Source organism: Microplitis mediator, chromosome 10 (genome assembly GCF_029852145.1).
Source record: "Microplitis mediator isolate UGA2020A chromosome 10, iyMicMedi2.1, whole genome shotgun sequence".
NCBI classification, from domain to species: domain Eukaryota; kingdom Metazoa; phylum Arthropoda; class Insecta; order Hymenoptera; family Braconidae; genus Microplitis; species Microplitis mediator.
The window spans coordinates 9,011,110-9,153,723 of NC_079978.1; the positions used below are offsets into that span (position 1 = coordinate 9,011,110).

The 142,614-nt window shown below is 28.6% G+C and overlaps 17 protein-coding genes and 3 long non-coding RNA genes across 35 annotated transcripts; 11 read left to right on the top strand and 9 right to left on the bottom strand.

Annotated features, from left to right (window-relative positions):
• Positions 1-15,453: 15,453 nt before the first annotated feature.
• LOC130675670 (merozoite surface protein 2-like) lies at positions 15,454-16,453 on the bottom strand. The gene is made up of 3 exons (XM_057481490.1): positions 16,324-16,453; positions 15,726-16,239; positions 15,454-15,643 (listed from the first exon to the last, which is right to left on the bottom strand). The coding sequence occupies exon 2, from the start codon at positions 16,224-16,226 to the stop codon at positions 15,780-15,782; it is 447 nt and encodes a 148-aa protein (XP_057337473.1). The 5' UTR covers positions 16,227-16,239; positions 16,324-16,453; the 3' UTR covers positions 15,454-15,643; positions 15,726-15,779.
• Positions 16,454-20,097: 3,644 nt separating this feature from the next.
• On the bottom strand, positions 20,098-28,950 carry LOC130676152 (uncharacterized). The gene is made up of 7 exons (XM_057482178.1): positions 28,563-28,950; positions 28,032-28,138; positions 27,881-27,955; positions 22,705-22,800; positions 22,546-22,617; positions 22,254-22,428; positions 20,098-20,364 (listed from the first exon to the last, which is right to left on the bottom strand). Exons 2-6 carry the CDS (start codon positions 28,134-28,136, stop codon positions 22,261-22,263), a joined length of 516 nt encoding a protein of 171 aa, XP_057338161.1. The 5' UTR covers positions 28,137-28,138; positions 28,563-28,950; the 3' UTR covers positions 20,098-20,364; positions 22,254-22,260.
• A 10,132-nt stretch (positions 28,951-39,082) lies between these two features.
• On the top strand, positions 39,083-47,223 carry LOC130675414 (translation initiation factor IF-2, mitochondrial). 2 transcript variants are annotated; one of them, XM_057481087.1, is made up of 11 exons: positions 39,083-39,117; positions 41,675-41,825; positions 41,891-42,180; positions 42,268-42,428; positions 42,502-42,728; positions 42,810-43,080; positions 43,169-43,422; positions 43,502-43,769; positions 44,557-44,721; positions 44,801-44,941; positions 45,026-47,223. In XM_057481087.1, the coding sequence occupies exons 1-11, from the start codon at positions 39,098-39,100 to the stop codon at positions 45,196-45,198; spliced, it is 2,121 nt and encodes a 706-aa protein (XP_057337070.1). In that variant the 5' UTR covers positions 39,083-39,097; the 3' UTR covers positions 45,199-47,223. The 2 variants fall into 2 exon arrangements, with proteins under 2 accessions (XP_057337070.1, XP_057337069.1); XM_057481086.1 differs by lacking the exon at positions 39,083-39,117 and adding an exon at positions 41,327-41,479.
• On the bottom strand, positions 46,383-63,794 carry LOC130675415 (uncharacterized). The gene is made up of 6 exons (XM_057481088.1): positions 62,765-63,794; positions 50,349-50,458; positions 48,423-48,532; positions 48,176-48,326; positions 47,884-48,066; positions 46,383-47,222 (listed from the first exon to the last, which is right to left on the bottom strand). Exons 1-6 carry the CDS (start codon positions 62,856-62,858, stop codon positions 46,869-46,871), a joined length of 1,002 nt encoding a protein of 333 aa, XP_057337071.1. The 5' UTR covers positions 62,859-63,794; the 3' UTR covers positions 46,383-46,868.
• Positions 63,795-65,537: 1,743 nt separating this feature from the next.
• On the top strand, positions 65,538-66,844 carry LOC130675295 (uncharacterized). Its single transcript, XR_008991272.1, has 2 exons — positions 65,538-66,212; positions 66,426-66,844. It is a non-coding gene; the product is annotated as an uncharacterized LOC130675295 (long non-coding RNA).
• A 1,176-nt stretch (positions 66,845-68,020) lies between these two features.
• On the bottom strand, positions 68,021-70,405 carry LOC130675290 (uncharacterized). Its single transcript, XM_057480858.1, has 4 exons — positions 70,265-70,405; positions 69,273-69,600; positions 68,554-68,787; positions 68,021-68,483 (listed from the first exon to the last, which is right to left on the bottom strand). Exons 1-4 carry the CDS (start codon positions 70,329-70,331, stop codon positions 68,021-68,023), a joined length of 1,092 nt encoding a protein of 363 aa, XP_057336841.1. The 5' UTR covers positions 70,332-70,405.
• On the top strand, positions 69,306-73,463 carry LOC130675296 (uncharacterized). 3 transcript variants are annotated; one of them, XR_008991275.1, is made up of 3 exons: positions 69,306-69,446; positions 69,526-71,392; positions 71,472-73,463. It is a non-coding gene; the product is annotated as an uncharacterized LOC130675296 (long non-coding RNA). The 3 variants fall into 3 exon arrangements; XR_008991274.1 differs by having other exon boundaries at positions 69,526-70,707; positions 71,249-73,463; XR_008991273.1 differs by having other exon boundaries at positions 69,526-73,463.
• Positions 72,167-76,187, bottom strand: LOC130675285 (probable basic-leucine zipper transcription factor Q). Of its 3 annotated transcripts, XM_057480849.1 has the most exons (5): positions 75,960-76,187; positions 75,449-75,500; positions 75,259-75,358; positions 74,973-75,173; positions 72,167-74,874 (listed from the first exon to the last, which is right to left on the bottom strand). In XM_057480849.1, the coding sequence occupies exons 3-5, from the start codon at positions 75,352-75,354 to the stop codon at positions 73,012-73,014; spliced, it is 2,160 nt and encodes a 719-aa protein (XP_057336832.1). In that variant the 5' UTR covers positions 75,355-75,358; positions 75,449-75,500; positions 75,960-76,187; the 3' UTR covers positions 72,167-73,011. The 3 variants fall into 3 exon arrangements, with proteins under 3 accessions (XP_057336832.1, XP_057336830.1, XP_057336831.1); XM_057480847.1 differs by lacking the exon at positions 75,449-75,500; XM_057480848.1 differs by lacking the exon at positions 75,960-76,187 and having other exon boundaries at positions 75,449-75,619.
• An 836-nt stretch (positions 76,188-77,023) lies between these two features.
• Positions 77,024-82,569, top strand: LOC130675806 (uncharacterized). The gene is made up of 6 exons (XM_057481672.1): positions 77,024-77,141; positions 78,270-78,659; positions 78,732-79,463; positions 79,882-80,079; positions 80,794-81,171; positions 81,244-82,569. The coding sequence occupies exons 1-6, from the start codon at positions 77,072-77,074 to the stop codon at positions 81,954-81,956; spliced, it is 2,481 nt and encodes an 826-aa protein (XP_057337655.1). The 5' UTR covers positions 77,024-77,071; the 3' UTR covers positions 81,957-82,569.
• A 644-nt stretch (positions 82,570-83,213) lies between these two features.
• On the top strand, positions 83,214-85,620 carry LOC130675289 (CLIP domain-containing serine protease B4-like). Its single transcript, XM_057480857.1, has 4 exons — positions 83,214-83,451; positions 83,527-83,599; positions 84,321-84,785; positions 84,853-85,620. Exons 2-4 carry the CDS (start codon positions 83,548-83,550, stop codon positions 85,470-85,472), a joined length of 1,137 nt encoding a protein of 378 aa, XP_057336840.1. The 5' UTR covers positions 83,214-83,451; positions 83,527-83,547; the 3' UTR covers positions 85,473-85,620.
• A 51-nt stretch (positions 85,621-85,671) lies between these two features.
• On the bottom strand, positions 85,672-88,836 carry LOC130675286 (protein FAM161A). 5 transcript variants are annotated; one of them, XM_057480852.1, is made up of 9 exons: positions 88,711-88,836; positions 88,419-88,537; positions 87,788-88,328; positions 87,478-87,684; positions 87,258-87,419; positions 86,605-87,093; positions 86,410-86,532; positions 86,192-86,336; positions 85,672-86,117 (listed from the first exon to the last, which is right to left on the bottom strand). In XM_057480852.1, the coding sequence occupies exons 2-9, from the start codon at positions 88,429-88,431 to the stop codon at positions 85,674-85,676; spliced, it is 2,124 nt and encodes a 707-aa protein (XP_057336835.1). In that variant the 5' UTR covers positions 88,432-88,537; positions 88,711-88,836; the 3' UTR covers positions 85,672-85,673. The 5 variants fall into 5 exon arrangements, with proteins under 5 accessions (XP_057336835.1, XP_057336836.1, XP_057336834.1 ...); XM_057480853.1 differs by lacking the exon at positions 88,711-88,836 and having other exon boundaries at positions 85,672-86,075; positions 87,788-88,551; XM_057480851.1 differs by lacking the exon at positions 88,711-88,836 and having other exon boundaries at positions 85,672-86,084; positions 87,788-88,550.
• A 134-nt stretch (positions 88,837-88,970) lies between these two features.
• LOC130675288 (ubiquinone biosynthesis monooxygenase COQ6, mitochondrial) lies at positions 88,971-95,526 on the top strand. The gene is made up of 8 exons (XM_057480856.1): positions 88,971-89,166; positions 89,244-89,434; positions 89,504-89,743; positions 94,311-94,418; positions 94,478-94,540; positions 94,616-94,926; positions 94,999-95,281; positions 95,366-95,526. Exons 1-8 carry the CDS (start codon positions 88,971-88,973, stop codon positions 95,408-95,410), a joined length of 1,437 nt encoding a protein of 478 aa, XP_057336839.1. The 3' UTR covers positions 95,411-95,526.
• LOC130675284 (transient receptor potential channel pyrexia-like) lies at positions 89,738-93,010 on the bottom strand. Its single transcript, XM_057480845.1, has 5 exons — positions 92,845-93,010; positions 92,461-92,753; positions 92,209-92,391; positions 91,456-92,119; positions 89,738-91,382 (listed from the first exon to the last, which is right to left on the bottom strand). Exons 1-5 carry the CDS (start codon positions 92,950-92,952, stop codon positions 89,829-89,831), a joined length of 2,802 nt encoding a protein of 933 aa, XP_057336828.1. The 5' UTR covers positions 92,953-93,010; the 3' UTR covers positions 89,738-89,828.
• A 150-nt stretch (positions 95,527-95,676) lies between the features above and the next one.
• On the top strand, positions 95,677-98,302 carry LOC130675287 (aarF domain-containing kinase 1). The gene is made up of 2 exons (XM_057480855.1): positions 95,677-95,944; positions 96,067-98,302. Exon 2 carries the CDS (start codon positions 96,145-96,147, stop codon positions 97,714-97,716), a length of 1,572 nt encoding a protein of 523 aa, XP_057336838.1. The 5' UTR covers positions 95,677-95,944; positions 96,067-96,144; the 3' UTR covers positions 97,717-98,302.
• A 1,942-nt stretch (positions 98,303-100,244) lies between these two features.
• Positions 100,245-107,503, top strand: LOC130675294 (uncharacterized). 5 transcript variants are annotated; one of them, XR_008991267.1, is made up of 4 exons: positions 100,245-100,406; positions 101,474-104,152; positions 104,223-106,900; positions 106,988-107,503. It is a non-coding gene; the product is annotated as an uncharacterized LOC130675294 (long non-coding RNA). The 5 variants fall into 5 exon arrangements; XR_008991268.1 differs by having other exon boundaries at positions 104,343-106,900; XR_008991271.1 differs by having other exon boundaries at positions 101,474-102,423; positions 102,479-106,900.
• On the top strand, positions 100,413-101,467 carry LOC130675293 (uncharacterized). Its single transcript, XM_057480861.1, has one exon. It carries the CDS (start codon positions 100,745-100,747, stop codon positions 101,180-101,182), a length of 438 nt encoding a protein of 145 aa, XP_057336844.1. The 5' UTR covers positions 100,413-100,744; the 3' UTR covers positions 101,183-101,467.
• Positions 107,504-110,089: 2,586 nt separating the features above from the next.
• LOC130675291 (39S ribosomal protein L11, mitochondrial) lies at positions 110,090-112,384 on the bottom strand. The gene is made up of 3 exons (XM_057480860.1): positions 112,157-112,384; positions 111,900-112,089; positions 110,090-110,473 (listed from the first exon to the last, which is right to left on the bottom strand). The coding sequence occupies exons 1-3, from the start codon at positions 112,289-112,291 to the stop codon at positions 110,208-110,210; spliced, it is 591 nt and encodes a 196-aa protein (XP_057336843.1). The 5' UTR covers positions 112,292-112,384; the 3' UTR covers positions 110,090-110,207.
• Positions 112,385-112,853: 469 nt separating this feature from the next.
• LOC130675307 (cilia- and flagella-associated protein 36) lies at positions 112,854-115,204 on the top strand. The gene is made up of 5 exons (XM_057480884.1): positions 112,854-113,084; positions 113,158-113,333; positions 113,412-113,602; positions 113,683-113,986; positions 114,077-115,204. Exons 1-5 carry the CDS (start codon positions 112,976-112,978, stop codon positions 114,344-114,346), a joined length of 1,050 nt encoding a protein of 349 aa, XP_057336867.1. The 5' UTR covers positions 112,854-112,975; the 3' UTR covers positions 114,347-115,204.
• On the bottom strand, positions 115,025-122,266 carry LOC130675298 (serine/threonine-protein phosphatase 4 regulatory subunit 3). Of its 2 annotated transcripts, XM_057480866.1 has the most exons (6): positions 122,070-122,263; positions 120,544-120,902; positions 118,844-120,442; positions 118,594-118,745; positions 118,084-118,465; positions 115,025-117,976 (listed from the first exon to the last, which is right to left on the bottom strand). In XM_057480866.1, exons 2-6 carry the CDS (start codon positions 120,739-120,741, stop codon positions 117,890-117,892), a joined length of 2,418 nt encoding a protein of 805 aa, XP_057336849.1. In that variant the 5' UTR covers positions 120,742-120,902; positions 122,070-122,263; the 3' UTR covers positions 115,025-117,889. The 2 variants fall into 2 exon arrangements, with proteins under 2 accessions (XP_057336849.1, XP_057336850.1); XM_057480867.1 differs by having other exon boundaries at positions 118,648-118,745; positions 120,544-122,266.
• Positions 122,267-122,873: 607 nt separating this feature from the next.
• LOC130675300 (ATP-dependent RNA helicase DDX54) lies at positions 122,874-136,027 on the top strand. 2 transcript variants are annotated; one of them, XM_057480871.1, is made up of 12 exons: positions 122,874-123,106; positions 123,166-123,497; positions 123,592-123,968; positions 124,048-124,363; positions 124,444-124,654; positions 124,733-124,956; positions 125,069-125,260; positions 125,346-125,677; positions 125,764-125,902; positions 125,996-126,155; positions 126,282-126,437; positions 134,462-136,027. In XM_057480871.1, exons 2-12 carry the CDS (start codon positions 123,309-123,311, stop codon positions 134,467-134,469), a joined length of 2,304 nt encoding a protein of 767 aa, XP_057336854.1. In that variant the 5' UTR covers positions 122,874-123,106; positions 123,166-123,308; the 3' UTR covers positions 134,470-136,027. The 2 variants fall into 2 exon arrangements, with proteins under 2 accessions (XP_057336854.1, XP_057336853.1); XM_057480870.1 differs by lacking the exon at positions 134,462-136,027 and having other exon boundaries at positions 122,875-123,106; positions 126,282-127,088.
• Positions 136,028-142,614: the final 6,587 nt, after the last annotated feature.

Consider the following 142,614-nt stretch of genomic DNA (forward strand, 5'->3'; position numbering starts at 1 on the left):
CATTGGCCCAAGGATTGGCCGAGGCTGGGTCCGATAGTTTAATTTTTGTCAAGCCGAGCCTTGGCAGCTGACCATTGGTCAATGCCTCAGCATGGGTTAAATTTTTATTTAATATTAAAATTATCAACTTTACATGTATCTATATATATGTATAACGGTCTACCGAGTATACGATTAATATCAAGAGTTGAAATTTTCAAAAAAGTAAAATTATTTGATATACAATAATTTTCATTTAATTAGTTATTGCTATGTACAAAACTTTAGTTAACATGAAATTTTTATTTTCGGCGAGCGAAATGGGGTATCCTTTAAAAAAGTTGAAAAAAAAAATTTCTGAAAGTTGATCAAATTTCATTAAATTCAAATTTTTTATATGTAATATACATAAAGAAAAATTACATTTCACATCATTGGTGGATACAAAGGCAAAAAAAAAATTTTTTTGTGGGGCAGAGAGGCCCCCCTCCAATAAATGATAATTTTTTTTTTTATTAAATTGTTTTCATCATTAAGAATGTATTTCTTTCTCTTGACAATTATTTTTGGTTTTACAATACTCTAAAAAAATTTTTTTAGGTGTAATAAATCGTTTCCCCTCGATTAGCTTAATTACTAATTGTTATGTAATAAAAAAAAACAATTCTATATTTTTTATTTGTCATTATTGTGAACCCAAAAAACGTGTTTTTTGATTTTTTAGACTACAGATTATTTTGCATTATTTCAAAAATTTTATCAATAAAAAAATAAAATATTATTTTCGAATATTTTTAGTGGCCGAATTTGTCACAGCTATAGAGAATCAGCCGAAAAATGAATTAATATATTAAATTTTTTTTAATTTGACGATAAAAATATGAAAGAATCATTTATTCAGAATTTTTGGATGGTCCATTTTGCCCCAGGTGTCATGCGTAGTGATAAAAATGCGCAAATATATCGGATTTATAGCAATTAGACGAAAAAAAACATTTTTTTTTTTTTTAATATTTTGGGGGTACTCCGTTTTGCCTACCCGACCCCCTTTTGCCCCCTCCCCCCTTCCCTAGGTGTGCTAATAAAAATATGTCATTACTCATCAGACAATTTTGTTCATTAAATAAAACTACAGTTCACCTCATCTTTACGATTTAATATTTTTGAATTAAATTGTATTTAAATAATTAACAAGCAAAAAAATCATGATTATTTGGACATCAGATTTAGCACAGTGGATAGCGTCCCGGCCTAGTAATCAGAAGGATCTCAGTTCGAACCCCGGTAGCCCCCAAATAATTTTATTCGTTATTTCCCATTAATTCAGTAATTAGTTAATTACACTCCAATGTAATGTCGATAAAAGTGTGATCAAACTTTTTTTTAATTATATTTATTAATTTAAATAATAATATTTTAGATCGAGCATTGGGTGAGCCTTAGATTTTTTGCTTCCCGAGGTTTGGCCGAGGCTTGATTTTTTGTTTCCCAAGCCTTGGCCAAGACTCAATTTTTTGTTTCCCAAGACTCGGCCGAGGCTTGATATTTCGTTCCCCAAGGCTGGGGACATGGCTATCATCCAAGGCTTGGACCAATCCTTAGCCCAATGCTCAGCCAAGGCACGTGCCAAGCCTTGCATAATCCTAGTGACGCTTGGCCAAGGCTTGGTCCAAACCTTGCCCAGTTGTTCTTTCCTACCTGGGTGTCCTTCTGATTGCTGGGTCTGAACAGTAGCTACTGGAAGAACCTCCTGATGTTGAACTCATGCTTTCATATAATCTACTTATTCATTTAACTACAACCAGTTGGTTTTATAAAATATAAAGATCAATTTAATTAATATATCGATTAAGAAAACAAAAATAAATATATTATAATTTCGTATTATTTTTATCATAATTACATAATTTTTAAAAATTTAATTGATTATTTATCAAGAACCCAGTTGAATTATCTTGCTCTACCACCATTATTAAAAATAACATTTATTATAAAAATTTACGAGTTATTTCTTAATTAAGTTAATTTTCATAAGTGAAAATAACGAACTAAAAAATGTTTTAATTATTAGTTTTAAATAATTTTAATCGCAATGTTAAAATATTTATTAATTAAAACTTATTTTAATTCAAAAATAGATAATTATTAATTTAAAAAACTATAATCATAAGTCAATTGAACAATTAATAAAAAACCTGGGTTAGCCAGTTCTGGCCCAAGGATGGGTAATTATAGGTATAGACGAACTTGGATAATCCTACCTTGGCTCAAGTCCGGTTGCCATTGGATGATCAAAGCAGGGAAACCCAGTCTTGGCTCAAACTCGGGTAATCATTGGGTCGGCCAAGGCTAGGTTACCCACCTGAGTCAAAATTAAAAAGGTGGTTTGAGCCTCCAAATACTACACGAGGGTAATTTGGTTCAAATCATGTTTTTAAAATATGAATATCCATACATCAAAAAGGTGATTTGAACTTCAACGTGGTAACTTTGTCCACTTTTACCAAGTTTAGGTTCAAATCATCTTTTTAAAAAGGTAAAATAAGCCTCCAGAGCCTAAATTTATAGACCGAGAAAGACTCTCATCGGATCGCGTACAATTAGTGAAGAAACAGAAGAGAAAGGGGGGTCACTAATTAAAAATGGCCGCCTTGATCGAAGAAAATTTGAAATTTAAAAATTACAAAAATAATGTTTTAGTAATTAATGTTTTGTCGTAAGATTAAAAACAATAAAATCTAAAGTATTAATAATAATAGCTAATGTTATACGAATAGGCGTTCGTATAGAATAGTACTAAGTCATTCGAAATTCGAATTGAATAATTAGAACCTTTAAGTTTTGAGTATATGATTATTTAATTATTTTATGTGAACAATAAATACGAACGATGTACTGGATAACGGAAACTGTCAAAGAAAATGAAAAAAACTGCTGAAAGATAATCTGCTGCCGCCGGAATTCGAAACCAAGACCTAACGAATATGAAGCATAAACACTGCCATACTGCTACTTGGACGCTCACGATTAGTTGGAAATATCTTTATCTAGATAGAACACAGCTATTATTGTTACAATAATATTCTAAAGGATTGAGCTCATTCGAAATTACACATTAAAAGTATGGTAGACCTTGGAGGGTTAAAACATCGTTTTAAAAAAGTGATTTAGTCCTTCATGCGCTTCGATCGTTTAGGGCATTGAAGACTTGAATAGCATTTTAAAATATATGGTAGGCCAGGGAGGGTAAAAATACCATTTCAAAAAGGTGATTTCCCGATGAAAAAAGATTTTATACAATTGTATAGAATTATATATCAATTATATATGGACTATATATAATTATATATAGACTATATATAATTGGATAGAAAAAATGGCCCGATCCAATTGTATACAATTTGTATAGAAAATTGTATACAATTCTATATAATTTGTATAAAATTGTATATAATTATATAGACTTGTATACAATTTGTGTAGAATCGTATACAATTTCTATACAGTTATATACAATTGAATCGGGCCATTTTTTGTATATAATTTTATACAATTGTATAAAATCTTTTTTCATCGGGTTACTCCTTCATATGCTACTTTTAGGACATCGAGGACTTAAATACCATATTACATTTAGCGGCAAGTCCAAGATCAAGGGAACTGAGTCTTTTGAGGATCAAACTACTTTTTTAATTTTGACTCGGGTAGTTTTGGCCCAAGTCTGGGTTGCCATTGGATGGTCAAAGCAGGGGCACCCAGTCTTGACCCAAGCTCGGGTAATCATTATAACGGCCAAGGTTAGGTTAGCCAGACTTGGCCCAAGCTCAGGTAATGATTGGTATGGCCAAGATTGAGTACCCAATCTTGGCTTAAGCATGGGCCAATATAGGCATGCCAAAGCTAGGTTCCCCTGTGCTGGGCCAAGAAGGACCCCTTCGTTCAACTCTGGCAGCTCCTGCATGGGTGTAAGTAATTTTTGTTTTTTAATCGATATCTCGATGATATGGTAGCTACTTTGTCGTTTTTTAAATTAATGCTTCACTTTTCTTTAATTAATTGATCAATTTTTAATACGGTCATGGCAGTTCAAAGTTATTGAATATTTTTAAAAAGTGGGAGGTATTGTTTGAGAATGATCCGAAGCTATCAAGCGAGAAAAGCCTTTTTCAAAAACTCACACGCTAGGGTGTTTATAAAAATAGTCAAAAATGATTTCTTATACTTAAAAATGTTAATATTTGTAAATGAAACAATTTATTAGAAGTAAATAAAACTAGATTACTTCTATTTTCTAAGTTCATTCACATTTCGTGGGAGAAGGAAAAAAAATGTTTATGTCTAAACTATTCAATTATTCAGTATCTTTAAAAACAAAATAATTACTTTATCAAGTAACAATGGGAGATTGAGAAAACGATTGCAAAAACATAAATGTTTTTTTTTAATTGTTAAAGTAACTTTAAAAACAAAACACTTTTTATATCAACATCTAAGTAATTGATATTTATTTTCCAATATAAGCTAAAGTATAAATACCTCGAGATTTTATGCATACCCCATAACAATCCTGAGACAAGTGATCGATATTTTTGTTTGAAACCAAATAAGTGTAAGTAATGAGTTTAAGAATAAAATAATTTTTTTTATGAACAAATAAATAATTATATTTTTATTTTAAATGTAGAGGAAAACAAACCAAAATGCGTTTTGCAGTTATCGCTTTCTTGGCGGCTATGGCTGTTTATGCATCAGCCGTACACACTGAACACCATACATGGAGTAGTAATAATGGCAATGGCGTATGGAATAGTGTTGACAGCAAACCATGCAATCTTCATAACCGACAAGTATGGAGTAGTGTTAACAACAATGGATGGAACGGCAGAACATGGAATAGTGTTAACAATAGATTCAATGACAATGTCCAACATTCATTGAATCATGTTAACACTAGACTATAATAACACTGTCAGAAGTACCGATGGGCCTCTTGATTTTAGTACCTGTGTAAATATCAGTTTTTATAACATTTTACTCAAAGCTACATTTTCACAAAAATTTTTACTCAATTATTTGTATTTTATAACAGCTTTTTAAACCCAAAATTCAAGTGATGAAAGTGTTATTATATCTTAGTTTAAAAAGGAGAGAAATTTTTTTTAAACATATTATGTTATGTTTACGCACGCTTTTGCCAATTACTTTACCCGATGAAAAAAGATTTTATACAATTGAATAAAATTATATATAAATTGGATAAAAAAAATTGCCCGATCCAATTGTATACAATCATATACAATCGTATAAAAATTGTTTACAAGAGGGGGCCGAGTATATTAAATTACACTGTAAAAAGAGCGGTGTTAAAAATGGACTTATTTAAACTTCGCCCGGTGTTAAAATAAAATTCCACCGGTGTATGAGGCATAATTCGGCGGTCTTGAAATACTGGTGTTAAACCGGTGTAAGCTCCCGCATGAAAAAAATGTATATTTTTATTTTATATACGAAAATATATAATTATATAAAACGGCAAAAATTTATGTATGCTTTAATATAATGTTCATATAACTTGAAAGTATATTTTTTCTTATAACATAAAGTATAAAATAAAATATAAATTTTATTATAGAGCATTGTATATTTTCAAAATATAATTTGCCGGTTATAAATTCCAACATATGTTATATAACGAAATATAATCGAGACATATATTTTAAAGTATAGTAACTGTTATAAAAAAAAATAATAATTTTCTTTATACTTTTCCAACATATTGCATTATATATTGGATAATATACTTAAAAATATATAATTAAACATTTTTTGAATCGGCAAAATGAACATTCAATTTATCAGTTTTACTCAAGAAAGAAAATAAAGGTACGGATTAATGAAGAAAGAACAGATATCTCAGTACATATTGAGCAGATCTGACCACAGATGTTTATTTGTAAGTGTGCGTTTCAATCAGGGAATGTCAACCTACGACTCTGACTATAAAAAACTGAATTAAACTTTTTTAGTTTTAAAATATGAAATAGGCTTGGAATAAACCTTTTAAGCTCAAAATTTTATAAGTCCATAGTATATATTAGCTTATATATTAACATTATAAAATTATTTATGTGTTTATAATATAATTTTCAATATATGGAGTTCATATAGCTTGAATATATGCCAACATATAATATTATGTATCATATTTGTATATTTTGAAAATACATAATTATATAAATTAAACGGCAAAAAAATAGTTATTTTAATATATATGACTTCTTCTATAAATAATTATATTGTAATATAAGCTGTGTTATATTATTCAGTATAATTTTAGGATATACATTTTTTTTATGCGGACTGCGTCCGCTCAGAGTATTAACTTTGAGAAGCTTATAAGGGCAAAAAATATCTTGACATGTCTGGGTTCGGGTCTGGGTTCGATTCCCAGTTCGGGCTATCTATATTTTTCTCAATTTATCTATAAATTGTCTTATTGAGAAGGTTATTTACATGTTTGCATGTTTAGGTTTCCACTATATAAAAATGGCACACTCAAACACATATGCACACATTCCCAAAGTAAAATATTTCAACATCGGAAAATTTCATTTAACACCGGTAAAGAATATTTACACCGGCGGCGCCGTTATTTTCACACCGCTTTCAGTGTTGAAATTTAACTCCGCCAATTTTAACACCTACACCGCTTGGACTTACCCCGGTGATTTTTTACAATGTAATAGAAATATGACGATTATAAAAAAAAAAAAATTTTCGACATATTTCTGAGGGGGTCCGTCGTGCCACAGTATCCCCTATATAACAATAGAACTATATGTGAAACATGCAATTGTTTTTTTCGATAAGTATTTTTGAAGTAGATGGTATATAAAAAAAAACGAATGCCTCAATGAAATACATTTTCAAAATAATTAGTAATTAATTTAATTCATAAATATTACATTAAAAGTAATTAATTATGCATGTACACAAAGTGATAACTGAAATCCATCGTTTTTGACAGAGATCAAGGCTAGAAAGTCTACCGATATTTAAATGGGGCTCTATTAATTTTTTTCAATAAATAAATTGTAAATCTTATGAACTAGGAATTATTTTGAGGTAATAAAAACAACAATACTGGTGATTCTAAGATGATGATGATGATGACAGTTCGTATGATTATCTTTAAATATAATCGTATGATATTTAAACTCCCGACCACCTCTTTAAATAAATTGCTCAATCTTTGTTATCGCAAGTATTTTTATTGTTTTTTAAAAATAAAATAAACATTTCTGTTAATACAACTGCATCAACATACTTTCGTAATTACTTAATACGATAAAAATTTATTATATTTGGGGCAATTTTTTTTTTGTTATATTCTCAATGGTTTTGAATAATTTTATTTTCTTCATACATCTAAAAAATTAATACATTTTTATTGACAAACTATTCATGATTAAGTTATCATTCTCTATGGTCTACATGGAGAAAAATTTACGGTGACAATTCCAATATATTATGATAATGATTTCCATATCGAATGATAACAGATTTTTCTTAAATATCAATTATATACGGAGAGAAATTAATTATTGTATCTACAATACAAAAATTGTAATTTTAACTATCTAAAATGGTAATAACATTTTTCAGTGGTTATAATGATCAGTATTACTATTGCAAATGATAACAGTTACAATTGATGATGGTAACGGTTACTATCGAAGATGCTAATTGTAATTATTGAATATTATAATTGTTACAATCGAAGATAGTAACTATTACCATTCAAAGTTGTAAAAATTCTTAACTAAGAATGTGTGTGTGTGCTCGCGTGAGTGTGTGCATGTGTACGTGCGTGGGTATATGTGTGCGCGTGTGTACATGTGGTCGCGCGGGTGTGTGCGCACCCGTGTGCATGTGTGTGTGTGCATGTTCGCGGGCGAGTGTGCGTGCGTGTGTGCAGGTGTGCGGGTAAGTGTGCAACCCCGTATTTATGTACATGTGTGCGTGCATGTGCACGTGCGTAGATATATGTATGCATGTGTGTGTGTGTGTGTGTGTGTGTGTGTGTGTGTGTGTGTGAAATTAATCACTTCCCCAGTTAATCAAATTACACATAGACAAGCGTCATACTATAACGTTTATATATTAATTTTTTATTAGCTTAGATGGTCATCATTATTTTGGCTGAGAGTAACCATTACTATCAGGTTATTAAGAATTACGATTATTTATAATAGTAGTAATTATTTAAGATAATAACAGTTATAATTTCTGGTTATCATAAATAATTGTAAACTTTACTATATAGATGGTAGACACTACCATTCGGATTGTTTATTTACTAATTTAAATGATATTATCAATCATATAATTCAGTTTAAAAATTGCACTATAACTTGATGGTAACTTTTACATAAAATTTTCTCCGTGTAGAAATGGCAATCATACAAATTATCGTAACCATTCTTATCTATATAATATAATAAAATTCCTATATTACTATGGTAATCGTTCTCATACTAATATGGTAACCGTTACCATTTATTTTGGTAATTATTCCCATAATTTTATGGTAACTTGTACCATACTACATGATAACGATTGTTATAGCATTCTGAAATTCCTCGTATTATGAAAATCATCATCAAAATATTATGGTAATGTTTATCGTATTATCTTAGTAATGATTACCACATGATAATGGTAGCCATTACCACATGATAATGGTAACCATTACCATAAAATTCCCATGCAGGAGCTGCTAGAGTTGGACAACGGGACCCTACTTGACCCAGCACTTGGGAACCTACACAGTAAAAAAGGATTCGTCAAACTCAACACATCCGTGTGTAAAACGAACGTTTTACACTTATTTATATGTTACTTCAACATGTTGTAAGTGTTAAAAGAAAGTTACACACGTATAAGTTAAAAATAAAAATTTTCCAATAATTCTTTTGTGATGGTCGAGATTATTTTTAACATATTTTGTGTGTTGATTTGATAGTAACATATAAAAAGTGTTACTTTCGAATAAAATGACATTTTTGTGTGTTAAAAAATCAATCGATTGCGACAGTTCAAACAAGATAAATACTGTATGTTAAATTGACACTCAAAAGTGTTAAAAATTCAACACTCAGAATTTTAACACACGTTTTGTTTACACTTTGACGATGTTTTTTACTGTGTAACTTTGGCACACCTATATTGACCCATGCTTGGATCAAGATTGGATACTCAGTTCTGGCCATCCCAATCATTGCCCCAGCTTGGGCCAAGACTGGGTAACCTAGCCTTGGCCGTCCAATGTCAACCCAGACTTGGGCCAAGGTAGAATTACCCAAGTTTAGCTATACCTTTGGTTTAATAAGTAGATCATATAAATGTATTAATTCACCCTGGTTAAAAATACTGATTGAAAAGAATTAAAAATGATGAAATTCGAATTCTTTTCAATAATTTCAATTCTTTTGTTTGTATATATAGATATACAGTTTGCATGGAGTGGCCGCTTCTCAATTCTTTTCAATCAGTGTTTTTAACCAGGGCAACATTAATAGGTTCTTCCAGTAGCTACCATTCAGACCCAGCAATCAGAAGGACGGCAGTTCGCACCTGGAGCCCAGCATAATTTTCACCGAGTTTTGTTCACATTATTTACCTCCCTTAAATAGTTTAAACGTTAATGATCATGTACTCTATGAGGTTAATAATGTTAACATTTTTTTTAAATTAAATTTATTTGCTTCGTCAATGTATGGCTTTGTTCTAGCAACTAGGATTGGCCCAGTGGTATCATTCCAGAATTCTACCAAGGCTGGCTAACAAGCTTGGCCCAAGGTTCTACATACTTTGGCTAAGCCTGAGCCCGTCGTACTTTTCTCTCTGGGTTATGGGAATATTTCACATATATTGTGGGAGTAGTTACCATGATATATATACAGGGATTATTCTCATACGCACCTAGAAACCATTTCAATGTGGATGTATAAGACTTATTACCTAGTGACTATGGAAACTATTTCCATGAGTATGGTAATCATTGCCATAATTCAATAATCATATGATATAGGAACTATTACCATAATTATAGGATTCGTTCCCATAGTTATAAAAACTTTTCCCAGAAATTATGGGCGTATATTCCATAATTCCAAGTAATGATCGCCATAACAGAGAGGAAAGTACGACGGGCTCAGGCTTGGCTGTATGTATGGGAATGTATGTAGAACCTTGGGCCAAGCTTGTAAGCCAGCCTTGGCAGAAGTCTGGAATGATAATACTGGGCCAGTCCTGGTGGCTTTGTTACCAGACCTGGCCCATACATCGACGAAACAATTAAATTTAATTAATAAAAAATTTTACTATCATTAACCTCGTAGTCATGATCATTAACGTTTAAACTATCTAAGGGAGGTAAATGATGTGAAAAAAACTCCCCGCATGGAAAAGCTATATATTGTTAAAAATATATATGGTGAATATGTGATAAATATATGGCGGCCAAAATATACATATTTATGAATATATGTTTTTTACATATATTGGATTATATATTTTTAATAATATATTTCTTTTTATACAATGTTATATTTTCCTCTATATATATTATCTAATATAATGCTCAATATTATAACCGGGTACCCCTCGACTTCCGTGGTCTTGACGACGAGGCTTACGAGGTCACAATTTGGACACCTTTTGAACTCAAAAGTTCTAAGGGCGCCACTGAGAGTAAAATTGCACGATCTCTCAGTATCGTGTGCAAGGCAAACAAAGCAGAGAACAAAAGAAATCTCGAGGATGAGTCCGAAAATCTCCTTATCAAGACTGGACCACACAGCTGCAGAGTTAGGTTCTAATTTTAAATTTAATCAATCACTTAATGAGTGGTCGCCAGACTCAACATCATTAGTCGATCGAGAATAATTATTTCTATAAATTATATAAAATATATCCAAATTTATTCATAACAATTTTGTGGCAAACAGATATGCTTTCTACTTAATATTAATTATCTTTAACAATAATAAAACTTTAAGTTTCCCGACAGTTTTAACGTGTTTATAATTTTAATAAATTTTCATATAAATTTCATATAAATTTCTTAAATCTCTATAATTATTATTACTTCCTTTATTTTTAACAATTTGCTGGCGAGGAAAAATTTAATACTAGATCACACACACACACAATATGTTCGCAATTATAAAATTTATTACCGCCTAAGTTCTGGGTTTTTATTTTCTTAAAGTTTTCAGTGATGCGGTCGGTGAGACTCAGCACCAAGGTCACAATGTTTAATAATTTCTACCAAACTAAATTTCAGCACCTCCTAGAGAACGGTCTGTGGGACTCAGCATCTCTAAGAGAATACCTGCTAAATTAAATGTAATTAAAATTTTAAGATTTTTAATTATTAATTAATTAACCAGTGGTCGTTAGACTCGACTTATTAATTACTTAATACGACGCTACCTAACAAAGACAAACCCAGACACTTAAACAAAATGGCGACCGAATACTCTCGAACCCACGCCGCGAAAACGATAAATTTTATCTCAAACTTATACGTATATAAATGTACGATTTTCCAAATTAATATTTTATATTAAAATTATCAAATAATAATAAATTTAATTGACCAAGATGTTTTCCAAATTTACCGAAGAAGTCACAGAAATCGATGATGACGCCATAAGATGTGGTAAGGACGCCGCTCGTGCTTCTTGACGCCGGCTGCCGATGTTGTCGGATCTTTTTCTGCTGCGATGTAAATAATTTTTCTTAATTAATTACGCGGTTGTGAAACTCAGCGCAATTTTAGTTTTTATTGAAAAAGAGATCTCGACAAAACCCTGGTTAAAAATACTGATTGAAAAGAATTGAGTAGCGGTCACTCCATGCAAACTGTATATTTATATATACAAACAAAAGAATTGAAATTATTGAAAAGAATTCGAATTTCATCATTTTTAATTCTTTCCAATCAATATTTTTAAACAGGGAAGTCACGACAATCGTGGACTTCGAGACAGGTGTATCCGGGGTCAAATGTAGACTCACCGTTTTATTATCAGACATGGGGTCTTTTCGGCTCACCGTTAATTTTTGTTGTTTTAAATTTGATGCTTTTATTTATATAAACCCACTGTTATTTATTCTATTGTCTGCTACGGGGTCTCGCGACTCACCGTAAATTGAAATTTTCTTTGTTTTATTATGCTGTTAGCAGCAAGTTTATAATATTGTATCATTTTTCGATGCGTCTGATCTGTTGTAGCACCAGGCAGTGAAGGTCGCAACTTGCGACTCTGAGTAGCTACGAAGCGGCGAAGTCCCCACTAGGGTGCTTCATTTGAAACGAACATTTTTTTTTTTTTAGAGGACACAAGAAAATTTTGTTGTTTATGTTGAGAGAAAAATTCCCTGAAAATTTCAGCTATTAATTTTAATTTTAAATACTTTCTATCGAGCATCAAAGTTTTCCCATTTAAAAAGCATGTAAATCGAATAACTTTTTTTTAAAATTACTATAACTTAGCCCGATTTTAAGCTATCGTTTTGAAACCAGTTTTTATTTGTAGAGTAATTGTTGCTTTTTAAAAGTGTATGAAACGGATTTGGTCTAACTTGATCCATGTTGATTGTATCAGCTCCGAAAGTCAATTTTTCACTTTTTTCATTTATTTTTGTTAATAGTGAAGAAACGGCTCATCTTAAAAAAAATATGCATAGGACCAATCTTTTAGGAAATTTTGTCTTCTACAAAAGTGCTTATGACATTTATATTGCTAAAGTGCACTGTTCATGAGATACATGCATTTTAACATTTTACAGTAAAAAAAATTGTAAGCTTACTATAGTACTAATCTTTTTTACTGTAAAATGTTAAAATGCATGTATCTCATGAACAGTGCACTTTAGCAATATAAGTGTCATGAGCAATTTTGTAGAGGACAAAATTTCCTAAAAGATTGGTCCTATGCATATTTTTTGTAAGATGAGCCGTTTCTTCACTATTAACAAAAATAAATGAAAAAAGTGAAAAATTGATTTTCGGAGCTGATACAATCGACATGGATCAAGTTAGACCAAAACCGTTTCATACACTTTTGAAAAGCAACAATTACTCTACAAATAAAAACTGGTTTCAAAACGATAGCCTAAAATCGGGCTAAGTTATAGTAATTTAAAAAAAAAATTATTCGATTTACATGCTTTTTAAATGGGAAAACTTTGATGCTCGATAGAAAGTATTTAAAATTAAAATTAATAGCTGAAGTTTTCAGGGAATTTTTCTCTCAACATAAGCAACAAAATTTTCTTGTGTCCGCTAAAAAAAAAAAATGTTCATTTCAAATGAAGCTCCCTAGTCCCCACTCTCGGACGATTTCAGTACCGTATACTTCTTTATAAAATTTATTGTCAACCTATAACAGGCGGGACTCGGGGCCCCTCATGGTACCCGTTTGTCACTCGGCCGAAAGATTTTAACCAATCAATAACAGTCCCAGTATTAATTTATTTGACGGCGTGAGGACAACGGTAATGCGTGGGCCGAGAGCGCAGTCGAATAAAAATTCAAATAAAATAATTAATTTAATTTAAAAAATCCCTGTTACAATATATTTTTGTCACATATGGATGGTATATATGTAATTTATAAAGTATAATATAATAAAATTTACATATATTTTGACTCATATAATTAGTGATACATTGTCTGTATATAATTGATCATACAACGAAGAACTTAGATGTTTAAATCTATGTTTTGCGGTAAATTGAAGTTATATTTTTCCAATATATTAAAAATTATAATGCACCTATATTTTCTGAGAAGCTGTCTGATAGCATAGAAATGAAAATTACAAACTAAAATGCATGGTTTTTATTATGTAACATACTATAGTACGAAAAATATGTATAGTACCATATATTTTGCAATATACTGGAAAACTTATAAAAAAAATATACATCATACTGTAAATTAATAAATATACTACTTTCAATAAAATATATCAATATATATATATGTATATATATATATATATATATACTAGCAGACCCAGCCACGCGTTGCTGTGGCTAAGGTTCTTGTCATATTGAACCGAATGGTGTGGCTCAATAAGTAATAGATCAAATAGAATGGAATATAGTATAGTGCCGGAAAGCTCAACTGGTAGAGCACTCGGCAATGAATTGCTTGTTGTCCTGGTAATAGTAAAGTTTGTATCTCTTTCCAACTCGGATTACATGTGAATGTAATAAACAAATTGTAGCTTATATAAAGTCCTCCTAGAAGAGAGTAAATCACCGTCGGAAATTGTCGGAACTTTTCGGTTTGTAATGTTAATGTGTAGTAACGGCGTGAGATTAGACTTCTTTTTCTATAATGGGGGTAAAAACCGACGGCGACTTACACTCTAGGAGGGCTTTAAAACGTTTGTATTTCTAACATAGCGCCATCTATTGAATACTTACTCAATCTACTCAACAGATGTCGTCATCTGTTAGAATCGGTTAGAGCTTACAGATAATTGTGATTGACAAATAATAGACAAATAATTTGCAATAAAATAATATTGCGACTATAAATTGAGATGTAAGCTATCCTATCTTTCAAGTTGGATCAAATTGCACACGGTGTGCAAGTCAAATTTAAAATCGGTTCAGTAAAATCGGAGTTCATCGCGGACAAACAACGTGACACGTAATTTTTATATATAAAGATATATATATATATATATATATATATATATATATATATATATATATATATATATATATATATATATATATATATATATATATATATATATATATATATATATATATATATATATATATATGCTAAACATACATAAAAAAAGTTATATTGATAAGTATATAATTAATATATTGTGGCTATATATTTTTTTCAATATATTATGATATATTAATACGGCAAAAATATAAATATTATTTTATATATTGTCCATTATATCACATTATAATATTCATATATTTTAAAGTATATTTTTTCAAATATGAAGTTTTTTCATCATATACCATCGATTTTACTTATTAATTATTTACTTTTCTTTCAAGATTGTTCAGCTGTTCGGGACTTGTTTTAATCATATGAAATTCTAATTACCCAATATATACGCAATCATAATTGTATACAAGCAAGATTTATTCGAGTTTATCAATTTTTTTCAAAAGATGCGAAATTAAAAATTCATTTGAAATATCAAATAAAAGACGAGAAGATCTTAAAATATTAATACCTATTAAGCGGATACTAAATATTATTAAATAATCGAAATCTTATTTCGATTTTCGAAAGCTATATTTTCAATAGATTTTTTCGTTCAACATTGAAATTATTTCTAATCAATTTTTAAAGTTCTTCAGAGTCTGTAAATATGAGTATAAATAAATTATTATTCACGTAATAAATAAAAATTTGATTGCCAATGATAAGATTTTTATTCAAAATATTAATTTTCAAAGATTCGAAAGTTAAGTCATAAACAATAGCTACTAAGGCAACCTGTTCCATGAATTTCTTCGGTTAAGGTGAATTATTATTATTCCATTTTCCAGCATTATTTTCATTAGTTCCTATCATTTGAAGTTCAAGTTAAAAAAGTTGCTGTAAATAGAAAAACAAAAAAAGTTGTGAAATTTTTACGACAACATTAATGAAGGAAAACATTATGATAAAAGATACTTACGCAGGGATTGCAACCTCAATGATGTATGATGTATTGCTTATAGAGTTATTATGTTTAGGCGACAACACGATTCCATACTCTGTTGTTTGCAACATTCCATGCGGCAGGGTTGTTAACATTCCATGGTCTGACACCGTTCCATACGCCTGCGCCATTAACATAATTCCATGGTCTGCTACCAACACCATTCCATACACCTGCGCTATTAACATAATTCCATGGTCTGCCACCAACACCATTCCATACTCCGCTACCAACACCATTCCATACTCCACTGCCTACACCATTCCATACTCCACTACCGCTACCGCTACCGCTACCGCTACCGCTACTGCTACCGCTGCCGCTGCCGCTACCGCTGCTGCTACCACTACCACTACTACTTCCGCTACCACTACCGCTACCACTACCAGCGTTACCGATCCATGAATGGTGTTCAGTGTATACGGCTGCTGCACAGGCAACCATAGCGGCCAAAAAAGCGATAACTGCGAAACGCATAGTGGTTTTTTTCCTACATTGATGATAATGAAAATAAAATTATTTTATTCGTTAAAAGAAAAAAAAAAGTATTTTTTTCCTCAAAGTTATTACTTACCGTAATTCGGCTTCGAGCAAAACTATCGGTTATTCGATTAAGAATTTATGTGAATTGTGCATCAAACTTTACGTTATTTATACTTCGGCGTCTATTTGTACATAAACATAAATTATTTTGGTTTTATTCTTGAGTATTTTTTTAAAATTTATTTTAGTAATGAAATGTAAACATTCATATTATTGCAAATGTAATTCAATCTTCCATTGTTAGTTTTTAAAATTAATATATATTGTTTTTTTTTGTTAAAATACTGAATAATCCAACATTTCAGACGAAAATATTTTTTTTTTCCTTCTCCTACAGAATATAAATATTCTCTCTCAAGAAGGTCATCAATTTTGATAAATTATTTCATTCATGGCTTTTAACCCTTAAATGATACTGGCCGCCATTTCGACCCTAAACGCAGAGAAAAATATTTTAGTTTCTACTGTGTCCAAATCGTAATTATTACAACCGCAAAATTTTTAACTGTAACTATCTAAATATATTAACAATTACAATACGTATAGTGGTTCCGATCATGTGAGATGGTAACCGTTACTATCTTGCGTTATAGTAACGATAACAATCTGACGCAGCTGCGACTAGTTATTTCTAATACAAACTAAGATAGTAGAAGTTACTCTCTTAATAGTAAAAATTACTATATAATATAGAAGAGCCTACTATATTCACATAATCGTTTTTATTATATTAACATAATAGTAAATATTACGCTGCGATAGTGAATATTACAATTTTTTTCGCTCTGTGTAGACCATTTTCGAATTTTTTATTTTTTAATAAAATAAATATATGATCAAGGTTGAGGCTTCTTTGTAAAAGCAAGAAATATGTTACATAAATTATTGAAAAATTTTTACAGACATGGTTCATGAAAGAATTAACATTTTTGACGATTGTAATAAACATGCTTGAGTGTTTTTTTATATAATATTTCCAGTTCAAATGACAGCGAATTAAAAAAAAAAACCTTCATGCTTCAAGTTTCCAATATTTATAAATATATAAATCATCGATATTCGGTATTCATTTATCTACAATAATAGAGGTCCGTAATATTACACTCTTATCCCAATAAACTATTATATTACCATGCAAGATAAAAAAATAATTATGAATACAATAAAAATGTTTCAAAGGGAATTAACGGGCAGTATCATATTTAGAATTCTTATAAATAAGTTTATAAAATCAAAGTTAGTTATTATTATTACAAAGTTAAAATAATTATTCAATTATTTGAATCAATTTTTATTTATGAATACCAAATACTTAATTACAAATTTATAAAAATTTTTACACACAAATAGTAGATATACACAGCAGTTAATTAATTTATCAATTATAGGACAAATATATATTGTTATCTTACAATTAATATAATACATTAAATTATTAATTGTATTTTTACTGTATATTAAAAATAATTAATATCGAATGACAAGCAATATCATTTTTAAGTATTAAGTAATGTATAATTTTCATATATGATTAATTATTTACGTAACCATACTAGTACCTATCACTTAAGTGATGTTTCAGATCGATTACTTATATTAAATAAATATTGTATAAATAATTATAAATTTCTTCGATATCTAACCAAGTCAAAATAATTTATAACTTTTAAGAAGAAATTAATTAATGACTTTTGTATTTACTTAATTTTAAGATGTCATTGAACGCAGTAAATTATTTGCTGATTTTTAATGACAAGTAAATATTCCCTTGAGTATCGTTAAGATTTATAAAAACTTTCAGATGGTAAACATTATTGATACCGATTATTTTCTTTTAATAGAAAAATTAAATAAGTTTTTGTACCCATTTTTTTTTCAAATTACGAGTAAAAATTAATGTCACATATTAATTTTAAATCGTATAAATTTTTTAATCTTGTAATAATTTTTGTTTTATGTATTATTTACTTAATTTTAAGTTATCATTGAATTTATCTGAAGATCGAAACGTTTTTCGAGCTGAAAATGAAAAAAAATTATGTAACTTGACTGCTTAAAGGAGACTTAAGGGGTGATTGGGAGTGGTTGCAATTTTCGGCTGGCATACTAGTACCTATGCGAAACATTTTATAAATCTAGATCCAGTAGATTTTTTACTTTTCATTTCGTTTTTTTATTTTCATTCGCGAAAAACGTTCCGATCTTTAGTTACATATCATTATGCATCGGAAATTATTTGTTGATTTTAAAAGACATGTAAATATTTCATTGACTATCATTAAGATTTTTAATAATATTTAGGTGATAAAAATTATTAATACTGATTATTATTTTTTCTAATAGAAAAATTAAAAAGTTTTTGCACCCATTTTCAAAGCATGAGTAAAAATTAAATTTAAATATTAATATTTTTAGATCATATAGATGTTTTCAATCTCGTAATAATTTTTTTTTTATTCGTTTACTTAATTTTAAGTTATCATTAAACGCAGTAAATTACTTGTTGATTTTAAATGGCACGTAAATATTTCATCGACTATCATTAAGATTTATAAAAATTTTCAGGTAGTAAAAATGATTGATACTGATTATTATTTTTTCTAATAGAAAAATTAAAAAATTTTTGTACTCATTTTCAAAGCATGAGTAAAAATTGAATTTAAATATTAATATTTTTAAATTGTATAAATTTTTTAATCTCGTGATAATTTTTGTTTTGTGTTATTTACATAATTTCAAATTATCATTAAGCGTAGTGAATTATTTGTTGGGTTTAAAAGACATGTAAATATTTCATTGACTATCATCAAGATTTTAAAAAATTTTCAGGTGGTAAAAATTATTGACACTTATTATTATTTTTTCTAATAGAAAAATTAAAAAGTTTTCGTACCCATTTTCACAATGCGAGTAAAACTGAACTTAAAATGTTCATATTTTTAGATCTCATAAATTTTTTTAATCTCGAAATAATTTTTGTTTTATGTGCTATTAGTTTAAATCTTTTATGAAAAATCAAATCAATAAAAAATGTTAATTAAATTTAAATTTGTCATTATGAGTAAAGAGATTTGTAATATACTTGCGCTCTAATATTTAACTGTTGTTATATATTTAATTTACAATAAAATTATTATAAATCGTATAGACGAATATTAAAAAAAAATATATATAAGGGAAAAGATCTAGTACCCGATCAGGAAACTAGTACCCGATCACTCCATGTATTTGTATGTCGATATTCAATGAAATTTAGTAAATCTAGATATACAAATATATGAGTGATTGGGTACTAGTTCCCTGTTCGGGTACTGAGTCTCTTACCTTATATGTGTATTATATCTATATATCCATACACACAGGAAATATCGTTAAAATTTACAGTGCTAGCTTAGTAAATCTATAGCTAATTAACGACAACTGAACATGTATAAGTGCTCTCTGTAAAATGTAAGATTTATAAAAGCGAACTGTGGATTTATACATTTTACAGAGATCACGATAAAAATTACAATTGACGCTAGTTAATCTAATTTACTGCCTTGCACTATAAATTTTAACAATAAATTATCTCTGTGTGCGACGTATTCATAATTTTTGGTATTTTCATAACAGCTCTATTCCGATATTTTCAGCTGAATTTTAGTAAGTAAAATTATAAATTTAATTTAATTTTATTCATACTAAATATATTAAGTTAATGTACTTTTATGGGTCCTATAGTCTAAATGTTATAATTAAAATTTTTATAAAATCTGGTTTATAAAAAACAGACGTTTTAAGTTAAATATTGAGGATAATATAGTAACGATGTGATAATTATTTTAAATCGCAATACATAGATTGCGAATAACGCATTTTAAAATCTGAACGACTCTTTTTTTTTAATACATATAAATAAAAATGCTCTTACTTTAGTTCAAATCATCCGATGCTCTACATCGGAGAACAAAGCGAGAGTTTCATTGATATCAAAACGCAAATGTATGAACTGTAAATCCGTTACCGGTGATAACGAATTCCAATTGTGTTATCCTAGAGAAAACCAAAATTTCTGCGTTGTCATTTTATCCTTGAAATAAAAAAAATAAACTTAAAATTATGTATTTTTATAATAGAAATACATTTTTTAATTAAAATAGTGTATGTATAGTAGGGTGTCCGTTATTTCCCAAATCGATTTTTATTTACCGATCGCCCCCTGAATCTTTAGTTTATGACCTAAAAAAAAATATCCAACACAATGAGGCTCTTCATTTTCACATTAAACCGTGCCCAAATCATTTTATATTTCCCATTTAAATAACATGGGATTTTTAGACTTTTTACTCTTAATTTTTTTTCTCAGAAACAAATGAGAGTAAAAATTTAATCGAAGCATATTCTGATAGGAAATTGAACGTTCTACAAAAAAGTTCTCTTATAAATTTTCGATAAAATAACTCCTTCAAAAGTTATTTAACGTTAAACTTGTGTTTGTTATCAATCCTATAATATTTTTAATTCTATTTTCATTTTTACCGTTTTTGGCTATAAAATCGTTAAAATAAAAGATAGTTGTTATTATCACCAGAGTACCGATGATCATTTATGTAGATTTCATGGCCTAAACAGAAAATCAAGGGAAAAAAAACATTGTTTTATGAGAAATAATAGAAATAACATACCTTTCCTCATACAGACGAACTTTAAAATGAATTAATGGTAAGTGATGAAATAAAAATGTAATAACTTCTTTGTCTATAATATTATAAGCAGATTTATTATCAACTTTGCTTTCTCTATAATTTTTTGTTAAGAAAGCTATGGTCGCATTAGGATATTTTGTTTTGTACTCATTTACAACTTAAATCAAATATTGTTTTTGGTCTTCTCGTGTTGTTAAAATGTTGATATACTCTTAAGTTGATTTAATTGCTCTTTCGGTGAGATCATTAATGACTTGTAAATTGTTAACAATTCGCAAGTAAATTTGGAATCCTTACAATTTTTTAAAAGATTTAACATTGATAGAAATTTTTTGAAATTAGATGTAAAACGTGGGCGGGAAATAACGACTATTTAGAAGGCTTTCGAAAGAAAGCAAAAATGATAATAAATCTGCTTATAATATTATAGACAAAGAAGTTATTACATTTTTATTTCATCACTTACCATTAATTCATTTTAAAGTTCGTCTGTATGAGGAAAGGTATGTTATTTCTATTATTTCTCATAAAACAATGTTTTTTTTCCCTTGATTTTCTGTTTAGGCCATGAAATCTACATAAATGATCATCGGTACTCTGGTGATAATAACAACTATCTTTTATTTTAACGATTTTATAGCCAAAAACGGTAAAAATGAAAATAGAATTAAAAATATTATAGGATTGATAACAAACACAAGTTTAACGTTAAATAACTTTTAAAGGAGTTATTTTATCGAAAATTCATAAGAGAACTTTTTTGTAGAACGTTCAATTTCCTATCAGAATATGCTTCGATTAAATTTTTACTCTCATTTGTTTCTGAGAAAAAAAATTAAGAGTAAAAAGTCTAAAAATCCCATGTTATTTAAATGGGAAATATAAAATGATTTGGGCACGGTTTAATGTGAAAATGAAGAGCCTCATTGTGTTGGATATTTTTTTTTAGGTCATTAACTAAAGATTCAGGGGGCGATCGGTAAATAAAAATCGATTTGGGAAATAACGGACACCCTAATGTATAGTAAGAGAGCTTTTTTCAGGCTATACTACTTAATAAATTTAGTTTTTAAATTAATTGATATGATAAAATTACAATATGAATTCAAAGTAACTTGAATATTTATTTTAATGTCCTAATATTAGTCAAATAATCAAATAAAGTTATTTTTACCTCGAAAAATAATTAATGAAATAGAAATTTTTTAATTTCAAATCAAGCGGAAAGAGCATCTTTTTTTTTATAATAATTAAAAATTAAATTGAAACTTACCAATTTATTATTTGCTAATGAAGTAAGAAGGCGGACTCATAGGTCGACGAAGTGGTTGTTTTGGGGTGGCCATCAATTCCCATTTAGAACGTGCTATATATCCTTGTTGATTTTGTACAGGTAATATTTCCCGATAGCGACTTATACGTTCCGATGGCTTTAGTCCAATGCAAATCTGAATAGATAAATTTTCAATAGTAAATACAACACTATCAAACCGATAACTGTCAATCTAATCCATGATTGCATATTTTATAATTTATAACAGTAAAAAAAATATGTTTTATTTTACCTCTTCACGTGGTGAACTTTGTAGTTTTAATTCCATGAAAGTTTCTTCTAATGGTGAACTTGGCGGCGTAATCTAATTGTTTAAATTAAAAAAATAAATTAGAACACAGAAACTTAGAGGAAAAAAATGATATTTGATATTATTAATAGATGATCTTACCGATCCAGTTGAAGAACTTGAAGAATAATATCCTGGATCTTTCATCGGTTTCACTTGATCCGCGTACTTTGTTCTATATAAATCTCCTCTGTAATCCTGCAATGCGATTTAATAAATTCATGAAATTATATACTAAAAAAAAAATGCCAAATGGTAGCCAGAATGGAAGGTAAATTTTTCGAAAATTTTCAGCACTGTCCTGATTTTTCGCTAGCTCGCTCTTAGTTTAAAACGAAGGAGACCCTTGTTCATTTTTACTACACGGAAAGAAAAAAATGGGAATTTTCCCAATTTTACTTGGGGAAAATGCCTTTGTTGGCATTGTAAATTTTACCATGTCAACATGTGAATTGTAACAATGTCACATGGTAAATTTTGCTTTGTTACATTGGAATTATTCCTATATTGACAAGGTAAATTTTCCTATGTCAACATTGGAAAAATAACTATGTAATATAGGAACAATTCCAATGTAACATGGGAATTTTTACCATGTTTAGATGGGAAAAATTCCCATATCAACATTGAAAAAATTCCTATATTAACATTGTTGGAATTCCTCTAATGCCATGGGAAATTCTCCAATGTCAACATGGGAAAATTTCCTATGTTAAGGTGGGAAAAATTCCCATGTTAACAAAGTAGAAATTCCCATGTATATAAAAGAGAAATATTTGTAAACTGATGTTTTTTTTACGTAATTTATGAAGTAAATCAAAATAATTCAATTGAATTGATGATTATATACTGTCGGAAACACGATGTAGGGGAGCCTGGGGCACAAAGGTCCCCCTGGGGTACGAAGGCCCCCCTCAAAAATTAGGTAAAAATTTTTTTTCGTTTTCCGTCAAGTTATGACCTCTACAATGTTTTTATTATATTTCAGGTCAATATGTAATATGTGGGGCAAAATGGACCACTCGAAAAAAAAAAATTGTGACGAAAAAATTTTTTTTTTTCCGTCAAGTTAATTTTTTCGTTACAATTTTTTTTTTTAGTGGTCTATTTTACCCCACATATCACATATTGGCCTAAAATATGATGAAATCATTATAGAGGTCATAACTTGACGGAAAATTAAAAAAAAAATTATTTCTTATAATTTTTTTTGGGGGGGGGGGGGAACTTCGTGCCCCAGAAAAAAAAAAATTTCTTTTCGATTTTTTACAAAATTTTAATTGATTCTTCCGAAATAGACGAAAAATACATGAATTTGATGGTTAAAAGCCACAAAAAGAAAAAACCGGCTTAAGGAGGCTTTCGTGCCCCAGACTCCCCTAATTGATTTTTACGTACTCGTTTATATTAATCGAATTTATAAAAACATTTGTTCATTCGTAGGTGCTACAAAAAAATTTTATTTAAATTACACAAAATTTTTTCGGAAACTTTGAAATTCTATTTTCGTAAATCTAAAAACCTTCACACATCCCTATTTTATCGCTTTAAAGCCTAAATGATACAAATGACCAAAATATTTGGTATTTTAGTGATTTTAGCTTCTTGTAGATTTTTTCCATGCAACATAGCAATTTTTCCTATGTTGACATGGAAATTTTTCCCATGCCAACATGGATATTTATACTATGTTTCCATGGAAATATTTACTATGTTAACAAAGGAATTTTTTCCTTGTCAACATGGGGAAAATTCCCATGTCAATATAGAAGAAATTACTCCGGAAACATGGGAAAAATTCCTATGTTGACATGGTAAAAATACCCATGTCAATTAAGGAATTTTAGCAATGTTAACAGAGGAATTTTTCCATGTCTACATGGAAATTTTTCCAATAGCAACATGGAAGATATTCCTATAATATATTGGTAAAATTCCTATAAAATATGGTTATATTCCCATTTTTCTCTAGTAAAATTTCCCATGTTGATAAAGTAAAATTTGCCATGTCAACAAGGGAATTTCTCCTAAGTAAAATTGGAAAAATTCCCATGTTTTTCTTTCCGTGTAGGGTTAAGCCAATTTTTGAAGGTCAGTTTTTCAATCCGAGATTCTTAATCTGCTATTTAAATATTTTTAGTATACTTAGATATTTATATATATGTAACGTCCCAGCCTATATGGCAGATGACGTAGGCTTTTACTTCCTTAATTACCGACCTGAAACCTAACTAATTATATCGAATATCGATAATCTAGTAATTCCAATTATATTTAATTAATCATATAAAATAATATAATATAATAATAGAATAATATTACTTAAGACATTTGAACGTTAAGGATATGAGTAATAGTTGATAAACTTATTTTTCTATATTTTATCAAATATAAATAAGCGCTGACGCCTCGAGTTAATCCTCGAGACGTGCAGCTGCACAAATATCTATTTTGTTTAAGATAGCTTTTGTTAATAGATAAGTGACTCATTTGTTAGTAACAAAAGTGGAGAGATCGTGAGAACTAAGTATTTTCAATAAATATTAGAATGGATCATTCGAGAACATGCGTTATCTCGAATGACCCCTCCATATGACTCGATGCGCGGGTCTGATGCCCAAACGTATTGATAAGAGTTACTCTAGTTTTTCTCGATCAAGAGAAGTCAGTCTGAATTATAGAATCATAGAGAGCAGTCAGGCTCAATATTAAAACCTCAACTTCGTTCTCACATTCTCGAAGCTATTGTTAAGAATAACTTAACAATATTATAACATCAGAATTGTACGTTTCACAAATTCTCCAACTATCTCTTTATTCATTGAATAAAACAGATCCAGATAATATATTTAATAACATATAAATATAACCAGTTTATTTCAACCACCAAATGGTGGATGTTCAACCCATACTTAATTATTATTTATAATTATATGTAAGTTTCCATCACGTCCAATTTAAATCGACCGCTCAACTACGCCAGCGCCAATACATCAACCAGGACGTAACATATACATGTACGAGCAATACTAATTTAATTACGTATTACTAAAATCTCGGATTGACAAACTTGCTTTGAGTAAACGTGGTTATATCTATAGACCGAGTTAATGATATGACATTTAAAGTCTGCTTAGTGTTTATGTATACTCATATGCTGAGAAACGAACATATACATACATGATAAAATGTATAACAAGACGAGTTATAATCACAGGGCGTACAAGTACGTTTGAAACATAATAAGTAATCAAAGAAATACTTTCAAAATATAAAATAGCTGTGAAATTTACAGATTATCTTGTTCACAATGAAATACAACTGACGGAATTGGATTATAATGGGAAATGAATAAGTTATGAGGAATGATAACCATAGTTTCAAAATTTTTTGATTCCATCAAAACTTTCAAGGCTATCAAATTATTAAAAGAAATCATCAAAACATAAAGTTTAAGATCATAATAAATAAAGCTTATTAGAAGAGCTTTCAGATACTTTTTTTACGGAAATTGACTATGAGTATCAGTTTTGAAGTTAAATGAACTTGAGAGTGAAAAAAAAAGGATTTTTTCGAAAAATCATGGAAGTTTCAAACAGAGCTATAACTTCTAAATTAATCGATCGATTTAGCCCATCTTCGAACTTAACCGTAATAATTGCCCATAGAATAAGTGTGGAAAATTTCATTAGGATTCGATAAGAATCGTAGGCGCAATCGTGTCCTCAAAACTGCGTTATATTATATATACATATATATTTATAAATTTTTTTATGAATGGTATTTTTGAACCCTACTCAATAGGGTGGGTTGAAAAAAAACTTTTTTTTTGTTTTTATTAGCATGGTGGTAGAATTTGTACCTTATAAAAAAAAAATTTTTTTATTCAACATTTTGAGGTGGCCCACTCGTTTTTAAAATAAATAATTGAATAAACGAGGTAGTTCCAACGACAAAAATTTTTTTTTGTCCAAAATCGTGGAAAACATCTAATAATTGTCGAATGTGATTTTTTTTTACTTCACTTTCATTTTAATTCAAAAGTAAATGCTTTTCATTTTTGGATTTTTTACTTAAATTACAAAAATAATAGGAAAAAAATTTTTTCAACTTCTGACTTTCAATTAGCTTTGAAGGGGACACCCCACAGATTCTAGAACACCATGTAGTTTTTTTCGTTGGGACTACCGCGTTTGATCAATTATTTATTTTGAAACCGAGTTGGCCACCTCAAAATGTTGAGTAAAAAAATTTTTTTTTTTATAAGGTACAGATTCTACCCCCATGCTAAGAAAAACAAAAAAAAAGTTTTTTTTCAACTCACCCTACTACTTAACCAATTATGATAGGTTATGACAAAATTTTGTGAAAAATCGACTATGACCTGGCGGTCCTGATTAACCGTGATATAGAGTAAATTACGGTGAATCACGGTAAATCACGCTAATAGGGTGAAATTACGGTGATTCACGGTGAGCTTTCACAGTGATTCGGGGTAAAATCACGGTGATGTTTTATGATCGAACTATGGAGGTTTACCATAATTCACGGTGGATTTTTGTAAAATTCTGCTGCCCCATCGAAATTTCATAATGTATTGCCGTGTTTTTTTTTTTAAACAATCCCTCGCAAATTTGAATCACGGTGGAAACACCGTAGAAGTGTAAACACCGTGGATCCACCGGGGTTACACGGTGGGTTTGTTCCATTTCACCACCGGGTATACACAGTGTATCCACTGCGATTACGCGGTGTATCCACCGTGATTCCACGATGGCTTGACCACTGTGTATACACGGTGTTTCCACTGTGATTACGCGGTGTATTCACCGTGATTCCACGGTGGCTTTGTGCTATTTCACCACCGTGGTTCCGCGGTGTATCCACCGCGTAATCACAGTGGAAACACCGTGTATACACAGTGGTCAAGCCACCGTGGAATCACGGTGGATACACCGCGTAATCACAGTGGTAAAATAGAACAAACCCACCGTGTTTCCACCGTGATTCAAATCTGCGAGGGATAACAGTGATTTTCGCAGAATCACCGTGATCTGCGACATCGTGGTGAAATCTCGCGTCGATTCACTGTGATTCACCGCAACATCACGGTGAACTCTCACGGTAAATCACGGTGATTCACCGTAATACACCGTGATTCAGGACCACCAGGGTGAGGACAAATACAATAGCTATATTTAAAAAATTTTTAAAAAATCTACCTAAAAATACTACAAAAAATTAGCTAACTGTTTCTTTTGATTAAATAATGTAATACCTGTTTTTTGCGTTGATAAAAATTTCTCGTTGATAAATTCGAAGATTCCTGCGATGACACATTCAGTGAACGATGCTGTAAAAAATTTTCAAAATAAGTTACACAAGTAATTTAATCATGGGTTAGAAATTTTTAAGAAATATAAATTTACCCATCCTCCAGAATATAAATCATGTTTGACTTGTGGTATAAAATTTGAAAATTGGCCCTGTTCATCAATGTCCATCTTCCATAAACCTTGATGATGGGTAGTCATTTCTTTAAAGTAATAAATTATTATCCGATTAATAAATTTAATGCAGATATTAATGACTTATCTAGATTTATTGTAATTTCAAAATCTTAGGTATTTATTTACATTTTAATCAATGAATAAAACTGTGTATTCAAAGAAAATGAAAGAAGAATTTTAATATTTTGTAATTCTTTTCTACTTTGATAAATATTAATAAAATATAATTAATTTAATAAATACCTAAAACTTCATAAAAATAATTATTCCAATAAATTATACTTTGAATTTAATAATATAAAATTTCAAATTCAAAAATTTTAAATACATATTTTAAAAAATTATTATATTAGCAACAATTTATGAACTCTTTATATACGAGCAAATAAATAATTTTAAACTTTACATAAAAATAAAAAAATATAACATTATTAATAAGAAATAACTTACTTCGATTTCGCAGCTCAGCAATAAAAATAAACTGGTCGAAAACTCGTACAAATTTTTTTCGGATTATTAAAAAATTATATGATTTATTGAAAAATAAATCGAGAATTGCTATTTTATCACAAAAACTCAACACAAAAAATGTGAGGATTGAAACCGTTTTGAAGACAAAAGTTCAATTATTCCAAAGTCTTTTGGAAATAAGTAACAAAAATACCTCAGGATGTTTTGAATGTCTAGATAGGAATGAACTTGCCTGTCTTGAATTCTTTGCAGTAGAAAACTGTTGAGTTCTGAAGACATCAAATTATATATAAAGTGAATCAAGGAAAAATTTCTTCATCCCTTCTTTCAGTCGAAAGTTAAGTTTACAAGAGAAAGGGCAAGAGTGTTTCAAAAACGCTTCGTTGATAGGGTAGAAAAATCGAAAGGCGGAGCCTTCATATCTTGTAGACTCTACACTGAAAGATGAGATATCTAGTTATCTTAAAAATTTTTATCTTCCAGTAAAATAAAATAGGGGAGGGAGGGGCAAAACGGGGTAATTAAGGAAATACCAAATTTTCGAGGACTCAAATACGCTAAATCTTTTTTTTTATTAATAATATTCAAAGTAGATAAAACAAATTTTCAGTTACCGTTAAAAAAATAAATTTTCAGTTTTGCGGGCTAAATGGGGTACCCCCTAAAAAAGGTAAAAAAAAAAAAAATTTCTGGATTTTAAATGAATTTGATTAAGTTAAATTATTTTGTAAGTTAAAATTATATTTTACATGATTGTAAATCATATAAAATTATATTTTACATGATTGTTGGTTACAAAGGAAGAAAAACGAATTTTTAACAGTTTTTATAATAAAATAAAAGTCATTACATATTTTTCGACTGACAATCGATTTTTGAAGAAGTTGAACAAAAAAAATTCAAAATAAATGCTCAATTATATTTACAAAAGTGATTTTGGAATGTTTAAAAAACATTTAAAAAAAAATTTGTTTTTTATAAAATTTAAGGGGTACCCCGTTTTGCCCCCCTTCCCCTATTTGCATCCCTCAAATAGATATTATTTAAAATAAACATAATAAAATTCTTTAAAAAACCAAGACAAAGTATCCAAAGATTTCAGGTAAAGGAAGTATAGTTAATTTTTAATGCTCAACTTACTGGCATTGTTTGCATTTTGTATTTAACTTGTTTATTGCTATAATCTACGGGCCTCGAATCCTAGATTATAATATCTGATCTAGAGAAAGACTGGTGAGTACGAAAAAGGAATATTGAAGAGCAGGAAAAAATATCTTTATACAAACAGAGATAACTTTTAAGTAAAACAACTTTATGTGCATTTAACTACAAGTATTGTTAAATATTTTGAAAATTTTCAGGATTAAAAATTACAAGAATGCAGATTACAGTTCATAGTTATTGTAATATATATGAATATATGAAAATACTTATATAAATAAAATTTTCAAATTCCAAGATTTGAATTTTGTTGAAGCTTATGTTATAAACTTTCATAAATGCATTGCAACCATATGATAATGGAAAAAGTATAACCAGATGTTTACCTCTGTACTGGGTTGTAAAAGGATTAAAAATTCATGTTTAAAAGGATAACTGAGGCTTTTTTTTACTCCATTGTAGTTTTCGGGTTTCTTCCTTTTTTTTTTTTTTTTTTTTTTTTTTTTTTGGTACCATGTTTATTTACTGTTTTGGTTTTAAAAATTTTTATGGGAAATCCCACAGTTTGATGTCTAGTTATGAATGCAATTTAAATAATAAAGTATTTTAAAAACATGATAAAATTATACATCAAGTTTAATGAATTATGACTCAAATTTATTTTTAATAAAGGTAATAAGTTATTACTAATAACTAATGCAGACATTAATATGTTTGGCTATTTCAATAATTCTTTCAAATTGAAAAAATTGTTTTTTTGTAATAGTTAAAAAATTTTTATCAACATTAATTTTTTACTTACTATTAAATTGCTGACATTGCTCTTTCAAATGGTTTTAATAACTTCAACAGTATCGAATGTCAGTATCAACATATTTTTCAATAGCACTGCGCATTATGGCAGATAAATGAAATATATTATACTGTACACTGTAAAAAAAACTGATGTTAATCCACGTTATCCCTGTGTTAAGGTTGTTGGTGTTAAATTTAACCCCGAAAACGGCGTTAAAATAGTACTGGTGGCGGTATTACCCATACAAAGTCGCCGAGCTTCGAAATTTTCCCATAGATCAGCCGATGCCTGGTTTGCGATGATTGGCCAATAAATGACTAACTATACTGGCTTGTGCATGGTGAATCATTGGCAGCCGTCTTTTTGCTCATAAAAACGGCGCTCGATTAACTGCCCTTTGTTGGCCAACGGTTTGATCAAGTGCTCTTGATATCAAGCTTTGGCTGATTATTCATTGTCACGATTGGCCAATTCTTGCGACAGCCATGCTTGGCATACCGTTATTTAGCCGGTCTTTGGCCGATGCTTGAAAATTGGCAGCCATTCACGATCCAGTAATGGGCCGATTCTTTTTTAGTAGATTTCATAAAAATCTAACTATTGCATTTGTCTTCATGATGTAATTTTCCAAAAATTTTGCTACTGTTATGTCCGCCGCTTAATTTTTAATTATTTATCCGGGATTTCTCCCTTTGGTAGCGATAGTAATTTTTGGACAAGCGGGTTGGAGGGTGCGGACAACAATAAAGAATACGAGGAAGAAATTATCTTCCTATAATTTATTATTTATAGTGGATCTTTTCGAAAATTAAGAACCCAAACGTCTCCAAAGAGACTGGTGCTCTTGTTTAAGCCAAAGTATTTTATGATGATAGAAAAATAGTTCTTTCACCTACCTTTCGATGTCAATTCTTCTAGTGCGGCAGCTATTATCCCTCCAGGACTAAACAGCTCACTCGACCTTCCTGAGGGTTGGTAGAATGGGTGCGGCTGGGTTGGTAGGATGATATCTTATGTACTACTTTCGAATGAAACCGCAAGGTTGAAGTGATGAACTTGATCTTTTATTAATTATTTCAAATTACAACGTTTTTACTGAACGTCACTTGTTCACTCTAAGTTTTCACAACTTTATATTTAATTTATATTATAGGATTATTTATCCTTAACAGATATTTTTATAAGATTTCAATTTATTTTTAATGCGTCCTTTTTCACACCCGAAAAGTGGTTTTATGCGCAAATTAACTCGGCACGAGATGGAATCGCAAATTCACGTGATTTGCGTCACTGGTTCGATCGTACCGGATGGTTTTTATAATCCGACAAATATTGTACTAGACGAACGATTACTACAGTTGCGTCAGATCGAATTTTAGATCAATATTTGAGGATTTGTAATATAAAAATTTAAATCCCTTACTGACTTTTCGACGCCTAGGGCGGATTCCTGCAGTAAGGTTAATAGAATTTAGCAATCTTTGACTATTTCTTATTGCCTTTTTGACGCAGATGCGGATTCCTGCAATAAGAATTAGCTTAGATTATTTAAGAAGTGCCCTATTGACTTTTCAACGCAGAAGCGGATTCCTGCAATAGGGTTTAAGTTAAAAATTATTAAAAATCCTCTTATTGACTTTTCAACGCCTAGGGCGGATTCCTGCAATAAGAGTACACGAAATTTCGACGTTCGAATATTCGCGGACCGTAAGTTTTATGAACCGACTAGCCCTGAGCTATGGGTGCTCAGGCTTTTTATAAACTTTGGTTGGTGATTTGATGGGGAATTTATAATCATTGTCATTGGTGGAAAGTGACAACAGTTTATTATTTATTCGTTAAACTTATTGCAGGTGTCTTCCCACTATTCTTTGCCGCATAAAAAGGTGAAAAAGCTGACGCTGCGTTTTCGCGCGCTTTTCAAAGAGGAGCTCAGAAATAATTATTTTAAATAATTATAAAAATGAAAAAAAATTTATTTGGACATAACACTACCACTAAACTCAGCTCGACGAGCTGAGTCAGGAAATGCATTTGGTTCAAAAGTTTATATATGTATTTCTATTCTTCTGTTTATATATATATATATATATTAGGGTGGCTCATTTGAAACGACTATTTTTTTTTTTTGCTCCATTGACGGAATATTGTTCTAGACATAAAAAAAAAATTTTCCACAAAATTTAAGCCCTTAATTTTAATTTTAAGAACTCGCTAATTGAATTTGAAATTTTCCCATTCATTTAGCATGCAAAGTGGAGGTTTTTTTTTTTAATTATCTATAGCTCTGCTGCATTCCACGTTTTTTTACTGTCCATAGGCAGAAGTTGTAGGGGAATCTTTATACTTCAAAAGTTCCTACAGTAAAATTTATGTGACAGGAACGGGGTCAGAGTTAAAAAATGTAAAAGTCGATTTTTATCGATTTTTGCGTATTTTTTGAGTTTTTCGTAGAAAATATTGTAGTTACCGAAAAAAGGTAAATGACAAATTTGTAGGAAATCAAATTTGCTACAAAAAAGGTCCTGTAAGCCAAGGCTGTAAAATCTGTTGTTTCTGAAATAAATTGAATTATACATATGAAAATTCAATATATCTTTGCAGTATATGGTTTGTTAAATTAATAATTTAATTTTCATTTATTAAATGATTTTTTTTGGACATCATATTATTTTTTCATGAAAATATAACTTAAAAAAAATTTATATATATGGGGCATTCCACGCCAAATCGGACGGTTTCAAAAATTTATTTTTCCGAATTTCTTCAATTTTTGATATTTTTTAGTACCCCTCAAAAAAGGCTTCCCGGTAAATTTTGAGATCTTTTTGATTAATGGTTCAAAAAATATCGAATTTGAAAAAAAAACCGCTCTTTTTATGGTTTTTTGATTATAACTTTCGTAATAATGGTCGAAATTCAATGTTTTTTTATTCAAAATTTTCGATTTTTCAAAATTAAAAAAAATTTTTTTTTTTTGCTATAAATTATCATCAGTACTGATTTTTGACATTGTACACTTGTTTTTCTTGCATATTATAAATTCATTCCGATATTTTTTCGTTCTGAGTAGGAATTTAAAAGCAGTAAGTAAAAGTTAATGCTATTTATAAGCTGTTATAATAAATACTTTTATTTTTTAAAAAGCAACTATTTCGAAGCAAAAGAAACATTAAATTTGCTATACAATACAGCTAAGATCATTACAGGAGCTCCAAAATTTCATATAATTATTCGAAAAAGCGACAAAACTGTATCACAAACGTTTTTAATTATTTCCGTGTTCTTTCGAAAATTTTACATTAACGATTGTTTTATGAACTAAAGAAATCCTTAGTGAATATACCTTCGTTGCTTTTTTGAATAATTATGTGAAATTTTGGAACACGGTTAAAAATTAAAATTCAAAAATCTCGATCAAAAACATTTCGTATATTTGTTATGCATTTTTGTCTGTAAAGGCCAACTATAAACGAAAATTTTGAATAAAAAAACATTGAATTTCGACCATTATTACGAAAGTTATGATCAAAAAACCATAAAAAGAGCGGTTTTTTTTTTTAAATTCGATATTTTTTGAACCATTAATCAAAAAGATCTCAAAATTTACCGGGAAGCCTTTTTTGAGGGGTACTAAAAAATACCAAAAATTGAAGAAATTCGGAAAAATCAATTTTTGAAACCGTCCGATTTGGCGTGGAATGCCCATATAGATAAATTTTTTTTAAGTTATATTTTCATGAAAAAATAATATGATGTCCAAAAAAAACATTTAATAATTGAAAATTAAATTATTAATTTAACAAACCATATACTGCAAAGATATATTGAATTTTCATATGTATAATTCAATTTATATCAGAAACAACAGATTTTACAGCCTTGGCTTACAGGACCTTTTTTGTAGCAAATTTGATTTCCTACAAATTTGTCATTTACCTTTTTTCGGTAACTACAATATTTTCTACGAAAAACTCAAAAAATACGCAAAAATCGATAAAAATCGACTTTTACATTTTTTAACTCTGACCCCGTTCCTGTCACATAAATTTTACTGTAGGAACTTTTGAAGTATAAAGATTCCCCTACAACTTCTGCCTATGGACAGTAAAAAAACGTGAAATGCAGCAGAGCTATAGATAATTAAAAAAAAAAACCTCCACTTTACATGCTAAATGAATGGGAAAATTTCAAATTCAATTAGCGAGTTCTTAAAATTAAAATTAAGGGCTCAAATTTTGTGGAAAATTTTTTTTTTATGTCTAGAACAATATTCCGTCAATGGAGCAAAAAAAAAAAATAGTCGTTTCAAATGAGCCACCCTAATATATATATATATATATATATATATATATATATATATATACATATATATATATATATATATATATATATATATATATATATATATATATATATATATTTGCGCCGTTCTCCAACGATAGCATTCACAATTCTACACCGATCTTAATGAAACTTGGTATACTTATTCTATGGACGATTACCTTGGATGAGTTCGAAGATGAGCCAATTCGGCCAGTCAGTTTAGAAGTTATAGTTGATTAAAATTTTGTTTACTGATTTAACTGGATGTAACTTTTAAACGGAAAGAGGTAGCTTATTTTTGCTTGTTCTATGTGAAAGCTCGTTCGATTGCCTTCAATTACCACTATACAGCTAATTGATTTAACCATTCTTTCTAATAGATAAATGGTTTTGAACATTTACAAAATATTATAAAAAATAATTTTATGCAGGTTTTTACTTTGATTATAGCCACAATTTCAAACTGATCGCCTTGAAACTTGGTATACGAATTTTGTGGGTGACTACCTTGATCGAGTTTGAAAATGAGCTCAATTGGTCCATTAATTTAAAGTTATAGCATTTCAAGATTTTCAAAATGTCCAAAATTCATATTTTTTATTCAATATCTCTTTAATGTGATAACTTATCGACTTTCCATAAAATTTATCTGAAAGCTCTTAAAATAAGCTTTAATTTTCATGCGTATATATGTGCCTAGACCAATGAAATTACTTATCTTACCATTCATTAAATGAAATTTTGCTATTGCATTAGTTCTCCTACTTTTTAGTAAATTCATGGAGCTACTCAAATTTATATGATTGCAGTGTGACACTTATAAAATCCAAACATCTCAATTTAGTGGGTATATCCAATTTTGTTTTATCGGCAGTGTATGAATAATATGATATATCAATAACAAGATTAACATTGGTAAAAGACCCTGTTGTTGACCGTGACCGAGTTTCTGACCTTTTCAACTTTTTTCTAACTTACTTAAAAAACTATAACTTTAATACGTAAATCGATTTTTTCTTAATTTGTAGTAATCTTTTCTGAGCCTAATTAATGGCAATTTAAAAAACATAGAAATTATTAACTGAATAAACAAAAATATATTAGTCATAGGTGGCTGCGGAAGCCATTTTTTAAGTGTAGTCTAAGCAGTTGATGTTAGAAGGTGCGACAATCGAATCGGTGCACTAATTATCATTTAAGTAAAAAAAATTAATTAAAAATGTATGTGTAGATCAATATTTAATTAAAATTTATTTCTAGTTCTCCAACGATAGCGTCCGCAATTCTACACCGATCTTAATGAAACTTAGTATACTTATTCTATGGACGATTACCTTGGATGAGTTCGAGGATAAGCCGATTCGGCCAATAAGTTTAGAAGTTATGGTTAATTGAAATTTTGTAAAATTTTCAAAAAAAATTTGTTTGCCGCTTTAACTGGATGTAACTTCTAAACAGAAAGAGATAGCTTATTTTCGTTTGTTCTATGTGAAAGCTCGTCCGATTGCCTACAATTTTGACTATACAGCTCATTGATTGGACCATTTTTTCTAGTAGTTAAATGGTTTTGAACATTTACAAAATATTATAAACACTAATTATGTGCAGGTTTTCACTTTGATTATAGACTGTAAAAAGAGCGGTGTTAAAAATGGACTCGTTTTAACTCCGCCCGGTGTTAAAATGAAATTACACCGGTGTAGGAGGAGTAATACACCGGTGTTAAAAATACCGGTGTAAAAGCGGGGTAACAGGTGTAAAAGCGGAGTAATGCCGGTGTAAAAGCGGGGTAAATTGCGTCCGCTTGGAGTATTAACTTTAAAGATTATAAAACACAAAAAATGTCAGTTCTTTATGAAAATTAATAAAAAATATCATTTTCTAACAAGTATAGTGATTGAGTAAGTACAAATATTCACAAAGTAAACTATTTTAACACCGGTAAAGAATATCTAAACCGGCGGCGGCGTTATTTTAACACCGGTCTAGAATATTTACACCGGTGGCGGCGTTATTTTCACACCGCCTTCAGGGGTAAATTTAACACCGATAATTTTAACACCTACACCGCTTGGACTTACCCCGGTGATTTTTTACAGTGTAGCCACAATTTCAAACCGATCACCTTGAAACGTAGTATCCCTCGCGGTTTTGGAAATACCGAAATAATACCGGAATTATACGGTATAAATACTGCATAAATATGGTATTATTCAAGTTATTTTGGTCAGTTTTTTTGCCGCATTACTACCAAAAATTTACGAAAAAAATTCAGAATATTTACGGTAATAAAACAGAAAAAATACGGTATTTTAACAGCATTAAAACCGTAATTATACAGCATATTTATCGTATATTTTCGGCATTTTTGCAGCATTAAACCGTTCTACCCGGAACAAAAATTACATATAATTATATAAAATTTTATTTAATTATATATAATTATATATAACATTATAAAGTTATATGTACAATAACTGTCATGAAAAAAAAAAAAAAAAAACCCGCCACCTCGTGGGCTCGATCCCGAGTCCTAATGATTTAAAGCCTGATCTGTTAACCAATATGCCAAATCGCTTATACGAAATTTGATACTAATTGTATTTATATCTATACAAACAAACTTAAGAAAATTGAAAACCTCAATTTTCCCGGATTCTTATTTTCACTTACATTCTTTTGTTTCAATAAGAAATGTGTGAATTAATAGAATAAAATATAAAATTTTACAATTTGCACATTTTCGATGATTTTAACCGCAGAAGCAAATATAAAATAAAACCAAATTTTTTACAATTTTTCATTATATCAGGATAAATCTGGCAAAATCGCAGGATATTTACGGTATAATTACCAAAAAAATACGATTTTATTATTATAAAATTATCGCATTATTGCGGTATTTATATAGCATTTTTTCGGTAAAAGTTCGGCATTTTTATAGTTTTTTTACGGCATTTTTTTGGTAAAAGTTCGGCATTTTTATAGTAATTTTACTATAATAATCTGGTAACTCTACAGTATAAGTACAGCAAAAAAACTGGCCAATATAACCATATTATTACCAAATTATTACGGTAAATTTACGGCATGTAAATAAATGCCGAAAATTTACGGCATTTTTACGGCATTCGCAAAACCGCGAGGGATACGTATTTTGTGGGTGACTACCTTGTTCGAGTTTGAAAATGAGCTCAATCGATCGATTAGTTTAGAAGTTATAGCATTTAAAAATTTTCAAAATGTCCAAAATTCATACTTTTACTTATTCTTCCTTCAATATCTTTTGAATGTGATAACTTATCGACTTTATATAAAATTCATCTGAAAGCTCTTCGAATAAGCTTTAATTTTCATGCCTATATATGCCTAGACCACTGAAATTACTTATTTTACCATTCATTTAATGAAATTTTGCTATTGCATTAGTTCTCCTACTTCTTAGTACATTCATGGAGCTAATTTAATTCATATTATCGCAGTGTGACACTTATAACATTCAAACATCTCAATTCAGTAGGTATATACAATTTCGTTTTATCGACAGTGTATAAATGATATGATATATCAATAACAAGATTAACATTAGTTATGATGATAATATTCTCTATATCTACTCGTCGTTTGATATTCTAATAGGCTATTTATTTCAAATATTAGTACTAATTTCAAGTATGACACTTTGATGTATCACAATCAATTTTTAATTTTAGAATATTTTATTAGTAGATTTTATTGAAAGCAAATTATCGCCTTTGTCTTTATGGTAGAATTCTCGAGCATTAAAACCATAATCTATCATAATTTTTCGAATAGGGTCCGGAATACCATTGCTCCGATAGTTTGAATATATGCATACGTCTCTTTAAATAACGTCAAATCAAAACATATAGTGCACTATCATCAAAAATTCTTCTGAAGCTCATTTAGTTAGCTTCAATTTTTGGCATTGTACTTATAATTATTTGATTTTTTTGTTTTATCATCTCGAGAATTTTTAAGAAAATGTAAAAAAAAATTTTATTTCATTATTCACTTTTATTTGAACAGTGAAAAAAATTCAACAATGGGAAATCTACTTCCATTTCGGCTGCCGAATGGCCTTTTTTTTTTATTTTATTATCTTCAGAATTTTTAAAAGTGTCAAAAAAATTTTATTTCGTTATTAACTTTTATTTGAAAGGTGATAATAATCAAATAATGCGAAATCTACTTCCATTTCGGCTGCCGAATGGCCTTTTTTTTGTATGGGTAAGTCCGAAATTTTAGATTATTTTTTTTTTCTTAAAAAAAGCATTGTTCAGTTCTGAAAAGAATGCCGCCCAGCGCGGAGTGGGCTGACTTTTTCTTCTATTTTTTTTTTTATCGATTAAAAAAAAAATTTTCCCAGCTGGGCTTATTTTACAAAACATCACTCTGGAAATTTTTGAAGATTTATAGATCTCAGAGTTTGAAAAATTGAAAAGAAAAAAAAATTGCCACTTGGTTTATTTTCGACCAAGTCACAAGCTGTTAAAAAAGCGATATTCCTTTTGAATTTCTTTTTTGATACTACATGATTTATGAAATAAGATTTTTGAATCTTTTATCAATTGAAAAATTGTTTTACAAACAGTTCTCGGTTTTTTATAGACAAAAACATTTTCTATTTTTGGTTTAATTCTCGTATTTTTTTTATGAATACTTTTTTTTTATATAATACTCTTAGTTATTTAGAGGACACGTGGACCACGTGCTCAGTTGAAGGTCGAAATACTTTCTACCTAGATTAGATTTGTAATACAACCCTGTTAAATTATGTTTACTTACACATAGTTTTGAAGCAAAACCCTCGAAAAAATTTTACGATGCAATATGAGACAAAAAAATCATATTTTATGGTTTTCAAATTTAAACATAAGTGGGTATTTTTTGACACGATAAACATTTTGTAAACAAAAAATATAGTTCACTTAGTTTACTCTTAACCGTTGTATGGGGAAATTAATAAATGGATTTTTTTTATTGATTATACGTAAAAAATTCCGTAGATCACGAAAATAATAATAAAAAAGCTCAATTCGGCCGCGTTTTTTAAGTAAATAATAAAATAACAATATGGATGCCGAGACACCGTGTATTTTCATTAAAAAACTTCTATCTATTAACGTAAAGCCCTATGATGACTGGGATTAAATTAAAGGACGATAAATTCTAAAGAAGAAGAGTCAAAAACGAATCTCCCGGGGTTTATTATGTTCGCGAAAAAAATTAATTAAAAAAAAAAAAAATAATTAATTGTATACATTCAGTCACGCTGTCGGTAACAGAGCTGCAGAAACTGAGCTAGAGGGCGCGCGCAACATAAACAACTAATTATTTTTTTTTTTTTTTAATTAATTTTTTTCGCGAACATAATAAACTCCGGGTGATTGGTTTTTGACTTTTCTTATTCAAAATTTATCGCCCTTTGATTTAATCCCAGTCATCATAGGGCTTTACATTAATAGATAGAAGTTTTTTTAATGAAAATACACGGTGTCTCGGCATCCCTATTGTTATTTTATTATTTATTTAAAAAACGCGGACGAATTGAGCTTTTTTATTATTATTTTCGTGATCTACGGAATTTTTTACGTATAATCAATAAAAAAAAAATCCATTTATTAATTTCCCCCTACAACGGTTAAGAGGAAACTAAGTGGACTAATACTCAAGTTCGAGTCGATTTTTTTTAAGTTCCATCGTTCTACAGCCTAAACATCTTTTTACTAATCATCATTTTTTTAAGTTTTCTCTACAATTTTTTTCGGTCAATTGAACCCTTCAAAACCGCTTAGAATAATTGGCTTTCCTGTATTTCTCAAGAAAAAGACTTTGCGTTCAAAGTTAATAAATTTTCGTTATCAAGAAAAACTCAGTTCCACCAGTATACAGAGCTTAGTTATCAGTGATATCACAAACCAAATAATAACTCATCATCAATTAGAGCTTCTAAAGCTTTGAAAAAATGCACGATTGCCTTATTTTACTTAGAAAAAAATTTGCTTACATTGTTTATTTTCTAATAAGTTGTACAAGTCCGTCTATTACTTAATTTTTAAATGTCATTATAATCCTTAATTGATGAGAAGTTTTATTCGAGTTATATATTCTCTACCTGAAATTACCGCTACGAAAAAAAGTCGATGTAGCGCCACCTGTAAGCAAAATTCAAACATCGTTCCCATTCTGTGATGATGGTAAAAGAAGTCAAATTGAGATTTCTCATATGTCTCATATAAAAAACAATAGCATGGAGATTGTAGAGACTGAATCTTCCATGGGCCATAGGTTTAAAATAATTATTTCTAGCCAATAGAATTACTTGTCCTTAAGATCAACTTTAAGTTTTTTAAATTTCTGTAGCATGAAAAATCACCTTAATAGTTGATCATAATAATTGTTTTGATCAGTGCAGCCAGATCGCGGACGAAAAGTTCCTCTTCCCAAGCACCGTTTAAGCTGTGAGTGATGCTAAAATAGTGCGAAAGAAGGGGAACTTTTCGTCCGCGATCTGGCTGCACTGGTTTTGATATTTTTGTAATCATAAAAATATGGCTGCGTCGTTGGTCAGAGCATGTTTTAAACCACAGTGGGTATTTTTCGATAACTTAAATAATTTGAAAAGTATTATTTACATAGCCATTGATTTTCAGCATTCAACTTTCTTCAGTGTCCTCAAGTTTTATATTTATTCTAATCGTTTTATTTTTTAATACATAACCTATACTTTTTATCTGATATCAGTTTTTAAAATATCCTAATTTTTTAAATATTATTTTGACAGTTCATTGACGCGATTGTTTACTGAAATTTTCAAGAATACCGAATGCCATGGAGCTACAAATAAATTTATGCGTGCAAAAGTATGTATTGAATGTCACTGCTATCATACAACACCAGTCTTTTTCAAAAGAAGAAAATCCCGGGAAGACAAGGTTATTATTTACAAAAATATTTAATGCAAATTTTTATTTTTATTTCATTCTAATCAATATCGTAGAAAAAAGCACCTGAGTTCACTCCAAAACCAAAATCTATAAGCAAACAGCCGGTTGTTAATGTTTGGAAAAATATGACTGTAAGAGAATTATCAGAATCTACCGGAAGATCAGTTAACGATGTTCTAGAAGCTATTTCTTATTTTGATTCCAATAGATATAATAAAAATACGATTATTGAAGATAAGAGTATTATATTCGGGTCAGTAGCTAAATTAGGAGCTAAATATAAAATCGTTTCTTCACCACATGAAAAAAACGAAGAATCTAAAGACCATGATGTCGTCAAAAGGTAAATTTTATATTGAAATAATTACATTTTAAGACAATGATATGAATTTTGATGATAATAATGAAATCAATAAACATTATATCCTAGGCCACCTCCAGATCCATCAATATGCATAAAAAGACACCCAGTTGTCACAGTAATGGGTCATGTAGATCATGGTAAAACAACATTACTAGATTCTTTACGGCATACATCGGTAGTAGCTTCTGAATTTGGTGGAATAACTCAACACATTGGAGCTTTCAATGGTAATTTATTTTTTTATTGTTTATTAAAGCAATTAATAAACAATTAATGCAATTAAATATTTTAAATTTCTAGTAACACTAGATACTGGTGAAAAAATAACTTTTCTTGATACTCCTGGGCATGCTGCATTCAGTGCGATGCGAGCTAGAGGTGCTCAAGCAACAGATATTGTAATTCTTGTAGTAGCTGCTGATGATGGTGTTATGGAGCAAACTATTCAGAGTATTAAAATGGCGAGAGATGCTAAAGTACCTATTATCGTTGCTATCAATAAAATAGATAAACCCGAAGCAGATATTGTAGGTAACGTTTTCATGATAATATTACTAATTGCTATAATAATTGAACTATTAAATTTTTTATTTATTTATTGTTTATAGGAAAGGACACAGAATATGTTAGCTCAGCATGGCATTCAAGTAGAAGCACTTGGTGGTGAAGTACCGAGTGTTAATATTTCAGCACTTAAAGGAATGAATTTAAAAGAATTAGTTGAAACAATTGTTGCTCAAGCAGAAATTATGGATTTGAAAGGTGATCCTAAGGGATTTGTTGAGGGTGTTGTTGTTGAAGTTTCTACCGAAATTGGTCGTGGAAAACTTGCTACTGCACTTATTCAACGTGGTACATTACGAAAAGGATCTATTCTTGGTAAATACTTGATTTAATTTCACTTTCAAGATTAACTATTTGCTTTATATTCATCTATTTATGTAAATAAAAATAATTAATTTTTTAGTTTGCGGACTCGCGTGGGCTAAAGTAAGAGCGATGTTTGATCACGCAGCTAATCCTGTTTCAGAAGCTAAATTATCAGATGCAGTCCAAATAATTGGATGGCGGGAATTGCCGTTAGTTGGTGATGAAATAATTGAAGTTGAAGATGAAAAGAGAGCTCATCTAGCTATTAGATTTAGAAAGGCTAAAGAAAATGCAACTAAGGCTGTTGAAATACTGGAAGTTATAAAAGAGAAACAGGCAGAGCATGAAAAAGTAAATGAAATAACTTATTTGTAATAAACTTAAATTTTTTATTTGTTATTTATCATTTAAAATTTATGAAATTTTATAGGTATATAAAGTCCAGCTGCAGGAAAGAAGAGCTTTAGGAAGGTATAGGAAGAAAAAACAATATGGTGACAGACCGAAAGAAATACAAGAAGATGATGGTATTCCGAGACTACATGTTTTAGTTAAAGGTGACGTTCTTGGTTCCGTTGAAGCTATATTAGATGTATTTGATACGTATGGAGATGAAAATCGTTGTCATCTTGATGTTATTCATTATGGTATTGGGCCAGTAACTGAATCTGACATTGAATTAGCTGATGCTTTTGATGGTAAGTTAAATATTATATTTATGTTTTACTCTAATTAGTAAATTAATTAATTACATAATAAAATAGCCAGTCACTAGTTTTTTTTTTTAAATTACTCTTTAAATTTTTTTTAAAGATTTTTATATCACAAAATAATTTAAAAATTATTTATAAATACTAAAATAATTAAACATGCTTATGATTATTGATAAAATATGATACAAAAATTAATTTGCAACAAAATAACAGTATTCACCATGATAGTCTCACTTTCTCTTTAAAAATTTGATGTTCAGTGTTTACGCTCAGATTAACGTCAAGTTCTGCTGTTCCAAGTTTTTACTGAATTATGAGCACAACATGAACTACAAGTTGACGTAAATCTACTGCCGTAATAGGAATGCAAGTTGAATCAGAAAGTTGCGGAAAAAAACTTGAAAAGCAAAAGATAATTTCAATCTGACAGAAAGTTGCAAGAAAAAACTTGAATAAAAAAAGTTTTTCTTCCAAATTGACTACAATTTACCGTCAACTATTTGCACCATCAAGTTTTTGCAGTCAACTTGATATCTTACTTTGGTTGTAGATTTCCGTCAACTTGCGATAAACATCGCAATCAGGGCATTTCCAATAAGTTTTCAATTAAAATAATAATTTAAATCATTTGAAATAATTAGTTTGACATAAAATCTATTTATGTCAGTGAGAAAATAAATAATTTTGTTAATAAAATATATGAGGGAATTAGATAGCGGTAACAGGCTGATGGAAAAATTTCCCTATATTTGTTTTTTTTTTAATATTTCAGCAATTATTTATACTTTTAATGTTAATTCTCCAAGACAAATTGAAGACTTTGCTAAAAACTTTAAGGTACCTATTCATTCTTATAAAGTTATTTACAAACTCATAGATGATATTAAAAATGAAATTTGTAAAAAATTACCACCTGATCATATTGAAGAAAAAATAGGTAAAAACTCATTTATTACTTATTATAAATAATTTTTAAAAAATATCATTGGTTGTTAATTTATCAAATTATGTTTAAGGTGAAGCAAATGTTCTGCAACATTTTGAAATAACGGAAAGAAAAAAGAAAATAAATGTCGCTGGATGCCGATGTACTGATGGAATTCTCAAGAAAGATTCTTCGTGCAGAATCATGAGAAATGGTGAAAAAATTTACGAAGGTTAATAATTAATTATTATTATAAACACTTATAATTATTTAATTAATATAAAAATAAAATACACTCAATTTTTTTTTCTTTTAGGTAAAGTAGCAGGAATAAAACATTTGAAAACTGAAGTTAATAGTATAAAATCAGGCGTGGAATGTGGTTTAAGATTTGAAAATCCAGATATTATTGTACAACCAGGAGATACAATTATTTGCTACGTAACTCATGAAGTACAACCGAGTGTTAATTGGGATCCTGGATTCTAATTTTTAGACTGGTGTAATTTTTTTTTTTTTAGACATAAAAAATTAAAAAATATTTGAATACAAAGTAATGAACTGTTCAATCACTTAGATTAATTTTATTTTACTCTCTTTAAAATTTATTTATCAATAGATAATTTATGTCATTAACAATAAACTGAGCTAAGTAAATTTTAAAGTAATAGTTACGGTGCTTTTATAACTCAGACACTTCTAAATCTGTTACCTCAAGTATTATTGTCGTTAAGACACAGAAATCTATTGACCGACGAATTTAAATAGCTCAGACAAATCTAATTCTATTGCTTGAGGTTCTTTCGCACCTAGAATACGTCTAAATATATTCTTAAAACTTCCATCGTTAAGACATGTATTATATATTTAAAATATTTTTATGACAAAGATAGATCCTTTTTATTTAAAATTTATTCATTAATACATTCAAGTGTAGATGGAAATTTTTCATTTTATCTATTTTTTGTATTTACCCAGAATTTAAATATCTATAATTTTTTTGTGTTTTTTTTTATGGTATCTATTAACTAATAAATATTTTAGAAAATATTTCCTGTTTCGTAAAAAAATTAAAGTTGATTAGTTCGGGATTTTCCATTAAACTTATAGATAAACTTACGATAAATAAATATACAGTTTAAATATCTAATAGAAAAGGAATTTATGATTAAAATGTATGAGCTAAAATTCATGAAGATTTATCAATTATTATTATCATTACAACTGTGAAGTTACAAATATTATTGACAAATTTTGAATAATATCAATTGAAATATTCAATGATTAAAAATATTTATTCATAGAGTTTAAAATATCAAATTAAGTATAAAAATTTATATACCCTGACGTTATTTTATAATCATTCAAAGCAAATATTCAATTACTTTGCGTAGCATGCAATAAGTTTATGATTTTAATTTATTTATTTAAGCGGTTTTATTATTTTTTGTCACAGAGTAAAATAAAAAAAAAATATTAAATACGCTGAATCTTTAAGTACAAATTTATTATTTATTGCTGGATATGCCAGACTGATTCATCGTGCACGTTTTATATATCACGGTTTACACGAACAGACGTCAAACTCTCGTGGTCTTTTTTTTATTGACATTTAATTAAAAAAATAAATAAAAGAATTCAATTTAATTATTGAAAAAAGTATGAAAGAGATATTTACGAGATATTATTGGACGGTTCAATGAATCGGTTTCCTCGACTCTGTTATATTTTTCATGGTCTCGTTTATCTCTATTTCAATTGAAAGAAAAAAATTAATTATATCAACAATATTATCATCTAATTGATACTGAAAAATAATCATCAATAGTACGGAATCCAACATTTTTAAATGCATTAAAATTATTAATTATCATTATTATTTAATCGAAAGACCACGAAAGTCTAGAAAAAAAAGAAGAAATCCATTCGCAGGATTATTAAATTTATACTATTCAGTCTATTGCGATTGCTATTTATTATTAATCGCAGTAATAAAAACTCTTTAGCTACACAATCAGATATTGACAATACAGCTTTAAGAGTCGAAAGAATAATAATAATAAGTGAGTTCTTTGTCGCAATCCCTTGTTGAAATAAACGTGATAGTTATTTAAAATTGTAAGTAACACGCCAGGGAATTATTGTAATTTCAATTATTATTAAGAAGCATAAGCTTCACGAAATCGACGTTGAAGATGATGATACGCCGACAAAACGCCACGTTTTTTTTTCTGAAGACGACAAAGCACCGGTTCTTGAGGTGGGTTCAAGATCGATGTGTCCAATGTTTCAACCTCGGTCTTCTCATCGGGTTCAACGCAAAATCCAAGAGTATGGCGGCTTCGTGGACAGTGTTCGGGAACAACTACGCGATGTTTCAATGATACCATCTGTTGATTGGTCCATTTAGCCAAAGTATCGCCAGCACAAACGAGAATACCTCCAGGAAAGTATCCTACACGTGACCAACGATCACTATAAATTGACTTAACTTCAAAGCCACTTTCACAATCCTGGAATAAAACAAAATAATTAAAAATATTACTAATTATAATAAATATATAATGATAATAGTGATGAGATCATTGGTAATAATTAAGTAATTAAGTCGATAAAGATATATTTATTAATAATCATTCCAATGCAATCGACATGTGTTATCATATTGTCGCGCAACTCGTCACAAGTCAACTACATTATTTCAAAGATCAAGTTTTTAAAATTTTTTCATCAACTTATCACATCTGCTGTTTATTATATAATACTTTATATAATAATTAATATATATATATATATATATATATATAAGTTAAGATAATTTCATACTTTTGAAGAAAATAGAATATAAAAAAATCTTGCTTACAATCCAATCTATAAACTCATAATTTTATATAATAAAAAATGTCAACATAAGAATAATAATTATAATAATAAAAATAAAAAAAAAATCCAAAAATAAAACTGTGTCAATTTTTTTACCATGGCCTACATCCATTTGTAGTGTTGAAAGGGTCGTACTGGTGACGTAACATCACCATTTTTTTAAATTGAAGAATAATTAATCATTGATGTGGTTTCTTTTATTTAGTCAAGAACATTTATTTGAATGATTAATTTTGTTCTAAAACCTATTAATAAAAAAAAAAAGTAATAATAATAATTTTAATTACTTACCGAAATAAAAAATGAAAAGGTCCCAGTTTCAGAGCTTGGCCCAAAGCGCATCTCCCCACCCTTCATCGAGTATGTAGGTGAGTAGCAAATCATTCGGAATGAGGAATCATTGCCGGAATTAAGAAGATTGGTATGCTTGCTCAAAAAGTAATCCGGCGCTTGACCCAATCCTACTGCGATAGCCTATGCAATCATTCTTTCTTAGTTATACTTCATTTTTTTTTTTTTTTTATTTTTTGATTGAATGCATAACTAGAAGAAGGCTTTTCAAAAAACAGAAAAAAAAACATACGATGAGAAGTCTTGTTGTAAGTACTTTGAAGTCTTCCACAAGATTATCCACTGAATCGCGGAAAGTTGGAAGTTCATCATCTGGTAGGATTGTATCTTTTCCGGAAAGTATGAACTCGTGTCTGGATTCCGTTTCTCTCAATGATGGTCCCCTTTAATTCATAAGAACACAATAATTTATTTAATCATAAATGAAATAAATAAATTTTTATAGTAATCTTATCAAAAAATTTTAAAAGTCTACTTACTCTTCGGTCTTTATGTATCCACTTTGAGAAGGTGCAACACATTCACATTTGGCACGAGACTTTTCTGGTAATCCACAAAAATCATCTAATGCTTGGTACACAGTCTTTGTCTGGAAGAAAAAAAAAATAATTCATCAAAAATATATTTAGATTAACAAAAATAAATATTTAATATTTATTTATTTTAATTATTATTTTGAAGATTGATTTATTATATTAAAGTTTTATCGACTGTTTGAACGGATGAAAATGTCTATAAATCAATGAAAAAAAAAATTTTCAAGGAATTAAAACACATTATAGTGCATCTGGATAAATAATTGCCGAGTTTATGTTTCTTAATCCAATGTCTCGGTAAAAAGGAAGATCCGTTTGCTAAGAAATCATATTGTAAAAACGAGTTATAGTATTTTTCGGCACACCAATATAAAGACAAGTTTTGTTTTATTATTTTATACCAGGAGTATATTAAAAATATACCATAATAACTTTAATTCACTTAATAATATCTATATGATTTTTCTTTTATCATTCTTGACGCACGGTGTACGGTGATGATGATGATGATGATGCAGTTGACGAGGTCATTCATTTGTATTTTAAACAGATGCAATAGCAGCAATATTAACACTCTTTATTACATATATATATTTTTATACTGAGATTCTTAGAATAACATAAAGGGAATATGTGTATATCAATGTTATATCCTGTCAAGATAGACATTATGATAGGACAAAGACACTTCTTTTACTTATTTTTTTATTTCGTATCACATGGAATTGATAATTCATATATATATATATATATATATATATATATATATATATATATATATATATATATATATATTTGTTATGTCTTACTTTTATTTAGTCTGAAGTATATATATATATATATATATTTTTTACGGCTTAGTAATTTAATATATACTATTTTTATAAACGTTATATCAATTATTTAAACTTAATGTGTAATATAATATTTAATAAATAAAATAAAAATAGTATAGTGTGGATTGTAAATTAAAATACGTCATATCAAAAAATAAATATTACTCATAAAAATTGAATAATGGAAACTGAATTTACACCCACTTTTAAAATATTTAGATTACAATTGATAAATTTTACATTATTTTAAAATAAAAATAAACAACGAATTATTAAAGTCAATAAAAATTTTTATGTAAGACGTAATTACTTGTTAACAATTAATGTACCAAGTCATAGACGGTTATAAGCAATTTAATTTTAAAATTCAATCACATTATTGAAAGAGTGCATTTAATTGATTAACTGAAGCTACACTAATAGTATTTAATTGTACAACTAATTGATTGATGAAATAATTAAAAATAAAATTAGTTCGAGGCTATTATTTGCATCACTCAATAACTAATAATCATTGTGTTACCTTTTATTTTTTTTTATACTTTTGCTAGTAACTTTTACATTATAAATTGTGAAAGATCTGAGAAATATTTTTAAATGTTTCTATTTTACAAAAATTTTTATTTCATTATACTGCTTTTTTTTCTTGTATACGAACAAATCATTTATATTAATTATATTAATTCTATTAGAAAAATAATCTATGAATTTATTGATGATAAGATAAATTGAAATACACGCCGTGATTCTCAATGACCATTTACTGACTTTATTATGAAAAGATATGTGCGCACGGATGTACATAAAATGATAATAATAAAAATCATAATAATAATAATAATAAAATGTTCTTGGATCTGGGATATCAATGTAATTAATGACAAGGTCCAAGACCTTATCGGTGGCCTCTTGAAACTACTTAAAAAATTTAATAAAAAAAAAAATAATAATAATAATAATATAAAATATATCTAGCGTTTATTTTATTTGTTGAACTTTTAATTTTTAAAATATTATATTTAATCAAATTTACCTTTCTGAGAGAAACACCATGATTAACAATAATAGCAAATCCTTTTTTGGCTAAAGCTCGTACAAGTTTTGTAGAAACTTGTTTAGTGTGGATTCCCTTCGGTGTATTACCTGAAAATAGAAATAAAATTGATTAGAAAAAAAATGATAATAATTTATTAAGGCAAGTTATTGATAAATTAAACAGTCGTTTTAATTATTTAACTGAAAAATTGAATATTCAATTGAAAAATTAAGAAAAAATAATATGTATTAGTTTCCACTTGAAAATAAATTACTTTATAACGAAAAATGTAATTTTTGTAATTGTTGAATTAATTTTTTTTATGTCACTAGTTTTATTATTAAAAATACATGTAAGTGTATCTATAGCTTTATTCTTTGTATAGAAAATTTTTTTTAGTGTGGAAAAATTTTTTACAAGTTACTTTAAACATTTATCAGTTATAATAATTTATGATTGTTAGAATTGTCAGCAAACTACAAAAACTATATATATTCATAGTATTGCCTCTGACGTATTGAAGGATAATTATGAGAATCTTTTAAAAGAATGCATCGAACATGATAAAAAAAAATTAACAATGAACATTTTGATAATAAAAAATTAATTATTAATTGATTTATCATTAAATACAATAATTATTTCATGGAGGAGATAATTAATCTTATGAGAATAAATTAATATAAAGTAATTAATAATTAATTCAATTGATTAAATTTAATGATATTAAAAGTGCTAATGAATACGTCGATTATAAATGAATAAATTTATTTTCATTTCCTACTTCCCTAAACAATTTAATCTCCAACATAGAGTTTTAAAAAATTAAGTGTAAACTAAACATTATATTTAAAGACATAAAATAAGTAACGATTTTTCTATGAAAGATTTATGCAACTATTTTACTCTCGAATGTTCGTGATGACGTTTTTCACTACAACAGCTATTCTGATATTCTATTTTATTTGTTCTTACGTATGATACCGCTCATTTTTTTTTTTTTTTTTTTTTTTTTTTGTTATTTTCATCATTCTTTTATCTTACTCTCTTTCTATTTCACAATTAAATATGCGCAATATTAATAACAGAAAATCAATGTATATATGAATATAAATTAAAAATAAAATATAACCGAAAAAACGAATAAATCAAATAAAATTTTTTTTATTAAATAATTTATCCAGACATCTTTGTGGATATTTTTATCTACTGCATTTCTGAGTCACTTTCATGTCTCTTGGAATCTATTCTGAGCCACCCTTATAATTTATATATTTAATTTTAGTTCAAATATATATTAATAATTAGTAATATGAGAAGATTAATTAAATTATCAATTACATTTTAAATTTAAAAGAATAATAAATAATATTAATTAAGTCTCAATAAATGAAAACAACTGACTATTAAAAAATAAATATTTAAAAATCAATATAAAAAATAATTATCAGGATTTTAACCTTGGTTAAACGACCTTATCAGTTACTCCACGACCTCACAAGAATTGCAATCAATTTAATTTCAAATCCATCATACAACGTCGCTGTATTTTTGTCTACACACATTATTTAATTCCGAGGATAACAATTGTCGGCTTTGCATACAAAGAACAAACGTCACAACAATCGTAAATGATTCATGTATCATACACGGAAATCTAACGTTAATTCTCTAAGTTCTAGATTTTATTTATTTACTTAAACTTTATTTTTCTTTTTTATTACTGATATAATACGTCACCTTGACATTCAATTGAAATTTATCTTAGTCGCTATTACTATTACATCTATCATATATTATTTATAATTTCTTTTTTTTTACAACTCAATAAATTAGCAATAAAACTTTTAGCGTCATGTTCTCTTCGGGATTCTAGCTGTCGACACCTTACATTATTATTTCTTTACTTCCTTCTTGTACCATCAATTATATATACATCGTTGACGTTTCACGTAAACAAAATTAATTTGATGGCTATATAGGTTTTACTCAAAATTTAAATCATGACGTTGATTGCTTAGATTTTATGGATTTTTATTTTTAATGATATGAATCTCTTCTTAATTATCATTAGATACTTTATTTATTATTATTATTTCATTTGTTGAAATTATTACACGATCTATAATGATTTTTAAAGAAAAACTTGTTAACTAAACGTTTTAATAGATTTCATTTATCTGATGTAAGTTTGATTTTTTTTTCAATAACTAAATAATTATCTTTTATTATGTATTTATTCATTTAGAAATTAGGTCTGAAGATGTTAAAAATATTTAACAAAACGTTACCCATAATGTAATTTATGATGTCAGTAAAGCAGACCGGTAATACCATAGTCCCTTGATTCAAAGATATTATTATTATTATTATTATTAACATTACTATTATCGTATTACTTTCAAAAATAAATTTTAGTTTAAAAAATTAATAAAATTTAAATATAAACAGCGGATATGAGATAATGATAATAATCTTATTAAGAGGAAAATGCGTCAAACCAAAATTGTGAAATATTATAATTATTATTTATGTATTTTATTATTTCATCTCAAACTATATTTTTATGTCGACTAATGGACCACTTGTGACGCACTTACATAAAAATTTAATAGTCTGCAAAATATTAAGATACAATTTTAATTTAATAACATTAATTTATTCATTTTTAAATTCATTATGTATGAGAAAAAAAATATATTTTTTTTTGGTTTAAATCATGTAGCGTCTATAAGTAGAAATTAATTTAACATATATTATTTTATTAATAGCTGGTTAATTTGAAAAAAATAATGTTTACAAGTGAATGGTATAAAAGTGATAAAGTAAGTAAATAATAAAAATTAATGTAACACTTGTAATAATATATTAATAATTAATAGATGACATTAATTCTATAATTGAAAAAAATTTATATATGTATTATAATAAGGCAAGACTTTTTAAAATTGAATGATTAAATTTTAATCATACTTATATATTTTTTATTTTATGACTACGATAATAAGCAATAAAATATATCTTTCTGCAATTAAAAAATTGCAATAACAATGGAAAGAAAACATAAGAGATTAAATGGATGTTAATCTTTTTACAATTTGTCTTGTACTGTTTTTCAGTGATCATATTATTTATCTGAAAAATTATCCGACATGCTTATCACGGTAGTAAAGCAAAGAACAATAAATTAAAATAAAAAAGCATAAATAAGAAAGAGAAAGAAAGTTGTAAATAGAAGCTCTAGCAATAGTCACGTGATTGCAGGTCTTGGGCTAAAATTTGAATTAATTTACCTCATTCGAATTTTTGTTTATCTATCTATATCTATATCTATAGTAGACAATATTATTAACCTAAAAATTTATATAAAATGATAAGATATAAAAGTAACACAAAGTTTAAAAATTGTAAAACATTAAATAAATAAATAATAATTATTTTATAAAAACAAATATTTTTGAATAACAAAAAAAAATGTAATTAATAATATTTAATTTTATAATTTACATCAATGAAATTGATAGATTAATTTTATTATTCAATGAAAATATTTTAACGCAATTAAAATTTTTTAGTTGAAAAAATTTTCTTTCTACAAACACTTTCTCATCATATATGTCCATCGAAGGATAGAAAGTCGGAATGTATATATAAAGAATTAAGTAGTGGGAAAGATAAGAAAAGTTACACTACACCCTTGTAAAAGTTTTAAACTGGAATTAAAAAAAAAATTGACTTTCAATTAATCATTAATTTTTTTTTTAAATAACTTGAAAATGTTTTTTCTCATAAATTGATTCGTTATTAACAAATGCAACGAATTGTATTTCTCATGTTTGCAAAATGTAAAAAAAAATAAACGAATAAAAAAAAAAGTTATAAAAATGACAAGAAAAAATAATTATTGCATTTAGACTTTAACGTCATAAATATTTTTATATTTAATGCCACGATGTCTCAATAAACTTATAGTATTTCAATATCTTCATTATTTGTTATTAATGACGAATATGACAAATATTTTTCTTTAATATACGTCAATTGAAAGCGAAATATGTATGACAAAAAAAAATATTTATTATAATAAATATATTATTATGGAATTTTTATTTTCCTAGGTGCTATAACATTTTAAATGTTACATATATTATAATAATTGGCTTTAATTGTCTGGTCTACGTGTGAATATTTAAAATTGTATATAAAAAGAAACACATATGTTTCTAAATACATTAAATATAATTATTATGTTATGTATAATTTGTTGAATTGTTTATTTTAATTAATTAAATACGTAATAATTTACATTCGTGGTTTTAGTTGACCTCGAAACTCAGTGATTAGAAGAATTATATATGTAATGTTTTAAATGAATGTAACAACATAACTAAATACATACAAGCTGATTAAGTATTATAATAGACTCGACCATGACGCTATATATGATATCAGTTTAGGAAAACCAAAACTGAACTTTCGATTTTGTTGTTTGTATATTTGTATAATTATAATCAGATATTGTGGTCATTATTGCTTTGCTGTTTGTCATTTTAGCGAATAAAATAAACAATAATAAATCAGGGTGTACTGAAAACTATGATCAAGTTATTGAAATTCTAAGAATTTATTATCATGTGATTTTACTGTTAATTAAAAGAAAAAAAAATATATGAGCAATCAATAATAAATAAAAGAATAAAATTGTTTAATTAATGATAGGAAAGTTGTGCAAATTTATTTTTTTTACAATCAGCATGTCTCAAGAATCGGTTTCTAACTTTCGCTCGTCCCTGAAAGTGACTGTCGAGGACACTTTAGTATTCAACGTCTGTCTATTCCATCCCAAAGCAATTTAACACCCGGAAATTAATGGACATAGATAAATTTATAAACAATCAATAACAACATATGATAAACAAAGTAACAAAAATTATAATAAAAATTTATATTTTGAAAATATAAAATTTTTTTTTTTTTAGTTACAAAAAAATTAAATAAAGTCTGCGGTTGGTGATTCAGCGATTACGGTTAACGCGGAAATGATAAACTTCGTGTAGAGTAGTCGTTTTAACATTTAGCTTTGCTACATCTACATCTAGTCTACTGTAGACTACATTTATGTATATATGTAAGTGTTACGTCGATATGCAATACATGATAATGATAAAAAAAAATGTGTACCACGCAAAAAAAGAAGGAAAGAGAAAAGTTAAAAAAAGAAGAAGAGATATAAAATAGGTATGGAGTTCACAGTTGTGGTGACACGAGGCAAGCAGCTGATCAGCCATTCTCCATACATGCGCATTCTTTTTCCAGGGACGAATTACTCGTGTATAACTAACAAGTCTTTCAATTATATGTGATTCATTATTAAAATAATAGGTTGCATAATTTAATCAAAAAATCTAAAAAAAATTAATAGTCAACAGATATACGTAATCATAAATAAAATAATCCAGGTCGGAAGAAATTCTTGTTTTTAAATAAATCATGAATTTATTTTGAAATACGAAAAAAATTTTCATTTATTAATGTATGTATTTATATATATATACCTTAATAAAGGTGAAGGATTAAATTTAAACGGGAAATCCTTGGTTTAATTTCGAGGCCTACCTCCAAAGATTATTACCCAAATGATTACTACACGAATTAATTAAAAATTGTTAATACAAATTTTATTATTGTACTGATAAATTTAAAATGAATAAAAGGTAATGTATAAAATTTAAATTTGCGTTGAGTTAGTCATAGATTTTTTTTCTCAACATAACGGAAGTTAATTATATGAGCATCGAAGCATCACACAGAGACAATACCGACGCGGATCATTGACTTAAATAATAATAAAATAAAAAATAATATATGAAATTAAAAAAATAATAAAGAAAATTGATTTTTTTAGTAAATAATAAATTAAAAAATGAGGTCAGCCTCTTACATATTGAATCTTTGGCACGGAATACGTTATTCAATTACCCAATATAAAAAGTAAGAGGTAAAACGATGATACTGTAGTACGTATATATATATATTAATATATACCACTTAGATGCAGATGATACCAGAAACAATTAAAATGTATGAATACGAGTTTATAAATGTTGCCACTAAATGAAAGAATTATGAGGACAACTTAAATAGATTTTATTAATTGTAGAGCATTGACATCAAGTATATTCAAATTGATTTTTATGCAAAATTAATATATACTTTACAAATGCCTTTTTTCGTTCATTATAAAGAAGTCTTTAAATACTTAATTAATGTAATTATACGTGAAAAATAAAAAATAAATAATTAGCTCAGTGTCAATTGAAAAATAAATGAAATTTATTATAACTTGAAGTTTTATAATGATATTTAAAAAATATATATATATGTATGCGACATTCCATGCCAACTTGTCCTACCAATGAATTTTGCATCTCCGATTTCGCTGAAATTGGGGCACTTTTGTGTACCCCTAGAAAAAAGTTTTTATGAATTTTTTCAAATTTTTTTATCCAACCAATCGGGAGATATGAATTTTTTAAGATTTCAGGGATTTTTTTTTTAAATAGCCATAACTTAGTGGACAATTGTCCGATTTGGGTCTTTTTTTTTCAAAATTCGTGTTTTTTAATAAATTTTCTAGGAAATTCATGCAAAAAAATTATTCATTATTAATTTGATTGTTTTTTTTTTAATTTTAAACTTAAAACAGCGATTTTAAGATTGTTTGTATCCTTTGATTTTTGTTTTTTAAATTTTCAAAAATAATACTCCCCAAAACACGAATTTTGAGCCTAGTCTCGTAATGGGATAATGATGGGTTATAATTTTTTTTTAACTTCCCGCTAAGAAAATTGGAAATTTTCAAAAATTCGGGATGTTATTGGTTTCGATTCGATTTTCGAAAACCGAATTTCTATCAGATCTTGATGTTTTGAGGTTCTAGGAAGCTATTCTGACTAATTTCACGATGATGTCCGCGTGTATGCAGGTGTGTATGTACGTCCCTATGTAAACATCTGTAACTTTTGAACGGATGAACCGATTTCGATCGTTAAGGTGTCATTCGACGCGTCTTGTTAATATCTAGAAGCTGTGAAAATTTGAGTTTAATGAGTAGGGCGCGTTCGGAGATATTTCAAAAATAAAATTTTTTCAAAAATGCTGGAAGGACAAGTTGGTATGAAATGTCCCATATGTATTATTATAAGGCAAGACTTTTTAAAATTGAATGATTAAATTTTTTATTTTATGACTACGGCAATAAGCAATAAAATATATCTTTTTGCAATTAAAAAATTGCAATAACAATGGAAAGAAAACACAAGAGATTAAATGGATGGTAATCTTTTTACAGTTTGTCCTTTACTGTTTTTCAGTGATCATATTATTTACTTGAAAAAATATCCGACATGCTTATCACAGTAGTAAAGCAAAGAATAATAAATTAAAAAAGGAAAAATCAGAAAGAGAAAGAAAGTTGTAAATAGAAGCATACACGTGGAGATGATTTTCGAGCAACAGCCATATGATTACAGGTCTTGGGCTAAAATTTGAATTAATTTACCTCATTCAAATTTTTGTTTATCTATCTATATCTATATCTATAGTAGACAATGTTATTAACCTACGTGAGCGTAGTTTCAGGAGTCACCACTAAGCGGTGTATGAGCGCACAGACTTCCTCCTCAGACACATGCACTGATAAAAGGATTTCTTAGCAATTACAAAGATTTCTTAGTATTTAAGAAATTATTTCTTAAACATAATTTTTTTGTATTTAACAAAAATTTCTTAAATAGTAAGAAATGTTTCTTAAATACAAAAAAATGATGTTTAAGAAATCTTTTTAAATGCTAAGAAATCCTTTTATCAGTGTGTCATCAACCTTTTAACAACCGTTCAAATGAAAAATTTTCAACTTTTTTTCATTCAAACAATCACTATTATTTTTTTCATTCAAACAATTAATATATGAGCAAATCATAAAAATTATATTAGTCTATTTCGTTTATTTCATTTTTTTGATTTAAACAATCACTGTTAACATGTGCACAAAGTGTATCATAAACTGCCAAGTATTATGCTATAATATGTTAACGGTGATTTACCCAGGGCCTAGGCATATCTACTTACGTAGTTATGCGAAGGATATCATATCTGTTTACAGATATTCGTGACATTTGATGTGGATTTATCTATCAAGGGCCAATAGCTAAACAGAAAAAAAAATTATTTGGCTCAAAGAAATTTTTCTTGAGCCAAGAAACTTTTGAGGGCATGGAATGAAAACCGAGATTTTCTTGACGGAAGTAAAAAAATTCCTTGGATTTTAAATCTTGAACGAAGAAAAAAAAGTTTTGACTCAATATATCTTCAAAGATTGATTCAACAGTTGAGTTACTTAATTAAATAATTAAAATTTTTTGATTTTATAAATATTGTTCCTTACTGTAATATATTTGTTACTTTAACCAAACAATATAAATGTTCAGTACAAGAAATCTACATTGGTGAATAAAGTAATGCGATGTTTTGAGTCAATAAACAGTAATAACTTGAACTAAAATACAAATCTCGAACCAAGAGTACTGCGAGCTTAAGCCAAGTAAGTTTTCTCTTGGTTTCACGCAAAGGTTCTCCCACTCTTTTCTCACTACTCTATCTTTGTCGCTCCTGCACAAGAAATGAAAATTTTGTCCACGTTATAAGGTTAAGTAGATAAAATTTAAAAAGCAAGATAATAATAATTATTTCATAAATGTTATAATTATTTGTAAGTTTAGCAAATATTTGGGCACATATGTATTTTATTTATTATAAATTCAGCTATTTAAGGAATTTCCGAGTGAAACTATATTTGTTTTTTTTTTTAATTTGAAATAAAATATTCTTAAATTAAGAAAACTTGATGGTTTACAAATGAAGGCTAAATTTTTTTTATTATAAACATAGAACTCTTTCAAATTTTTATTGTTCAATAAAGGAATTTTTTTTTAGCTTAGTCTTGAATATATATAATACTGAATAACTTTAAGTAACAGAATAAATTTTTATTTCCACATGCGTGTGGTGGCCGAGTGGTCTAAAGTACATGACTTAAACCACTCTGACTCGAAGGGTCGGCGGTTCGAGTCCCATCATACGTCAAAAAAATTAAAATTTTTCTTCTTTACCGAAGGTAGAAAAAATGACATTTAACCCTCCCAGATGGATAAAATAAGTCGTACAGTTAAATAATTATTTTAAACAGAAAAATTATTTCTTGAAAAACCAAGAGAAAAAATACTTGGGCTGAGAAGCGAATCACTTTAAACCAAGAAAAAAATACTTGGGCCGAGAATGAAATCACTTTAAACTAAGAAAAAAAATACTTGAGTCAATAATTGAATTATTTTAAACCAAGAAAAAAAATACTTGTGTCAGAAGTTAAATTATATTAAGCCAAGAAAAAAATACTGGAATCAAAAATCTAAATACTTTAAACCGAGTAAAAAAATACTTAAGATAAGTCTGAAATGTTTCTAAACAAAAACAAAAATTTTTCAAGCTGAATAATTCTATTCTTGAATCGAGATAGTTATTTATTCAATAAAGAAATTAGCTTCTAAATCCAAATTTTGTTGTTATTTGAATCAAATACAAATTGTAAGCTTGATTCAAGAAAAAATATGGAAAGAACGTAAATTCCTTAGTTCAAGTAATCCTTTTTTTCTGTGTAGAACATACGGACTTCCAATATTCGTCATGTGTGGGTGGGTGGACGAACGTACAGACTCATTCCGGCGAGTTCCTAGGTTTTACCATTGGTAAAACGACTGAGGTCATGGGGAATAAGAAGTGCGTATTTTATTGCCGTAATACTAACGTAGTGTTAATGAGTAAAGTTGTATAAAAAAAAAAAATATTTAATTGCTGTTATATATTAAATATATAATGTGAGAAGCTAAATTTATATAGATTAAATTTTAAAATAAGAAAATAAGGTCATCAAAAAATCTCAGTGGGGTCATGCAATAGGAGAGAATGAGAGAGAGGAATGAACGTCTCATCGAGTTCGTGTGTCGCCAAACTAAATGCGTATACGTATTCCGGTTGTCGTTGGCCGTTTGCCCGGTGTGCAAAAGACCTACTATATAGTATAAAAATTTAATATAGTACTGGCAATAGTAATTGGTCGTAGTAATACATATATGAAAGAATAATAACAGTAATGGTGAGTAGTAGTCTAGTTAGTTGTTGTTGTTGTTGTTGTTGTTATAGTTGTAGTAGACGACCGAACCTTCTAACGTTCTAACGTCTATCCAAAAGAAAGACGTCTCTACAAACTATATACATATACGTACAACAAATAGAAAGAAACAAAAAGTCTTTGACAGTAGATAGTTTATAAAGTGTCTGCAGTCTATAGTCTAGACACACTAAAGTCTCTCATCTCTGCTCATTGAATCATCAACTCCCACTTAACTTATTTCATTAATATCAATCTTAAAAGACTTGTAAGTCCGCTCTTCAATTTAACCCTTCAAATTAATCTATTAGTGGTATGTAATTTTCGTTTTATATCACGAGTGTGCGGCTATACATATAATAATAAAAAGAAAGAGTAAGAGAATTAAAAAATTGTCGCACGAGTATATATTTACTCTGTCAATTGGCATCAAAGTGATCATTCAGTGTGGCAATATAAATTATATAGAGCAGTTTAATTTTTATATTTAATGATTCAAGTGTTAAAAATCATAGACGTATTACTGCATCTATTAGAGAGAAAAAAAATCATATGAATAATAATTAAACTATAGATAAGTTGGATATATTATGGCACCCACTCATGGCCTACATGTAATGTGGGCAAAAAAAAATGACCATGACTCATAAGAGAAACGAGATACATACTATTTAATACATATGCGTAAGCAATAGAGTGTTGGTTGCTGGATGGATTGAAACACCCAGTATCAAGTGAAGAATGTATGGTAGGGATAGATAGGCCCTTCGCGTGGAGACTAAGGGAACAAAGTCTATATGTTGAGTGTGGGTATATACGTCAGACCCATACCAACTCGAGTTGGCACTTCTCCATCATCTCCAACTACTGTTTGTACATAAATGTTAGTAAATGTACTGTATATATATATATGTATGTACATCACATGTGTAATATCCCGGCCTCGTATCGTTTCTCGTTGCTAGGCAACCATTGCAACCGCGCGTCACTCCTTCCTGCTGTCTTTCTCCTTTCCTTCTTTTACAACATGTAACCTACAATTGCCAGCTACAATACTTTATGTAAAAATATTATATTAATTGTTTTTATGTCCATACAATATTATTTAAATTGTTCTATTTCAAAATATAATAAATAAATTTTTCTATTTAATCAATGTAATAATGCGTTAAGAATTTTATTGTTAATGAAGATAATTAATGGTGTAAGACGTATAATAGTTTAAAATTCTTTGTTAAATACCATGAGAATTAATTAACACACGCACGATGATGATTCACTTAGATATTTTATACTTTTAATTATTTATCCCCTTTGAAAATGTTTCACGTTCTATTTTATTATTTTTGTTTTTTATATTGCGCTCTTTATGTACGACAATGGAGCAGTGGAGTGAAAGTTGATCTCTGTTATGATGTTTTATTTATTTAATTTTCGAAGCATTTAAAAATAAAAAAAAAAAAGTTTTTATTGGCTCGAATTGTAGAGCAAAAAGAAATATTGAATTAAATAAATTTCCAATATTATTTTCATTAAATAACTGTTACTATACAGATAGATTGATATATATTTTCTGTTAATACATATTGGGTTTCAAATGAATTAATTGAACGAATCGGAGTTAATGTATGATACCGCCTACTTTTTTTTATTTATTTAATTGCGTTCGTGTTTATAATCAAGACTTGAAGAGTCACTCGTTTATAACGGCGTTCATGCAACGGTAAGTTCGATCAGATTGCATTAAATGCTATCGATTATATGCTGTTTACTCAAGTTACTTAAAATCTCATTTGAATATAAAAACAAACATTAAACACTGAACTAAAATAATGCCATTGTAATAAGGCATTTAGTAAGTAAGTAATATTGACGACTATTGGATTCAACAAATGAAATAAAATTTTAAAAAATAAATTTAAAAATTCAGATCATACTTGATCTCAAGCTCAAAGGTCGAAGTAAAATATTCACAAGCTATAGAAATTACTACTGTATTATTGTATTCTCCATGTTGAAAAGTTTTTGTTTGTAATTTGAGGATTTTCACTTATCAGTAAGCTTCAGCAAACAAAAAAAAAATATTCATGTTAAAATTATAAAATTTTCGTCAACCTCCAGACATCATTGTAATGTTATTATTATTTTATAAATAAATAAAAATAATAATTAATATGTGAATACTTACTGTTCAAGCAGTCAAAATTAATTATTGGAACTTCGTATCTGCTGACAAGAGTACTCTCATCGTCATTGGTAAGAGTTGGAAATATGACAGACATTTTAATAGTTTTTTGTTTGTACAGATAGTCAGAAAATTAAAAACTGATGTATTATCTGTTAGTGTACTGGCTTTTGAATAAATGAACTGAAGAAAATGTTAAAATAATATTATTGGCTGATTGGATGTTGGACGACCCTTAGAAGCTGATGTTCTTAGCTGTATGAGTAGCTCAGGCAGGTCGTCGTCTTTTCGTGTTGGTCGTTGTCGTTGTTGGTAATCCAAAGTCGTCCAACTTGTCTTCCCTTTGGTTCTTATTCTCTCTTTACTTCACAATCTCTTTCCACCGCCCTGCTTCTTGGTGCTACCTCGCTCTGGTTGGTCGCTTGCCACAGTCCTTCTATTTTTCTTTACCTAATGGACTTTTTCTCTCTTCGTTTTATTCCTTTCGCTTGTCTACAACTTTGTCTTACTCTCGCTTACTGTTATTATAAAACCAACCAAGTAACTTTAAATACCTTTCAGCAAACTACTAGTTTTATTTAAAGTTGTAGAGCTTAGTTATTGTAGTCCAGAGTAAAGAAGATCTCTAAGTACAAGAATCCTTTGGAACTGTGAAAAATTACCAAATCAATCCATCAATCACTTCACCAGCCAAGCATCAACCACTTAAATATCCATGAAAATATCATAACGCTTAAATTCACAACTGTTAACTTTTAAATTATTATACCACCAACCGAACTGATTAAATTATTATTTTTATTTTTTTATGATGGTGAAAAAAATAAGAGCAATATATTTATATTGATTTCAAATAGTTATATGAGATTCAATCGGTGCTATGATAGTTTCGTGATTTCTAACGGTAACCGTATGAATATTGTTTATGGTAAGATTGAAAATGCAACAAATATGCGTGTACGTGGCTGTGAACTGATGGACACATGCTATGCTTCTCGTCTCAGTGGCGAACAAACAAGAACTGAGCGTCTGTGAGCGTTTTTACGAGCTAATGCGTTCACGCTTACAAACTTAAAATGATGCCGGACGCGCCGCCACGGAAAATACACGAACATTCACGACAATAACCGAACAACCAACGAAACATACCGACATTAAACGAGTCGTTAAATCGGCCTTGGTGTTACTTTTTTGTTAAAATTTGAAAATAAATCACGGTCATGTTTTGTTAATGAATTTTTTTTTATTTATTTTGAATACTAATTAGCTTAATGAACAAAAAATTAGTCTTTTCTGCATCATTTAAAATATTACTATAATTTTGGTTTTTTATTTTATTTAAACAATAAATTATTTTAAAGTAACCCGCCTTTTATTTATCAGTTGTTTTAATTTTTATTAATAAAACATACTATTACTCTTAATAACATTTCTGAGTATTTACAAATGTTTTCAAGTGTTAAAGAACTGTATAAATAATTTTTTTTTTAGATAATCATAAAAAGTAAATTGGTTGTAATAATAAATTTTTTAGGTTTTTTAAATTTATTAAATTTTATTTAGCTGTTAAATTTGATTCTGATACATGATTTTTTATGAAAAAATATGTTTTAACGTGGATAAAAAATAAAAAATTGAATTGTTACCTTTGAAGATAAAATAAATAAATAAAAAAACAGTAGCGAAAAAGAGGCAAACTGAATTTTTCGATCGTAAAGCACACTCTAATGCTTCGCATTAAGAGTAGTGCAAAAAAATATAAAAGTTAATTTTCGATGTTAGTTCTCAGCCATAACGGAATCATACTGACTCCTGTATGATAGCTCCCGGTAAATTTTAAATACGAGATATGATGTTCTGTACTGTGTCTCCCCACTTACAATAATACACGTTATATATGTATACTTAACGAATATATACGCAAATAACAATTTACCCTCACGATATCGCTCACCTCTAATAAACCGTCTCTCTCTATCTTGCAATTATACTTGTTTCGCAATTACTATGTCTCAGTCTTATAATAACATGAAAAATCAATGGAATATTACAACTTACTGCAATGTAGTAAATAATAAATGGATCCATATATTTTTTAAACTATATATTCTTTTTTAATACATAAAAAAAAAATATGTTTAAAAATTATTGACAACAATATCCAATTATTTTTACTATTAATAAAAAAAAAAATCCTGATTGTCTTAGTAATTTATAATTTATGTATTGAATTTTTGTTTTGAATCTAGAATAAATAATTTATAAAATATAACTATATTGGATACTTTCTTATAAATATTAGAAAAAGAAAATTTAATTTTCTTGTAATATATTAAATCTCTAAATTATTGGACATTATCAACCAACTCTCTTGACAGAAGATTGCTTGTTTGGCACGCGATGTTCTACATGAGTACTCGGATTTATTCGTGCTGCACGTGAACCTGATGAATTTTGAGGACTATTTTCACTTATAGAAACTGTTATTAGTTGCAGTTAATGAAAATTTTTACATTACTATTAATGAACAACTGGTTATTAGGATCGGAGCTGACGCCACCTCCTGGACAGTGGGCAGTTCGTTGTCATTCGGGACCAATTTTGAATTTTAAAACAGTGATAAATTTATTGTCGACTATGATTATTATTATTATTATTATTATTATTATTATTATTTAATGAAATTATGAAGTTATGGATAAGGATACTATAGAACAAGGGTCTATTCATGATTTTTATGCGTGTGTTTTATTTAGGTTTCTTATAATAAGTTTCTTATAATAAAAATATATAATTTAATAAGTATGTGCCACGACGATTTATCATTTAAACTATTGACTAAATACTGATAAGACGCAATAAGTGTTGTAAAATATTAATATATAATTTCAAATGAAATTTAAATACGAGCCTATTTATGGATCTCAAGTTCACTAATTAATTAAGAGGTGGAGGCACCTGAGTCCACTGAGGACATAACAACTTGGCTATCAGGGAATTTGAATTCTAGTTCGGGTAGTAAATTTACGTCAAATTGTATATAAGTTGTCGTCAAAAACGAAAAAGTCCGAAGTTGACGGACATTTTATATAGAGAATCTTTTTTTGGTAGGATTCAAACTCTACGCCGGTTCGCAGTCACGTGACCAGAAAATTTTGCCGGTCTGTGCTCGTTGTAGTATCGGGTAACTCGCTTATGTGCTCTTGCAACTCGGCTACGCAGTTGCGGTATTCATTTGATCTTGAACTACAGTCGCATCGTGGTCGCATTCCATCAGATTAAGAACTTTTAATACAGTTTACTAAACTATTAATAATTAATCAATTAATTATCGAGATTATTTATCTACTAGTTACTTTTAAATAATAACAGTGATTAAAAACAATCAAACAAGATGGCTGCAGATTTTAAGTATCATTTAATTGAATGCTTGAAGAATCATAAAATGGCGGTAAGATGATATCTTATTTATTTCCTTTGTTCTTCTTTTTTTTTTTAACATTTATTTTTTTTTTATCGGTTGCGTCTATTAAAATTCATAAAATTTTATTCTGTAATCAGCCAACAATTGAAAAGATTTTTATTTTTAAATAAATAAAATATTTAAATATTAATATGCAAATTTATTAACAATTTTTTTTTTTCAAATGCCATTTGTTAACAGGCGAAGCTGGATTATCCCGCGTTCCGGACTCTGAACTGCGAATCAAAAGAAAAAAATAATTTTTTTCTTTGTTTCTAAGTAGAGTTTACCTACAGTTTCAACCCATGTAACACAAATATTACTACGGGTATCAGTCGAAGGCATTAGTCATCATACAAAATGTTCTAACCCCCTAGACTGATATACTCAAACCGTAGTAATATTTTTGGGTTGGATTATAATATAGGTCCAGCAATGTCCTAGAGATGAATTGCTGGACACGGAAGTGGGGTCACACCTGCGTAGCCAAACTGTCAAACAGTCCTCAGTAGAGGCGCTGTTTTTTAGTAAGCATTAATTACTACTTTTATAATTTATGTATAAGTATGTATGTAAAAAAATGTATAAGTATAAATTAATAAATAATAAATATTATCTAATTGTCGTTTACATTGAATTATCATATCTATTTATGTATTACACAATCTTGAAGCAGTCAACTCAGCCGATTCAAATGATATCCATCAACAAAATACCATCATCATCATTACTATTATCATTATTATTATTAATAATACGTCAGTAGATATCGTATGCCGAGTTTCAGGTGTCTATGTAATAATCCAGTCGACGGCAATGTCCAAAGTAATTATAAATTTTGTAAATGTATTTTGTAAATTTTGTAAATTAATGCTTACGCTGTATGTATATCTTATAAATAGGACAATTATATTAAATGTCAGTATGATTCAATGCGTATTCTGACGTTTGAATAAAAGGTAGATAAGGCAATTAAAATTGTAGATTATTGAGGTTGTGAACTAATTAATGATTAAAATACTACGTACTAATTAAAGATAATCTTTATGTATAGAATAATTTAAATAAATTTCAAGGGAATTGAGATGTTTAACAAAAATAGACTGGATTTAGAAACAAGATTGATAGAAAGTTTAAGTAGTGCATGGAAATAAAAATAATTATGGTATTGAAGATATTTTTTTTATAAATATTTATTGTTTTGTTTGTTTTTATAATTGACATACTTCAATTACAAAATTATATTTGAATAAAGAAAAAAAAAACGTTTCAACATTTTAATTTTTCTTTTGACTACTTTATTGGTGGATTAGTCCTTTCACTTTTTTTTTTAAAATATCTCATATCATCTTTTTAAATTATTCATACACATAAAATGTAATGAAAACTTTCTTCAAATTTTATAACACTTATGAAACTGAGTAAAAATGGTTACTGAATTTTAATTTTAGTTTCTTAACCACCAAAATAAAGTATGAGTTAATAAAAAAATTCAGATGTACAATTTTACACTATATTTTTTTTTTTTTATAAATTTCTTTTTAGTACTAAATTTCACTTACCTAAGGCTATTTTTAATAAATTACATTTTTAAATCATTGTCTTTTGACAATTGAGTATTTTTTGTTTAAAAAAAAAAATAATAATTTAATTACTTATCAAAATTATTTTTTTTCTATTTAAATTACTTAAGTAATTAACATGAACATAAATTATAAAAATAAATGCTTAATTTTTTTTATACCCAAAAATATATAATGAAAGTTCTATAAATTGAGCAAAAAATTTTTCTATTTTCAATCAAAATGAAATTTATAAATATTAAAATGCGATCGCTTTTTTCCATAAAGTATGTAAGCTAAGAATGGAAATTTTTCTGTAAGATAAAAGCCTATTTTCATTTGATTATTAAAATAAGCTCGAAAAATACTAGACCACCAGTAATGTACTTGTAATAAATGTTTATGAACAAACAGCTGAAGATTCAATATTATTTTACTATACATTGATAATGATGTGTCATCGATATCTAATGAGTAATTGTTATTAGGAATAGCTGAAGCTATCAGATGACATGTAAATATTCTAAACGATTTATTATTTACAAATGGATTTATCGGCCATAATCCTTCTAAGAGAGCAGTACTCATCTCATCGAAATCTTTTGATTTTTTTGCATAGTATGGAACGAATATCTCTTCAAGTAGTCTACGACAAAGAGCTTTACTCTCCTCTACACTGCCATTACAAAGATTGAATCTGAAAATAAAAAATTAAATTAAATATTAATGATAATAATCAGAAAAAGGAGATTAAATGTTATTATTACCTTTCTTCTGTACCCAACATTCGGCCAATAACACGCCAAAAATGAAGAAGACCATCAAGTTCTTCATCATTAGTAGCAACTCCCAAATAATCTGCACACAAAAGAGTAAAACCCATGAAACCAAATTGAGTAAGAGCCATATCGAGTTGTGAAATTTGACCTATTCCAGCTTCACAACTACGTTTTGAAGCTACACAGTGTTTTCTTCGTACATTTTTCAAGGACACATAGAATCTAAAATATAGTTAATAATAAATGTTAATGATATTTACTATAAAAATATATATTCTATCTATAAGTTATTGATTGTAATCAATATAAGTGATTGAGCTGTAGAATAGATAATAAGAAATAAAATGAATAAATAAAAAGTATAACGATAATATTTGCACATGCATTGATTTCAAAAATAATAAGAAATAAGATAGAGTTTAAAGATATACACTTTAAAATCACGACATCCGGATTCTGACGTCTTCAATCGTGTCAACGAACTATTTAAATTAATTTAGTCTCATGCATGATATTTCTATCTCGAGTTTGCAACAAAAAAAAAAATAAGTTTTTATTTTAATGTCTTGTAAAAATGTTGTTTTAAAGATAAGCTGCAGTTTAAAAAAAATACAAAACAAGTCGAGTGTCTGTGTAAAAATATTTCTGTAATTTTTTTGTTAAAATTAGACAAGACAAAAATTTAAAAGTTTTTTTAATTCACTTACTCACTATCCTCATCCGGTGAATTTTTATACCAGATGCATGTGTGAAGAATTGTCGCTGCGTATCTACGAAAGGCAGCACACGGATTACCACTTTGTCTCGTAAATTTTAAAATGTCAAGGATGGAAGGTACTGTAAGAAGAAGTAACAATCCAGATAATTTAGCAATCATCATAGTAAATATATTTTTTTTAAATACATTCTGGCCAATACGAAATTTAATTGGATCATAATAATCTGGTAAAATCATTTCAGACTCATCAGAATCGGCAGGAATTTTCGATCCTTCGTTTAAAAGTAATTTAAGCCTTTCTTCAACTGCATCATATTCTGTAAAATAATTTAGATATTAAACTTTAATATTTATGTTAAAGCCTGCAAACGTTATATTAATATAAGTGTGAAGTGATAAATTCAAACTTATTAAGTATTCCATGTCGTACATTTAAGTAAACATCTGTGCTTAATAGTACGGACAATGAATGTCCAAATAAGTGATCGTCCCGCGCTTTCATCACCAGTACTACTCAATAATATAATTCATGCCGGTGCAATCACGTTTACATGATGTTACATGTGTTAAAACGAGATGAGAATTTTTATTATAATTATAATATTTACAAAGTTAATTTTAAAAATCTATGGAAATATTTTAATTTTTTCATCTTAAAATTCATGCAACTTATAAATTATTAAAACTTATTTTTTTTAAATAAAATCAAGTATTAGATTTTACAAAAATAATGCCAACTGCAGTCAACTGTGAAATGCAGAAAGTAAGTCGAGGCCGGTTAGTTTTAGAACTAACACTTTCATTAGACAGATGAAGATATAATTTGTATGTAAATATTAAAGTAATTATCACTATTCTATTTAAAAATAAAATTAATGTTAACAGAAAAAAAATAATAATAATAAAAATTAAAGTAACATAAATTAGTTAGTAAAAGTATTGATTAGAAATTTAAAAATAATAATTTTCATATAATCTTACCGGTTTGTTCCACGTCTTTAGATTTCTGAAACACGTAACTATCACAGGTAATTTTTTGAAACTTCATAGTGGCGGTTAGTTATAAAAAAATTATTTATAAAATTTTGATTATACCCTGAGTTAAAAGTATACACAACTGTTCACAAGAATATCTGGTACATACTGACCATGTTGACTGTTATAGCGGAAAATATAAACACGCGTGTTCAAGCAAGGCTGATAAAGAAAATTGCAAGAAACATGATGAAAACAATGAAATAGTACAGGAGAAACAACGATACTCATTGCAAGAACAGAGAAGACTTTTCTCTCATCTGGCAAATCAAGTAACTTAAACTCCTGCTTCTTGCTTGGCTGACTCTCTCTCTCTTTTCTTGTTACTTATAGTCAGGATGGAAGGGTGAAGAACGCGATATGTCGGCCAGCCACATCTCTGGAGAAAGGTATTGCGGTCTCCCTTCCTACCTCTTATAGCTCTTACTAAAATCCCGCCTCTGCTAATTTACTCTTTTACCTCAATGTCATTTTGTATTAATTTTTTTTTAATTTAAATCACGATTGAGCCAGTAAACCGGTTCACTAAAAAACAGCGGTTCACGACGATATAAAAATTTATACAGAATTTGAAGTAAAAAAATGTTTTTTTTTTTTTTTTTCCTCTTATGAAACACAATAAAATATATATCTTTTCATTAATTATAATTGAACATGACAAATGATCAAAAGTACACAATTTAACTCTGTCACCTCGTAAACATAAAACACAAAAAAATATTTTTTTATTACTATTAATTCTTGACAACTTTCATGTAATTGACTTCCTTGTTGAACAAATTGATTATTATTGTTGATGACACTACATTTAGATATATAAAATAATTATTTATTCGGTTGATTTCCGTCACCAGTCACAAATACACAATTATTATAACTCGTACGGATGTTGGTTAAAATAATATAATAAATAACATATTATTTTATTAGTTGACAGCGAAAGTCTAACGGAGGGAAAGCTTTTGTTACTATTTACCGTGCAGCACATTGTTAACTTGCCGTCAGATTAACTCACTCTACAATAAATTCGTATCCGTAGTTCACGATAGCAAAGGTGAAAGTCAAGAAGAGTAGGTGAGAGTATACACCTACTAAACACTTTGATCCTGTTTCTTTTCTATTTGTAACTATTTCATATTTAAATTAATTACAGGCTTCCTCATCAATCAAAAGATCTGTACAGTTAGAACCATTGCTCTCTCATATGATTAATTAGGAATCAAGTATTGGATCTTTGTGTTAAAGATAATTTATAAAATAAAAAACTTTTTTTTCAAAAAAGAAAAATTTAACGTATATTGTATAATAGATTACTATTACAATTGTATAGTTGACTATAATATAAACCACAGTATCACTTATCATATGATAATTATAAAATAACATGAATACGTTTAAGAGAAGAAAATTTAATTTTTATATATCAACTTATATAGTTTGAATTAATGTGTGTATATAATAATAATAATATATATGTATACCTATAATTTAAAAATTAATTTACTTCGAAAGATATTAATTTAACGATAATATCGCGCATTAAAATTTATGCAGTTTTTCGTTTGGTAAAAAGATAGTTACTGTACATATACATACATCAATTAATAATAAATTTTTAGAATGTCTTTGCGATAATTGGACACCCGGGAAGATCTCGGCCTAAAATCTAATTGCAAATAATTTTGTGCTTATTGAAATTATCATCGTTACTATTATTACTATTATGTTTTATGTTTGTTTTTATTATTATTATTATTATTATTATTATAAAAAAAAAAAAACAGGCAGTATTTCATTAAAATTCCATTTAGTGCAGTAATTACCTTTAAGATAATCACTGAATATGTGGAAGTATTGTTTCAAATAATTTATAAAGTAACAAAATAGTATGCTAAAAATGTCATCGAAGCACTCATTTATCATTTGCTTTATCAATAAAGTTATTCCTCAGTTAAACTTAAAAAGAGTCCACTAAAAAACAGCGCCTCTACTGAGGACTGTTTGACAGTTTGGCTACGCAGGTGTGACCCCACTTCCGTGTCCAGCAATTCATCTCTAGGACATTGCTGGACCTATATTATAATCCAACCCAAAAATATTACTACGGTTTGAGTATATCAGTCTAGGGGGTTAGAACATTTTGTATGATGACTAATGCCTTCGACTGATACCTGTAGCAATATTTGTTACATGGGTTGGAAATGTAGGTAAACTCTACTTAGAATACCAAAGATTCTTATTACGTTTAAGTTATCTATAATGAAAAAATAAATTTTTTAAATTAATCTCTCTTCACGTACAAATAAGAGAGTCTTATGCACCAAAATTTATTTGTTTTCACAGCCAAGCTGTACGCTATCAAGATCATTGGTTATACGAATTCATTAATTAAAACTCAGTATTCAAATTCACTTTACTCTTTATACCATTCAGTGCAGCTCAAACTTTCTTTATGTTTTATCGTTATCTTAATACTTATGGAAGAGCATTCGAGCAAAAGTGCCTAAAATTTTATATCTAAATTGTCTTTAACGTTTATCCACTTACTTTTTTTTTAACATTTCTCGTCAATTGTTCATTTATAAAATTATCTATTTACATTAAAAAATGGATTCTTATTCTTATTTATGTAACTTATATAATTACATATAATGTAGACTATCACTAAAAAACAGCGCCTCTACTGAGGACTATCACGAAGGCACGATACCGATCTCACTCGTATCTGTGCAATCTTTAATCGCTATCTGAGCCGTTTCATTTGTCAATTCATCCTGCGTTGATGTCACATCGGATTTTCTCAATATTGTATACACTTGATAAACCTGTTCCTTATTTTTCTTAAAATTATTAGCTTGTCCATTAACTTTAGTTTCACGTTGTTTGCCATTGTCTTCAGATGTACCGGGATTTATTATCGATGCACTATTATTACAATTATTTATGGTCTTTGAAATTTTATCATCACTTTCTATTTGTTTATCATTGTTAAAACCATTTCGCTCGGATTCAGAAACAAATGGTTGTTCATTTTTTTTTTCAATCACTTTATTCTCTATATTACTTGGCTGTTCATTTTCAATTCCTACACCATTTTTAACAGTTTTACCATTTTTCAACAACGATTGACTATCGTTAAATGATTTATTTCTTTTTAGTACCATTATTTTGGTATTGTTTTGTTTTTTATAATTATTTTCTTGTGTTATTTTATGATTTTCCATATCATTAAAAGTTTTAAATATTTCAGAATCATCACAAGTCTCAGTAATTCGCGGTTCATCTTCATCTAAATCAGTAACCTGAATTTGTTTTTTAATTTTGTTAGCTGCGTTTTCAAATTCTTCATCTGATTTATCTGTAAAAATTCCCGAATTTACAGCATCAGTATTTGAATTACAATTATCTCGTTGTAGCACTTTAACTGGGCTTTTATTTTTTACTGAATTTTCTTTAGGCCCATTGCTACCAGCATGTGTAGGTGAATTTTGTCTTTTATTAATATTATTTTTAGGTGGCATTGTATTATTTTGGGATGCAAGCGATCTTCTCCAATTGAATGATGAATTTATTTGTGGATCATAAAAAGGATCAATTGATTCATACGGAGGAACAGGAGCTGCATGAATAGGATTAGCTATTTGAATTTGTGGTTGCTGAGGTTGTTGCACTCTATGAACTTTCACACAAACACTCTTCTCTGGTAACCGCATAGATAAATAATAATGATCATAATGCATTTGCGATCCTGGAGTAATGCTAGTATTTATAACAGGTGGAATACCACCAGGATTTGTTATCGTAGAGCAACCAAGACCACCGGCATTAGGATGGATTTTAGGCCCGTTATGAGGCGATCCTATAGGTCGTGACAGTTGATATTGGTATTGTGGTGCTGGATAAGAGATAGGATGTTGTGGCGGAACTGGAGTATTAGACGAAACAGAAGAAGCTAAAAACTCTCTAGCTTCTCTAGAACCTATTTGATGTTCCATTCTTCTAACTCTATTGGCGTATTGCAATGACGTTGACCAAGGTTGATAGATATGATCATTCTGAGCCATTGGTTGATTCTGAGTTTGACGAACGTAAGCCAAATCATAATTATCAGATGCCTTGGCAGGTCCACGACTTGACATTGAGTAATTTAAATGATATTGAGGAGGTTGAAGTTGAATTTGTTGATGAGTCTCTTCACTATGATTCTGATGAATCTGCTGAACTTGATGCTGATGTTGCTGTGTTTGGGGTGGTGGAGGTCTATATTGTTGTTGATGTTGCTTCTTTTGTTGCTGTTTCTGTTGTTGCAATTGTTGTTGTTCTTGTTTCTGATCTTGCTCCGAATGTTGTGGATACTGCGGAACTGGTCTTTTAACGTCTTCATTGGCTGCATCATTTTGTACACGCGCTCTATCACTTTGTACAACCATCCATATTTCTTTCAATTCACCAGTTATATCACGATCGTTTAGAATTTTATATTGTCTCATAAATTCTACTCCTGTATTCATTGCTTCGATAAAATTCAGAAGTAGTTCTATCAAAATAGATTGTTCCTGAAATAATATTATTAAATTTACATTAAAAAAATAAATAAATAAAAAATATTTATTCGATTGTTTAAAAATTATAATTATAAATATAATTCAATTACCTTGAGGTCAGAAGCATTTTTGCCTTTTTGTCGTAGAACTTCTGGATTAGCCATAACAAAAAATACATTAACATCCGGTTTTTCTGTTCTCGGTGGATTTATTTTCATACCACCATAGAGTGGTAAACGTTCAAAAGGACAACTTCCCATTGCTATTTTATCCCATGACAAGACGTTTATATAACACGGATATCCTGATCCCTAAATATAAATTCGAGTACATTTCATAAAATATTGTTGATTTTATTATTTAATCTTATGTAAAAAATCAATTTTAAGTAGTTACCCTCAAAAAATCTTGTATACACATATGAGGTTGAGGAGGATTCTTAAAAAATCTCGTTCCCATACGCTTTGTCCTCGTCACAGTTCCTTCCGTCATTGTTCTATTAAAAAGAAAATAATAAAAACATTTAAAATACAAAAAAAAAAATAATAACAATAATAATATGAGCAAATGCAAATAAACAACTCACAATAATATGAGTATTTAACAGCAATAATTATCACTTGGAATAATTAATTGAACTACACAATAAATATTCAACAAAAAAACATTAATTGATTAAATAAATTATCGTTTATATTTTAAATATATCAAATTAGTTACAATAATAAAACACATTGAAATATTGTTGTAAAATAAAAATAAGTGAAAGATTAAAATGAATTATAATAATTGTTGATATTATTTTAAGGATTAAAAAATTAAAAAATGTTTACAAATTTTGATTGGTGACTGAGACTATTAAACATAACCACTTATATTATTAAGTACGACAACATCCTTTAGATAAAATTATTGAGACAACACAACTGGTCAAATTATCAAGTAATATTCGACACTATATGTATAAATACATACCTATATATATATATATATATATATATATATATATATATATATATATATATATATATATATATATATATATATATATATATATATGTATATGGATATAAGAATGGATCTTTTGTTAAACTTACACAATATAATAATAATACAACCAGTAGGAAAATAAAATCAAACGGGTGTGGGCCCAACTAAATACATTGTTGGTGAGTGTAAAATATAAAAAAACTTAAAGAAATAACGTTTTCTTTCAGTAAAACATGTCTGAAGAGATGTTAAAAATTCTCAATCTCTAATATCTTTTTCTCTGTTTATTATTTTTTTAGAGAATTCCAAAGAATAACTAATAAATGTTGCCTTGAATTAAGCTAGTGGCGTCCGCTTTAGAATTTTTATATAACTAAAAATTTAATTTTAATAAGCAAGTGGTGCTATCTTTTATTACAATGTAGAATCAATTTTCCTACAAACAAGTAATCTTCTTTATTATTTGTTAAATGTTAAATTTTCATTTTTTGACAGGTGGCACGACATGTTGTTTTTTAAAAATATTTTTTAATGTTTCAAAAACGATTTGACAAAATTTTGTATATATAATTACGAAGGGTAAAGAATCCGATAGTCTGCCTCCCTGTATATTTTATTAACAAAATTATTTCAAGACAGATTATTATTGATTTTTATATTGATTAGATAGATTTGTTAAAGAACTACTTATTTTAAATCATTATTTAAATTGCACAAATTAAAACGGCTGAAAATTTACATATTTTTCAATAAGTTGTTTTAATAATAATTAGAAATATCAAAATGAAATTGAACTATTCTAGAATTTTGAAGAAAATATTTTTAATGTTCCTGCGTTTTGCTGTTTGCACTATTAATTTTTTTTGTTTAATTATAAATGTAATGAATTAGAAAAACTTTTAGTTAGAAATTCATTTTATTTTACTTTATTTACCACCAAATAAATTGGTGAAAGCGTACACACAAAATTTATGTATTTTAATCATAGAAGCAGCAATAGAAATAATTTAAAAAATAAATTAAAATAAAATATGCTTCAAATTGTGGTGGGAGTCTAGTTGACCCTGAGGTTCTTCGTGGGTTCTTCTATTTTTCTGGCCATCAGTCGACGTTTACCTTTTCTATCTAACTGTTTCGTCGAATTATTTGAAAATATTTATATTAAAAAATTAAAATATATTTGATCAACATTTATTGTAAAAAAAGAAAAATAAAGAAAATGTATAAAAAATTTCTTTATATATTTCACTGCATGTTTATGATTTTAATCATAAACAAATCTAACGCTCGTAAGTTACATTTTCTATTCATAAAAAATTAATGTTATTATTTTTAAATAGTTTAAAATTTTAAAAGAAAAAAAAACTAATAAAGAAACGATAATATTAGAAAAATAAATATTGCTAAAAAACGAAAATAAAAAAAAACATATAATATACGTTGACCCCCCCTTTTATCAAGCTTGCATCCGGAGAAACAGTAGTAAAAGAAAATGAATAAATGAAACACGGAAAGAAATGATTGACAGTAATTGTAGTTCAACTTCTAATTATTTATGATATGTTCAATAACTAATGTCGTTTCAATCAGTAAAATTATGATTTTAATGTTTAAACTGCTATAATTAACAGTTAATCGTTGAAATATACTGCTTGACTATTTAAAATTACTACTTAAACCTTAAAAAACTACAAGACACTTGTCAAAAAAATGCATCTGTTATTAATTTCTTACGTTCTACTCCATAATATTTGCTGAGATTCGGTCTAGGCACGCTGTTGACGAGAATCTCAGTAATATTTACTAATATTTTTTTCCGTGAAACTAATAAAGAAAAACTGTGGCTTTAAATATAAATAATCAGATATACTTTGAATAGAATATTATAATTTCGAAATTTGACTGTTAATCTTTGAACTATATTTATAAGTATCTATCACAGTGTTTACTTTAATTCAGCGTTATCTAATTTTTTTTTAAGTTGAATGTTTCCGGCTTCTGTCGTCTTTTTTTTTTAAGGTGATAAATAAGACGTGAATTATCACAAAATAGAAATTATGTTCTACTTTTTTTTTTGACTAGAAAGAAAACATAAACATATTTATACGAACATTAAAAACAAAGTAGCGTTTAGTAGACAAATATTAACACTGGGCTAGTATAGTGAAATCTTATAAACGATATTTTAAGTCTTCTTAATAGATATCTTTTTATTTATACACATCAAATAATAAATTAATATCAATCTTCACAAGGTCAAGCAGACTATTTAAGTTATTGGTCCAGTCACAATTATTTAAATAGAAAACTATTACGAAATATTTGAATGCTCCTCACTCATTTAAATTCAAAATTTTTATAATGAGGTATTTTTAATACTACGTATAGAGATATCATTTATAATCTGTTTGTTATAGAAAATTCACAAGAAAATAGCTGTTTCACAAGCGATTATCAAAGAGGCGAATGTATCAATATTCGTGAATGTCCAGACATAGTGGCTCTTCTTCAAGTTAAACCCAAAACTCCGGAAATTTTTAAAACTCTCAGAAACTCTCAGTGTGGTTTTGATGGTCGATATCCTAAAGTTTGTTGTGCTCTTCAATATCAAGCATGGACGCCACCGATAACAAGAGTGATATCTACAACGGAAGCTTACAATCGCAATAGTGAAAATACAAATCTTAATTCACTTTTCAATCAACTTCCTTCTGACTGCGGTCGTGACCTTTCCGTGAGAATTATTGGAGGTGAACGTACTAGTCTTGATGAATTTCCGTGGATGGCTTTACTAGAATATGAGAAACGTAAGTACTTGAATAAAATTACTTTTAGACGTAACTATAAGTATTAACTGATAAAATTTATTATTTATTTAGCAACTGGAAGAAAAACCGGATGTGGTGGTGTATTAATAAGCGATCGGTATGTCTTAACAGCAGCTCACTGCGTGAATCCAGAAGATTTACCAAAATCTTGGCGTCTTTCAAGAGTAATATTGGGTGAATATGATACATCAACAAATCCTGATTGTATCTCAGACGGTATCGACAGTCAAATTTGTGCTCCACCAACAGTAGCTGTTGACATAGAAGAGCAAATACCACACGAAGAATACAGATCAGCATCACGGTCCAGAGATCGAAAACATGACATAGCTTTACTTCGATTATCTTCACCAATTAAATTCACTGATTACATTAAGCCAATTTGTTTACCAAACAATTCAAATATTACCCACAGACTATGGGTTGCAGGATGGGGTGCAACCGAAAATAAATCTCACTCTAACATAAAATTAAAACTCTCAGTTCCTCTTGCTGATCGAAAAGACTGTGAAGCGCGGTATGGAAGATCAGCAATATCTCTTGTAAACAGTCAAATCTGCGCAGGAGGTCAAGCGGGAAAAGATTCATGTAAAGGTGATTCTGGTGGACCCCTTATGTCTGTTGAAAGATCTGCTGATGGCACCGGAAGATGGACTGCCACTGGTGTTGTTTCTTTTGGACCTTATCCTTGTGGTATGCCAGGTTGGCCAGGTGTATATACTAAAGTTGCTGATTATTCTGAATGGATAATACGTAATATAGTACCTGGACCGAAAGCTTTATAGAAATAACTATCTGTAAAAAAATTATAATTCAAATATACGTTAATAATTTTATAAATTATCAATCTTCAATAAATTTTATTATAACGATAAATATCTTTTTGTTGTATAATATTTAATTAAATATTAAGGCTACACATCTTTAAATTTGCTAAACTAATTAAATTCTGAAAAATATTTCGTTGTATGAATGATTAATTATCAGTACCGAAATACGAAGTAGTCATAAAATTACTCCGGATTTACACATTTATTATTCAAGTGGAAAATTGAAAAGCATGAGATTCATCAAGTGCGGTAGGATTTACCGTGGACGGAAAATCCTCATATTATTTAAGTTTAAGAACTTCTTGGACCCATGGTGGGAGAGTAGTTGACCCTGGCTTCAGTTCCTCTATCTCTCTGGTAGTGACTATAACTCTGTCAGTCGACTTTCGCATGTCTCATCCGACGTCTCGTCAAGATCATTCAAAATCATCATCAATTAAAATATATTACAACATTCAATCAACATTATTTACTTAAAACAAAAAATAAATATAAGATGACTGAAAAATTATTTCTCTTCACATTTTATTTCTTGTTGATATGTTTATTTATTAATAAATCCAGTGCGCGTAAGTTTTACTTTTGATAAATATCATTTATTATCATTTTTTTTTAACTTATTCATAGTAATCAATCAATTATCATCAATTTTATCTCGTCATCAACTATCATATTGTTATACTGGGAACAAATTTTTTGATTATATATAATCACATGTGTATAAATTTTTATAATTAATCATATTGTTATGAATAAAAGTGACTAATTTTAGAGAATAAATATAAAATAACGAACTTTAAATTAAACTTGAATTTTTTTTACATGTGTAAAAAATTATGAATTTATAATCATTCAAAATAAAAAAACTTGTTTTAAGTTGACCGTAAACGCAGGTCAAATAAGATTATACTATTTCTTAATATATATTCAAAATCAATTCTAGATATATATTAATATACTTATTAAGTGAAATAAATATTCGTAGTACTTTTATTCAAAATTTTTAATTAAATATGCTTTGAATTTGCATAACTAATGATCGAATGAAGCATAAAAAAAATGTTTTTTTTTTTTTTATTTTTTTTATTTTCTTATGAATAAATCACTTCCTACAAGAAATAATCTCTTCCTTAGAAAAAAAAAAAAAAAAAAAAATAGATTCTACGAAATCTTACGCACTTTCGCCAATAAAATTTTCCTGTGGTTACAAACTTTCCTATGATACATATAAACCATTAATTGCACTATCATTATTGTAATAGATAATAAATGAATTATTATAGAATTCTGGCAAGATAACGCATGTTATGGAAGAAACAATCAAGTGGGTCAATGTATAAATATTCGACAATGTCCACCTCTATTAGACCTTTTGCGAATGTCATACGGATCTCCAGAAACCATTCAAGTCCTTAGAGATGCTCAGTGTGGTTTTGAAGGACGAGATCCAAAAGTTTGTTGTGTCCAAAATATCCCATTGCCAACACCACCACCAGCAACAACCGAATTTTACAATGTCAATAATGGAAATACTAGTATTAATTCACGCAGTAACTTACTTCCTTCTATCTGTGGTCGAGATCTTTCAGTGAGAATTGTTGGTGGCGAACGTGCTTATCTTGACGAATTTCCATGGATGGTTTTATTAGAATACCAAAAACGTAAATACTTATTTAAATTTTCAATAACAAATGTGTAAATATTTATAAATAATTTTTTTTTTATTGCATCAGCAAACGGAAGAACAACCGCATGTGGAGGAGTATTAATAAGCAATAGATACGTTTTAACGGCAGCTCATTGTATAAAAGGAAAAGATTTACCTAAAACTTGGAGTCTTTTGGGCGTCAGATTGGGTGAACACAATACAGCGACAGATCCCGATTGTATTATGGAAGTAGATAATACTGAAATTTGTGCACCACCTGTAGTAACTGTCGGAGTTGAAGAACAAATAGCTCATGAAGATTATAAACCATCAGCGAGAGATCAACGAAATGATATTGCTTTATTGAGATTATCTTCACCCGTAGAATTTACTGATTACATTAAACCAATTTGTTTACCGAACAATGGGAATTTACCTCAGCGACTGTGGGTTGCTGGTTGGGGTAAAACTGAAAGTAGAAGTGAATCTGACGTTAAATTGAAACTTGTAATTCCTATTGCTGATCGACAAGACTGTGAAACGCGTTATGGAAATTCAGCAGTGTCTCTTTCAAACAGCCAAATTTGTGCTGGTGGACAACGTGGAAGAGACTCATGTAGAGGTGATTCCGGTGGTCCTCTTATGTCTGTTGAGAGAGCACCTGATGGCAGCGGAAAATGGACTGCCGTCGGTGTTGTTTCTTTCGGACCTTCTCCTTGTGGCATGCAAGGTTGGCCGGGTATTTACACTAAAGTTTCTGATTACACCGAATGGATTTTACGTAACATGAGACCTTAAAATTAATCTCTTAAATACATGGAAAAAAATGAGCTATATAAATTGAGAAACGACAAGTAATATAATGATAAAGTGATCAGTAAATACTGTCATTCTAAATAGTAATTCTTTAATATATAATTAAAACGTAAATAATTATAGGAAAAATATCAAAATTTATTGTCCATGCAGGAAAAATCAATATTTGAACTTTAAAAATCGTAACTTGAAAATTAAAAATTTATGACATGTATTATGAAATTTATTATTTAGAATGTTAAAATTCCCTGTATTGAAACCCAGGTTTCGGGTTGTAATTACAGAATAATTTTTAAAACTTAGTTTTTTCCGTGCAAATATTATGTAAGCAATTTAAAACCAACAATTATTTACCTAAATTCAATAAGTCTCAACCCATAAAGTCATCGAAACTCGTAAATCATAATTAACATACTTTTATAATATATAACTTAAATGATACTTTATTTTGTGTATTTAAAAAATTATTTTGTTGATGACTTACATCATAATAAATAAAAGTATTTATCAGCTGTAATAATACATTTTATCAGCTGTCTTTTGATTAAATTTTTTTTAATGTATTAATTTTTATATTTATAGGGCAAATAAATAAATATATATAAAGTAATAGTCTAAATAATATCTAAATTGTTGATTATTGAAATAAATTGTCATTGATTAATGAACTTGTTATAAATTTTTAAACATTACTGATAGCTGATGGTGGTTATTTATAAATGCTACGGGCTATCGCATTATCTACACTAGGTCATCTCAAATAATCTTTAGGTCACTAGCAATTTGAACTCAACAAATATTTACTCATACTCTCGTATGTTCTTGTAAAAAAATAAAATACTATTTAACACTTTTCCATGCGTGATGTAATCCCACACACAATGTGGGATTCCCGTGTGTTACTTAAAATTCTGACGTCAATGTTGCATTCTACTCAATTGTATTTATTTATGTTTATACTTATTCCTTGACTTTTCAATAATAAATTTATAAATATACGTATATTTATAAACAGAAAATATTAAATTTTATTTTGACATTTACAATTAAATGGAACCGATAACTGACCTTGAGAGTTTAAATAAAAATTAATTTTAATTGATACTAAATAAATGTAAAAGTATATGATTAAATTTTGCCAAGGACAAATCCAGATGGCAGTAGACCATCAAGTGCGCAAAAGTATCATCATCTAGCCAACGAGTTTTATTCGTCTATTCGTTCAAGAATTTCAGACACGAACACAAGTTTTTTAAATACATCAGATTGCGGTACTCGTGAACGGATGACTTTTATTGCTTATTTGCTGTTTTTATAAAATAATGATCGTAAAATAAAAATATTTTTTTTTATCAGAGACTAATTTATATAGAAATTAATTTATTTTTATAAAATTTAATTTTTAAATAGTACTTGTGGGTTTCAACTAAAAAAAAAAACCTATTTGGAAATCAACAAATGTTACTGAATTAAATAAGTAAAGTTTTATTTTTTAATCAATATTGAATGATTTTATGCTTATTATATTCATTATAATTAATTATTATTACAGGTATATTTTATTAACTAAAATATGAAGCTTTTATTAACACTATTCAGTCAACTTTTAATTATTGTTTGTGCTCGTAAGTACAGTGTTTGTTTTCATTTACAGGAAGCAGAGCAAGAACTATTAATTTAAGTTTTAAAATGAAAAATATTCGAGTAAAAAAGTTTATTTTATTTTATTAGTGTTTCAAAAAGAAAAAAAAAATTATCGGAATCTTAAAAAAAGTTGTCAATAGATTTATAGATCTGTAAATTTTCGTTATTAAATAAAAATTCCTTTACCTTGACATTAAAACAACGATATTATATGAATATATTAGGATTTGCCAAAAAAAACGGACTATTTTTTTCTTTATGAATAACCTCAAAATTTTAATTAGAAGATATTCAAATTTAGATTTTCCTACAGCATGAGCTCTTAAGAGGTAACGTCAACCGATTTTCAATTCAATTTAAATCACGGACAAACACCGGAAACCTAAAATAGAGTCTTTAACGTTTTTTAAATCCTTAAACAGAGGGCTAAAAATTTCGTATTTTCAAAAATTCTAATTCGTCTCAGAGAAAAATTGTTTTAAAATTCTTAGTTACTCTATGAGTGCAAAAAAGATAATAACGTTTATTTTTCTGAGTGTAAGAAAGAAGTCGGGTGGCGTTTCCCCTTAATATTGATATTAAGAAGTTTCGCATCCGAACTTTCTTTGTTCCATTGAATTTTTGTTTTTGAGTCGTTTTTTTTTGGTATATCTTGGACTTAATGTATATAACTTTTTTTTTTTTTTATATAATTTATTGCAGAAGAAAATTGTAGAACACCATCAGGGCAAATCAGCACGTGCATTCTTATAACAGAATGCCCTCCATTGTTAAGTATTCTCAGAGGTCCGCGACCAATTCCTTATGAAGGACTAGAACTTCTTCGTTCATCACAATGTGGATTCGAAGGAAAATTACCTAAAGTTTGTTGTGAAACAGAACAGCCTGTCCAATTATCAACAACAGTGGAACCAAAATTATCAGTAGTATCCGAGCCTCCAGATGTCTCGAATCATTCAAATTTAAAACTATTTAATCACAGCATCTGTGGCCCAATTACTGCGCCTAAAATATTTGGAGGCAATAAAACTGGCGTTCTCGATTTTCCATGGATGGCCTTGATAGCTTATCATATTAATGGAAGAAAAGAATTTAGATGTGGTGGTACAATTATTAACAAACGTTACATCTTAACAGCTGCTCATTGTGTCACGAGCTTGCCCCCAAGTAATTTTTTTTTATTATGATTCTAATAATGCAATCAAACGTTAATAAAAAATTTTTTTTTTTATAGGTCTTTCTTTACTTGGAGTACGAGTTGGAGATCATAATTTGAATACAGAACGGGATTGTGATAGAGATGAAGATGGCCTTGAGATAGTTTGTGCTGATCAATATCAAGATTTTTTAATTGAAACCATTCATTTCTATCACGATTACGTTCCATCAAAACTACAAAATGACGTAGGCCTGATACGATTAAATTCAGATATAGATTTTACACCAATAAATGTAAAGCCAATTTGTTTGCCCATTGGAACGGCTCAAAGATTGGGTCAAAAAACTGTCACCGTAACAGGATGGGGAGCTACTGAATACGGTACTCGAAGTACAGAACTTCTTATGGTAAATTTATCTCCAGTTCCTATTGACGAATGTGCAAAAGCTTACGAAGGTAAATCGGTAATTTGGTACAAACAATTATGTGCTGGTGGCAAAAATGGCAAAGACTCTTGTCTTGGTGACAGTGGTGGTCCTCTACAATCACCCGGACATTACTATAATGATGTACGATACGTTCAATACGGTATTGTAAGTTATGGACCACGGAGTTGTGGTATTGATGGTTTTCCTGGAGTTTATACAAACATACCTTATTACATGGACTGGATACTGGATAGTTTGAGAGATTAAAAAATATATATTATATTTTTTCGATTACAAATACTCTCTAATTTTATAGTTATTCAATTTATTTAAAGACTGTTAAATAATCTTATTATAAACTTATAACAAATAATGTTATATATTGCAATAAATTGATATATTTACACATGAAAGTGTCATATAAAATTTTTGAATAAAAAATTTGACAATCTATAAATGTAATATATATTAAAAATTTTGAGTATTATTATTGCACAAATTATGAGGATCACGTTCATCACTAGGACTACTGGAGTATCTTTCATTATTATCGCGATCTTCATCATGATCCTCGATAAGCTCAGCAGTTTCGTTGATTGATACTCTAAGAGGTCCACGTTCATTTTTCTTTTTGTTATTTATCAAATTATCTGATCTAGTTGAAATTTGAGATTTCCTGGAGCCTGAAGATTTCGAAGATTGTCCAGGCGATGACCGAGCTGGTATATTTATAAAAGATCCGGAATCAGGGCGTGATGGACATCCTGGACTGTTATCAGAATCAAGACTACTAGAATGCTCCGATTTAGGTTTTTTTTTCTTCTTTTTACGTTCAAGTTTATAAGCTCGAGATTGCAATTGACGCATTGCCTGGAAATTCTGCATATTGTATTCCTTCTTAGAGAGTCGAGTCTTCAATTGATAATCTAATATTGTTATTTATTACTATTATAACCTAAATATATTTTATTTAGAACAGTACATACCTGGGAATGACGTTCAAATAGTGTTGGGATTTGTGTAACACGATCAAGCATCATTTCCATTTCAAAACGATGACGTTCGGCTTGCTCTCTTGCTTCATCCCTACGTAATGATATTCGAAAATCTAAATCTCTCTCAAGATCTTTTCTGAAGTATTGGAAAAAAAATTTTAATAATATTATTTAATTTTCTTTAATTACCAACATAAACAATAATATACCTTGCTGCATGTCGTAGTGCTCGCCAGGCTGGTTTTCGACCAGTCCATGATTCTCGCATTCTAATTGCGTACTCTCGTGCCTTTTCTTCCATTTTCTCTTGAATTTCACGTTCTAATTTTTCTCTAAAATTTTTTTTACATTGTTTTCTACCTTTTCCCTTGAAATATTCAACAAATAGATAAAAAAAATTTTACCTTGATGCTTGACATCGTAAAATTGCAGCTAAATTATTACCTCGACCTGACAAATTTGTCATAACTGACCTTGATCTCTCTGAAGTCATTGGAGTAGAACTATACACTCTCAATGATTCTTCATTACGTCGACACTCGTCATTACTACAATTTCTAGCTCTAGGAATACACGCTGATTTTATTCGTTCGCGTCTAGCCATCGACGGTGGCAATGACGATGATTTCATTAATTCAGCTGCACGAATTTTTTTTTGCATCTGTCTGAAATACTCATCTTCTAACATCCGATCATACACATCTGTACCAAAAAGATCTTTTGGCACGGGTTTAGCTCTAAACCTTGAAGTTGATATTGATTTAACATTTTTGGTACAGAGTTCTGGACTTGAGCGGCTCATTGCTTTAACAGCTCTGCGATCACATTCTAATCTAAAAGGTTTTACTTGAGACATTAAGCTCCAAGCTGCTTCTTCACGAATCATACGGCTTCTGTTGAAAAAAAAAAAATAAATAAACTGTTTAATGTGAGGAAATTGCGTGACCTTGATAAGTCCGTTATAAAGCACAACCCCTCCGCTTTGCGTTCGAGGTGTGCAAAAAATTATTCATCTGAAAATTATCCTGATGAAACAAATTATTTAATGATAAAGAACCTTTCTTCTTTGGCTGCCATCAATTTATCATATAAAGGAATTCTCGATGTCAATGGAATTGGTCTAACTCGTCTCTTTTTTGTTGGACCTCCTTTATTATTTTCATTAAATTTTTCTGTCGCTTCTTTTTCTGCTCGAGACATATATTTTTCTGCGTCATCCCTACAATTTAAAATTAATAATTAAATTTTTTTAAATTAACAATAATAATATTACAGACCTTAATGCAAATGAAAATGGTTTTGGAACAGTTGGTTGCCATCTTTTAGGACTACTAGGTGGTAAACTTCGTGTCTCAACACTATTTTCCGAGTCACTATTAGCACTTTCAGTACTTTTAGATTCACTCCAAGTGCTCCAGCTCTTACCAGCCGAATAAATTTCTCGATTTCTCAAAGTTTTCATTTCTTTATCTTTATCTTTACACCTAAAATCATTCATCAATATATATCTCCATATTTAAATGAACCATAACTCAACAATAAGTTCACAAATGTTGTCAATACTCATAATAAAATTTAAAAACTCACCTGAAAGTCAACAAATCTTGATCTTCAGCCAATCCAGCAAATGTCCCAGAAGAAAATAACAACGGACTGCCTGTCCGAGAATCCTCAAGACTACATTTCTTTCCAAGTAATTTTAAGTCCGGATTATTTTCATCCCACCTCTTAGACTTATCCGGAATACTCGGTGTCGAAGGAGGTAAAGTCGACGATTTATCCTGAATAACAAGACTCTTTTCGTCGCTTTCATCTTGATCCAAACAATTTTTCAAATTTTTTAACAGCAACCTTTGTTTTCTTTTCAAATAATCCAGTTTCTGTTTAAACTGTTCATTTGACAGATGATTAACTTCACCATAATCAGGTATGCTCTCCAAAAAATCTAAAAAACTCTCAACATTACTATCATCCGAGCTAACAATTTCACGATTTGAATCCTGATTACTAGACGACGACACAAAATTAATTTTACGTGACTTGTCATTATTTCTACGTTTTTCTACACGTTGAATTCTTGGACGTTCATATGACGGTGTCGGTTGACGACTATAAGGATCTATTGGCACTTTAATACAAGAATTAGCGAAAGACGATCCTCTATGCTCAGACATTTCTTCATACCATTAATTTTTATTATATTTATTTTTTCACTTACTTCTTACTTTCATTTGATTCCCTCACTAACTTTAAGTCATTATTGTGCTACGTGGATTCTCGAGGTAATTCACCTGCAAATCGATCAGCCAACGCAGGGGAACGCATCACCATGGTGACCTTAAAAGTAAAAGGAAGTAAGAATTTTCAGGGTCGTCTTCTTGCCCCTCGTAAAAATAAATAAATAAATTTAATTTTTTTTTAATTATACAACAAACCAACACATCATTACTTTAATTCGACATCAATAAAAAATTCCCTATGTATTTAAATTAAACAAAACAAATTTTTACCTCATACAGATCAAATTAAATGATAAAAAAATATTTAAGGGCAGCTCACATTGATTACATCACTGGAATCTTTATGTAAAGAACTTTGTTTATTAGTACTATAGTAATGAAGCTTCAATCCCTAAAGATGACAAGTACACGACATCCTCGTAGCGTTATTTAATAAATCGATAAATTTCCTAAAAGTGTATTTTGTTGTTGTCGATCTTTTCTACTCGTTTGAAATTTGTTTTAAATTTTTGATAAGCGCGCCAAACAAAATGGCGTTTGTAAGTGAAATCGTGCCGTGTTCTCGAGGTTTTTTATTATCTTTGTGCAATAGATACAATATTAATTTATCAAATCAAGTCATGATTGCAAGAAAACATCATTGCGTTGCTGGTGACAATGATAAACATCATGACATTATCATTGCTGGAGGTGGAATGGTTGGAACAACTTTGGCAGTTGCTTTAGGTTAGAATTTATCAGATAAAAACAATAATAATAAATACTTTTTAAATTGTACAAATAATTATTAATTAATGTTATAGCCAATAATCGAACATTGCAATCACAAAAAATTCTTTTACTGGAAGGCGGCAATAAACATGAATATAAACAAGACGAAAAATATTCAAATCGAGTTGTCGCATTAAATCAACAAACCCGTACATTATTATCAAGTATTGGAGCATGGAAACATATAGAAGCTGTACGTTATGCTCCAGTTCGTAAAATGCAGGTAATTAAACATATATTTTTATTTAAATAATTTTAATAAAATCCTTAAATAATAAATTACGTTACTAAGGTCTGGGATGCTTGTTCGGATGCCATGATAACGTTTAATGAAGATCATTTATCTGAAGATATAGCTTACATTGTAGAAAATGATTTATTATTACATGCAGTAAATAAACAAGTTGAAGAAAAGCCTTCTGTTAAAGTTATTTACAATGCCAAAGTTGAAGACATTCTTTTACCAAAGACAGACAATGGTGATGCTAAAATAAAACTACAAAGCGGCGAAGAGTTTACATCAAAATTATTGGTAAATAATTTATTTATTACCATAAAAAATTACAAATATTTTATTTTACATACTAATTATTTAAATAATTAAAGTTATGAGTATTTTATAATTGATTTTGATGATCAAATTCTTGCGTTATTATATCAATTCGGTTTGTTAAAGCATCTAAACGCATGCTTATGTCATGGGAGTATCTCTTAAGTTCAGCAAATAATTCTAGCATTTGTCGACTAGCTGAATCATTAGTTGAATTAATACTGTACAATCTAGAGACTCTGTTGTCTTCAGTATCGGTATTATTGCTTCTTGATGATGAACTATTTATATTATTATGTACACGAACTTTTCTTTCGGAAACTAGTCGGTAGATAGACTTAATTAAATCTTTAGGTAAACGTTTTTCACGAGGATCATTAGGTCTAATATGTATTGCACAATGGTGAGGTGGATGAAGAAGCAGCGCACCTTTTCTACAGGGCTTAACAATTCTTTGAGGACAATAGTCGAGAAATTTTGAAAACATTAGACTTTCTAAATGGGCTACAAGTTCAGCGCGACGTACAAGTCGATCAAGACCAGCACAACGACGAAGTTCTTGGATGTCTGACACTGCAAGACCTACCATTAAATTTGTTAAAATAATTGTAACGAGTACAACAAAAGCTAATAACATAAGGTGAGATGTTCCTGGATACTGCATTGGTGCATCTGGATCAAAGAAAACGTCTTCGAATTCCAGTTCTCCTGACATCATGATAATAGTCTTTAGCAGACTCATTAGTGGATTTTTAAAAGATTTGTAATTTTTGTGCAGAACACTAAATCCAAGTCCAAAGCCAATTATTAAACATAAATATGCTCCGAGAAATTTGAAAAAGTTTATTGCTACTTGAGTAAACATCTGAACGTACAAACCAAACATAGGAAATCTTCCGACGACTATCATAAGTTCGATCCAGACTAAAAGAATCCCGAGAGCAGCTACATGATGTTGCCAGAAGTCAGCTGGTTTTATTACAATTGCACCAGAAGACACGATTACTCCCCACTGTAACCAGTTTTCCCATCTTTTTATATACATACAGATACCATGGACTAACTGAAAAACTTCTTTACTCGCTAAAATAATTGTGAAAATTATAATAGGCCAGAAAAGTATCTCTACAATTGTACGCAATTCATATAAAAATGCTGCTACCACGTATGCAGTAAATATTGCAACGAATATTGCGTGGAATATCAAACTAAATAAAAAAAATTTGCGTATTCTTAACCATTTTAGGTAGAGAAAACTTTCGCATAGAGGGTGTTTAAGAATATGTCTTTGGCCGCCTTCAACAAGACAGAGCATTAAATCAGTTTCACCTCGTCCACCGGGTACTAAGAAACGAAAGTCTAAACGCAGCTCACAATCAACGTCGCCTAATTCATGGTCATGTAGAGATATCGCTTGATCCATACGTGAAACAAATCTTGGAAGTACATCTGGTGTACGTCGAATAATAAAACTGAGGGCAGAAATTCCGCCTTTCGTTCGGGCAGTCACGTCGGCTCCTTGTGCAAGCAATAGAGTAACGATAAAAGAACTTTCATTAAGTGCTGCAATGTGGAGAGGTGTGTAGCCAAATTTATCTGGTTTATTTACATGAGATCCAGCCTATTAATCATAAATTAAAATGATAAATATAAGAAAAAAAAAAAATATGTAAAACATAAAAACAACTAATTACCTGTATCAATATTTTAACTAATTCACTTCCACGGAGACTTTTAGCTACAGCAGTATGAAGAGGTGTCCTACCATCATCATCTTCAGCATTAACGTCAGCTCCAGCGGCAATTAAAACTTCCATAGTATCCGAAGATTGCGTTAATGCCGCAAGGTGTAATGCAGTCTGTCCTCGTGAATTTTTAGCATTTATTGGCGCTCCAGCTTTGAGTAAAAGCTTAACACACTCACTGCTACCTTCTTCAGCAGCTAAATGAAGTGGCGTTAATCGTGCCGTACCAGATTGAACTCGTACGTCAGCGTCGTAATGTAAAAGCAAACTTACATTACAATCAGAACCTAAACTAGCAGCGACATGCAACGGAGTTTCAGTATATACTTGAGGATTATTTGGAGAAGCTTTAGCTTTTAAAAGAGCTTCCACGCATTTAGAAGCATTACTCAATACTGCATAATGTAATGGAGTACGTCCAGGAAGACCAGCATCAACGTTTGCTCCAGATTTAATTAAATAGTCAACTGAAGGAAAATTACCAATCGCCGCGGCACAATGTAGTGCAGTGTATTCTTTACTAAAATCCCAATCATTTGGATTAGCGCCATGTTTTAATAGTATTTCTATTATTTCAACGAGTCCCGCACACGCTGCCAAATGCAATGGAGTCCTAAATATATCATAGTTATATTATTTTATAACCATTAAAATTGTTTACATAAATAAGTAAATGTTTATAAATTCTATAATAATAAAAACCTTCCATGACCATCTCGTATAGAGATATTGGTGCATCTTTGAAGAAGCACTTTTACTACTTCGACTTGTCCTAGCCAACAAGCAACAAGAAGACAAGTCTCTGGCCATTTAGTAAGAACTGATACCGAGGTTGAAGATGCCGCTGCCTCATTTTGCGCATCATGAGATGACTTTTTGGCACCACTATAATTTTTATAAATTTTTTTATTGCAATAAAAACTTTATTATTGTGATATTAAATTTACAACATACCCATTGGCGAAATTTGAAATTACTAAAGTTTGTTGTATAGATTTAATTGAACTTGTATTTTTTAACTCTTCAAGCGTTTTCTCAAGAACGTCGCCCTGAAGTGTTGGAATAAGAGCTAACGCAGTTTCCCCGGCAGGAAGAGTTGAGAGAGCTAATGTTATTTCTGCCTTATCCCAGGGATGCTGTTGCATCGTTATTGCAGTTTTCGTACAAAGAAAAGCTGTTGAAGATCCTTCAGATGATATACTACTGGCATGATCCTTATCGTCCATCCATATATTAGTGCGTTCGTTCTAACAAATTTAAACACTATTGTTATCACATAGTAAAGTAATAAACACCAGAAGCTTATTAAATATATGAGCGGTGTACACTCAGTACTACCTGATATCCAACTGTGAGTGTTGACATGCGGATATTGTCTCGAAAATTAGTATCCTCACCACTCCGATTTAAAATCTTGCCCGATGGCTTCGTATGACGTGGAAACATTATTAACAATTTTATTTTACTTCACGACTTAAATCACATATACATATACCAGTAATGACTCAGTTACAAGTATGGAGTATTTATTAATTTACTGATTTAATCACCAGTATTAATTTATTGGATTATCTTCAACTCATTAAGTTAATTCATAGACTTTAATAAATAGTTTACATTTATTTCTACACTAACTTAAAACTAAATTGTTTTTTTTTTTTTTTATTTTATATTTTTTTTTATACTTAACATTGAAAATATGAATCACAAAGACAAATATTTTCCGGATACTTGAAATATCTATACATTGTAATTATAATTCGTAAATTCTTTTCTATAATACTCATACAGTGTTTAAACGACTTGCGATATGAATACTACGAGAAATCGTAAACGTCTGATTAATCCCGCGTCTTCTTTCACGTGTACCCAAATGTTTATAATACAGACTTGACTTAAAATTAGACTACGTCGATCTTTGAGTTCCAGAATTTACTGTGGGGATTTCGCGACCACCACAATTTTTTTCAGTATTATTTATTTTCATTTTCTTTTTAATACTGAGAAACGATGCATTGCACTTTGTAACAGGAAAGTGGGCCAACCGCATATTTATACAGAGTAGCAACGTACTTCATTGATAGCGATGTCCTCACAGGAAACTGCTACGATAACATTTTATTCTTCCTTTGACGCACGATTTTATTATAAGATTTTCTATTCTATTAATTATACTAACTAAATTTTAATTTTAGTATTTATTTAAATCATTAGGGTAGAGGTACCGTTTTTGGCCACTTTAGGGCCAGTTTTGGACGTTTGAAAAATTCAAATAAAATAATTTGTAAAAGACCCAATCACATAATCAATTTTTTAAATATGTATGAAGATACTTCTCTCCTACTATTGAAATGAAAATATTATTTAACACTTTTTCATTAATTAAAATAAAGGATTAAATGTCCAAAAGTGGAGCAGTGGCCACAAATGGTATCTCTACCTTATATAGATACTACTACAGTTTTTGATAAATCAAAATGAAAATAATTTCATTTTATACTTATAAATTATTAATGATAAATTTTAATCGTTAATATGTAATAGTACTAAATGGCTCTTGATATTATCACTCATCACTTAAGTCACAATTTAAATGCCTACATCGTATTTCTTGGCTCAGTAAAGTTATTTTTGTATTTTGTAACTAATTTTCATTTTCTTTCTCTTCTCTCTGCTCCTACATATGTAATATAAGATGTTGGCAATGCGAACTTAAAATATCAGTAATATAAATTCATGGTCAATAAATAAATAAATTATATTTATATACATGTATATACATATGTTATTTTTCTGTATTTTAGATTGGGGCGGATGGAGTTAATTCTCGTGTACGTCAAGCGATGAATGTACAATACGTAAAGTGGGAGTATGATCAAATGGGAATAGTTGCAACTGTTGAATTATCAGAGGTAACTTTTTTTTTTTTTAATTTAAATATAAATTTATCATTAATCATTTATCCTTTTAGCCAACAGAAAATATTGTAGCTTGGCAAAGATTTTTACCAACGGGTCCAGTAGCATTATTACCTGTAAGTTTTTTTTATATAGATAATAAATCTATAAATATATTTAAATGTTTATTAAATACAATGTTTATAAAACAGCTGACAAACTCATTGAGTTCTCTCGTATGGTCTATGACAACAAAGGAAGCTAAACGGCTATTAAAAATTCCAGAAGAAGAATTTATTGATGAATTAAATAGTGCACTATGGAAAGTTTATCCAAAAAGTAATATTGTTGAAAGTGGTATGAAGGCATTAAAACAATTACTTGAACAATTCTCATTACAAACTGGTGAATCTAGACAACTACAACCTTCTGTGCTGAAGATAGTTGAAGAATCTCGTGCTGCTTTTCCTCTGGGCTTTGGACATTCTACTTCTTATGTTGCAAATGGAGTTGCTCTTGTTGGGTAATATATATTTTAAATATGTTAAAAAATAAATTTACTTAATAAAGTAATGTTTTTTATTATTTTATACAGTGACGCAGCACATCGTGTTCATCCACTAGCTGGCCAAGGTGTAAATCTTGGATTTGGTGATGTTTCTCTACTAGTTAAATTACTAGATGAAGCTCTAAGAAGCGGAAGTACTTTAGGAGACATTCAACATTTGTCAACATATGAAACATTAAGACAAAGACATAATGTACCAACAATGTTAGCTATTGATGCTTTACATAGACTTTATAAAGGAACTGCTCCGCCAATAATTCTTGCTAGAAGTTTAGGATTACAATTAATTAATGCTATTGGTCCAGTAAAGGTAAATATTGAATTTTTTAAAATTATGTCAACTCAAATAAATTCTATTAAATACTTTTTATTAACAAGTAAAATTTATTTACAGAAAATATTAATGGAACATGCTGCTAATTCGCGCATAATTCGATGAAATAAATTTAACAAGTTAATTATCAATATAAAATTATAATAGCTTTAAGTTTTGATCATAAATTTATAGCTTGTAATATAACAATAGTACTATATTTTTGTGTATTAAAAAAAAATAATAATAAATTTATAAATCATAAAAAATATATTCCTTTTTGTAAGTAATCAAATTTTATTACGTATTATTATTAATAGGAATTAAATCCTAGATATTATGTATAAAATAAAAAATATGATAAAATAATAAGTAAGATCACGTAATATGTGTCACGTCAACTCTTGTTGGGGAGAAAATCAGTAGTTCTAGTGTGCACAAATCAAACAAGAAAGTCGCCAATGAATTAATTGTATAAATAGTGGCGCAATAATTTATTTAACTAATAAATAATTTAAACAAATAATAAAAGTGCCTTTTGATATTTTATAAGTGATAAAATAATTAATTATATTTGAGATAAAACTATAATTATCTGTTTGATAAATTTATAGGTTATTAATGTATGTCAATAATCTAAAAAAGTTTACATCACATTAAGTAAGTTTAATAATATTTTATATAATTACATTTATTAAATTTTAAAAAATAATTAATCACTCAAAACTCAATTCAATTAAAAACAAAATATTTTATTTAATGTAAATTATTTTTATTTACAGATTTTTATCAACAATAAGCTGAATAATAATTAAAAACTGATTATTGTCATTATTTATTAATGACAAATAAATTTAAAAATGTTAAAATCAAGAAGATTTATAAAATACGCAGTGATAGGAGCAGCAAGTGTAGGAACTCTGGTATCCTGGAGAGCAAATGCGTATGACATTGGATCAATTGGTATTGTACGTCTAAGTAGAGCTGCTGTAAAAGTATTTATCATAGGATCTCATTACAAAAAAGCACTTTACGATAGTAATTTAGAAAAATCATCACCAGAATATACAAAAGCTAAGTCAGAAGCACATATATTTGGAGCACAAAAACTCCTGGAACTTTGCTGTGCCAACAAAGGAGTTTATATTAAAATAGGACAACATATAGGAGCTTTAGATTATTTATTACCTACTGAATATGTTACGACAATGCGAGTTCTACACAGTTCAGCTCCTCAATCTCCATTTAGTGATGTTCTAACAGTTCTTAAAGAAGATTTTAAAAAAGATCCGTATGAAATATTTGAGTCAATTGAACCAGAACCACTGGGAGCTGCCAGCTTAGCACAAGTGCATAAAGCAACATTAAAAGATGGTAGAGTTGTTGCTGTTAAAGTTCAACATCGTGCTGTAAAATCTAATTCTTATGTTGATATCAGGACAATGGCTGCGTTAGTTAAAATAACATCATGGATATTTCCCGAGTTTAAATTTGATTGGCTTGTTGATGAGACTAAGAAAAATATACCACGTGAATTAAATTTTACTTGGGAAGGTAAAAATGCTGAACGATTAAAAAATTTATTTTCACATTACAAATGGTTAAGAGTACCTGAAGTTCATTGGGATTTATCATCATCACGTGTACTAACGATGGAGTTTGTTAAAGGAGGACAAATAAATGATTTGAAATATATACGCGATAATAATATTAATCCATATGAAGTCAGTAGTAAATTGGGTCGCTTATATAGTCACATGATATTCATAACGGGCTTTGTACATTCAGATCCACATCCTGGTAATATTCTTGTTAAAAAAACTGATGAAAATGATGCTGAATTGATAGTACTTGATCATGGTTTATATGCAGAATTGACAGATGAATTTAGATGGTCATATTCAAAATTATGGCTTGCAATACTTGATCGTGATAAAGATGCCATGAAAAAATATTGCGGTCAACTTGGTGTTGAAGATATGTATGGTTTGCTAGCCTGTATGGTATCAGGTAGAACTTGGGATGCTGTTATGGCTGGTATTGAAAGAACAAAATATAGTTCCGATGAAAAAGTACAATTTCAAACAGAAGTACCTAATTTATTGCCACAAATAAGTGAAATATTAGAAAGAGTTGATCGACAAATGTTACTTGTACTTAAAACAAATGATTTAGTACGAAGTATTGAACATACATTAAAAACATCATCAAGAATGTCCGCATTTATGGAGATGTCCAGGTGCTGTATATGTTCACTTTATGATGAACGTCTGAGACACAGTACTACCAAGTGGTCTCAGTGGAGTATATTAATTGCAAAACAATTTGCATTATGGAAATTATCTATTTATTATACGTATTTGGGAATGGTTAATTTTAATTTGCTAAAAAGTGTTGAGTCTTTGTGGACTCATGACTTTTATCCATTTTAATGAATTAATGTTTTAGATAAAAAATTTTTTTTATTTATTTTTAGAGGATTTTATTTTCGTAAAAATATCATTCATCTTTTTATTAATAATCGAATCATTCAATTCAATCGTAATGTGCTAATACAAAATTTATTTACAATTAAAATTTTTTTTTATTACAATTGTAAATAATAACAATCATTATTGGTGCAAAATGGTCTACTTATCGCTAATAAAATACCTACACAGTTTTACTAATTGTAAGTAAAAATATGTACGCTTATACGTATGCTAATATCCCAAAAAGATGTCACTGTTTGTACGCAGGAATCTACGTCATACTTACGCTAAAGCAAAGATATATTACAGATACTTTACCAGAAAATGCTAATAATAATAATAATAACAACAATAATAGTAATAATATTTATAGATGAATGAGTAATGAAATAAACAAATCTGTAAGATATGTGTCATAAATACAGTCCTATATAAGATAAATGTATTTTTTTGTTTTTATTTATTTAATTAATATTTTACATGTAAAGTCCTGATTTTTATTTTGTATACTGCGTAATAAATAACATTTTTTAAATAAAGCTTGTATAAAAATATTTTAATAAATTGTTGTAATTGATAATTTATAAATATGATTGTTATTTATTTATTTAATTATCATCATAAATTTTATATTTTTTTACTTGCAAACTTGAGAAAGTATATGAGATATAACATAGAAAGTAAACATATTTTACGTGACGTGTCTAAATTAGTATATAGTAGGGATGCCATGAATAGAAACAAGAAATAAAATGAACGTTGCCTCTTGGCACCGAGAATCACAATAAAGGAACTACAGTATATGTTATGTAGGTATATACCTGGATGTACTTTGTAATGTTAAATGTATAGACGCATATTATAGAGTTCTCAGATAGATTTCAAACAACTAACAAAAGAATATTTTTTTATCATTAATGCAATATAAGTACTATCTTAGTGCACGCTCTTTTGTTCGCCAAATAGCTGTTTGCCCATTCAACTGTTTCCACGACATTTGTGTGCGTTGAACGATTATCTGCGTGCGACAAGTAAATTTGAGTGCGACAAGTAAACTTGTCGCACTCAAATTTACTTGCCGTATGCAGATTATCGTATAACCCACAAAAATGTCGCGGCAACAGTTGAATCAGCAAAAAGCTACTTGGAGAATAAAACAGCGAGCACTAAGATAGTACTTATATTGCATTAATGATAAAAAAAACTGTGTTCAATTCGTGCGGTGTTGTCGATTACCCACTCGAGCGAATGAGCGCACTCACTTCGTTCGTGCGCTCAACTTCGCTCTCGTGGGCAATCGACAACTTACCGCACTAGTTGTACAATATACTATTATTGTACAATATACAATACAGAAAGGGTAAAACCAACCGTTATAGAGTAAATTCAGGTTCACATCAGTTGCCAAATTTAAATGGGTGTGGCAAACCGACAAAGTCGCTGCAATCGAGAATACCTATTCTAGATTTATATCTACATACATTTCTAGACATAATAATAATTATAATAAAACTTGTACGTCATATAATCAATATAATATAAAATTCTGGCCGACATTTCAAGGTTGAATAGCTACGACGTATATTTAAATAAAAGTTTTATAATTTTCAATACCAATTTACGGGTATTAAACCTATATGAAACATATGTTTTCAATCTACTTGCTACAATTTTTATTACGTCCATATGACTACGTCATTGATTTTTTTTTTACGCAATTACTCTTTTAATATTTAATTTTCTTTTTGCATTATTTATAATTTAGTAAAAAATATTTACTGCATTTTATCGTTATTTCTTTTCTTTTCAACCAAGAATTTAGTTATATGACGAAAAAGGAAGTATTTTCCGTAAACATATTGTTTAATTAGTTTCAATCAGGTCACTTGTTAATAATTTAAAATGTTTATTTATTTTTTACATTAAATAGACTATGAAAGAAAGGTTTAAATAACGAAATCTTTTTAAATTATATAAATAATAATAGAAATCTATTATAAAAAAATGATATTATAAGGCATGTTTAGGAAAATTTCGTAAATAACGAATTTCTGTAATAAAATTAAAAAAAAATGATAATAATAATAATAATAATTTCATCATTTTTGGTCATTACTACAAAACGTTAGTAAAACGTAAAAAATATCGATGGCACTGTAGAAAAGTCTGGCAACGTCGAGAACAGCTGCAGGGAGATGGTACGATTCCTTAACAAAAGACGCATTACATGTGGAGAGGGTAAACCGCGTTGCAACTTATATTTTAATATATACCTATAAAAATATCTTTTTATTGATCATAAATTTCATTATTTTTTAATATTTTTTTTTATAATTATTATTTATAAATCATTTAAAATTAAATTGTTGTATTTTAAATAAATAATAACTATCGTTAAATGTGTTATTTGAGTAACAAAAGGGACTATTTTCTATTGATCGGGCGTAAGGATACATATTCGGGCGTCTGCATCACCAGGTCAGGGTATATTAACCCCACTCTAAACCCGAGAACGTCATTCCAACGTCGTTATTCGAACAGTGAAGACCGTACCTCGCTCGGTGGTTATTTATTAATTTAAATAACCGTTTCATCGATATAAGGAGGAACCAAGCGTGTCCTTCACATCGAGGAATACGAGCTGGCTACAGGTTGGTTGCTTCTAATTTTATATAGAAATTTAGTGAATTTTTATTGATCATCAAGAAAAATTATAGTTGATTTTTTTTTATTATTACTATTAATTATTGTGAGTCATTATTGTACTAACCTTGAAGATAAATCAGTGACAAAAGTTATATTGACTGAATAAGCAGCCATTTTAAAAACAAAGTGCATTTCATTATTATTTTTTTGTTTTTTGACTATATGTAATGTTATAAATAACTATTATTGAAATTTTTTTATTAATATTTATTATTACATAAAAACATTCAAAAAATTTAATTTATTATAAATATTAAAATATTTATAAAATAACTGTGATAAAATGTTGATGTCCTTGAATCAAAACGTTAATCATGGTCATAATAACACTGCGGTCCAATGCAATATTGATCAGCTTTTTGATTGGATTAGAAAAGTTCGATCGAAGAAAATGAAGATGCTACGCAGGCGTCAGCGCAACATCCGTATTGAAGCAACACTTGGTCATGCGCTGACTCAAGCTGAGCAAGAGCTAAAAATAAAACATATGGCGAAGATTGCAAAACTTCAAGAAAAGAGAAAAAGAAAACTCGCTGAGCAAGAAGTTAATAATAATAATTATGACAGTGAGAATGAGGATAATAATAATAATTATTACAAAATAGCTACTCAAGAATACAAGCCTGCCAACAAGAAAGCTGCTATGTTCTATCCAGAGTTGAGCAGCTTGGATGCATTTATGGCGGAGCTGAGCGTTATTAAAACTCCAGTAGTACGTTGAAGCGGCCGTGAAACGTCGCTAGAAACTAATCGACGATGAGAATTTAATCTGATAATTGACAATGAAAATTATTTCTGCAAATGTAATTTTCAATATTATCTTATTCAATTATCAAAATAATTCATCTCTGATGAAAGACTGCGCTCCTGGGACATCATCTCGTCATCAATATTTTATTGGAAAAATAAAACATTACTTGTGCTATTTATATTTGATCAATGATGATTGGTCATCTACACTGGAAATCTACATCATTATCTTTAGTGTATATCGAGTGTTTTTTAATTGCAGTCTTACCGTTTGAGATGACATTGGAATGGGCGGAGGGAGTCGCAGATTCTGGTGACCCATAAGGAACCAAAGGAAGCGAAACTCCACGCCAAAGGGGCGACAAGCCAATCATCCGTTTGGTTTGTAGATAGTATCGAAACAAACATCTTTCTATATATATATTTTTTTTTTGTAATTAATTGAACAGTTAATTTATTGTAAATATAATTTTTCAGATCTCATTTAGATTAAACTTTTCATTAGTAATGAATTTAGAATTTTATTTTAATAATTGAGTTGAAATCTCATGCATATACTAATAATGTATAAGAACTTAATGATAGATAATTTTTTTATTGTAATGAAAGTTGGGTGTCCAAGTAATTTTTTCATCTTATTACTTTAGAAGAATTTTGTAAAATAGATACGTAACGTATTGTTCTTTTTTTTTTATATTTATATATTTATAATCTGAAGAACACAACATACAAAATAACGTAAAGTATTTTTCATATATGAATAAATTTTATAATTAAAAAAAACGAACAAACAATGAAGTTGAACAAATGATTTATTGATGCATGCTTATTTTTCATTAACTATTAATTCCATAAATCCTTTTCAGTAAATGGCACTCATCCTCAAATTGTTATTGCATATGAAAAAATTCAATGGTCACAAAAAAGTTCCGGGCACTTGCTGATCATCTCTCTCGGTAATATCTACACGAAATGAAAACAATAAGATGATCGGGTGAGGTTTTTACTTGCGCATGATGATTGATAGTGAGGGAAAAAACAAAATAGGGGGGAGAAAAGTTATGTGTTTTTAGAAGGCAACTGAGTAACGCAGCCCGCATGAACTACACCCATCACTCTTCGCACCCTCACTTGCTTCTCCAATTCCAACGGTTCGTTCGCGAGAATCAGCACGTACGCCGTTACAACAATGAGATCCGGATAATAATTGAGGTGGTGAGCTTTTTTATAATGTAACAAAAAATCCCCGATAAAAGTATTTTCTCAGGTTTTGGAAAAGCCAGGCGAAGTTTAGATTTCCTAGAAAAAAATAAATGGTTAAAACCAACTTCGGGTCGTCGTACTTCTGCGATGGTGTCACTCTCACAAAAAAAGGCCGTCACTACATCCGGTGGTATTAAGCACATGCAAATAATAATAATATAGAAAGTATACAGGTACTTGATAATTATGTGCATGATCTGTTAGAAAATCAATTTCTAATTAGATGAAATTTTTTAAATGGATTTTTTGATATAAAAACAAAATAATATTGCGTATATATAGTAAAGATAATTTGCCAAAATGAGCATTCGCATAGCTCGGCAATCGAATAACCCATGTTTTCACAGATCTTGAAGCACCTTGATTGTACATAATCCAGGATGAACAGGTGTAGCAAAAATACCAGATCGCGAGAACTGGTTCTAGATATGAAGAAACGAGCGTGGGAGGCAAATAACGGCAAAATCGGAGACGTTGGAGTAAATGAAATGAAGGTTGATGAAATTTAAATAGAGGTACCGCCGTAAATGATTACAGATATAATAATTTTTATCATTTAATAATATCGTAATAGTAAACTACTTTGATTTGTAAAAACTATTGTTGGGTTGGGGATATGGGGTATATAAGAAACAGTCATTTTCGCTTCAGAGTCATAAGATAGAGATGCCCGACAACCAATTTTCACATTCAAGCCCTCCGTTGAAGATGGAAACTTTGGGAAACGAGATAAGTGTTTATGTAAGATCCAAGATCTAAATTTTTTTTCTTTCTACTATGGGGTTGGGCGGGGGAAACGAAAGTATGATTTTAAGTCGCAGGAAAACCTACTGGAACGCGTACACGAAAGAGCAGAGAAAGTAAGCGTGTGAACAGGAGAAAGCCAATTTTACGAGTTTTATCAGAAAAATACCACATTACATCTGGATTCAGGTATCATTCATTCATCATTCGTACAAATCTCGCGTTTTTTTTTTTTATTGTGCAGATAAGGACGAGTTTATCCGAGTAACCAGAGAGTATCGAGCCGATAAACCTTAGATCGAAACACGTGAGAAATTTAAGATCTTTAATATTAATATATAAACGCTATGTTTTTTAAAAAAAGAAACACCCGTAATCCAAAATTATAGCAGAAAGATAGGACAACATTAATCTTTTAAGCTTCAGAAGTACCTGATACAATGAATGAAAGAAATAACTGATATTAAATACTTAGTGGATTTAGAAGATCATTACGGTAAATCAAGAGTTTAGAGGTAAAAAGTATTATCTTATCTTTGGATCTTCTTCTTAACTTAATTTTTTTTCTCACTCTATTTCTATCACTGTTCGCGTTATGATTCTTTTGTTTGTGAGGGAGGTAGCGATTCTGTTTTATAGCACAGGAAACTTATTACAACCGGATAAGTTTAACTTAAATAAGAAAACAAAGATAACCAAGATATACAAAAGGAATATTTATGAAACATGAGAAATACAATTAGAAGAATTAATTTAACGATACGAATTTTTTTTTACAAAAAAAAAGAAGAAATTGAATTGAAGTCAAGAAAAATATTGATTTATTTAGGAAATTAAGAGAGTTGAAAATCAGGAAATTAGGTCGATAATATGAAATATATAAATGAAAATATTAAACGATCCCTATGGAAACTGACCGCAACAATAATTCCAGGTAATTAGTAAAACAATTAACGAGTATTTTATTTAACTACATAAATTTCGTTTAACAATTTTTTTTTTAGACCTGAAAATTTAATCAGTAAAAACAAAAAAAAATTACTTAATATGCCTTGGCCGACTGGCTTTTGCAAAATATTTACAAGAAACGAGTGAAATTTATATAATCTAAAAATTTCTTTTAGCAAAAACAGGCTTTTATGAAACGAGAGTTAATTAATTTCAATATTTAGTACCGAGAATGGATTTTGCACTTAAAACTAGTATAAATATGCATCCCTTCATATAAAAATTTGATTCATCTACCAAAAGAAACAGCTTTTTTATTCAGTGAATTACTTCTACTACCATAACTACTACTTCTGTTAACGTTCTCGTGGATTGTTATTGAAAGAACAAGAGTTAGTTTTAACGTGTATTTAAATCGTTTTGATAATTTTTTTGTGAAGTTTAATAGTTTGTTTATATTACCAAATGTTATTTATATTATGTTTTAAAGTTTTGTGAGCAAGTTCATTAATTTATTTTTGTTAACTCTTATATATTTATAATAATTTGTTTTTACTGTATACACCAGTAGCGCATATAACTGATTTGAATAGTTGTGTAGTGCGGTCACTTTTAATTACGTGCAAGTTTTTAATAATTTAATTATAAAGTTTATAATTGTTATTATACATAATCATCACACTATGTAATATTGCTGCAATGCTAATATCTGCTGGTAATGAGCCTATATTTATTATTATGTGTTATGCGAATGTCTGTAAACACATCTAGGGTGAATTGTTTATAATGCTGTAAAAATAATTTTGTCCTTACTCACTTAATCCAAAAATTAATGGACAATTTTTTCACATTGCTCGTATTGTGTCTGGATAAAAAAATAATTATATGAAAATAATTATTTTCATTGTTGAATGTTAAACAAATATTATATGGTGTAATATTAGAAACGTGGCTTTATCTATATTTGTTGCTAGAACTATCGGTGAGTTATTTATAATCATATATAATTAGAGTTGTGATTTTTTTTAATAATATTTTTTTTTTTTTTCATAAGTATTTTCTTAATTAACGTTTACGTAGATTCCGCAGTTAACACATTGTTTCTTTGTATAATATTGTTCACACAAAAAAAAAAAAAACAAATTAATGCATTGTTCTGCTGGATATTGTAAATGTTAGGTACTCAATACTGAATAAGTATTTTTGTACCCGCGACACGCTTTTATAATAATAAATTGATATTTTATTGAGGGGTTTGGGGCTGGGGGACTACTAATTATTTTGCGAATTCCAAAGTATTTTCAGAACCATACTCACCTAAGTGATTAATATATTGGATACATTATTATTATTACTACTATTATTTTGTAATGGCATTACTACTTATACGTTGAAAACAAAACGCAGCAATTATTATCATCTATATCTATAAATTGTCTCCATATTACGCAGAGCACAGCATTGGATTACGCTAATATAACGTTTTTTGGGCCACCTACTATATTGATATCTATCTATAATTACTTACTATATCTAGGCATGCAAATTGGCTGTTGCTCTTTTTTTTGTATTACTTAAATATTTGTAATTAAATACGCCTATCACGATAAATCATTCGTCCGCTTGGAGAAGATTGGCACTGCATATAATAAATGATGAGTATTAGGCATTTTAATGTATTTAATATAATTTCAAGAGTTGGTTATTAACTGAATTGAGTTGAATTAAACGAAACAAAACAAAAAACAAAAAAAAACGAAAGAAACAAAGAAAAAACAGGTACGCACTTTAGATAATTCATTTGATATATTTTTTTCATTATATTGCACAATGGATATGCTAGCAAATGTGGTGCATCATAAAGCAAATTGGCTTGGCTATTAAATTAGGATAGGATAAGAGGATAATATATTATTACTATAATTAACAAGAAAACAACTATTGAAGATGAGTGACTATACTAAGCGATACATTTCTATAACATAACGAAGATTAATATTTACTATTGAAGAGTATATTAGAAATTCTGAATTTAATAATTTCTGTAGAAGATTATGTTTACCACTACTTTTATTATTATTGCATTTAAAAAACTATGTGTGTTAGAATGGTATAATGCTAATGAACAAACGTGAGTTAAATAAAGCCCTTTTTATCCTATTAGTTTTCCCGCTAACTAAGTGTTTTTAGAAAACTACTTGGAGAATGACTCGTAAGACAGTTTGGGACTTGGGGATGTTGATGCTTGGAATGATGCCTAGATCTAGCTGCGGGGTTCCATGCTGATGTACCACTTCCTCCCAAATGCTACAGAGGGTTTGGTCGTGAGCTTGTACAGCTGGGTGGTCGTTCATTCTTCTTCCGGTCCCGATGGCCTTCAGAGTCCAGCTATCGTCTGTGGCAGGACATGGCGTCCACACCCGAGTATCATCGTCCGCTGTGGTCTGACTCCTGGCAGCCGATCTTCCGGAACTGCGGAGTGATGACAACACGGGACACGCTCGTGTGAGGGTCCTTGGCGATTGAAGACTCTTCTGGCGACGGGACACGCGTTACCTGGGGCTTATTTCCGCACACCCGAGCACACCTGAGCACACTCATCCGGTCGAGGCGGTTGTGACGGTATTCCGGTTGGCAAAGGGGTTGAGGCTTTTTCTTAGAGCAGGAATCTGACGGAGGCATCCAGATGAATGCAGAGTTCCAGCCAAAACGCATCTTCTTTTTATTTTTTTAAGTAAGTTGAATTATTGTTACAACTGATACTAATTTGTTTATTTACTTAGACTGGTATTTATTGTGAATGTTTGTATTTTTGTTGCAGTTTTTTTATTCATATTGGTCTGGCAAACACCAAGCTTGACGATCACATTATCTTATTAGCAACTTCACTTTATGTTTGGTTTTTTTCCTTGGTATGTTTTGTAACTTGGAAAATATTTTTAAATTCAAAACGGAAAAAAAAAAAACAAAAAAAAAAAGAAAATGAAATTGAAATTTAAAATTTAAAAAAAAAATAAAAACAAAAAAAAAAGAGAAGGTAAAAAAAAAATACAATTAAAAAAAAGAAAAGGCAAAAAAAAAATACAATAAAAATAAAAAAAAAAAAAGAAAAGGTAAAAAAAATACAATTAAAATAAAAAAAAAAGAAAAAGGGAAAAAAATACAATTAAAAAAAAAATTTTAATAAAAAAAGAAGAAAAGACGAAAAAAAAAATACAATTAAAAAAAATTGAAATTAAAAAAAAAAAAAAAAGGTAAAAAAAAATTAAAATAAAAAAAAAAAAAATAGAAAATATGGGGTTTGGGGGGTTTTTTTAGGCCAGCGCAGAAGAAAGAAGACATCGTAGAAGAGGATTGGGCTTCCCGGACGGATGCTGTGAACCGTAAACATCGTGGGACTTCGAGGGACATGTCAAGATGAAGAGGACTTCGCCGCGGGTCGTCGTGGGATCGAGGATCTTCATCAATTTTTTTATCGTGACAATTAATATTTAAAACACAAACCAAGTGTTAATTTTCATTAACTTGATTAGAGTACTAGAAGAATCGTAACCGTGAAATTTGCTATTTGACTCAATCAGAGCCGAAAACTACACACTAGCCGAACTGCACATAATTGCCTATACTTCCATTCGTTTGCAACTAAAAAGAATTCGGTCATTTTTCTTAACTTTTAACACAAATATTTGTCATACGATGGGGATATTTAGTTTTGTCAGCTTCTTCACCGGTTTTTTCCCGGGGTTCTTTTTTTTATCAACTTAATTAAAATAGCGGTCCATAAGTTTTAGCACCATTTTAGACAATTTATTTTGGTTTTTCTTCGAATTTCGTTAGTTTTACCGACATTAAAAAATATTCGACATTGTATACATTGTTACTGAGGATGATTGTGGTCATCTTGCCGACTAATTCTCTTCTTTCACCATTTCTAAAATAAATCATCAAGGCTAGTTCGCGTACCTTGGATAATTGTCATATAAATCACTAAACAATATCGATGAATAATTAAAAATTATCATGAAGGCTGGTCACGTTCTTTGGATCATTGTGATATGAAATATTTAACGATATCGATAAATTTAAAAAAAAAATCATCATGAAAGATAATTTGCGTACTTCGGATTATGGTCATACAAAACATCAAATAATATCAATGAATAAACTAAAAATATTATGAAGGCTGGTTCGCGTTCTTTGGATGATTGCGATATAAAACAGTAAATGATATTGCTAAATTTATAATAATCACCATGAAAGATAGTTTACGTACTCCGGATTATGGTCATATAAAACACTAAATAATATCTATGATTAAACTAAAATTATTATGAAGGCTGGTTCGCGTTCTTTGGATTATTGCGATATAAAACAGTAAACGATATTGATAAATTTATAATAATCACCATGAAAGATAGCTTACGTACTCCGGATTATGGTCATACAAAACATCAAATAATATCGATGAATAAATTAAAATTATAATGAAAGCCACTTCGCGGACTTTGGATTACTGTCGTAAATCACCATACATTAATTACTCAATATCACCTGGCCCTCATACATTAAAGTAATAACCGTGATTAAAACTTGGTAAAAATTGAAATAAAAACTTATCATTACTAGATTGACTTGACTTAGACAACTTGACAATCACGCGAATATTTTAATCTGTAAATAAATCTAGAATATTTAAAAATTTCAAAACCGGAAAAACATCATCAATTATTATTACAATTAATCATAAATAAATAAACGTAATATTAAAATTCGTTATCAGCAAAATAATAAAAATTTTTAAAATATGAAAATATTAAACTGTCTTGGGAAATAAATCTAACAGACGAAAATTTTTAAAACATTGACGATATCAGACTGTAATTTAACTAAGACATGACTGTTATAATATATAACTTAACCAAGACAGCAACGTGGGAACTTGACTAGAACTAACTACAGCGTGGGATTTCAATCTGACGGCGGCGTGGGACCTGGAACTACATTTGACTGCGGCGTGGGACTCAACAGCGGCGTGGGATTTGAGACCAGACGAGACCTGACTACATCGTGGGACTTTACCTTTGTCTAATAATTAAAAATGTGATAATTATGTAGACTTTGAGATTTACAAATGAACTATAATTTTTTTTTTTTAATGATTATCTCCATAATCAAAAGTAAATTCTCTTTTTTCAAACGTAAATTTCTCCTAAAATATTATAATTTTTTTTTAGTGACTCGTAAATAGTTTTGTTCAGAAGACTGCAAATACTAGACTGATAAACTTTTAAAGTGTAAAAACTAACGAGTGATGGAAATACTAAAGAGTAATTGATTTACATTAGCACTTAGAACTTCATAATAATATCTACTAATAATTTTTTTTAACTAATTAATTAAATAATTAATTATTCTCAATTCAAACTCTCAGTTGATCCGAAGAAAAAAAAATCTTTTAAAATCAATCTATAGAATTATCATTAATATACTGGATATATTAAATTTTTTTTTTCTTTAATTAATCTCAAGATTAAAGATTGAAAGTTCTAATGCTAATTAAATTTCAATACTAAAACAATTATACATTTATTTTAAAAAATCTTCAATTTAAACTTTATGAAAAACAATAATATTCTCATTTAAATTGTCATAATTTATGAAATCATTATTACACTAATAAGTTATTTCATGAGATAAAAAAATAAAATACTTAAAACTAAACACAAACAAAAATTCATCTTAAATAATAAATATTTATTATATATTAGTAATAAAACTTTTTGAATAAATTGTTGAGTATAAAAAATGAAAAATCTATAAAATTATTGAATAAAACCTTTCTCAATAAAAATTTATCTTTGATGATTTATTTAATCCCTTTTGAACCATTTCCTCACTTATAATTATAAGAAATAAGTATAAATTTCATTGAAACAATAACTTTATTTTAGTTGATAAAAGGTAGAAATGAAATTCAGCATTTAATTAAAATAATAGATTACAGTTAAATATATTCTATACACTATAAGCAGTTAAATGAACTAAGCCGTTCGCAACATTTTAGCTTCTTTGGCTTCCTGTAGTTCTTTCTTCTGCTCAGCAACAATAGCTTCTCGTTCTTTCAAAAATTCAGCATACTCTTCAGGATCTAAGTCACGGACAATTTTAATACCTATTGTTCTTGCAATATTAACGAACATTTGTGTTATTTGTGGCAGAGTCACCAACGATAATGGTGGATCCTGAGATTTTATTTTGGCTATTTCATACAGATGTTTCAATGTTATTTTACCAGCAATTTCGGTTGCTAAAATTAAGGACACACAGTATTACTTTTTTTCTATTTTTAAACAAAATATGAAATTGTATGTGATAAATGCCCATTCAAAAATGTAAAATTATTGCTATCATTTAAAGTTTTATCATGATATCGTGTAATTTTGATAATTTAAGTATGAAAGACCGAAACCCACAATTTAGGCATTATGACGAGTCGCTCCAAAACCTTTCTATGCACAGACAATTCTATAGCATTTCTCAACCTAAAGCATGTCTATCGTAAAATAAAACTACTCTTGAATTGATCACTCCAAAACATCTCTATCCAGAACAACTCTCCTTAAGCGCAAACTTAACTCCGAGACTTTTTTATTCAACGCCAAGACCATACAGAATAACATTATTCATTATTGGCTCAGCACAAAATCATCGGTAACTGAAAAAACACGTGAATTTTCATGTTAACAAACATGTTTTCTCAGTTCACGATGATTTTCTAATTTAATCGATAATGAATAGTGTTATTTCGGATAATCTTGTCATTGATTAGAAGTTTCGGAGTAAAGCTTGAACTTGAGAAGAGTTGTTCTGGATAGAGATGTTTTGGAGTAATCAATTCAAGGATAGCTTTATTTTACGATAGGCATGTTTTAGGTGGAGAAATACTATAGAGTTGTCTGTATAGAGAGGTTTTGGAGCGACTTGTCATAATGCCACAATTTAAAAAAAAAAATTTTATTTAAATAAAATTAATTATTAATAATTTATATCTATGAACTTAATTTAATTATAAATTAAATACATTTATATTATCTCAGTTGTTGCATTTTTTAAGTGCTTATAAATTTTTCTAAATGTGGGTAACGTCCTTTTGGTACGGAATTAGCTATAAATATATATAATGATACATTGATACTTCATAAATATATAGTTCAAATAATTATTTTTTAAAAAATGATTGAGACTATATGTAATAAAATGAATGTGATTAAGTATTTATAAATTTCAAATGTTTTAAATATTAGAACAAAATTAATGCAAAAATGCATATTAAGAGCCAGCTTTTCAAACCGGATTTATTTTTAATCTGGGTTTAAATTGTTATTGCTGGTATATCTATGTATAATTAATGTATAGATATACAGTAGGACCTCGTTATAAGACTATTAGTTTTTCTCTCAAACGGTCGCGATACCTGGTTTATAAAAAAGACAGCAATACAGTCTTATAACGAGGTCCCACTGTACTAGCAATACTAATTTAAACCCGGTTTGAAAAACTGGCCTTAAGAATTTAAAAAAAGCTTTCGTATTCATTTTTGAAAATTGTTTTCTACTAATATTGAATTTTTTAGTTGAGTAATAAAACCATTTTCGGTTCTCTAGTACTTTTACGATCAATCTAATCTTCTGTAACAATAAAAATAAATGAATAAAAAAATACATATTTTTTACCTGAATTCATAGCACCTCTTTGAATTCCAGCAGCTTGCATTAGATAATACCCTGTTGGAGGTAAATGCATCACGAGATCATAAGTTCTATCAGGTAATACTTTAACTCTACATGGTATTGGTATGCCTTGTTTAATATGTGCAGTTTTTTCATTAAAGTCTTTAACGAAATTAGCAATATTTATATTTCTCTGAAATAAGAAAATTTAAATAATAATTAAATTAAACATTTATATAAAAGTTTTCGAAAAAACTAACCTGTCCAAGTTGTGAACCCAGAGGTGGACTTGGTGATGCTAAACCAGCTGGTATATGTGTTCGTAATTTAGAACTATGGTCAATTTTGTCCATCAGTTTTTTTGTTTTTTTTAGACGTGATGCTGCTTTCGACATTTTTAATTATTATATTTATTATTTTACTGTCTTATTATAAAATACTAAGAACAACAAAATAAATACCGGCTTGATATTAAATATATAAATAGCGTTATAATACATTTCCTGAACATGCGCTTATTGACTGTCGAAATTTACTGGCGGGAAGAAGCATAATTTATTCAATTGTAATCTAGGCTATTTGATATAATTTTGTGGTTTAAAAGAAATTTTTAATTACAATTTTTTATATTAATCTAAAAATTGATTTTAACTAGAATAAATAAATATAAAATAAAGACTTTAATATTCAATATCACTAACTATTATTATTATATTTGAAAAAAATAATTTAATTATTAATAATAAGAGAAATACATTTTCAGTCTTCAGTAGTTATTCAAAATTAAATATTAATTTATAATTTTATTTATTGTAAAAAAATGATCTATTATTTTATTGAACATGTGTCTGAAATAATAAGTGAATTAATTTAACGCGCTATCAATAAATTTCATTTAAAATAGATGATAATTGTTAAATGTATAGTCAAGTAAATGTTTTGAATAATGTTACTATGGTTACACCTTCATCATCAAGGAATTGACAAAATTGTACGTTCTATTTTTTTTAATTCTACGACTTACTTTCAAACGTTCTAATTCGTATTTTTAATTAAATAAAAGAGAAAAAAAAGTATTAATGATGGCTCATGAAGACAGTGGTTGGGTTTTTGATTCGTTGGTGGGATTTCTTCAAGGTCCAATATGGTCAGCACCTCTTTTAACATTTATTGAAGAAAGATCTCTCAGTAAGAAATTTTTTTAGTAACAAATTATTTTAAATATAATAAATAAGTATTTTAAGCTCAAATCTCTTGATAGTTTTTGAAGCAGACTCACAAGATAGTCAAGAGTATCATGAAGTTTATCAAGAGTATAAAAATTTGGTTGACTTATTATTGGGTTGTTATATGGAAGATATGGGAATTTCACCAGAACAATTTGAACATGCATGTACAGTTAATAAACAAACGAGAATGCCTATTCATTTTCAGCAGGTAATTTTTATTCTATTTAATAAATTAATTAGATAAATAAAACTAATCATCGAATTTAATTTTATTTATTGATTAAAGTCTCTATTCGAACAAATTTGGGCAGCAAATGAATATGAAATATTTAAACGAATGATGATACAAAAGAATTTAGAGTTGCAATTACAAACACTTGAAATGTTGGAACAAAAATTTGGACTTACACCAGCATCATTGACTTACAATACTGAAGGTATTCCTGATGAAGACCTTGCGATGGAAGAAATACTTAAGTAAAATTAATATTTTTCTTAATTTTGATTATTTATTATTATATTTATTTTAATTTTATAAATTTATAATTGTACTTTAGTAAAAAAATTCAAGAGTCCGAAGAAGATGATGATAATCTAGTAGAAACAGAAGCAGATCTTGAAAAAGCACATGAAATTTTATACAATCAATATCAAAATGAACGAGCTGTGTTGGAAGAAACGATAAGAGCATCAGCACAATTACCTGATCCACCAGCTGAAGCAGAAGAATTGGTCCATCGTCCAATTGAATCTTGTTCAAAGCTTGACAAATTACCATTGTTGAAACCATCTAAAATTCTAACGCCACTTGCTCCAATACCTAAAGAAGAAGATGAAAAGCTGGATCTTCCAGAAGAAAATGTATTTTTTTTTAATTTATAAGATAAATTTACTTTTTTTTTTAAATTATGAATAATTAATTTTACTATTGTAATTTTGTTTAAATTATAGAAACAAGAAATAAAAGAAGAAAATCAAGAAGATATAAAAAAAAGAGAGGGTTATTTAAAAGCACGAAGAGATAAATTAGTAGCACTGAAAAAACAAGCTCGAAATCAGCGATTGGAGATGACAAAGGCACGTCCAAGTTCAGCTAGAAATGTTGCTGAAGCAACGATGCAAGGTAAACAAGATTTAGAAAATCCTCAAGCAGCTGGTCCATCTCTTCAAGTTCGAAAAGCTCTTGCAGAACGTCTCAGAGCTGAAGTTGTCAGGCAATAAAATTTTTTTAAAACCTTTTTTAACTATAGATTAAATACAAACAATATGAATATTAATAATCAAAAAATAAGTTATTGGTATTCACTCACGGTAGTCAAAATTTCTTCTAAATTTAAATTTATTCAATTAAATATTTCCTCGCACTTCTACATCACACTTTTACTCATTATATAACACGCATTCATCATTTCACTCTCTATATTTCATTGCCAAATTTATGGAGAGCATTAGATTATTATCATAAAATGACCCACATTTCATTTGTATCAATTGAATTCATTCATTTATTACTTTGTTTTCTTTTTTTTTTTACTTAATTATTTAAATTTATTCTTAATTGTTTATTTTAATATTATCTTACCAAACTACTAAAAATGTTCATTTGAACTTGATCAATTATTTACAATCTCACGCTGTTATGATAGACCAAAATTAATAATTAAGCAAATATTTATTATAAATAAAAATGATAATAATTCTGCTTAACTTTACTTCAACGTAAAATTTTAATTTATCATTTCATTTTTATAATCAACAGATTAAATTTTTTTTTATTTCTTATAATAATTATTATTTTCAATTTGTCTACGAATTCTCGTTGCTTCTATGAATTTTGTAAAAATAAAATGCAAGATATTTTTTATTATTTTAATATTAGTATTATTATTATTATTATTATTATTATTTTTTTTTTTTTTTTCAATTTAACTTTATGGTCCTATCGCCACTTGATGTACTCTCGATAATTTTATATAGTTGGGTTGTATACAAAGGTCACGAATTGTTTATTTTTCTTCTATAAAAAATTTTTGTATACTGCATATTTGTTTAAAAAAAAAAAAAAAAAAAAAATATAAACCAGATAAAGTAATGCGACTTATTATAATAAAATATAAAACACCGAATATTTAAGTATGATAATAAGATAATCCTGTACGTAATGTTATTTTTGTTATAATTAATATTATAATTATATCGATGTAACATTTGTAAAATCTATAGTGATCAATGGGTCAGTATTGTATACAAAATGTTTCAGAAATCTGTTTTGATCACTTTCATTGTTATCAAAAATCTAAATTTTCATCTTATTTAGTTTATTATTATTTTTTTCCGTAATCAAATGGCCAAAATTAATTTTAGGCCTTATAGAAAATTACCTTAAGTGAGTGAGATCCTTTTTACAAAATGAACTTATGATACTATTTTAAGTTTTGTGTAGTTAAAAAATCTTTGTAATTATTTACAAAAATAAAATTCATTTTGACATGTACATGGATTATTGTTATTTAATAAAATTTTTTTTGTTTTCCGTATATTTACGCACGTCGGATAATTAATATTTTAAATTACGTTTTATTTGTAAATCGCAACAGAGTCTGAATCATTTTGTATCATATATATATATGAACTTATATATATACGAATACACACGAAAACACTCCATCGCATTTTACTTATTTATCATTACTAAAGATATGAATAATTACGAGCATTTATATAAAAAAAAATGAGCCAATAAATCCAATTAGATTTTATATAAAGACTTTTAATTATTTATGTACTTTTAAATTGTTTACGTGATGCTTAAATTATAACTTTTTATCTTTAAACCTAAATATCTATTAATTAATAATTTTAATTTAATAAAAATTAACAATCATCATTTTTATTACGATAAAGTTATTAATTTTTTAAATATTTAATTTTAAAGTTAAAAAGTTTATTTTTAAATTCGCCTTGTACTTTACACATTAACTATATAATTATAATTTTACCGAACCAATGATATAAAGTCTTTTTTTAAATTTTTAGATAATTACTCAATACCATTTCAGTAAAACACGTTGAAGATTTATTTTTATGTTAATGTGTGTGTGTTCGTTAAATTTTATTTTCAATTATATATAATTAATTATTCGTTATCGATTTGTTACAGACTTTTATCAGATCGGGTTGCACGTATTGTATGTACACATTGTTATTATAAAGTTTATATTTTAATTATCATTATTATTTAACTTTTAATTACTATAAATTATATTTCACAGTCAGCGCTTTAAAAAAAGTCCAACGTGTTCGTTCTGGCTGTGGCTGTGACATTGAAATATATATACGTCTGTATATGTATTTATATATTTAATGTATTTATAATCCTTATGGATAATAAACCAGTAAAAACCTGTACACTAACTTACAATTGTTTTTGTATTGTATTAATTTAGAAAAAGTTTATTTTAAACAGTGGAGCAGCGGCTTGGTCTTCATTTAAAAATATAAATTAATAAAAAAATAATAATAATAATAAAAACAAATTTGAAAGAATAAAGAAAAAAGTATCGATATCTTATCACAATAGTCCAGTTAACGCGGAAGTATTCGATTGGTATGACGGTGCAATTAATTGAATTTAATTTATAAAAAAAGAAAAAAATAAACAATGATAAAAAATTATGTAATTTTATAATTGACGGATTTAAGAGTGATGAATAAAATTATAATTTTAATTTAATTATATTGGAGAATAAAATCATTAGCCGAAGAGAAATGAAAAAATGTGACCGCTTTAATTTTTTGGCAGTTGATTTTATAACTCTATATAATTATAATTTGTACTAATTCATCACTCAATTATAAACTTACTTATATATATATATATATGTATATTTTATAAATCAAGCTACCGCAGAAGTTAATAAATAATTTTCTACCAATTTTAATTTTATGATATAAAGAAAAAAAAAACAAAGGTAAGAATTTGCACAATTTAGTATAATATTGTTTTGGTATTAATACTCGTAAAAAATATATATCGAATAAAAAGTATCAACTATTTGTTATAAAGCAACTTATTAGAATAATAATTAATTGTCCATGCATTTGTGACGAATTTATATAGTTTTAAAAAAAATGATTTTACTTTAAATAAATGGGAATATACTAAACCACTGAAATAAAATAATGATATTTTTATGTTGAAATTTACTATATCTTTACACAACATAGTCGTACAATAAGCGATTTTGTAATAAATTCTTAATTATTATTAAGAAAAAAAAAATTTCAGAGTTTTACAAATTTATAATCAACGCTACCTTAAATTCATCCGCGTTAATAATTCTTAATTTAATTATTCTTATTTGTAATATTTATCTTCTTCACTTTTTTTTTCTTCTTGATCTAATCTTATTATTAATTTTATAATTATTATTAATATTATAATTATCCTTTAAATTCTCTTGTATGGCTGCTCCTTTTGTTTTTAAACTGTACAAGAAATTAGCACAGACAGTTGTGTCAATGTCCACGATGCACTAAAGTTAAAAAATATATTTCCCCCCTTACGGAATTAAACTCATGTATCTTTATATAGATACATAATTAAGATAATTGAATTATGATCTATTTGTTATTGACTGTATATAAACAAAGTAGATCAAAATAATCTAAAATCAATTTGAGTATAAACCTATCAGAGGGAAGAACAGCGACGGCGATCAATAGTCTTAGCACTATTATTCCTCTTGGATGTTTATTTATTTACTATGCAAGGCGCTGTCTTTTAGGTGAAGGATTTAATTCTGGATCTTCATCATCTTCATCAGAGTCACCTTCATAATCTACTAATCCCTGTAACATATAAATTAAAAAAAAGAAAAAATTAATAACAATAAAAAGATTGTTATCAAATAAATAAAAAAAGAAATTAAAAAAAAATATTAATAACTAATCTTTACCTTTTTAAAAACTGTCGCTCCAGCTTTTTCACAATCGTCCGTGGAGCTGGTCATAATTCCAGCCGAGATCGAAGATTCATTCCCCGTGGGACTACTACTGTTAACTTGAGATTGCTGCGTTGCCGAGGTATTATTGGCAGTGTTGTTATTTAACACAGTCTGCTGTTGGGTTTTAGAATCAGCAGGAATAGGATTGGGTGCTGAATTAGGACTTGGTGGTTGTTTTTTAGCAGACGCTGGTGGTACAAGATCAGCAGCAGCAGCTGGAACAACAGCTTCACCTTCATCAAAATCTTCCTCTTCATTAAACCACATTTCCTCGTCCTCATCTAGCTGCCGTTGGTCTCGTCTATACCGACTGTTGCGTAAAATCGATGGTACACTATTTTAATAAAGAAAAAAAAAAAATAAAAATACATATATTATGATAATACATATATAGATATGTATTATCTCGTGATAATAATGTCCGAGTCTATCTGATCCTGCGGTAGTTGATTATCAACATACCTCTCGAGAGTAGCTCGATCACGATCCTTAAGTTTATCCTGATGCTGTTCATACCTTGATTTTAATGCCTTAAATGTTTGTACGTAGTCAATTGCTTCTAATTCTTTGGAGAAATTTTCAACAACATGTGAACACAGTGATTTGATATCCTCCTGTTAAAAAAAAAAAAAAAAAAAAAAATAGTAACAATAATTATTATCATTATCTAATAATAAATTAATTAATGAATGAATAAAAAATGAATAATTACCAATTTAATAAATTCGAACATTTCGAGTATAGCTGAATCCAACAGATTGTATCTACCATTATTTCTTACGAATGCATCAAATACAGGTGCAAATAAATTACCCTTTATAATATGTCTATTATAAAATTCATCTTTTAATGCAATTATTTTACGCATAAATCTCAATGCACATAGTACTAAAAATGTATGCGTTGATTTCATGAGAATTAATATTCTTCGTAATAAATCTTTGTTTAAAATGCAATTTTTAATTTGATACATGTGATGTTCAACACAAAATGATAATAATTCAAGAATCAATCCTAATAATTGTACTGTGCGATAATCTTCACGTACTGGTTTATCACCAACAGTATTTGCTAATAATGGTTCAATCAATGTTACGATACTGTTTTTATAGAAATAATTTAGGAAGTCAGTCTTCTCAGATTTATTGACAGAAGCCAACATATTTTCAGGGTCAAGTAATAAACGTAAAACACCAGCAAGTTGTACAGCACCACCTAACTCTGGATCTGTATCACCAACAAGTTGAGCTACAATAACATTTATTAACATCTGATCTTGCTCAGTATTATTTATTTGTTGTAATGTATAATCTCTAACAACACTAGGTGAATATTCAACAATATATGTCAGTATATCTATACTGGCTGTTTTAGTTTGGGCATCATTTATTGCTAATGTTATTTCAAGTGCTGGTAAAATACCAAGTGCCGTTAGGGTTCGATAAAATGCTTCTTTGCCTTGTGGCTGAAGATTCTGTGAAAAATTACAAAATTCCTTTAGAAATAAAACTAAATCTCGACGTTTACATATTGAAGTAGATTCATCGGTTAATTGTCGAAATAGTTCGGTTAAAAACCTTTCATCGTCTTGTATTAAAGTAACTATTTCAACTTTATTGAAAAATATGAAGCTACTTAGTGTGCTGAGCATATTGTCCTCAAATACACTTGGTGTTGGTAAAACTACATCCTGTATATACTGGACACGATAGGTTTGATGAATTTTAGCTAATAGTTCAGCATTTGTTATAGGAATTGCTTGTTTAAATCTTGCCAATTGACGTAAATACTCTCGATGTCTCTTTGGTTGTGGTAATGAAGGCTCGTATTCCAAACAACCCACCACATCAAAAATAACATCCTCACTGAACATTACTTCAAAAAGGGCATTTTTATTCAACAGGAATATATTTTTAAATATATCATACAAGTGATGTAAACCTTCAATATTTTCAAGATCTTCACATGTATGGAATAAATTTAATAATTTTTTAATATAACCCTCGGATTCAATTGCCATTGCTAATTTTTCTTTTCGTACTGGTGTTGATAAACAGTTACCAATAAGTTCATTTATGTCTTCAAGGCGGCTTAATTCACATGGTGGTAATTCAATCGGCGGTGCCGAATCAGACATATCATCAAATCGTTCATCTTCTGACTCTTCAACAATATCTTGAGTTATTTCGACTGATGGATCTTTACCTTGAACTTGGCATATTTTTTCCCATATTTCATCGCAACCTGCTTTCTCTTGAAAACTAAGAGCAAGATCAAAATTGTCTCCTTCCGACCATACAATCAGGGTATCCTAGAAGTTAAAATTCAAATAACATTATTGTAAAATCATATTATTAAATTATTGTAATCAAAATAATAATAAAAAACAAAAAAAAAATAATAAAATCAAACCTGTTGTTTTTGATATGCAGTATCTGGTTGTATTTTACTTTCTAATAAAACGGAGCCATCACTCTCAGCTCTGACCAATAATGAAATCCCTTTAAGTCTCTCAACATAAGATGATGATACATGTCCAGTACCACGATCATCCCATTGTCTATCAGCATTCAAAGCATAAAGCTTCACTCGTCTTCTTGTGTCAGTCATTTTGCACGTTAATTGTCACACTTAATGTTTTGTCTTACCGTTTACTAACTAGCATGCCTTTAACCTCTTTCCTACAATCACTGTTACTTCAATTGTTTTTTTTTTCTTTCAGTGCAATTCGTTTTGCACTTTGTCTTCAATTTATTTATCTATACAAATTTCTATTACATCAAACAGACAAAAAAAAATATAAATATATATTTATAATTTAAAAAATTAAAAATTGTTTTTTCTCTCGAAATTATTTATAAGAATTTAGTAGCACAGCAAACATCATAAAGACGGATCGTTATTTATTATCGTTTGTAAAGTATTTTTGTTTTTTTTCAAAATTATTATTAATAAAATATACACTACTATTTTGTCTTTGTAGTTTCGATTATTATGTGAATGGCATTTTTATATGATCCAAATATTAATGACAATGATGATAATGTTATTTTGTCACGACATTCAAGTAAACCTAATATTATCATTGAGTACTCAGTGTCGTCACAGTCACCCAATAACACTGACTAAATTTTTTTTTTCTCTTGACAGCTGACAACCGTTGTTGCATTCGCAAACAGACGTAAGTACACTTGACGTTGCCAGGTTGATTTTAAAACAAGAGCGTGTTCGCGTATTTTATTTTTTTTACCCGATCGTACGTAGCAGGAGCTCTCGCAGAGTAGTTTTGAGTAACGGTACTTAACACACTACTTATAACCGGTGATTGTCGTTGATCAAACGTGCATCTCACAATGTCCGTTAGTATCTCAAAAATAATAATTAATCATATATCATATATTATAAAACCAACAAAAACTATTTTTAATTAATATCATTTATCATATTTAAATATAAGTATATTTTTTTTTTTCCTTTAAATAAGTAATAAATTTATAAACTGATGAATAAAAAATTAAATATTTATGTGTATATCCGAGTTAATATTTTGTTTACAATGGTTTGTATATTTATGCAGCCTTGTTGCATAAGCCCGCTCTCGATCGTAAGATGCCACACAATCACATACAACACATAAGATGATAATAATTATAATTATACTCCATAAAATTCATTTGCGGGAAATAATAATTATATTATTGTTAATAATGGTTATTTATTTAAAAATTATTATTATTTTAATAGTATATTGTGTGTTAATAAATATTTAATTAACATTAAATAATATCCTACGGGCGACAGAAAATAACCCCCACACTAAAAAATGATGATGAATTTATATACTCTTGCGCACCGCTGTGTACGATAAATATCCAACCGATGAGAGAGCGGTCTTGCGGTACAGTAAAAATATACTTATCAATAATAATTACACTCACAATTATAACCTCTTATTAATTTAGCGTTTTATGGATTTTAAATTTATTATAGGTAACACACAAGTGTTGGGCATCGTCATAAATGCCTTACCAGCTCACAGATATTTATTCTAAAATTGACGTAGACACTCAACAGCCACAACACTACTCTCCGCCATGTTAGATCACAACAACGCGCTACGGGGTCCACCGGCCCACTTTCAAGGATTCACGCGCCAAATTTGAATTTTATTTACAACATTCATTTTATATAATACTGTTTATACTTTTAATTCATATTTTATTTGTTTATTTAATTATTACATAGACAATTTTATTAAAAGTTGATAGTTTTTAAACAAATTACTCATAATAATAAGTTTTTAAAAGAAAAAATAATTATCTTTCCACCGATCAATAGACGGCAGCCGGCTCACTAATCAAAATCTCTCGTGGCTATTCTTGTCCCAATCTCCCAATCCCAATAAAAAAAAAATTTATTTATTTGTTCATTATTATTTTTAGGTCTTTGAAATTTAAAGAATATGAATTTATAATTTATGAAAGAGAGATCTGAAAAAAGAGTTAAATAATTATTATTGTATGAGACATTTTAAATGTCGATAGAAAGTTTAAATGCATGTGATTTTGCAAATTATACAGCGCGCAAGGCCGTCTTTTGTGTGTCGTCACTCCTCTCCTTGTCTTGTTGTTATATATCTTTAAAGATTAAAAAAAAAATTAAGATTACTAAAGAAATAAATTTATCTTCTAAAATATATATGAATTCTTTTTTTAAATAATAATAACAATAATTTTAATAATTAAATGTATGAGGAGAAAGGATATTCGTCCGGATAGTTTATTTTTTTTATTTAATAAAAATATATTAACAGGATACAGACAACATTATTATTATTATTAGCTTGAGTTTTTTGTTGGGAGAGGTAGAGAAATTAATTTCAGCCAATAGCGACAGGCGTTACACGTAAATATTTTAACTCGACAGAAACTATAGAGTATTGAAAAAATATAATAATAATTATGCGAATGTATTGGTAAGTTTTATATGTTGGTATATCTGATAAATTTAAACTAAACTTGTTTCGACTTTCAGCCAATCTGACTGACTAGTGATTGGTAACTGGTTTTGACTTGCTTGGCTCTGGCTCTGGTTTTGATGTCCACGTGCAAGTAGTATTTTTTTCTAACCAATAAAATTTTCCATCAAGTTGATTTTAAAATACTTGTTAATAAACAATGGAAGATACTAAAATAATTGGATTTGGTGATCCAAATGAAGTGGACAGTGATGATGGCTATAATAATGTACCATTAAAAAATAAATCTAAAAAAGGCGGTGGTTTTCAATGCATGGGATTGAGTGATAATGTTCTTAAAGGTATCACTAAAAGAGGTTACAAACTTCCCACGCCGATTCAAAGAAAAGTAATTTACTTATTTATTTATTTATCGACAATTTACTTTTGTTTTTATTATAGAACTATAAATAATTATTTAAATTTCTTTTTTTTATGTCTAGACTATTCCATTGGCATTGGAAGGACGAGATGTAGTTGCCATGGCGAGGACAGGTAGTGGAAAAACAGCCTGTTTCTTAATTCCAATGTTTGAAAAATTAAAAACAAGACAAGCTAAAGTTGGTGCTAGAGCATTGATTTTATCACCAACACGTGAATTAGCATTGCAAACGTTAAAATTTCTAAAAGAACTTGCTAAATATACGGATTTAAAAGCTTCTGTTGTATTGGGTGGTGACAGTATGGAGGATCAGTTTGAAAGTATTCACAGTAGTCCAGATATTATTGTTGCAACACCTGGACGTTTTCTTCATGTTTGCGTTGAGATGGATCTCAAGTTGGATAATATTGAATATGTTGTATACGACGAAGCTGATAGGTAAATTTCTATTGATAAAATTAACAATAATTACTCATTCAAGTACTGTTTAATTTATAATATTTTTTATTTAAATTAGATTATTTGAAATGGGATGGGGAGAACAAATAAATGAAATAGCTAATCGATTACCAGAATCACGTCAAACATTACTTTTCTCAGCAACTCTTCCTAAAGTTTTAGTTGAGTTTGCAAAAGCTGGTCTTAGTGATCCAGTTCTTATACGTCTTGATGTTGAGAGTAAATTACCAAATGAAATAAAGCTATCGTTTATAACTTGTAGACCTGAAGAAAAATTAGCTGTTTTGTTATGTTTACTTAAATATGTAATTAAAAAAGATTCACAGACAATCGTATTTGCTGCCACAATGCATCACGTTGAATATATTCATATGGTGAAGATTTATAATTATGATTATATTTTTATAAAATAAAATAATGTTATATGTTTTAAATTATTTTTATTTGCTTACAGATATTAGACCATGCTAATATTACAAATACTTTTATTTACTCAAATTTAGATGCCACAGCACGTAAAATAAATGCTGCTAAATTTCAAGCTAAAGTTGCTAAAGTTTTGGTTGTAACAGATGTAGCAGCTCGAGGAATTGATATTCCACATTTAGATAATGTAATTAATTTTAATTTTCCAGCTAAGAGTAAGCTTTTTGTACATCGAGTTGGTGAGTAGTTAAATTTTTTAATGTTAATTTTTTGTTACAAAAATTTTTGTATAAATTATTTTGTTAATTTTTTTTCAGGACGTTGTGCTCGAGCTGGACGAACTGGAACAGCATACAACATAGTTTCTAACGATGAATATGCATATCTTTTGGATTTACATCTCTTCTTAGGTTCACCTTTTAACATAGTGCCACAGCAATCAACTGGAAAAAGTATTGAAGGTGCTATTGGTAAATTGCCACAATCTATGATCGAGCAGGAACTCGCTGAATTAATTACTTGCCATGATAATACTGATATTGTAAGTTTATTTATTTATTTAACAAGATCCAACAGCAAGTTTCAAAGGGCCGCAAAATATAAAAATTTACCTTATAGACTTTAATAATAACTTTATTATTTTTTTTAAACAGCAAAATATGCAAAATGTAGCAAAAAATGGGTATCAACAATACATTCGTTCAAGACCAGCAGCGTCAACGGCCAGTGTAAAAAGAGTTAAAGAATTGGATATAGCAAATGCTGGCGTACATTCTGAATTCGCGGACATGGCACCAAAAATTGATGATTTATTGACACAAATGAAAAGTTACAGACCAAGAGGGGTAATTATTTTTTTATTTTTTAATTAATTGTAAATTGGAATAATAATTTTATAAATTATAAAATGAATATTGTTTTGTATTGCAGACTGTATTTGAAGTATGCAAGAAGCCATCGTCAACTGATTACAAAGTAATGATAGCAAAACGTGCATTTCATAATGATTTAATAACAAAATTTAAATCAAAACAAGTTGAAAGACAAGAAAATACATTAAAAATTATAAATAGTACAAAACAAGAATCAAAACTTGTGACAAGTACTAATGATGAAATTAATGAAGCATTTAAAGAAGTTGTTAAACCCAAGAAAAGAAAAATTGATGATTTATACAGAGAACCCAAGAAAAAGAAACGAGGAATTCGGGATGAAGAATTTTATATCCCTTATTCCGCTCCAGATAAACACACTGAAGACGGGTAAGCTTTTCTATTTTTAACGTATTAGCTTATTATTTTTTTAGTAATGTTCTAGTTCTTTGTATAATTTGTTTAAAAATTTTTAGACTTGCTGTGAATAATTTTGCAACTTCAGCCGAGCGAGAACAAATGGACTTGACTGGTGATAATGAAGACGCATTTCGACAACAGAAACAAATGAAAAAATGGGATAGAAAAAAGAAAAAAATGGTTACCATTAATAATGTACGCAATTACTTGAATCATAAATTTTTCATTATTGATTATGTTGAATAGTTTATAAATTATTAATACTTGATAATTTTTTTAATTTTATAGACTTCAAAGGTGGGGAAAATTCGTACGGAATCAGGCGCATGGATCTCAGCTTCCTTTAAGTCAAATCGTTATCAACAATGGAAAGATAAATCTAAAATTGATAGTCGAGATAATGATGATGATGATGATGATGATGAAGAACCGGAGCATATGAGAAAATGTAAGTTTGCTAATTAAATAAAATTAAAATAAGTTTATGGTAATTAATAAAACTTTGTAAATTTAATAATTCTCGTCAGTGAAAGTTTTATTAATTAATTTATAAATATATTTCTTTTTTTCTTAGTAAAAACAACTCCAAATACTCATTGGGCAAGACACAATAGAAAAGTAAAAGAAAAAATGAGGGTAAAAGATGAATTGAAGAGACCTGAACAAGTTATGAAACAACGGAAAATAAAAGAAAAGAAAAGAGAACGAGAGCAGCAACGCCACGGTAAAGGTAAAGGCAAAGGAAGAAAAAAAGTCGGTAAAAGATAATTGAATATATTTTATTTGTAATTTATTATATTTATATTATATAATTAAATATAATTAAAATTTTAATTCAATAAACTATTTACATATAAATAAATAACTCATGAAAGAATAATTCATTAACAATTTTAATTAGATTTTAAAAATACAATCGGGAATAACAAACAAAGTAGAGCCGAAAGTAATTAGCTCAAAGTTAACTAAATAATGATTAGTGTTGTCACGTGTGGTTAAATTGTTAGACAATTTAGTACCGCAATAATCCCATTGAGTTAATATATACCAAGTACATTACGAGTGTACTGTATGTATATGTATACGAGAGATGGAAGTGATTGCGGCTGACCAGACAGATTTGTTAATTGAGTAATAAGCATAATAAGTGTACAGAGTAAAGGCTGAATATATTTTTATCCATGCGTTATACTTTTGGTACAAATTGATCCAAGTAGAGTATAGTATATGTGATGACGAGTGTTCAAGTCCAATCTTTACACGAGTTAAAGGCAGGAAACGGGTCATTGATCTATCAACCATTAACTTAATTTGTTTTATCACGACTTTTGCCAATTCGTAGTGTTATTGCGTGGATTATTTCACTACTAAATTAACACACATCAATACTCAAACTAGTTTTGACGTATTAAGTAATAAGTTTTTAGATTTTATACAAAAAAAAAAAAAACAATTTAATTGTATCTACATGATAAAATTAAATTATTTTGATTGAAAAATAATCAACCTTAAACCGTTAACTCGTTAGTTTAACGATTTAAAACCTACAATTAACTACCAATTAAACTGACTGCTATAATCAGAGGCTTAAAAATGTAAATAAGTATTTTTACTATTTATTTTTTTTATCTACTAAATACTATTTCCCTATCGTGGTAGATGTACATGCTAGGATATATGAATGTTGATGCAATTTATGAGTGACCTTACATACTGTTGCACTATAACGTGTCTATTGATCCTGGGGTGCGTGAGTAAAATAAACTCAAATAATTCCCATAATTTTTATGACATTTTAATGTCTTTTTACGGTCTCTTAAGTAATAAAAAGCCCATTTATTTATACAAAAATAAATAAACAATTATGAATAGATATTTTTTATTGAAACTCTAAATGAAAGACTTTCAATGTTATCAGCATCAAATTTAACGACCACAAGTTGCCTCTTATTTCCATTCATAAACATTCTTTCACTAGTGTTGTACAGTTTATTCATTTCCGGCAGAGTCAAGTGTGCGACTAAATGTTAATTATTACATAAATGTATTTTTTATCATAATTATTATTATTTATTTGACAGTAGGATCGATTGGATAATAAAAATAAACTAAATAAATAAAGGCATTATGGAAACATTTGACCTTGCAAAAGATAAAGAGATAAAAAAAAACATTACGAGATATGTAGTAAGATTATTTTATAAATTAAAAAAGTATTTTAAATATTTTTTTATTTGCGTATTTATTTATTATTTAACATTGAGACCTTGATCATTGAATTCATGTGGAATTTATTATTTTAAATAGTTTTATTTATACAATTAGCATGTGCGTGATTTGTTAAAATGTAAAACGAGCACATGTGAATTTATAGTTTTGTATAATCAAGAGTACGGAGTACAAATAACTTTTGTATTTTAGAGGGTAGTACAATAATAAGATGTTATAGAAATTTTCTTTTAATAGAAAAGAGTAAAATACTTATTCGTTGAACTTTAGCCAATTTAAATATATAGATATTTCCGGGTACTTGGCACGCAGCTAACTTTTGTTTATCAATAAACGTTTTATTGACATTGTAATTTATTCTTCGCAAACGGTAATTAAGAAATAAAAATTTTTTATTTTTTTATTTTTTAGGTAAGAAAATAAAGATTTTATTTTTTTTTTTAATTTATAACAATATATATTATTGTATTCAAATCAATATGATATTAAAATTTTATTTATCGTGTATATAATAATTAGTTAGTACCAAACGGATAAACGTAACAGTAAACATACTGAAAATTGTTTGTTAAAAAAAAAATAAAAATAAAAACTATCGGATAAAATTTAAATAGGTTTTTTAATGATTAAATGGTAAAATTTATAGCTACAACTTAACGCAAATGTTATCAGAAAGACTACTCAGACTGATCAAAGAGGCGTTTTGCTGCGCAATTGCTTTTACATTGCAAGAGTAATTACTCGATTATGCTGAACAACTAGAGGTTTTGATCAACACTTTTCATTTAATATAAATTCCACGTGATTACAGTCAACGTCTGCTCATGTTTTTTATCTACAATTATTCTTCATCAAATATTATTTTAAACTTTATTCATTTATATTTATTTTTATGTAAAAAAAAAAAAAAATTACTCCAAGAATTTTATAATAATAACTATGATTAATAAATCATATTAATAGTAACTTTTTATTATTTAAAATTTTTGCACTTTACTTAATTATATTTCATTTTTTATAGTTGTAATCATATATAAAACATAGAAAATCATATAAATTAGTAATAAAACACTTAATAACTATTTATTGTTAGGTGTGAGCGCTATTTTATGATAGAATAAATTCTTAGTAAATTCTTTCTTCTCTTTTTTTTTTTTTCTGTTAAGTAACAATCTTAAAAGGTCATGTGTCATTGAAACTTGTAAGGTTTCGGAAGACTTACGTTCAATCATATTTATTTTATTTTTCTTTCATAAATAATCGTTAATTTTTTTTTTGGGCTGGCAATAGCCTATCGAACATGGTACTTGCTTACCAAAGCGTAGGACCAGGTTCGATTCCGGCATGCACCAATGAATTTTATTTTCATAATACTATTTATGTGCATTACATTGTCAGCTCTCCCTGGTGGTGGAATACCGACAATTTTTCGACCGAATTGAAGTGGCGCCGACTTCATTACAAAATGATGGCGGAACACAAAAACTCGATCGAATCTGCAGGGCTCTGCTGCTTCTATGACTAGGCTAGCGGGTGGGGCTTCTTATCAAAGAAGAACACCTGTATAGGCCGAGCATTGGTGGCGGCAGAGGCCCATAAACATTCGCAGAACCTCTAGCTTTGGTGTAAGCCAACGTGTCAAAGCAATGATAGAGGAAGTCCTCCACCACCAACGTTGCCTTTGGAGAACAGGCATCCTCCATTGTATAAGTGCCTTATCCTACACAGTGGGCTCTGAAGGATGGACCATAATAACACCCACATTAACTTCTTAGGAGACATAATTTCGGATGACAAGACCCCCCGATGACAAGGACACGATGTATGATGGCCGCGGTAGCTGAAGGCCAGGACTCATAGTGACGGGAGAACGACGGTGGGCTTAGCTAACGCCAGGTCCCGGTTCTTCCTGAACTAGTGAGGACTACTGACAGCGGCTGTGTCCCGCGACGTGCTTCCTTGGATTCGGGGCGGGGAATCACCGAAATAAAAACTATGTCTCCTCCACCTATAAACTCACAAACAATAGCATCTACAGTAGTCAAATTATAAATAGTTGTCGGAAGGACAGTGGGCTTAGCAAGTTCGTTGTTAGGTGGACTGGCAACAAAGCAAGGCCTAATAACAATGATCACCAGGACCGCGATCCTCTTCGATAACTATAAAATTGTCCTCACTGGGCCCGGGTACAATGGCTAACATAAGCTGAGTGCCCGGTTAAACCAACTAATTCAGTTCAATTCATCGTTAATTTATCAAATTAATCTGCTCTTTAATAAATTATTAATTAAAAAAGCAATTTAATTTTTAAAAATATCTCTCTATCAAAAAACAATTACGCTTAAATTATCAGTATGAAATATTACTATTACTAGGTTACTGTCACTAGATTTGTTGCAAATCGTTCGCAATCATGTGAATATAAGGACATGAATTTACTGCCGTAGTATAGAAATGTATTACTCAGTTACCTTTATTTAACTCTTTACAAATTTTCTTTTTATATTACGTAAATTATAAATTTTTATATAAATTGTTTGGAGTACAAAAGTATGAGTTAAATTCGAAAAAATATTTAAAATAAAATGAACTGGAAAATTTAATTAAAATTGCAAATTAAATATTTGAATTAAAAATAAAATTACAAGGAACAATAATTAATGTCGATAAAAAAAAGTAAAAACAAATTTAAAAAAAATTATACCTACAATTAAATAAAATTGATAATTAATAAACAATAAAAAAATATAATTTTAAATAATGATACTGTAGGTGTGCAAGTACGTAGATATTTTATAATACACTTGTCAACTTGATATTCATATCTGCATACCTTTCCCATCCCTCGAGGCTACCTTGAACGAATAGAAGAGAATTACGCAATTGCAATACACACGGTTCGCTGTCTTAAGATCGTACCGTGTGGTACGATATAAGTTATATATGTCAGTATATATGTACTTACACATAACATTTTATATATATATATATATATATTTATGCATATTCACGATAGTGAAACGCTTACGTTATATTATACACGTGAACATATGTTGCTGTCATGATCCGTTCAAATTGCTAGTGACCTAAAGATTATTTGAGATGACCTAGTGTAGATAGTGCGATAGCTATATATTTGATCTATAACTTTGAGACAAAAAAAAAATTTATCCTATCCTTTTAAAAGACATCTTGAAGTTGTCTCTGTGCTACTTGGGTTAAAAAAATTTTGACTATTTTTTTGTTTTTTTGAAATTTTGAAAAACAAAAGATTTTCTACTGAGGAACGCCGAGATACTTCTTTGTACATTCATATTTATAAATAATATATATGATCTCTTTAAATTAAAATAAAATAATAATTGACTGTGATTTAATAAAATAAAATTATTATGCTTGAAAATAATACTAAATTAAAAATAAATGTGTTAGATTCTAACACATTAAATTGTACTGTTTTATAAAATTAAAAAAAATGAAAGACAAAGTTATAAAAGTTAAATTGTTGAACCTATCAGCCTACTATGCTTTTTCGCTAATGGAGTAATTGTTATATAAGTATTAATTACTAGTATTGTCAATATTATTATAATTATTAGTGTAATACCAGTCTTGTTCTTTATACTCTCATTCGTTAAAGAAACAAATTATATTGGTTTAATAACAAGTTTGATGATTTAGTTAGTGCATAAAGTACCTTAGACGATATTAGCCGTTCAAATATATAAGAGCTTTAATTTAAGTTAATCAGTTATTTGTTTGCCATACATATTTGCTCTTATATTTTTGACCGTTGCCCAGGACATGCCACGTGGAGGCTATCGTCATTTCGAACAATTCAATTAGTAATTTCTTTTCACAAATTCTTTTATTATTTCTTATGACGTGTTAAAAGTGTTCAAAAATTACTAATTGATTTGTTCGATCATGTCCCCCCCCCTCCCCCCGAATATTGCCATATCCAATAGGATCAATTATTGCCATATCCAATAGGATAGATTATTGCCATGATCCAGTAGGATAGATATTGCTATGATCCAATAGGATCAATTATTGCCATATCCAATAGGATAGATTATTGCCATGATCCAGTAGGATTGATTATTGCCATGATCCAGTAGGATTGATTATTGCCATGATCCAGTAGGATAGATATTGCTATGATCCAGTAGGATAGATATTGCTATGATCCAATGGGATAGATATTGCTATGATCCAATAGGATCAATTATTGCCATATCCAATAGGATAGATTATTGCCATGATCCAGTAGGATAGATATTGCTATGATCCAATAGGATCAATTATTGCCATATCCAATAGGATAGATTATTGCCATGATCCAGTAGGATTGATTATTGCCATGATCCAGTAGGATTGATTATTGCCATGATCCAGTAGGATTGATTATTGCCATGATCCAGTAGGATAGATATTGCTATGATCCAGTAGGATAGATATTGCTATGATCCAGTAGGATATATATTGCTATGATCCAATGGGATAGATATTGCTATGATCTAGTAGGATTCAATTTTTTTTTTTATTTACATTATTATTTTTTTTTTTATTTACATTATCATTTTTTTTTATTTACATTATATGGGTCATTCCACCAAATAAAATTATTTTTACGGGGCGACCCTCGTCGATTCGGGTCAAACTTTGTGGAGTCGTTCTATATATTAAAAAAAAAATTCTCTGAAAATTTGAGCCTTTTATATGCAGCTGTTTCAAAGTTATGATTTTTTGGAATTTTTAAAAATTTTTGTTTTCACCTTTTTCATTAATTTTTTTTAAGGAAAATTTTTTTTTTAAAAAATGAGCACTTAACAGTTTTTCGTAGGAAAAATTTTCAGCTTTCCAATAAGAATATCCATTTTTTATTTTATGTTACAGAAGACCTTTTAAAATTCGATTAAAGACGAAAAAACGATTTTTATGACTGTGCGGCGCTTGATACATCTAATTTGATATTTTTTTCTGAAAGCTGAGACTTTTTCTCACAAAATATGTGATTTTCACGATGTGCATATTTTTTGTTTGAACAAAATCAATAATTATTTAAATGCAAGTCATTGATTTTATAGTTTTAACAAACTGTAATAGTTCATTGTGCGGCAAGAGATGAAGCAAAACGATGTCAGACGATAGTAAAGTAGGCTGCCCGAGCCGTAGGCAAAAGCTGACAGTAACTGCAATCTGAAGTCGTGTTTCATCTAGTGTTACACACTATTTTGTTCATGATTACCTGCATTGAAAATTATTATCAGTGTCAGCAGCCAGTTAGAATCAAGTTATATTAAGACCAATGGTGTGATCAACCATTAGTGTACGCCTAACTTATGATTTGCAATTTATAACTAAACAGAAACCATAAATACTATTTATTATGTACACAAATTTTTATAAAACTTGATTACAAAGTCAGAACTGTCATTAACGCAGATGACATCAATAGTTTGAAATCACTATAGAACAAAACTCAAGAATCAAAGTTCAAATTACAGATTCCTAGACTTGAACCATTGATGCTGGTATCATGAAAAATAGTTTTATAATTTTTGTTTTTAGAGCTTTACTGCAGATACATACCTGAAACCATATCCTCACACCACAAAATTTATACATCCGGATATTCAAAATTCTACCAGCGTTGATTTCACTGTTATAACCAACCCTTATTAAAAGAAACGACTTAAAACGATTAGAAAAAAAATTTTAAATACTTTTTAATGCTTTTGAATAGTTTTAATACTTTTGAATCACCCTTTTAATGGGCATTTAACATTACAAATCGTTTCGTTTGATCAGGGAATGACGATTTTTTATAGAAAATAAATGTTTTAGACGTACGATACTTGGAGTCAAAAACGGTGAAAAAAACACAAGCAGTGCACCCTATCTCACCTATTGTTGATAGCTTATAAGATATATATGTGTTAAAAATGTATCAACATCCTCAAAACAAATAAGAATTAACTTTTTTAATCATAGAGAGTTTATATTTTATTTAATTTTGTTCAAACAAAAAATATGCACATCGTGAAAATCACATATTTTGTGGGAAAAAGTCTCAGCTTTCAGAAAAAAATATCAAATTAGATGTATCAAGCGCCGCACAGTCATAAACATCGTTTTTTCGTCTTTAATCGAATTTTAAAAGGTCATCTGTAACATAAAATAAAAAATGGATATTCTTATTGGAAAGCTGAGAATTTTTCCTACGAAAAACTGTTATGTGCTCAATTTTTAAAAAAAAATTTTTCCTTCAAAAAAATTAATGAAAAAGTTGAAAACAAAAATTTTTTAAAATTCCAAAAAATCATAACTTTGAAACAGCTGCATATAAAAGGCTCAAATTTTCAGAGAATTTTTTTTTTAATATATAGAACGACTTCACAAAATTTGAACCAAATCGACGAGAGTCGCCCCGTAAAAATGATTTTATTTGGTGGAATGACCCATATATATTAATTTTTTTTTTTTTTTTTATTTACATTATATTTATTTTTTTTGTTTCAGAACACTAATGGAGAATTTCAAAATGGCGGTGCGTCGTCAACCTGTTCGTCAATTTACTCAGAAGAATAAGAAGAAGAAAAAAAAAAAATTTTGTTTGGTATTCAATCCTGTAAAGGCGAAGCTGGATTATCCCGCGTTCCGGACTCTGAACTGTGAATCAAAAGAAAAAAAAAATTTTTTTCTTTGGTATTCTCAGTAGAGTTTACCTACAGTTTCAACCCATGTAACACAAATATTACTACGGGTATCAGTCGAAGGCGTTAGTCATCATACAAAATGTTCTAACCCCCTAGACTGATATACTCAAACCGTAGTAATATTTTTGGGTTGGATTATAATATAGGTCCGGCAATGTCCTAGAGATGAATTGCTGGACACGGAAGTGGGGTCACACCTGCGTAGCCAAACTGTCAAACAGTCCTCAGTAGAGGCGCTGTTTTTTAGTATAGCTGAATTAAATTTTAATTTAAAATAAATTATTAAAATTTATAGCCTTTCAAATTTGATATAAAAACGATTCGTTGTTTAGTTGCTTGTTGTTGTTGTTGTCGTTATTGCGTACCGTATAAAAGGAGTGAAAGGATTCCTGATGCAATAATAGAAACAGTAACCCATCAAGTTTATTTTTGTACACACAAAAATAAAAAAGATTACTTTCAGAACATCAATTGTTTAATTAAATATTTGTATTTTATCATAAAATTTTAAGTTTCATTTTATTTAAACAAAATTAACATATTATAACAATATCAATAATGATTAAACACCATTGTGTGACATTACATATCATATAATTTATACAAATTCAGCTGATACATAACTAAAAAATTCATTTTCAATGCCTCCTAAGAATTGATTAATCATCTGCTATTACTATATTATAATTTATATTTATATATGAGTCAACTTAATTTTTTTAATTTATGTTTTTTTTTAAATTTCTTTTTCTTTATTATCCTGAGTAATTTGTTCTCAGTAAAACTCGAGAGTAACGAGCTGTAATTTATGTTAGTCTGTTCACATTACTCTACACTACTTCTGGCTTCCTTTGAAGCTCTTGCTTTTAACAGTCTTACATTAGTTCTGAAGCTCCTTTCCACTTTATTTCTGTATTACTGATATGTATTCCTTCTTAACGTTTCATTTAATATGCTGGTAGTAGTAGTAGTACTATAGGAGCTGCACTTGTGTATCGTGGCATGATAAATACAATATATAGTAATGTATATACTTATTTGATAGGATAAAACTTGTTTGTATTTAACCAATATCATGTGGTGGATCTCGTGTGGTTGATTTTTCAACAAAAAAACCACCAAGTCCACGCCCTTGAAGTACTCATTAAAGTTCACCAGTGTGACTACCAGACTAGAACCATCCTATGGTATTTAAACTTCCGTCCAACCAACCAACACTTTCCCATTTAATGTATCTTTGCAATAAAACACATGCACGAAAGCCTTGAACCTACATAATGTATTTAGTTACATGTTTTCTTATAAATATTTAAATTTTTCAACGGATATATATCTTTTTTAACACATTATTTCCACTTCATTTTCATTATTAATACATTATCCAATTACATATTATTATATTAATTAATATAATATGTATTTATGTATATGTACTTAAATATAGTTTTTTTTGTTTTAACGTTAATAAATATGTTAATATGCATATATTATAGAGATTTTTATTATTTTTAAAATATGCTGGAGCTGGTTGGATGAATGTTCTATAAAATTGTCAAGTTTTAAGTGGGAATCGAAAAGTTTAGTATAATAATTTAAAAGTCAAAATAGTCTGAAAATAAAACGCGAGTTCTGAGGTAGAAAAGAAAGTTTGAATGATAGAAAAGTTGTATAGTTTTTGTACATGTACAGTATATTAGTTGTTGAAGACAAATTAATATTGTGGAGCACTCGAACAAGAATTTATCGAGAATTCTCTTGAGACTGATCAATTTTCAAGTGCCCAATCTATGAACTCATCGTCTTATTCATATTTTCAAGACTTTCGTTCTCCCTATTTATTTATCTTACCGCAACGATGGCTATATTACCTACATTTTATATATATATATATATATATATATATATATATATATATATATATATATATATATATATATATATATATATATTAGGGTGCTTCATTTCAGAGCCAGATTTTTTTTTTCAAGTGCATGTGGAAAAAACTATAGTTCAACACAAAAAAAAAATTTTCGCGCCAGAAAAAAAATTCTATGTCGATTACAGACCTAGCTCATTGAAAAATTCGATTTTCCCATTTAAATAACATGGGAAAAATTTTTTTTTTAGCTTTAAGTATTTTTAACCTCGTTAACAAATCAATAGATCAAATAGACTAATACATATTTTTGTAGGAAATTGAACGTTCTAGAAAAAAGGTTTCTTATCATTTTTCGATTAATCCATCTACTCAAAAGTTGTTAGAGCTCGAAGTAAAGTTGGAGAGCTTTTTACTTTTTCGGTGAAACTATCAGACTTATCACAAAATTTTGTGAGGTCTTTTTTGTTGACAATTTTATTCTCTACAAATTATTATCAGTAAAGTTTTTTCGATTTCCGCATTGTTTTCTAGTTATTTTTATTTCAATATCGAGCTCTTGAAATCGATCAGAACCACTTTTTTCCGAGCTTGAAATTAAAATGAAAATAACCAGAAAACAATGCGGAATTTGAAACAACTTTACTGATAATAATTTGTAGAAAATAAAATTGGCAACAAAAAAGACCCTGTAATATTTTGTGATAAGTCTGATAGTTTCGCCGGAAAAGTAAAACGATCTCCAACTTTACTTCGAGCTCTGATAACTTTGAAACAGATGGATTTATCGAAAAATGATAAGAGACCTTTTTTGTAGAGCGTTCAATTTCCTACAAAAATATATATTAGTCTATTTGATTTATTGATTTGTTAACGAGGTCAAAAATACTTAAAGCTAAAAAAAAAATTTTCCCATGTTATTTAGATGGTAAAATCGAATTTTTTAATGAGCTAGGTCTGTAATCGACATAGAATTTTTTTTCTTGCGCGAAAAATTTTTTTTTGTGTTGAACTATGGTTTTTTCCACATGCACTTGAAAAGAAAAATCTGGCTCCAAAATGAAGCACCCTAATATATATATATATTTATATCCATCACTATTTTTTATTTACTCTTTATGCAAAAATAAACTTGTACTGATTTATTTTTTTCTCAAGGCGATAATGTTGGTCTTGATTGTAAATATTCGCGTAACAAATTCAAAATGATCGCACTTAATATCAATTTAAGACGCATAAATTTTTGTTATCCGTTATAAAACACGTGGCGTAACAAATAGTCTTGTAAGGAATCCGAGGGTCGAGCAATGACTGTATATAAATTAACGTAAACTAGAGTATGCAATATGAAGCAGTAAGAATTTTATTTTTAAACAAAAAACTGAATTCTAAATCTGAAATACTTTTTTGTTAATTTGCTATAAAAATAAGTAGATGGATAAATCCATAACAATATGTACAGTTATATGTATATCCTTTATCCTACAAAGATACAGTTACAAATGACAAAGGAAAACATTTAAAACTTTTTTGATTGTTTTCCGCATCAAAGAAACAAATGACAACATAAGTGAGGCCTGAGAATGATCTCTTTGATCATGTTCATTATCGCATTGTCTTGTACTTATATGTGTACATATAATATCTATTTATATATAACTAAGTATTTCTCATGTAAAAGATCGAAGTTGCCGATGTTCTTTGTTGTTAACTACATCTTGTTCAATAGTACCACGGAGTTTGTTGAAGAATTCACATGGTATTCTTTGCTCAACCAGCATATCGTTCGTTGAATATTAATGTATTGTACTCAGAACTCAGTATCAGTACCATAACGTACTCTGTTAAATTTTTCTCAATTTATCTATAAATTGTCTTATTGAGAGGTTTGCATGTTTTAGGTTTCCACTATATAAAAATTGTGGGAATTGTTACTATAATTTTGTATGAACTATTCCGATATCGTCTAGGAATGAAAGTTATACATATATATACGAATGGTCACCAAATTTTATATGGTTGCCATTTCTATAATTGATATTTCAAAAAAACCTGTTATCATACGATAGGGGAATCATCACCATAATATATACTGTAATTGTTACCGTAAACTCCTTGTGGATACGCAATTATTATATTTAATATATTTTATTACGAGTTTTATCGTAATTAAAATAAAAATATACATTCAATAGATTAAAGGAAGAAAAATAAATCAAAGATGAAAAATTCAGATTTAAAAAATTGCGTGCTTTTGGGTGGTCTCTAGTGACTTTGAAATGTCATTAGATGGTTAACGTGTGTTAAGGGTATTCATCGGGTTGTTGGGCACACCCATTAGCAAATTGGCCTTGGGTTGATGGCTCATAGCTTATGGATTATGAGAAGGGTGAACAGCCAAATATAAAATATGCCCTACCCGGGCTTTTTCCTTTACTCATTCGTCGTTCTTTACATTACCTACACTTTTGTATATTACTTTTATTATAATATTAAATATGGCTTTATAAAATATATATGTACTATACCCACAATACCGTATATATATTTAGCTATACAAACCCAAAACTCTACTCAACACTTAAATTTCATTAAAAAAAAATCTTGTAGACCATATAACATAAGCCTTATAATGTTAAAAGTTAGAATTTCTATTCAGACAGCTTCAATTATCACTGTTGGAGTTTATGGGTTTTATATTTTAAAAGAGAGTTAAAAAATAGCACGAAAACAGCTGCACTCCAGATTAATTTTAAGAAATTTTTAAAGATAAAAACAATTCAATGTCTAGTCGATTGGTTATGATTTTTTTATTATTATTAATGTTTAAATATTGATAAAGATTTTACGGTAGCTCGCGATACACATAAAAGAAAAAGTAGATATGTTTTGCCTGAAGGTTAATTGATAGCCTTGGCACTTGTGTGTCAGATGAATAGAAAATGAAAAAGTAAAAAAAAAAAATATTTTTTAACCTTCGGAATACTTGTTTGGAAATTATCTAGAACTCAGACATTGGCGTGTGAAGTTTGTGGTCTGTAATCGTAGCAGAAAGTGCGATATAAAATGAAATTTAAATACGAGCCTATTTATGGATGGAAGTTCACTAATTAATTAAGAGGTGGAGGCACCTGAGTCCACTGAGGACATAACAACTTGGCTATCAGGGAATTTGAATTCTAGTTCGGGTAGTAAATTTACGTCAAATTGTATAGCAGATTGTATATAAGTTGTCGTCAAAAACGAAAAAGTCCGAAGTTGACGGACATTTTATATAGAGAATCTTTTTTTGGTAGGACTCAAACTCTACGCCGGTTCCCAGTCACGTGACCAGAAAATTTTGCCGGTCTGTGCTCGTTGTAGTATCGGGTAACTCGCTTATGTGCTCTTGCAACTCGGCTACGCAGTTGCGGTATTCATTTGATCTTGAACTACAGTCGCATCGTGGTCGCATTCCATCAGATTAAGAACTTTTAATACAGTTTACTAAACTATTAATAATTAATTAATTAATTATTAAGATTATTTGTCTATCTACTAGTTATTTTAAATAATAACAGTGATTAAAAACAATCAAACAAGATGGCTGCAGATTTTAAGTATCATTTAATTGAATGCTTGAAGAATCATAAAATGGCGGTAAGATGATATCTTATTTATTTCCTTTGTTCTTCTTTTTTTTTTTTTAACATTTATTTTTTTTTTATCGGTTGCGTCTATTAAAATTCATAAAATTTTATTCTGTAATCAGCCAACAATTGAAAAGATTTTTATTTTTAAATAAATAAAATATTTAAATATTAATATGCAAATTTATTAACAATTTTTTTTTTTCAAATGCCATTTGTTAACAGGCGAAGCTGGATTATCCCGCGTTCCGGACTCTGAACTGCGAATCAAAAGAAAAAAATAATTTTGGTACTTGTTTACAATCACTCCTCCACCTGTTTGTATCAAGCAAAAAACCAAAATTATGCAAATTGCCAAGAGACTTGTTTCATTCTCTGGCATTTGTCGGCGCATTAAAGATGTGTTTGCTTATTTAGGTGTTATTTAAGCATTAATAAATTGTACATGTGTACCATAGGTATAAATTAGCTTGATTTCAAGATTAAGTTTGAAATTTTTCTGTTCCGTGCTACCCTGCACCATTTGACATATTTTTCTTTTTATTCTATGTATTGACTCTTAAGTCAACCACAAAAACTTAAGGTATATGCCTATTTGCCATAATTTCTGTAGTTTCGTCCTAAGTACGTTAACGGACTCGTCAGTAAGGCTATGTTAACGTACTCATGCCTTAGACTACATCTCTTACTAGTACGAGCCGGCGTGAAACTGTGTTGCGGGCTTCAGCCAGACACTATACTAGCAAAGGAAGGCGGATACCGTCCAAACTACTTGTAACCAAGTGCTAGGTGAGCTGTTGTACACCATTAGTGTATTGAAATAACAGAAATATGTCAATTTTCCACTATACAAGAGCTCAAAAAATATTTTAACTCTTAGTTAGACCTTTCTATCGCCACCGTCCATCTTACGGTATTAATAAAATTAATTATTAGTATTTATTAGAAATTTATTAAATTTATTTTGGAAAATCAACATGATTTTTGTCATTTTTGCTCAATTTTGCACACTTTAGTTACAAGGTTCGGATAGATATCTTGTGTTATAGACATAAATGCATACAGAAAATTCTTTCCGCCGTGTAGCAGAACACGTGGAAAAAGTTTAATTATAGATCTTTAATGTGTAAGCACTTGGAACTTTAGAAAATGTGTGGAGTCGCTATTGCCAACAATTACCATAATTTTTTTCTTTGTTTCTAAGTAGAGTTTACCTACAGTTCCAACCCATGTAACACAAATATTACTACGGGTATCAGTCGAAGGCATTAGTCATCATACAAAATGTTCTAACCCCCTAGACTGATATACTCAAACCGTAGTAATATTTTTGGGTTGGATTATAATATAGGTCCGGCAATGTCCTAGAGATGAATTGCTGGACACGGAAGTGGGGTCACACCTGCGTAGCCAAACTGTCAAACAGTCCTCAGTAGAGGCGCTGTTTTTTAGTAGCAGAATCAACCAAGATGTCCTGATTCCGTTATCTTTATTTATCAACCGTGCATGTATTTTTTTAAAATTCATTATTCACCAATCTATTTCCATTACTCACTCGAGTATATTCGATAAATTTCAAATCGATTACGTAAGTTTTTATTTAAAAGAAAAATAAAGAGAAGAAAAAACATGTATATTATTTTTAAATATTTATTTATTCGTAATGATTATTTTTTTATCTTGAGCGTATTAATTTTGCTCATGAACCACAATTTGATTATTAAATAATTAAAAATTTATCTTCTAAAAGTGTTTGGCAATTTCCGATGAAAAATATTAAAAATAAAATCATTGGGTTTTACTGAAGATTTTTTTCTGAGTGCAGCTCTTGAAGACGATAGCCCACTCTTTTAATATATGTCGGAATTCTCCATCTTAATTCGTTATTTATAAGAATAAAATTTTTATTTATGTGTTTAAGATAAACAGTATATCGTAAAAAATTAAATTGATTGTAGCAAAAACTATTTTTTTTCAGTACTTTAATTTCACCACAAGAACTTCTAAAAAAAATTATCAAACTCTACACAAATACTTCCTATACATTTTCTATTTTTTATTATGAGTGATTGAGTTTGATGATAAGAACAATTCAAAAAACAATGATCTAAAGATCAAGGTAATCAACACAATAATAAAAAATGCATATATATATGAAAGTTTAAAATGTTTTTTTCTTTTGAACTTGAGCTAATTTTGCTGGTCGTTAAAAAACTCAAAAAATAATCTAAAATTTTTTGAAATTTTTTTGTTTCTTTAATTTTTTGTATTTAAATAAATAAGAAAGTGATAATTACTCATGCAGCTACAAATAATTATGTCCGATATTTTCTACATCTACTTAAAAATGAAATCAGATGAAGGTAAATTATCCAATAAAGATATTAAATCCTAAAAATATTAAAACGAGTTGTGCAAATTAAATTAACGTTTTAAATTTAGTATATAAAA

Excerpts from the sequence above, each read along its gene's own strand:
- LOC130675670 (XM_057481490.1), bottom strand. The coding sequence starts at position 16,226 with ATGCGTTTCGCAGTTATCGCTTTTTTGGCCGCTATGGTTGCCTGTGCA.
- LOC130676152 (XM_057482178.1), bottom strand. The coding sequence starts at position 28,136 with ATGACTACCCATCATCAAGGTTTATGGAAGATGGACATTGATGAACAG. Across the intron at positions 22,618-22,704 it reads CAAGTTCTTCAACTGGATCG|ATTACGCCGCCAAGTTCACC; the intron begins GTAAGATCATCT and ends TTAAACAATTAG. Across the intron at positions 22,429-22,545 it reads AAAGTTCACCACGTGAAGAG|ATTTGCATTGGACTAAAGCC; the intron begins GTAAAATAAAAC and ends TTATCTATTCAG.
- LOC130675414 (XM_057481086.1), top strand. The coding sequence starts at position 41,442 with ATGGCTGCGTCGTTGGTCAGAGCATGTTTTAAACCACA. Across the intron at positions 42,429-42,501 it reads ACACATTGGAGCTTTCAATG|TAACACTAGATACTGGTGAA; the intron begins GTAATTTATTTT and ends TTAAATTTCTAG. Across the intron at positions 43,770-44,556 it reads ATTAGCTGATGCTTTTGATG|CAATTATTTATACTTTTAAT; the intron begins GTAAGTTAAATA and ends TTAATATTTCAG.
- LOC130675415 (XM_057481088.1), bottom strand. The coding sequence starts at position 62,858 with ATGTCTGTCATATTTCCAACTCTTACCAATGACGATGAGAGTACTCTT. Across the intron at positions 48,533-50,348 it reads ATGGTGTTTCTCTCAGAAAG|ACAAAGACTGTGTACCAAGC; the intron begins GTAAATTTGATT and ends TTTTTCTTCCAG. Across the intron at positions 47,223-47,883 it reads CCTTTTCATTTTTTATTTCG|GATTGTGAAAGTGGCTTTGA; the intron begins GTAAGTAATTAA and ends GTTTTATTCCAG.
- LOC130675290 (XM_057480858.1), bottom strand. The coding sequence starts at position 70,331 with ATGAAGTTTCAAAAAATTACCTGTGATAGTTACGTGTTTCAGAAATCT. Across the intron at positions 69,601-70,264 it reads TAAAGACGTGGAACAAACCG|AATATGATGCAGTTGAAGAA; the intron begins GTAAGATTATAT and ends ATTATTTTACAG. Across the intron at positions 68,788-69,272 it reads TCACCGGATGAGGATAGTGA|ATTCTATGTGTCCTTGAAAA; the intron begins GTAAGTGAATTA and ends ACTATATTTTAG.
- LOC130675285 (XM_057480847.1), bottom strand. The coding sequence starts at position 75,354 with ATGACGGAAGGAACTGTGACGAGGACAAAGCGTATGGGAACGAGATTT. Across the intron at positions 75,174-75,258 it reads GTATACAAGATTTTTTGAGG|GGATCAGGATATCCGTGTTA; the intron begins GTAACTACTTAA and ends ATTTATATTTAG. Across the intron at positions 74,875-74,972 it reads AAAATGCTTCTGACCTCAAG|GAACAATCTATTTTGATAGA; the intron begins GTAATTGAATTA and ends ATATTATTTCAG.
- LOC130675806 (XM_057481672.1), top strand. The coding sequence starts at position 77,072 with ATGTATAAAAAATTTCTTTATATATTTCACTGCATGTTTATGATTTTA. Across the intron at positions 80,080-80,793 it reads TATTAATAAATCCAGTGCGC|AATTCTGGCAAGATAACGCA; the intron begins GTAAGTTTTACT and ends GAATTATTATAG. Across the intron at positions 81,172-81,243 it reads TTTATTAGAATACCAAAAAC|CAAACGGAAGAACAACCGCA; the intron begins GTAAATACTTAT and ends TTATTGCATCAG.
- LOC130675289 (XM_057480857.1), top strand. The coding sequence starts at position 83,548 with ATGAAGCTTTTATTAACACTATTCAGTCAACTTTTAATTATTGTTTGT. Across the intron at positions 83,600-84,320 it reads TTTAATTATTGTTTGTGCTC|AAGAAAATTGTAGAACACCA; the intron begins GTAAGTACAGTG and ends AATTTATTGCAG. Across the intron at positions 84,786-84,852 it reads TGTCACGAGCTTGCCCCCAA|GTCTTTCTTTACTTGGAGTA; the intron begins GTAATTTTTTTT and ends TTTTTTTTATAG.
- LOC130675286 (XM_057480850.1), bottom strand. The coding sequence starts at position 88,374 with ATGTCTGAGCATAGAGGATCGTCTTTCGCTAATTCTTGTATTAAAGTG. Across the intron at positions 87,685-87,787 it reads CAAGATTTGTTGACTTTCAG|GTGTAAAGATAAAGATAAAG; the intron begins GTGAGTTTTTAA and ends GAATGATTTTAG. Across the intron at positions 87,094-87,257 it reads ATGGCAGCCAAAGAAGAAAG|AAGCCGTATGATTCGTGAAG; the intron begins GTTCTTTATCAT and ends TTTTTTCAACAG.
- LOC130675288 (XM_057480856.1), top strand. The coding sequence starts at position 88,971 with ATGGCGTTTGTAAGTGAAATCGTGCCGTGTTCTCGAGGTTTTTTATTA. Across the intron at positions 89,167-89,243 it reads AACTTTGGCAGTTGCTTTAG|CCAATAATCGAACATTGCAA; the intron begins GTTAGAATTTAT and ends TTAATGTTATAG. Across the intron at positions 95,282-95,365 it reads ATGCTATTGGTCCAGTAAAG|AAAATATTAATGGAACATGC; the intron begins GTAAATATTGAA and ends ATTTATTTACAG.
- LOC130675284 (XM_057480845.1), bottom strand. The coding sequence starts at position 92,952 with ATGTTTCCACGTCATACGAAGCCATCGGGCAAGATTTTAAATCGGAGT. Across the intron at positions 92,120-92,208 it reads ATACGAGATGGTCATGGAAG|GACTCCATTGCATTTGGCAG; the intron begins GTTTTTATTATT and ends TGATATATTTAG. Across the intron at positions 91,383-91,455 it reads TAGTTAAAATATTGATACAG|GCTGGATCTCATGTAAATAA; the intron begins GTAATTAGTTGT and ends TATGATTAATAG.
- LOC130675287 (XM_057480855.1), top strand. The coding sequence starts at position 96,145 with ATGTTAAAATCAAGAAGATTTATAAAATACGCAGTGATAGGAGCAGCA.
- LOC130675293 (XM_057480861.1), top strand. The coding sequence starts at position 100,745 with ATGTTGATGTCCTTGAATCAAAACGTTAATCATGGTCATAATAACACT.
- LOC130675291 (XM_057480860.1), bottom strand. The coding sequence starts at position 112,291 with ATGTCGAAAGCAGCATCACGTCTAAAAAAAACAAAAAAACTGATGGAC. Across the intron at positions 112,090-112,156 it reads TGGGTTCACAACTTGGACAG|AGAAATATAAATATTGCTAA; the intron begins GTTAGTTTTTTC and ends TTCTTATTTCAG. Across the intron at positions 110,474-111,899 it reads AAGAGGTGCTATGAATTCAG|CAACCGAAATTGCTGGTAAA; the intron begins GTAAAAAATATG and ends CCTTAATTTTAG.
- LOC130675307 (XM_057480884.1), top strand. The coding sequence starts at position 112,976 with ATGATGGCTCATGAAGACAGTGGTTGGGTTTTTGATTCGTTGGTGGGA. Across the intron at positions 113,334-113,411 it reads TGCCTATTCATTTTCAGCAG|TCTCTATTCGAACAAATTTG; the intron begins GTAATTTTTATT and ends TATTGATTAAAG. Across the intron at positions 113,603-113,682 it reads GCGATGGAAGAAATACTTAA|TAAAAAAATTCAAGAGTCCG; the intron begins GTAAAATTAATA and ends ATTGTACTTTAG.
- LOC130675298 (XM_057480866.1), bottom strand. The coding sequence starts at position 120,741 with ATGACTGACACAAGAAGACGAGTGAAGCTTTATGCTTTGAATGCTGAT. Across the intron at positions 118,746-118,843 it reads TGTTCGAATTTATTAAATTG|GAGGATATCAAATCACTGTG; the intron begins GTAATTATTCAT and ends TTTTTTTAACAG. Across the intron at positions 118,466-118,593 it reads GATCGAGCTACTCTCGAGAG|TGTACCATCGATTTTACGCA; the intron begins GTATGTTGATAA and ends TTATTAAAATAG.
- LOC130675300 (XM_057480870.1), top strand. The coding sequence starts at position 123,309 with ATGGAAGATACTAAAATAATTGGATTTGGTGATCCAAATGAAGTGGAC. Across the intron at positions 124,655-124,732 it reads GCTTTTTGTACATCGAGTTG|GACGTTGTGCTCGAGCTGGA; the intron begins GTGAGTAGTTAA and ends ATTTTTTTTCAG. Across the intron at positions 126,156-126,281 it reads ACCGGAGCATATGAGAAAAT|TAAAAACAACTCCAAATACT; the intron begins GTAAGTTTGCTA and ends TTTTTTTCTTAG.